The sequence below is a fragment of the Podarcis cretensis genome (genome assembly GCF_951804945.1).
Source record: "Podarcis cretensis genome assembly, chromosome: 10".
Taxonomy (NCBI): domain Eukaryota; kingdom Metazoa; phylum Chordata; class Lepidosauria; order Squamata; family Lacertidae; genus Podarcis; species Podarcis cretensis.
The window spans coordinates 62,728,606-62,872,784 of NC_137179.1; the positions used below are offsets into that span (position 1 = coordinate 62,728,606).

A 144,179-nucleotide genomic window follows, 5' to 3' on the forward strand; every position below is an offset into this window, starting at 1 on the left:
TTATATTATTATTATTATTATTATTATTATTATTATTATTATTATTAATTTATACCCCGCCCATCTGGCTGAGTCTCCCCAGCCACTCTGGGCGGCTCCCAATCAAGTGTTAAAAATAGTACAGCGTTAAATATTAAAAACTTCCCTAAACAGGGCTGCCTTCAGATGTCGTTTAAAGATAGGATAGCTGCTTATTTCCTTCACATCTGAAGGGAGGGTGTTCCACAGGGTGGGCGCCACTACCAAGAAGGCCCTCTGTCTGGTTCCCTGTAACCTCACTTCTCGCAATGAGGGAACCGCCAGAAGGCCCTCAATGCTGGATCTCAGAACGATGGGGGAGGAGACGCTCCTTCAGGTATACAGGACCGAGGCTGTTTAGGGCTTTAAAGGTCAGCACCAACACTTTGAAGAGCCAATGCAGATCTCTCAGAACCGGTGTTATGTGGTCCCGGCGGCTACTCCCAGTCACCAGTCTAGCTGCCGCATTCTGGATTAATTGCAGTTTCCAGGTCACCTTCAAAGGTAGCCCCACGTAGAGCACATTGCAGTAGTCCAAGCGGGAGATAACTAGAGCATGCACCACTCTGGCGAGACAGTCTGCGGGCAGGTAGAGTCTTAGCCTGCGTACCAGGTGGAGCTGGTAGACAGCCGTCCTGGACACAGAATTAACCTGCGCCTCCATGGACAGCTGTCAGTCCAAAATGACTCCCAGGCTGCGCACCTGGTCCTTCAGGGGCACAGTTGCCCCATTCAGGACCAGAGAATCCCCCACACCCACCTGCTCCCTCTCCCCCCAAAACAGTACTTCTGTCTTGTCAGGATTCAACCTCAATTATTAAATTTATGTACCGCCCTTCATCAAAAGATCTTGGAGCGGTTCACAGAATAAAATTCAAGATAAAACACCAGTAAATAATTAAACCAAAACAACAAAAACAATAATCCCCCTTCCCACAAATATATTTAAAAGACTGTAGGGTATGAATCAGGCAGAGGCCTGACTGAAGAGGAATGTTCTTGCATGGTTTATATCAGCAGTTCTCAACCTGTGGGTCCCCAGATGTTGTTGGACTACAACTCCCATCATCCCTGAGCTCTGGCCTTGATAGCTAGGGATGATGGGAGTTGTAGTCCAACAACATCTGGGGACCCACAGGTTCAGAAAGGCTGGTTTATATGATGAGAGGCGGTCCTTGAGGTTTTGCAGTCCTGAGCTGTTATTCTCCCATTGGACAACCCAAGCCTTCTAAATCATAAAAGGTAAAGGTACCCCTGACCGTTAGGTCTAGTCATCAACGACTCTGCGGTTGCAGCACTCATCTTGCTCTATAGGCCAAGGGAGCCGGCATTTGTCCACAGAGAGCTTCTGGGTCATGTGGCCAGCATGACTAAGCTGCTTCTGGCGAACCAGAGCAGTGCACGGAAATGCTGTTTACCTTCCCGTCGGAGCGGTTCCTATTCATCTGTAGCACCCTGCTTGTGGTTAACGCTTAGCTGGAATGAAATATTCAACGCAGCAATAGAGAAATTAAAATAATAATTTATTTGTCAGACAAATAAATGAGAGGCACAGTGGTATATGGTTACCAAGCTCTGGCCTGGCCTCCTGCCATTCTGGCCAGCACTTATATTTCCTTAATCCAGCCCCCTTGCTCCTCCTGTGGCTGCCTCTGTCCAATCAGCCTGGTTGAAATTCCTATTGGCTGTTTGCTAGAACCAATCACAAAAGATACACCCATTTCCTCTTGCCCTTTTATGGGAAACAAAAAGATATATATTCTTCTATCTATAAATGACAAATAAGTAGTAATATATCTTACATGTGTCTCAACAAGGAACCTTAATTACCAGCTCACCTCGCCCTATTGCCCTCCAAAACAAATGGTTTAATCTTAAATTTTTATCTTAAACAGATGTCAAGGATCTTGAGTTCACATCATCATTGAAAGATCTCCTTCTCTTGGAGGTCTTTTAAACAAAGGCCTGACAACCATATGTGTGCTCTAATGATGTTTCCTGCTTGGCAGGGGGGCTGGGCTGGTGGCTGATGGCCCCTGTGATCTCTTCCAACTATATGAAATAAGAATCTAGCATAAGGATTTAACATTTCTTAGCTTCTAATTCCTTTGCATAATTACATTTAAGCCAATATATTTAATACATAACATAGATAGCTTTTTAGAAGAATAAACCTTTTCAAAGTAAAAAAGGAAGGAACAGTTTCCAGCCTCAAAATAAGATAGAAAGAAACCTCTCTTCTCCAGCCAAGCCAGTTGCCTTTTTCACTGCTCTTGACCTTTCAACCTTAGGAAAATATGGCTCAAGTTTAATGGGAGGCACATGGTTTTATTTTACTATTTACCCACTCTTAATTATGTTTTTCTCTGCTTTTTATCTTCTGTAATATGTAGGGTCAGTGTAACCTTGGCTGTCAGCCTGTAATTCCCTTTTTACGACTTTGAGAATTGTTTTCTGCTATAAATCAGGGGGCCCCCTTGTCCAGGAGAATAAACATCTTGCCAAGGTTCTTAGGCAGCTGGTCTTCTGCCTGGCATGAACATTTGAAAATCTTTAAGCTCATTTTAAAATACAGGCCCTGATCAAGCCTTAATAAAAATGCAGGCTATGATTAGATGCCTCACATCTACTTGCACTTTGACATGCTTTCGAACTGCTAGGTGGGCAGGAGCTGGGACAGAGCAACGGGAACTCACCCCGTTGCGGGGATTAGAATCGCTGACCTTTTGATGGGCAAGCCATAGGCTCAGTGGTTTAGACCACAGCGCCACCCGCATCACACTTCTAAATCATACTCTTCAGTAAAGATGGATGAATACAGCTAAACCTCATATAAACAGTATATATATATATATATATATATATATATATATATATATATATATACTCACTCGAAGGGGCCTTCTCAGCATGCTGGAGGGACTCACAGCTTATTGTTCCCAAAACTCTCTAAAGATAAACTATGATAAAACAAAAATTGTGGTATTTACTAGAGCTCGCCACATTTAGATGGTCTCTAGATGAACACAAAATTGAACAATGTCTCCTCTTTAAATACCTCGGTATCACTTTCCAAGCTACATCTAGCTGGTCTGCCCACTTCAAGACTGTAGCCCTTCTAACACGTAGAACAACTGGTGCTCTGCTCAGCTTTTTTTATTCGAGGGGTGGGCAACTGGTGACCCTGGCACTAAAAACTTTTGTTGGAAAAGTGATTCCACAGATGTTATACAGAGTAGAACTCTGGGGATGGAATCAGAAGCTGTTAGAACGGCTTGAAACCTTCCAAAATTTTTATCTCAGAAGAATTCTAGGCCTCCCTCAGAGTACTCTGGCAGCTCTCCTAAGAGTGGAAGTAGGACTACCTTCTGTGTCTGCTAGGGCCCATTTAAGATTCTTGCGTTTTTTCATCAACCTTATAGATGCCCCGAACACCCTATTGGCTAAACAAGCCTTTGTATCATTACAACATAATACCACTTGGCATAAAAGTCTATTAGACATTTTATCCAGATACAACTTAAAGGTAAAGGTAAAGGTACCCCTGCCCGTACGGGCCAGTCTTGACAGACTCTGGGGTTGTGCGCCCATCTCACTTAAGAGGCCAGGGGCCAGCGCTGTCCGGAGACACTTCCGGGTCACGTGGCCAGCGTGACATCGCTGCTCTGGCGAGCCAGAGCCGCACACGGAAACGCCGTTTACCTTCCCGCTGGTAAGCGGTCCCTATTTATCTACTTGCACCCGGAGGTGTTTTCGAACTGCTAGGTTGGCAGGCGCTGGGACTGAGCAGCGGGAGCGCACCCCGCCGCAGGGATTCGAACCGCCGACCTTTCGATCGGCAAGTCCTAGGCGTTGAGGCTTTAACCCACAGCCCTGATAAAGTTCGGGAATGGATCTTTGAAAAAGACGCCTCTTTGGACTCCACCAAGATAAAAAACTCTGGGTTTTCCTACTGGTTCCCACGAGTAAAAGCAGTCAAAATCTGTGCCAACTACTTGGTGGATATCACTGATCCCACCCTTCGGAGAGCTTTCACCATGGCACGGTTTCAAACATTGCCAACCGCTTATCTGACCGGTAGATACACAAAAACCCTAGTTGAACATCGTTTATGTCCTAGCCTTATGAAAATTAAAGAGGATCTTACACATTATTTTCTCTATTGCCCCATTTACTCGGGCTTTAGAGACGCATTGCTGCAAATTATACCCATCTCTATAACCAGTCCTGAAGATAGAGTAATTTTTTTGTTAGTTGATGCAAACCCACGCATTACCCATGTGGTAGCGGTCTTTGTGATGAAGGCCATGAAAGCCAGGGAAAGATTTATGAACGACAATGTAAAGACCCCTTCACCGTCTGTTTAACTCGCTGTTCGTTTTCCCTCCTTTTCTACTTTGTGGGAAGAAGGTTTTGTTGGCATAGTATGTAATGAATTTTAATATTTTTAACTACTGATTTTAGTGTTGATTTTTGTGCACAGGCATGGTCCTCACAATAAACGGATTTGATTGAGATATATATATATATATATACACACACACACAGTGTGTGTGTGTGTGTGCACGCACGCGCAGTGGTACCTCAGGTTACATACGCGTCAGGTTACATACACTTCAGGTTACAGACTCCGCTAACCCAGAACTATTACCTCGGGTTAAGAACTTTGCTTCAGGATGAGAACAGAAATCGTGCTCCGGCGGCGCAGGGGCAGCAGGAGGCCCCATTAGCTAAAGTGATGCTTCAGGTTAAAAACAGTTTCAGGTTAAGAACGGACCTCCGGAATGAATTAAGTGTCACCTATCCAACATGCGACATAGAAACAAGATTCCAAGGAATCTCTTGGACTTCCCTCCTCCCCTTTGTGGATCCTACTGTAAATCATTTCCTCCTGTGTCTTTTATAATAATCCAGATCTTTTACCTCTCTGTTGTGTCCAAAATTCACCATTAAAGGACAAGTGTTATTCCAATCCTACTAAGGATTTTAACTGTTTACAATGGTCTCTAAGATAAATTATAAATTTTTCCCATTCCTTACTAAAATTTTGGTCTTCCTGTTTTCTGATTCTTCCAGTCATTTTTAGCCATTTTGGCATAATCCATCAACTTTTGGATGGAATCTGCCATTCTTCTCTGGCAGGGACTTTATCTCCTTTCCATCTCTGGGCCAGTAACATCCGCACAGCTATGGTCGCATACATAAATAGTCTTTTCTGCTCCCTTGGGATTTTGGCACTACATTCAGCACCCGATGGAGTACAGGATCAGGTTTAAGGTGCTGGTTTTAACCTTTAAAGGGACGCAGGTGGCGCTGTGGGTTAAAGCCTCAGCGCCTAGGGCTTGCTGATCGAAAGGTCGGCGGTTCGAATCCCTGCGGCGGGGTGCGCTCCCGCTGCTCGGTCCCAGCGCCTGCCAACCTAGCAGTTCGAAAGCACCTCCGGGTGCAAGTAGATAAATAGGGACCGCTTACCAGCGGGAAGGTAAACGGCGTTTCCGTGTGCAGCTCTGGCTCTGGCCAGAGCAGCGATGTCACGCTGGCCACGTGACCCAGAAATGTCTCCGGACAGCGCTGGCCCCTGGCCTCTTAAGTGAGATGGGCGCACAACCCCAGAGTCTGTCAAGACTGGCCCGTACGGGCAGGGGTACCTTTACCTTTACCTTTTTTAACCTTTAAAGCCCTACACAGCCTAGGACCCTCGTACCTACGGGACTCCCTCTCCTGGTATGTCCCACAGAGGAACGTACGGTCTTCAAACAAAAACATCTTGGAGGTCCCAGGCCACAGAGAAGTTAGGCTGGCCTCAACAAGAGCCAGGGCTTTTTCGGCTGTGGCTCCAATCTGGTGGAACGCTCTGTCACAAGAGACTAGGACGCTGCAGGACTTGACATCTTTCCACAGGGCCTGCAAGACAGAGCTGTTCCACCAAGCCTTTGGCCAGGGCACAGCCTGACTCCCTCCTTTGGCAATCTTCACAGAACTCTAGCCCAATGGTTGCCATCAATTTGATTTGAATTAATTTTATAATGAAATGATTTTAGAATGTTGTATTATTTTATTGTTGCTAGCCGCCCTGAGCCTGGCTTCAGCTGGGGAGGGCGGGATATAAATTATTATTATTATTATTATTATTATTATTATTATTATTATTAGCCTTGCCACATTTGGACAGAAGTAGTTCGCTAAGGATCGAGGCGGCAGGCCAATCAGGGCTATGCGGCCGCAGTGGCAGGAGCAATGGACTGTTTACATCCATATGGCCCCATCTTTCATGCCTTCTCACTTCTTTTCCTCCTGGTAAGTGGAAGCAACAGCCTTGCAGGATAGTGAACCTTCTGCCTTTAGAACTTTGTGAATCCTGTCCACAAATTGCTGCATTAATCTTTCCCAGTTTCCCCACTGAACCCAAAGGAACTCATTCCTTAGATCCTTGCTTGGATAGGTAGCTATAACCCACCCCCCAACACACACACACACACACACACACACACACACTTTAATCATTAGCCTAAATTACTATGCAGCTGGGAAATTAATACACTTTTAACTATTTTAAACTGGTGGGAGTTTTAGGAGGGTGCCATTTAAGGCTCAGTAATATATATGCTTTATTGGCTAGTAGCAGTTTGGTTAATTATTTTTTATTTGCCAGTTATTTCTGTTAGTTCATTATTTTTATTTGCCAGTTATTACTTTTAGTTGGTTATTTTTATTTGCCAATTATTTCTGTTCGCTAATTATTCTTGTGTAATTGCTGCCATCTTTATATCCCTTTGTAATGCCATGTCGTTTAGTTCCTATTGTTTCTCAGGTTTTGTTCATGTCTCCCTCGTTCTATCGTTCTATGTATCTTACATTTTACTTTCCCCTTACAGTAGTACCTCGGGTTAAGAACTTAATTCGTTCTGGAGGTCCGTTCTTAACCTGAAACTGTTCTTAACCTGAGACACCACTTTAGCTAATGGGGCACCGCCACATCTCAATTTCTGTTCTCATCCTGAAGCAAAGTTCTTAACCCGAGGTACTATTTCTGGGTTAGCGGAGTCTGTAACCTGAAGCATCTGTAACCTGAGGTACCACTGTATATACTGCTCCTTTGTATTTCCATCCTTTGTCTATGGTGACTGAAATCAATCTTTCCAATATATTGATCTGGAAACCCCACCTCAGAGGTGAGTTTCTAATACTAATTACTCTTAAGGAGTGAAAACTCTACTTTTTTCAAGCTGATGGTACTCTCAAATCTAGCGGCTGGTGAAGCGCTTCTATTTCTTGGTTGTTGTCACGTTCACCTGTTTTTATCCATCATTCCATCCCCTCATTAATCAGAAATTTGGTGTGTGTGTGTGGGGGGGTCCTCTCAAAATAAATATTTGAAGACATATTTAAAGGCAGAAGTTACAGGGAACCAGGCAGAGGGCTTTCTCGGTAGTGGCACCTGCCCTGTGGAATGCCCTCCCACCAGATGTCAAAGAGAACAACAGCTACCAGACTTTTAAAAGACATCTGAAGACAGCCCTGTTTAGGGAAGCTTTTGATGTTTGATGTAGTACGGTATTTTAATATTTTGTTGGAAGCCGCCCAAAGTGGCTGGGGAAGCCCAGCCAGATGGGTGGGGTATAAATAATAAATTATTCTTACAGTGGTACCTCGGGTTACATATGCTTCAGGTTACAGATGCTTCAGGTTACAGACTCCGCTAACCCAGAAATAGTACCTCAGGTTAAGAACTTTGCTTCAGGATGAGAACAGAAATCATGCAGCAGCGGTGTGGCAACAGCGGGAGGCCCCATTAGCTAAAGTGGTGCTTCAGGTTAAGAACAGTTTCAGGTTAAGAACAGACCTCCAGAATGAATTAAGTTCTTAACCAGAGGTACTACTGTATTCTTATTCTTATTCTTATTCTTATTATGGCTTCCTGGGGGCTCAGGGAGCACAGCAGTAAAGTCACAATGCTCACTTCCCAGTAGGTGGGTTGCTGTTGCTTAACGGGAAAGAGGGGCAGAGAGAAGAAGAAGAAGAGTTTGGATTTGATATCCCGCCTTTCACTCCCCTTCAGGAGTCTCAAAACGGCTAACATTCTCCTTTCCCTTCCTCCCCCACAACAAACACTCTGTGAGGTGAGTGGGGCTGAGAGACTTCAAAGAAGTGTGACTGGCCCAAGGTCACCCAGCAGCTGCATGTGGAGGAGCGGAGACTCGAACCCGGTTCCCCAGATTACGAGACTACCGCTCTTAACCACTACACCACACTGGCTCTGGTGGGGCCCTGGCAAATGCCCTGGCAAGAGTGCTGGAAAGCTCCACCAATGTGTTTGCACCACACCAGCCAGCCCACCCCAACCCCACCCTCTTATTGGAGACAAGCTAGTATAGCAAAAAGGTAACGTAAAGGTAAAGGACCCCTGGACAGTTGAGTCCAGTCAAAGGCGACTATGGGGTTGTGGCGCTCATCTTGCTTTCAGGTTGAGAAAACCAGCGTTTGTCCACAGACAGCTTTCCAGGTCATGTGGCCAGCATGAATAAACTGCTTCTGGCACAACGTGACACCGTGACGGAAGCCAGAGTGCACAGAAATGCTATTTGCCAGCCCGCCACAGTGGTACCTAATTATCTACTTGCACTGGTGTGCTTTCGAACTGCTGCCATTCCACCCATCGTGCAGCTTCGGTTTGCACCCGTCTGCATTTTCGCTATGCCTGAACTGCTCAGAGCAGCATCTCATTGAGAGAAGTGCTAAATCTGATGGTCGACTAAGGTCTAAACTGCCCCAAGATATGCGGTTCAGGTGCGACTCATATAGGAATGTACGCCATTCTGAACCCTCCATCATCCCTGGCTCAAAGAAAGCCTGATCAGGGTGGGAGATCTCTTTGATTCCCAACCTGAGCAGCATTTCTGCCAGTGGCTCTTGAGCTTTGTGCATTTGGAAGGGCATATTTTCTTCTGGGAAAATGGCTGGGGCATGTCAGCATCTGAACAAACTCAGATTTGACCTGAGAAGCAGTGTTCAATCTGATGCCATGAGTTGCATCGCTGCAAAAAGGGAAATGAAGTCCATCACCGCAGGACATTTTGAGTCCCTGACTCAACTTGTCATAGCCTGTGAAGGTCCTACTCTGCTCTTGCTGCCATGACATAGCTGTCAACCGTCCCTTATTTGGCGGGAAAGTCCCTTATCCCAGCACTGTGTCCCGCTGCTGTCCCTTATTGATGATGTCCCTTAAATTTCCCGGGTTTCAAAGGAAGCAGCTCATCTCCCACCCTCCCTGCCGGCCAGGGAGGAGGGAGGCTCCAACTGTGTTGCTTGGCTGCATTGCTCATCCAATAAGGAGTCTTAGAATGACTGGGGGGTGGAGCTTGCATGCCTTGTGCCGATCAAATCCGCCGCGTTGCCTGGGGACTCGCCTTTGCTCAGCGCTTCCCAGAGGAGAGGTGACGGTGCTTTTCCTTGCTGCATCCCCTTTGCCGGGTTGCTGCGCTGTGGGAACCACCACTTGAGGCTTCATTTGGCTGCTGGCTGGGCTTTCTGCCTTTGGCTTGGAGGGGCTCAGAAGTTGAACATACCTGTGCTTGGAAAATCCCTTATTTTGGCTGCTGATCCCTTATTTTTGAGGCTGCTGGTCGCTTATTTTCAAATCTGTAAGTTGACAGCTATGTGTCATGGTGGGCCACTGAATGTTGATTTAAGGGAAATGGCCACTCGCATGCGCTGTACATCTTTGTGTGTGTTCTGTAAGACACATGGGCAGGTGTGAATGCATTTGAAACGGCAGCATAAATTGCTTTTCAAAAAATTAATTATCCTAGTAATGAGTTTTCAGGCATAAATTCATGTCAATATTCGTAGCTGAATGTTGCGTGATTGTCTATGTAAAGTATGGGTAGGCAAACTAAGGCCCGGGGGCTGGATCCGGCCCAATCGCCTTCTAAATCCGGCCCGCAGATGGTCCGGGAATCAACGTGTTTTTACATGAATGTGTCCTTTTATTTAATTTTACATGAATGTGTCCTTTTATTTAAAATGCATCTCTGGGTTATTTGTGGGGCCTGCCTGGTGTTTTTACATAAGTAGAATTTGTGCTTTTATTTAATGCATCTCTGGGTTATTTGTGGGGCATAGGGATTCGTTCATCCCCCCCCCCCCTCTGGTAAGATAGCAGGACCTCCCTTAGCCAAGAGGTGGCCCGGCAGGCAGAAGCTAGGCATATGTGGCTTGTTCCTGTGATCAGGCTTGGTGTTACCCCCAAAGACGCAGGTAAGAAGGAGTTAGCAAAACCATCCCTTCCTTAATGTCCACACAGTTCTCCAGATTATGCTGCAGATACATAAACTTTTCCAGGCTATGGGTGTCAATGGGAACAAATACATTAAATTTCTCTTGGGACAGGATTTGGCAGTGATTGGAAATGCACTGAGCATCCTTCCAAGGCAGGGATGGTTATAAGGTGATGTGTCTTTGTTTTGTTTTTTGAAATGTATTTATTTGGTTTTACCTCGGGTTACATATGCTTCAGGTTACATACGCTTCAGGTTACAGACTCCGCTAACCCAGAAATAGTGCTTCAGGTTAAGAACTTTGCTTCAGGATGAGAACAGAAATCGTGCTCCGGCAGCGCGACAGCAGCAGGAGGCCCCATTAGCTAAAGTGGTGCTTCAGGTTAAGAACAGTTTCAGGTTAAGTACAGACCTCCGGAACGAATTAAGTACTTAACCCGAGGTACCACTGTACACCCATTCACTTCCATATTTACAGATTCCTCCAAATCTCTGGACTTCCCACCTCCCCTCCATGACTCCTTTTATTAAACCTTTTCTACTGCACCTTTTCCAATAATATATATTTTATATAACATCATTGTTATAGTACTTGCTACATTCACGGGTGGCGCTGTGGGTCCTCAGTGCCTAGGACTTGCCGATCGGCGGTTCGAATCCCTGCGGCAGGGTGAGCTCCCATCTTTCGGTCCCAGCTCCTGCCCACCTAGCAGTTTGAAAGCACCCCTAAGTGCAAGTAGATAAATAGGTACCGCTTTATAGCGGGAAGGTAAACGGTGTTTCCGTGTGCTGCGCTGGTGCTGGCTCGCCAGAGCAGCTTCGTCACGCTGGCCACGTGACCTGGAAGTGTCTCTGGACAGCGCTGGCCCCCGGCCTCTTAAGTGAGATGGGCGCACAACCCTAGAGTCGGACACGACTGGCCCATACGGGTAGGGGTACCTTCACCTTTTTACATTACAAGTGTTATTGCAATCCTGCTAATGTTTCCATCTGCTTACAGTGGTCTCCAAGATAAATTATAATTCCCCCCCCCCCATTCTTTATTAGTTTTGGTCTTCCTGATTCCTGAGCTTTCCGGTCAGTTTCGCCATTTCGGTGTAGTCCAACCGTTCAATTTGCCCTTCTTCTCCAGTAGGAACTTTATCTTCTTTCCATCTCTGGGCATCTCTGAGTTGTGTTTATCATGCACCTCTTAGCCTTCGCTTGACATTATTATGTAATATGGACGTAATATGTCAAAGGAGCATGATTTGCAGTAAGCAATCCCCTTGTCTCCCGGACGCTGTCCAAATTCACTGCAACAACTTTGGTCAAGTTCACCTGAGGTTGCACCCCAGCTTCCCCTATGTGACTCCCGCAATGCATCACTTCATTATTCTTTTAAAAAGAAATGGCTGTGAGTTATCAGAGTTCATTCCAGGTCAGTCACAAAACAAGGTGGTCAGAATGACATTGGCTGCAGGCTGGCTGAGAAGTAACCTAGAATGTCTCACACAGCAAGCCGATGTGAGGAGGAAATTCTGTTAGGAACCATCCCTGAGAAGTCAATATGTTAAATTTCAAACTAGGTCAGCCTGACATGGTTTGTGATTGCGCATGAGGAGGAATAGAGAAGTTATATTTGCTCTAAGCATATAAATTGATTGTTCCTTAGAAGGCCTATGGGATACTCTGTTGTTCCTGTGGAAGAGTTTTGCATTATGCTTACGGCAAGTTTTCTACAAAGCCACTTCCGAGCTCGAGAGGAGGGGGGGTTGCGGGCCACCCCCTCCCACACACACGGGGGCTGGTTTTAGCCCCCGCGAGAAGAGGGAATCCCCGGACGTGTCTGCGAGGCGTGGCCTAGCCCATTTAAGGCCAGTGTGCCCGGGGACCGCCCTCTTTGCCTCGTTCCAGCTGCCTGGTTTTCCCATCCCACCCACCCTTTAGGTTAGTTAGCTTTGACCTTGCTATGGACTCCGGTTGGTCGCCGCAAGGGGCCTGGTAGGAATTTTTCCAACTTGGCACACTTCCAGCCTTTTGGTTTTTTCGCCTACCTCGTAGCAAACGTCACAACTTCTCCAGTATTGGCGGTTAGGCATTGGCAGGGGTTAATTGTTATGCAAATGAAGGGGGGAAGGAAGCGCCATCACCTTCCCCCAATGAGAAGGATAGTCCGGTAGAGGACTCCAGGGGGCGTTGCCCTGTCCGAAACCTAGGGAGGTGAGGGCCTCTGGCATGCCCCCGAGCGGTGACACCTGTGGGATCCTAGTTGGCGTACTTCAACAGGACTCTCACGGCTGGTGGATAGCCCTTCCCAGTCCCCATGCTGGGTAGTCGATAGGAGCCAATGCCTAAGGCCAATGCCTTCCAATTCCTGTAATCAATAAAGTTGTGGCCTTTTTATGCCCATTAGCCTTAAATAATATGTCCAGTGTCTTCATTTCACTTGGGGGAGGGGACTCGCCACGCAACAGGTGTTTCCACATCCACACCTGTGCAAGAGGCACCGCCTGTAGGCCATCCTATAATTTCTCAACCTTCGATCCACTTTAACCAGGGCTGTGTGCTCTCCAAATTTAAACCCTATGTGCCCAGGCAGTCCATTCTGCTGCCCATCTGGTTTCTGATATTTCAACAGGCACTGTGAAAATACACATCTTTGTAGCCATGAGGACTAGATCCTTTTTTTTTCTTTCAAAACGGAAAGATGAAATTATCAAGAAGTTTAAATTCTGTGTTCGGTGCCTCACCTTTTTCTGAGCGTCTGCAATTCATAGCAAAGTTCTGTTCTGAAATCTTCACAGTTGACTATAGCCAAGGGTCAAGCTATACACATTTTCCAGAAACAGCACCTCTGTTACATACGCACAAATGTATGCATCAAATCCATAAGGTTTCTTATTACTCTCATTTCCATTGGCAACCCTCAACCAGCCACATTCTTGCATCCTAACAATGGTCCTTAGAAATCATTGCCAATCAGATGATCAAGAGGAATGCACAAAATTTGGTTATGAGGGTCTTTAAAAATAATCTGATGTGCCTAAATGCAACATGCATGTACAATACACCAAATAGGATACATGCATGTTTTTAGCGGGTGGCACTGTGGGTTAAACCACGGAGCCTAGGATTTGCCGATCAGAAGGTCGGTGGTTCGAATCCGCACGACGGGGTGAGCTCCTGTTGCTCGGTCCCTGCTCCTGCCAACCTAGCAGTTCGAAAGCACATCAAGTACAAGTAGATAAATAGGTACCGCTCCGGCGGGAAGGTAAACGGCGTTTCCGTGCACTGCTCTGGTTTGCCAGAAGTGTCTTAGTCATGCTGGCCACATGACCCAGAAGCTGTACCCCGGCTCCCTCAACCAATAAAGCGAGATGAGCACCGCAACCCCAGAGTCGGGAACCCCAGAGTCGGTCACGACTGGACCTAATGGTCAGGGGTCCTTTTACCTTTACCTTTAGATTGTAGCAGTCTATACAACAGGGTAGATGTTGTTAGACTACGACTCCCATCACCCTTCACTATTGTTAGACTACGACTCCCATCACCCTTCACTATTGGCCATGCTGGAGAGGAACTGCAGTCTAGTCTAACCACATCTAGAATGCAGTAGAGGGAAGAAGCCTCCGTTAAAGAAGAGGAAGAAGATTGGTAAACTAAACTATTGAACTATACAGGACAAACTAGTTAGCATAGAACCCAAGACAGAAATAGGACTTTGAATAATAAAAAAGGGGTAAAGGTTTAATGCTCATCTTTAAAGCTTTGTGTACAGTGGTACCTCTAGTTATGAACTCAATCCATTCCGAGGTGCCGTTCACACTCCAAAAAGTCCACAACTAGAGCGCCACTTCTGCGCCACGCACGGCGTGATAGAGTGCTTCTGCACATGTGCGCGTGGTGAAACCTGAAAGTACATTGAAGGTACATTCTTTCACCTTTGGTGGACGTGCCCAAGGATTAAGACTTTCTGGGAGATGATCTATAATGAAATGAAAAAGGTACTTAAATATACCTTTCAGAAGAAACCAGAGGCCTTTCTCCTGGGCATGGTCGGCCAATTGGTGCCAAAGAAGGACAGAACTTTCTTTATGTATGCAACAACAGCAGCAAGAATACTCATCGCGAAGTATTGGAAGACACAAGATTTACCCACCCGGGAAGAATGGCAGATGAAAGTGATGGACTATATGGAACTGGCAGAAATGACTGGCAGAATCCGAGACAAAGGTGAAGAGTCGATGGAAGAAAATTGGAAAAAAATTTAAAGTTTATCTACAGAAACATTGCAAAATTAAGGAATGTTAGAAGGATGTTGGAATGAAGTAATGTGGTTTTAGCAGAAATGATATAAAGGATTAGGTAAAAATGGATTTGTTAATTGGTGAAAGACAAGAATATAAAATTACAGTATATTAAGATAAATTAATAGGATAAAAATAAAGCTGGAAAGGATTTGCTGAAATATCTAATTGAACTAGAATACAAAAAAGGGAGGTGTGAGGAGGTCAAGGAAATAAGCAAAGGAAAGAAAGTTATGTAAAGGTTTGATTTGTGTTTGTTTTTTTAAATTGCTTGTATTTTTTCTGTCTTTTTTATTTTTTCTCTTTTTTGTTTTTTCTCTTTGTAATCTTTAAAAGTTGAATAAATATTATTTTTTAAAAAAAAAATTTAAAAAAAGAAACCTGGAAGTACGGTATACACTTCTGGGTTTCCAGCATTCGTATCCTGAAAAAAAACAGACGGAGACTGACGTAACAAGAGGTACAACTGTATAGAATTTTACATCAGTATAACTTTAAATAATTCACTTGTATTAAGATGAACAAGGTCAAAAAAATGGATTATTAAGATTATAAGGCTATAAGGACATGAGTGAACAAGCATTAAACAATGAGGGAGAGAGGAGAGAAGTCAAGCAAAAATTATGGTTTATTTTTTTTTATTATGATGGGGGTTTTTGTTTTGTTTTTTCTTTATATATTGTTGCTTTAGGTTGATTTTAAATTAATAAATTGTGAGATTATATATATATATATATATATATATATATATATATATAATACAGCATAGAGGAATGGCAAATTAAACTGTTGGACTACACCAAAATTGACTGGAAAGCTCAGGTACCAGGAAGACCAAAATTTTAACAAATAATGGAGGGAAATTATAATTTATCTTGGAGACCGCTCTAAGCAGATGGAAACATTAGCAGGATTCCAATAACACTTGTAACGTAGCAAGTACTATGGAGACAATGGAGTGATATAAAATATGGATTATTGAAAAAGATACAGTAAAAAAGGTTAATAATAGGGCCCACGGAGGGGAAGGTGGGAAGTTCTCAGGAATCTTTAAATGTGGATGTACAGTGGTACCTCGGGTTAAGAACTTAATTCGTTCCGGAGATCAATTCTTAACCTGAAACTGCTCTTAACCTGAGGTACCACTTTAACTAATGGGGCCTTCCGCTGCTGCGGCACAATTTCTGTTCTCATCCTGAAGCAAAGTTCTTAACCCGAGGTACTATTTCTGGGTTAGCAGAGTCTGTAACCTGAAGTGTCTGCAACCCGAGGTACCACTGTATATGGTTGTACTGCTATAATTTTATACTTTTAAAACCAAATGAAACTTATTTCAGAATGCAGTAGGTTGCCTGCCCCTGCTATAGAAGCAGTAATGGTGGGTTTGGTGTTTCTTTTTAAAACTTGAGAGGTGGGATACGAATTATTTTAGCGGGATTCATAAAAGGGGGTTGGGCGGGAGTCTAGGAAATGAATGGTACATTCCCCAACCGCCACTCTCCGAAATCAACAGAAGGGTGAAAAGCACTAAGTGATCGCAGGTGTATAGCTACATTCTTTCCGACGGGTTTCCCCGCCATGAAGTAATCTTTACAGAAATGCTTTGAAGTCTCAGAAATGTGAGATTGCAGCACACAGTATACAGACATATTCATATTAAGGTTATGGATTGAAAAGGCAGGCTTGATTTAAAGGATGCCAGATGAGCGCTTGAGGAAAATTAGTGGGATGACAACTGTGTGCTGCATGTAAGCCAACTCAAAGAGAAGGTCAGCCCTGCGTGCCTACAGTCTTTCTTTAAACCTCCACCGATACTCAGCTCTCGCACAGGCTTTTATGCAGTGAATTAAAACATCTGTCTGGTATTTCTAAGGATCTGGAAAGCAAATGGAAATAAGATACCACATCCCAGGCTTTTGATCTGACTTTTATTAATTGCAGATCAGAAAGCAAAGTAACAGTCCAGGTGGGATTGTCTCGGTATGACTTTTCCAGCCCAAATTCCGAGCTGCAATATACATTCCCCGCGAGGAGGGGGAGAAAAAATCCTATAGGAGCTGCACATCTGCATAGGAGCGAGTGTGCCGTCCCGTCCCCCCAGAGACTACATATTTGGATGTTTAAATCATATGGTTTGACCCCCCCATCCTCTCTCACCACCAAGTAAGTATGACAAGCGAATAGTAAAAGAACCCACACAAGTGATGCTGACACAAAACCCCACACATACACTAAGTAGAAGCATAGAAGAATTGCCACCCAACCCCACCCCACCCACCGTTCCCCCTCCCCCTCTTTCCCCCTCTTTTCTTCCTAACCTAACACTGTAGTGCAACACTAATGTCTCAAAATAAATGAAACTGATTTGTAGAAAACGCAACTTGAAAGAGACAATGCCCGTATTTTTGTAAACCAAGAAATCTTTAATAAAAAGGGAAAATATTTTTGAAAATCATATGGTTTGAAACATATGTGATGAGAAGCTGTGATTGACTGTATCCATGTGTGTGATAGTGAGATGACAAGATTGTTTATCTACTGGATAATCACATCATAATCCACGCATGGGTCCCATGCTAAACATGGAAGGGTTGTGTCTGTGTGGCATCGGTTTTCTATCCACCCCTTGGGACTCTTCCCAAGCCACAATCCTTGTTGTCCCTGCGTCACAACCTCCTTGAGTGTTTTTCCATGCCTGGAATGTGTCTTTGAACTATGAGGATAAAAAAAGGTAAAGGACCCCAAGACGGTTAAGTCCAGTCAAAGGCGACTATGGAGTTGCGGCACTCATCTTGCTTTCAGGCCGAGGGAGCCGGTGTTTGTCCACAGACAGCTTTCCAGGTCATGTGGCCAGCATGACTAAACTGCTTCTGGCACAATGACAGAAACCAGAGCACACAGAAACGCTGTTTACCTTCCCACCGCAGCGGTACCTATTTACAGTGGTGCCCCGCAAGACGAACGCCTCGCAAGACGGAAAACCCGCTAGATGAAAGGGTTTTCCGTTTTGGAGGCGCTTCGCAAAATGAATTTCCCTATGGGCTTCCTTCGCAAGACGAAAGCCCATAGGGAAATCTCTGGGACAGCGGGGAAGCACAGCGCGTCTTCCCCACTGTCCTCGGACCTCCTCTGAAGGCTGGCAGTGGGGCGGAGAGACCTCCTTCCGCCGCCAGCCTTCGGATGGCTGTCCTGAAGACTTGCGGTGGGAGGAGGGTTTTCCTTCCCACCGCCAACTTTCAGAATGCTGTTCTGAATGTTGGCGTGGGGAGGAAAAACCCTCCTCCCACCGCAAGCCCCGGGAACAGAGGAGAAGCACTGCGCGCCTTCCCCTCTGTTCCCGTACCTGTCCTGAAGGCTTGCGGTGGGGAGAAAAGCCCTTCTCCGCACCGCCAGCCTGGCAAGCGGTCTCCATAGGAACGCATTAATTGATTTTCAATGCATTCCTATGGGAAACCGTGCTTCGCAAGACGAAAAACTCGCAAGAAGAAAAAACTTGCGGAAAGAATTAATTTCATCTTGCGAGGCACCACTGTATCTACTTGCACTGGTGTGCTTTCGAACTGCTAGGTTGGCAGGAGCTGGGACAGAGCAACAGGAGCTCACCCTGTCACAGGGATTCAAACCATTGACCTTCTGATCGGCAAGCCCAAGAGGCTCAGTGGTTTAGACCACAGTGCCACCCACATCCCTGAGGATAAAATGGAGTGTGTACCCATAGAAACTAGCCTAGTGTAGAAATGTTAAACATATATTCATTGCTCTATCTGTTTTTATCCCCCACCCTCCATTAGGAAGTGTTTGAGTTAAAATCGCTTCCATATTTCTCTGTAGAGCTGCTAATAACTTTGCCGCTCATGTGCTCCCTGTGAACAAATGCATTATTCCCCAGAGCATCGAGAGAAACTGCACCATCTTATAAAATGCAGAAATTAAAGAGGAGAAACAGTAGATGGGAGAATGAAAAGGCCGTCCATTGTGCTGATGGGCAATTGGTTGATATTTAATAAAGGCCTTATTCATCTGGGCTAAGGGAAGTTTTCACGGAAGGTTCCTCTGAATTTCTGCCAAAGCTCAATGCAGCAGTATAAGGAGATCATTATCAGAGAACAGTCTACAAATTGGGTCACACTGCACCAACATTAAACCTGGGATCTCAGAGGTCATATCAGGTCAGGAAGGCACTGTCAGGAACCAACTTGAATATCTCAAAGACTGGGGAAAGGATTTCAGCCATGAAGAAACCATTGATTGCAAAACTCCGTACAACACGGCATTGTCAGGTTTCTTACAACATCCCCAGATTTACCAACAGTACCAATCATTATACAAGGAACTGGTTGCGTGTAACATCATGAACATCTGCAAACGCCAAAGATAATCCTAATTACCCATGTCAGCCTTTTTGTTGTAGCAGATCAGATGCCACCCTCCTTTCGACACATCTGATTGATCTTTGATGAGACAAGAAACCTACCCTATTTGTCTACAAATAGAAAGATGTTGATTTCAGCCCCTGCAAAGACCATAATTAGTGTCTTCAGCATTAGAAGTTCTTTCTCAATGATGAAAGCAATGATGAAAATTGGAAGCTTGAGTTGACACCTTGACTATGGAAGTGGTTATTGGAAAGACTGACGTGCTAATGATTCTTAAAAGGTAAAGGTAAAGGTACCCCTGCCCATACGGGCCAGTCTTGACAGACTCTGGGGTTGTGCGCCCATCTCACTTAAGAGGCCAGGGGCCAGCGCTGTCCGGAGACACTTCCGGGTCACGTGGCCAGCGTGACATCGCTGCTCTGGCCAGAGCCAGAGCCAGAGCCAGAGCCAGAGCCAGAGCCGCACACGGAAACACCGTTTACCTTCCCGCTGGTAAGCGGTCCCTATTTATCTACTTGCACCCGGAGGTGCTTTCGAACTGCTAGGTTGGCAGGCGCTGGGACCGAGCAGCGGGAGCGCACCCCGCCGCAGGGATTTGAACCGCCGACCTTTCGATCGGCAAGCCCTAGGCGCTGAGGCTTTAACCCACAGCGCCACCTGCGTCCTTAGTAAACCATTATTGGCTTATGCTCCTGATCACATATTTTAGAGTCAATGACTCATTCATAACAACACCCCATTGGAAGATAACTATGTTCCTTCATTGCTTCATTCATCTCAACAGTGCCCAACGTGTCTCGCAACACACTGATGTACAACAATTACAGCCCCTCCAAGTGTCCCTGTTTTCCAGCGACAGTCTCGGATTTAGAGAAGCCATTCCAGTTTCTGATTTGATCCCAGAATCTCCCTATTTTCATTGGAGAAATGTTGGAGGGGACAGCTCTATTTTCGTCGGAGAAATGTTGGAGGGTATGCACCTTTCCAGGGAAAAGGTGCATTAGGAACAGTGACAAACAATCATAGTGTCAATAAGTAAGTACGTCATTTAAAATTCCATCCAGACACCATTGTATAACACAATGCAAATCAACTAGCCTTAAAACTAAGCAAGAGAGAGAATAAAGCCTGAAGCCTTCTTTAGTTGACCTGTTTGTTGAGCGTTATTCTGCAGCCCTAGCTGGAAATGCCAGGAACTGAATCTGGGCAGAGCCTCTGCCTCTGAGCTATCAAGCTATGTTCGGAACCGAAGCAGGAAACCTGATTTTAAGAAATTGTAATAAATTTAATTAAATTTGGTTTGCTGTAAGAATTTGGAAAATTAATAAAAATGATCTGGAGAAAGAAGGCTAGCTAAGACATATCTATTTAGGACATGTTTTGCATTTCCCCTAATACATTTGGACACAAAAAGGATGTAAGCATTTTAACTAAGTGCACTCGGCTCTTCACTTAACATGTGACTGCTTCCTAGAAATAATTTCAGTTCCTAGTACGATGCTCAGTAGCAGTGTTAATCTCTTGATGCTATCATTTTCAAGAATCCACTGGTATTTCTAACTACAGTTCTGCTATACTTGTTCTGCTACATATGGACATCAGTTTCCCAAAAGGCAGACAAATTAAATGCCCATAGTGCAACATGGTGTCAAGTGGGACTTCAGGAATACATACTGTGTTCGTTCGTGGGGGGGGGGGGATGTGTATTGAAATAGCACTAACTTGCTTGTTGGGTAGATGTTCAGTAAGATGGTTAATCGTGTCCTCCCTAAAAGAGTTCACGTGTTGCAGTGAGACCTGGAGACTGATCCCTTGTGTTGTGGGTGGGTCTACTGGATAGCCACAACACCCAATTGGTAGGTCCCTCGTTGCTGGGTTTAATCTGGCCAATAGCGTGCAGTCTAAATGGATTGAGGGACCTATATATACCCATGCACATAACCCAGAGCTTCCTCTTTCGGCGCATGCATCGGAACACCTGCCCACCTCTTCCTACTTTTAGGGCATTTTGCGATTGACCTTCCTATGCCGTCGTGTGTCGTTGGGACAGGGGCACGGCAGGAAATTTCCCCACTTGGCTGATTGGCTGTTGCCATTTGGGTTTCGCCTGCTGCGTAGCAAATCGTCGCAACTTGTAATTTTGTGGATAGGCACTGGTTTATGTGATAGGGATGGGAGAATGCTCTCGCCACCCCTATGTGAAGGGTATTCTGTTAAAGGAATCCATGGACTCAACTGGTTTGGTCAACCCCTGAGAGGGGTTGTGCCCATGCCTGAGTCCAGGGGGGCATCTGGGGGGTGAACATAGTCTGTTCCCAGCTTTTCGCCTACCTCAGGTGTTCACGCTTGGCTGACCTACGCTGGTGCACTGGGTCAGTGCTGCCTGCAAGGGTGCAGGGAGCTAGTCGAACCAGAGCCTATGCAAATACTCACTTTCTGTAATCAGTAAAGTTGTGACCTAAATTCTGCCAAAAACCAAAACTAACATTTGAGTCAAATGTGTTTTTATTTAGGGGGAGGTTTCTGGGTCTGAACACGCAAATAATAATAATAATAATAATAATAATAATAATAATAATAATAATCGCATAATGCCCAGATGGCTTCCAAGCTGCATCCAACACAGAGAATGTTGTTAAAATACTGAATAATTGAAAACATACCATAATTGCACAATAAAACAATCCCATTAAAATATTAAAATATAAATGCTGAGCGTGATTAAAATGTGCAATAAAACACTTCAGCAATTAAAAGAGCAACTGAATTCCCCGCCGCCACACTTTTAAAGACATGGGAGTCCCCTTTAGGATACGCTAGAAGAGTTTTGGATTGTGTTTATTTATTAATGAACTGGTTATATGTAAAACTGAAGGTTAAATTTGGCGAAATGTGAAGGGTGGGTGATACTGGGAGATTGGCAGTGTTAGAGGGGAGGAATGTATATTATATATTTATACAAAAAAAAAATTCTAGGGGTTTCATTTTCACCCTCTGCACGCCACATCAGTGAGGCTGGGGCCAGATGTCAGACAGCTATGTTCAAGGACAGCAAACTTTTTCAGCAGGGGGCCGGTCCACTGTCCCTCAGACCTTGTGGGTGGCCGGACTATATTTTTTGGAGGAAAAATGAACAAATTCCTATGCCCCACAAATAACCCAGAGATGCATTTTAAATAAAAGCACACATTCTACTCATGTAAAAACACGCTGATTCCTGGAGTTAGAAGGCGATTGGGCCGGATCCAGCCCCCAGGCCTTAGTTTGCCTACCCATGTAAAATCAAGACCATGTTAAGGAGGAATGTGTGTATGTTGTCTGGGAGGAAGCAAGATCTTTTCTCAGGCAAAGCGTTACTCAAGAGATACCAGAAGGAAATGTTTGAAAATTGATGAACGACTATTATAGATTGAAAGCAGAGGATTTACCGTATTTTTCGCCCTATAGGACGCACCGTCCCATAAGGCGCACCTAGTTTTTTGGGGGGGGGAATTATTTTCCCCCCAGGCGCGGGGCTGGGGCGGGGGAAGCCCGAGCTTCCCCCGACCCCAACCCCCAAACAGGCAGCTCTCTGCAAGCCGTGGGAGCCCAGCGCTGGCTCCCACTGCTTGCTGAGAGGTGCGCGAAGCCTGGAGAGCAAGAGGGGTCGGTGCGCACCGACCCCTCTCGCTCTCCAGGCTTCAGCGAAATCCTGCATTCGCCCCATAGGACGCACACACATTCCCCCTTCATTTTTGGAGGGGAAAAGGTGCTTCCTATAGGGCGAAAAATACAGTACTTTACTCAACTATTTTGAGAACAGGCTATAACTGTATAAATGCCATAGCAGAAATTGGTAATTGAACAGGTGATGCGTAGGGAGAAGGGATGAATGTATTTTGAAATGATGGTTGGAAAAGTTATTTTATTGGGACCACAAAGGAGGGTGGAAAATAGAGGGGACATCTGGGGTGTTCGGGAAGTCAGCTTTTACATTTGTATTGGATTTGTATTAATTTGGTGACAATTTGTTAAAAATTATGGAAAATCAGTAAAAAGAATTGGCAAAAAAGGGGGGGGATACACTCCTGTAGAGACAGCAGATATGTAGAACTGCCTCGTAATATTCGGTCGAACTCTCCACTTCCTGATTGGGCCTCTGAATATCAGTTGTTGGGAATCTCAGGTGGGCAGGGCACTTTTGTAGTAATGTCCAGCTTTGGCCGCTACAAGAACAAGATGATGGACTCTATGGACCACTGGTCTGATGCAGCAGGCTAGTCTAATTCCTATGTTGTCTATCCCTACTTCGGTCCCATGGACGCTGTGGCACTGTGGTCGAAACCTCTGAGCATCTTGGGCTTGCCAATCGGAAGGTTGGCGGTTCAAATCCATGTGACGGGGTGAGCTTCTGTTGCTCTGTCCCAGCTCCTGCCAACCTAGCAGTCCGAAAGCACACCAGTGCAAGTAGATAAATAGGTCCTGCTGTGGCGGGAAGGTAAACGGCATTTCCATGTGCTCTGGTTTCCGTCACGGTGTCCTGTTCTGCCAGAAGCAGTTTAGTCATGCTGGCCACATGACCCAGAAAGTTGTCTGTGGACAAACGCTGGCTCCCTCGGTCTGAAAGCGAGATGAGCACTGAAGCCCCATAGTCACCTTTGACTGGATTTAATCGTCCAGTGGTTCCTTACTTTAACTTGGGTCCCAAGTTTTTATGCATTGGCACTTCTTACTGACTTGATTGTGGAATGTCAGAACCGCCTCTCAGTTCATTATGGGAAATAATTTCCTTTATCATAGGATAGGGGATGGCAAGCTTTGTTGTTGTTGTTGTTTAGTCATTTAGTCGTGTCCGACTCTTCATGATCCCATGGAGCAGAGCACGCCAGGCACTCCTGTCTTCCATTGCCTCCCACAGCTTGGTCAAACTCATGTTCATAGCTTCGAGAACACTGTCCAACCATCTCGTCCTCTGCCGTCCCCTTCTCCTTGTGCCCTCCATCTTTCCCAACATCAGGGTCTTTTCCAGAGAGTCTTCTCTTCTCATGAGGTGGCCAAAGTATTGGAGCCTCAGCTTCACGATCTGTCCTTCCAGTGAGTACTCAGGGCTGATTTCCTTAAGAATGGATAGGTTTGATGACAAGCTTAGGAAGGTATAAGCCAGCATGAGGCCTGAGAACCTCGTATCTCATCCGTGGATGAGATAGAGCTAAGAAACCCTGCTTTGGTGTAAGCCACCTTTGCGAAACAACGATGTTGTTGACAGCAAGTAAGAAATGGTGAACAAATGAATAGATGTTTTATGAGCAGCTCCAGGGAAGTAAGCTGGCTTGAAGGCTGCAGGACAAAGATGGTCCATCGACGGCAAGATGAAGAGAGAGAAAAAAGGGGATTGGTTTCTGTGGTTAGCAACAGGAATGGCACCAACAAAGGTTGTCAAAGTAAAATTGAATAGTGCATTTAAAAGGTCCTGAAATATGAGTTCTTCTCCTAAGGATCTCTCTGACACAGTCCTACCCAGCGGAGACCCCTCCTTGATCTCAATGGCCCTTGTCGTCACTGTGCATACAAATTAAACTGCCAGTCTAAGGCTTATCTGTTAAATGAGCAAGCATTGTAGTATTATTAATTTACAGCTCCTGTCTCGAATGTGTAATCTGCAGCGCTGTGTTCATGCTCTGTGCCACTTTTTTCCCCCCTTCAAAAATATTATCATTTTCAATCTTTATTCCATTTACCTTTCAGCAATACTTTGAGGGTATTCTTTGATGTTCAGTATGTACGGTGGGGAAGGAGCCGATGAACTAGAATCAGGGATGGGCTGAGATTAACTGATGGTTTTTTATTTATTTTTTACAAGTTTCAGTCCCTAGCAAGATACTCCACACCTCATACTTAACTCTTAAAGCTTTGATCTGCCCCCTTTACGTGACCAGGTGCGACAGCCCCAGCCCCCAGGGATCATAAGAAAGGAATAAAGACTCTGACAATGTTATGGAATTAAAAATTAGGCCACAACTTTATTAAACTTCTGAATGTAGGAAGACCTTGTCTTAGGCCTCCCAGCACCCTCCCCCCCCCCAGCCAGGGGAACTGGGGCACATCAGGGTAAATGGGATATGGGGGTGCTCTGTGAGACATAAGTGTAGCAGGCAGCCCAGCCCATATCCCCACATGCAGGGTAGTTCACTGACGACCTTTCAGTGTATGGCCAGTGACACCCATTATATAACCCCTTTTAAGAGGGGACCCTGGAATCGCTGCCACAGGGGGGTGAATCACCACTTCACGCCCACCCCCCATTATAGGAAAGAAAAGACTAAAGGATTCCACCCAAGGCATAACCGCCAAAGTTGTGACGAATTGCTATGGAGAAGACAAAACCTGCCAGTGCAGGAAAATTTCTTCCCGGTCCTTCAACAGCAACCAATCAAAGACCGCAGCAGCACCCGCTAAACAGGAAGAAAAAGTTAACCTGCAAATAAGAAAACATTAAACAAAGGGAGGGGAGGGAGGGTGACTCTCCAGAGCCAACTGCCTGGCTACTGTCGGCTCCACCCCCTAAATATAAATGGGACTGGCCCCACTTCCCAGCAAGAAACTTGACTGCTGAGGCTGGGCGTGAATTCTGATTCTGAGACTCTCCTGACACCCTGCTCTAGATCCTTATAGAACTGGTCCTTCGTTGTATGTCAGAGAACATAGTGGAAGCATAGATGCTTGAGATGTTAAGTGGACTGGTTGCAAGATGGAGGGAAAGCATTCTGAGCCCCCGGTTGGCAGTTCTATCACAGTGGTATCCCCCTGACTGTCGCTCCTGCTGGAAGACAAGGTAAAGGTAAAGGACCCCTGAATGGTTAAGTCCAGTCAAAGGTGACTATAGGGTTGCGGCGCTCATCTCGCTTTTAGGCCAAGGGAGCTGGCATTTGTCCACAGACAGCTTGCCAGGTCATGGGGCCAGCATGACTAAACCACTTCTGGCACAACGGGACACAGTGATGGAAACCAGAGTGCATGGAAACACTGCTTACCTTCCTGCCACAGCAGTACCTATTTATCTACTTGCACTTGCATGCTTTCAAACTGCTAAGTTGGCAGTAGTGGGACAGAGCAACAGGACCTCACCCTGTTGTGCAGATTTGAACCACCAACCTTCCAATCAGCAAGCCCAAGAGGCTCAGTGGTTTAGACCACAGCGCCACCTGCGTTGCGCACAGAACTGTGCTTGCCACACGGTCTGACCTGGAGCACTAAACTAGCTTTATTGTTACAGTGGTACCTCAGGTTACATTTGCTTCAGATTACATACGCTTCAGGTTACAGACTCCGCTAACCTCAGGTTAAAAACTTTGCTTAAGGATGAGAACAGAAATCTTGCAGCAGCAGCGCGGCAACAGCAGGAGGCCCCATTAGCTAAAGTGGTGCTTCAGGTTAAGAACGGACCTCCAGAATGAATTAAGTACTTAAGTACTTAACCCGAGGTAGGTAAAGGTAAAGGTAAAGGGACCCCTGACCATTAGGTCCAGTCGTCACCGACTCTGGGGTTGCGGTGCTCATCTCACTTTATTGGCCGAGGGAGCTGGCGTACAGCTTCCGGGTCATGTGGCCAGCATGACTAAGCCACTTCTTTTGAAACCAGAGCAGCGCACGGAAACGCCGTTTACCTTCCCACCAGAGTGGTGCCTATTTATCTACTTGCACTTTGAGGTGCTTTCGAACAGCTAGGTTGGCAGAAGCAGGGACTGAGCAACGGGAGCTCACCCCATCGTGGGGATTCGAACCGCCAACCTTCTGATCGGCAAGTCCTAGGCTCTGTGGTTTAATCCACAGCGCCACCTGCGTCCCTCTCCTTTCTATACTGGCCCATAAAACAGCAGTGGGCCGGTGGAAGTCAGAGATGATGTGGGGAGTAGACCACACATGTGGTTTAACACATGTGGTTTAACACATATTGTGGCAACTTTTGAAGACCATACCACATGGCAGCTTTTAAAGCAGCTCTGTTTATAAATGACACTCTGAGGTGGAAATTTTATTCATTCATGGAACTTTCTGCGTACTTTTTGTTTTGATTTCAGCGTTGCCCTTCCTCAACATCCTAACCGTGACGATCGCAGCTAGACTTGGAGAGGAGGGGCGGGTGGCTAGGATGTCATATGGAGAAGATGCATAGATAGATGCCCGAGATAACGCTTAATTGAGCAGCAAGTGAATTGAGAGTGACAGCGGCAGTTCACTGGAGATAGCAGTCTGGCGGTCGCGCGCTCAGGGGGATGGGGGTGGGGATGAGCCAGGATGTCAGTGAGACATGACAAAGAGCATAAATGAAATTAATCTTCTTCCTGCTGACAATAATTTTTAGACCGGTCCCAGCGATCCATTTCGGCACTGTACCAGCTGCAAATAATATCCTTGGTGTTATCTCAGAACTCAACAGGAGTGGCCAGAGGCTTCAGGACGTTCATTGCGACATATTGAACACCCACCCAAACATTGCATCTCTAGAGGGGCAGCCTTGGGCAAGGAGTCTCTGAGTCAAGCTCTTCTTCCGGCTTCTGGAGAACAGCTGGGGAATATAGGGACAGCCAGTTTGGTGCCGTGGTTTGTGAGCCAGACCCTGTAGAAAACCAGGATTCAGATCCCTACTCACTGGCCTCTCAGGGGAACCTACCTCATAGGGTCGTTGTAGGGGTTGGATGAGGAAGAAGAAAACTGGGCAAGGCTCTTTGAAGAAAAGGCAGCGTAAAAATGCAATAAAATAACTGATAATCTGCAGCTGTATCTGACCACTCTTAATTTCCCACAATACCACAGGGCAGCCTTCCGAACCAGGTGCCCTCCAGATATTGCCAGCTCTCAACATCCTATTGGCCATGCAGAGAATGGGAGGGCCACTCCCTCTGGAGGGCCACAGGTTGGGGAATGCTGCCCTAGCATGATATTGCTGGTGTGGTGTAATGGTTAGAGGGTTGGACTAGGACCTGGGAGACAGGGTTTGAATCCCCACTCAGCCATGAAGCTCGCTGGGTGACCTTAGGCCAGTCACCATCTCAGATTGCCTGGCCTGAGTTAATAATAATAATAATAATAATAATAATAATAATAATAATAAATTATTTATTTATTTATTTATTTATTTATTTATTTATTTATACCCCATCCATCTGGATCTGGCTGGGTTCCCCAGCCCTTCTGGGCACCTCCCAACAGAATATTAAAAGCACGATAAAACTTTGAACATTAAAAACTTCCCTAAACAGGGCTGCCTTCAAATGTCTTCTAAAAGTCAGGTAGTTGTTTATTTCCTTGACATCTGATGGGAAGGCATTTCACAGGGCAGGTGCCACTACTAAGAAGGCCCTGTGCCTGGTTCCCTGTGACCTCGCTTCTAGCAGTGAGAGAACCTCCAGAAGGCCCTCGGAGCTGGACTTCAGTATCCGGGTTGAATGATGGGCGTGGAGATGCTCCTTCAGGAAAAAAATGGAGACTCAGAGCAGGCATTTGCAGTGGGCTGTATTGCTAATTTTTTAGGCTGCATACATGCCATACATTTAAAGCACATCCCCCCTCCCCCCAAAAAAGAATCCTGGGAACTGTGGTTTGTTAAGTGTGCTGGGAATTGTAGCTCTGTGGAGGTAAACTGCAGTTCTCCAGATTCCTTGGGGGTAGATGTGCATCGTTCTGCCCGGACACTGAGATCCAGCACCAAGGGCCTTCTGGCGGTTTCCTCACTGCGAGAGGCCAAGTTACAGGGAACCAGGCAGAGGGCCTTCTTGGTAGTGGCGCCCGCCCTGTGGAACGCCCTCCCATCAGATGTCAAAGCGATAAACAACTACCTGACATTCAGAAGACATCTGAAGGCAGCCCTGTTCAGGGAAGCTTTTAATATGTGACATTTTAGTGTATTTTTCATCTTTGTTGGAAGCTGCCCAGAGTGGCTGGGGAAACCCAGCCAGATGGGCAGGGTACAAATAAATTATTATTATTATTATTATTATTATTATTATTATTATTATTATTATTATTAATACATATAGTGCATATAGAGGTTGCCGATACAGGTTTCACGATGGCATTATTTTTACTGTAGTTTGACTGCTTTTAGGTTTGTTTTTACTTTTTGGTGTAATTTATACTTCCCTTTGTAAGACACCGTGAGTTTAAGTTTATCATAGAAAAGGTGGAGTATGATATAAATGCTTCAACAGAGAGTTAGATAGATTCTTACAGAGGCCCCCTCTCAACCAACCAATGCCAGAATCAACAATACAGACAGAGAAGGTTGCATGAATCATTTGCTGGTGGTACTGTGTACCAGAACACACCAGCTCTGTGTGTTTGGTAGAATTATTATTATTAATATTATTATTATTTATATACCACCCTATGATCGAGGTCTCAGGATGGTTCACAGAATAAAACCAAGATGTAAAACCAGAAAACACCCAATAAAAATAAAAACAACAAGGCAATAGCCCCCCCCCCAAAAAAAACCACACAATTTAAAAGGGCATAGTATGATGAAGAAGAAGAGTTTAGACTTGATATCCCACCTTTCACTCCTCTTAAGGAGTCTCAAAGCAGCTAACAATCTCCTTTCCCTTCCTCCCCCACAACAAACACTCTGTGAGGTGAGTGGGGCTGAGAGACTTCAGAGAAGTGTGACTTCTAGCCCAAGGTCACCCAGCAGCTGCATGTGGAGGAGCAGGGAAGCGAACCCGGTTCACCAGATTATGAGACTACCACTCTTAACCACTACACCACGCTGGCTCTTACAGGATGTAAATCGGATCAACCAAAGGCCTGGTTAAAAAGGAATGTTTTTGCCTGGTGCCTATAGATGCATAATGAAGGCACCAGGTGAACTTCCCTGGGGAGACCATTCCACAGATGGGGAGCCACTGCAGAGAAGGCCCCGTTCTCGTATTGCCACCCTCCGGACCTCTCATGGAGGAGGCACATGAAGTAGGGCCTCAGGAGATGATCTCAGGGTCTGGGTAGATTCATATGAAAAGAGGCGGTCCTTGAAGTGTTGCGGTCTCCCTGCTATGTACAAGGCTTGAACCAGAGATGGATGCCGGGGCGATGCCCTGCCCCACTTTGTGAAGCTGGGATCTGATCAGATCCCAGCCTTGCAAAGGAGCTTGAGGAGGGTGGCATGAGAAGTCTGCTCACTTTACTCAGTGGCGGCATTGCGGCCGTGTGCCCTTCAGTCCCTGCCCCTCGAGGGCAAGGCTGGGATCGAAGGACGCAGGGAGTCCGCACACATTTTACTGCTGTTGTCCTTGATTCTGTGGGAAGGGACCTTCTTTCCATAATTGCCCAGTGCTCTCAGGTCCAAAAGCAGATTTGTGCATGTGTGTCAATGAAAGGCAGTTTCTGAGCTGTCAGTTTTTTCCAGAGTCAAGGAGGCGGCAGCAAATTCTGACAGATTTCTACCCTTGTTCCTTCCTATATAGATAATGAGGGCCGCAGACAGTCTAAACGGATTTCATATATATATATATGGGGGTGGGAATGGTCTAACTTTTGGGAGCAAACCTATTTTGTACAGTATTTTTCATCCACTTCTAACTGTTGCAAATAAGTACAGAAGGAACAAAATCAATAATTGTCATTAATTTCAGGGGCTAGTAATAACATCCAAGAAGTCGCATTTGTCTTGCTGGACAATGCAGGCATTCTTCTCTATCTGATCACATCCCACTGCCTGACACAACACACAGTCGGATCGGACAAAAACGTGCTGTCTCCTTTTCAGAATGCCATCCTTCAAAGTGAGGAGTGACTGGTGAATGGCAGAATCTTCTCGCTCACTTGTGGGTAGAGCGGGGGGGGGGGGGGGAGGGAGAGAGAGAAGAAGCGAAGCTTTAAGATATGTAGCTGGTTGTGAAACCCATTGCATTTCAGGATCCTAATGTTGAGGAGATGCATGGCATTTCAAATAGCGATCTGAATCATGTTGTGGGTGGGATTACTAATAACATTTCAAATTTCAGCAGCTATTGGTGAATTAAGCCTTTTCTTCCCTAATGTTTATGTCTTGGATTTTTTTAAAAAAATACGTTGAGCCTTGGTTTAAAAATATATATATATATATTTAGGGTTGCCATATTTCAAAAAGTGAAAACCCGGACACAAAAGTGGTTGAGATTTTTGGGCAAAGTTGTTGAGTGTTGGGTTGTTCTTTTTTAGCTACCATATTTTTTGCTCTATAAGACTCACTTTTTCCCTCCTAAAAAGTAAGGGGAAATGTGTGTGCATCTTATGGAGGAAATGCAGGCTGCGCAGCTATCCCAGAAGCCAGAACAGCAAGAGGGATTGCTGTTTTCACTGCGCAGCGATTCCTCTTGCTGTCCTGGCTTCTGAGATTCAGGATATTTTTTTTCTTGTTTTCCTCCTCCAAAAACTAGGTGCGTCTTGTGGTCTGGTGCGTCTTATAGAGCGAAAAATACGGTAGTTTAATTTTTTAATTTCAGTTTAGTTTTTTTAGATATTTTAAAGGAAATTCTACACCCCCCCCAAAAAAAATCAACATTTCCAATATGAGTTCTCCCAGGCATTTTAACTGACTTTCAAAAATACCGCCCAAATGGCATTTTCGACGAGTGAATCCTGGCTATGTCTGGGAAATTCCATACGTATGGCAGCCCTGGTTTATTTAGTTTTCAAAAGTTTGCATACTTTACCATCAACAACACCTGATTCCCAATGTAGATCTTTATTTTCCACTTGCTCCTGATGTAGATCATCATTCACTCCTTCTTCCCTGGTTTGAGAGGGCGCCATTTTCTTGTTCACCTCACATGCCAAAATGTCTTTGGACGGTCCTGGTCCAGTGCTGGAAGATTCTTCCCTCATATTGAGGCTGCCAGCTGCAGTTCACCGATTCACCTACATGGGTCAGCTGTGCATACTGCCCTGTAATGCTCAGATCCTGACACAACAGCCCTGTTAGGAAACTATTATTCTCCTCAGGTTGCCAATGGGAACAAGTGGTTTGGCCTGAGGCCAACTGCAGAGTTTGCACCTGAGATGAGATTTGAATTGGGGATTTTCCAGTTTGAGGCTTGTGCTCTTAGCCACCAAAAATAAAAGCTCCCTTCTGTCATCTAATTCCCCTTTGTGTTTTCATGATATGACTACTAAACTGGAGGGTGCAGGAGAAGAGCCACAAAGCCTATCAGAGGAGTTGGCTAGCGATCAACCCTTTGCATGCTTTCCTTACCTGATAATTAAAAAAGGTGTGTAGAGGCATGTCTACTACATACAATTAGAGGGTGGCTCCACTGGGGAGGGCATGAGTATTGCAAAATTTTAAAAAAGAGAAAGTTTCGATTGACTTTTCAGGAGGCGGGGGGAGCCTACCCTGGGAGTCAGGCAGACTCAGCTCTGTAGGAAAGTTGCGGGAATTTTAACAGGCAGTTTGGACAAAGTCTAGAAAATATGCTTTGGGAAAGAACAATTATGTCGACAGGGAAATACAGTGGTACCTCAGGATAAGAACTTAATTCGTTTCGGAGGTCCGTTCTTAACCTGAAACTGTTCTTAACCTGAGGTACCACTTTAGCTAATGGGGCCTCCTGCTGCAGCCGCGGCGCCGGAGGACAATTTCTGTTCTCATCCTGAAGCAAAGTTCTTAACCCGAGGTACTATTTCTGGGTTAGCGGAGTCTGTAACCTGAAGCGTCTGTAACCCGAGGTACCACTGTACTCTATGTGATGTAACAACAGAGTATCTTCTTACTTGCTGCCCATATAAGAGTCTCACAAAGTTCTTTGAGGTTGGAAAACAGGGAACAAAACTCTATGAGGGATAGAGTAAGGCACCAGGCCTAATCCTTGAAAACAATGGGACTTAATATGGAATAAACATGTATTTGGATTGCTTTGTTAAATGAGTGCAAAACAACTCATTGAAGTCAGGGGTGTAAATCAAATGGAGATTACTGCATTGGAATGCAGCCTGAGATGCTCAGAGCATCTCCATGTATGGAACCATGCCTCTGATAAAATAAGTCATCCAGTCATAGAGAGATCCCTTCCATTAAAGAAAGACTCTTTACATCAGAGAAATCTGAGCTTTGGGCCTTACCATTTATTGTTAGTATTCTGCTAAGTTTTACTCAGAATAGATAATGTTCAGAGTCTGGGGCATCTGTAAAAGCCACCAGGCCTCTGGATCAGAAAATTCTGCCTAAAATGTCACAATACCTCCAGGGCCAATATCTGTGCCAGTTGTAGCATATCCTCTAACATTTCTCGAGTGAGAAGAGGGACATCCTATTACTATCCCCTCCATCATTTCTACAATAAAAGAGGGATAGCCTATCCCCTCCCCTCTGGTGAAAATAGGGAAATCCAAAAGCGGGAATTCCGGGATCAAATTCAGAAACTGGGATGGCTTCTGTAATTCCGGGACTGTCCCTGGAAAATAGGGACACTCAGAGGGTCTGCAACATAGGAAAGCTGAGCTGTGTAACTCTTGGCCACAAGAAAGACACTGTCACAAACTAATAATAATAATAATAATAATAATAATAATAATAATAATAATAATATATTTATACCCCGCCCATCTGGCTGGGTTTCCCCAGCCACTCTGGGCGGCTTCCAACAGAATATTAAAATACAGTAGTCTATTAAACATTAAAAGCTTCCCTAAACAGGGCTGCCTTCAGATGTCTTTTAAAAGTCTGGTATTTGTTTTTCTCTTTGACATCTGATGGGAGGGCGTTCCACAGGGTGGGTGCCACTACCGAGAAGGCCCTCTGCCTGGTTCCCTGTAACTTGGCTTCTCGCAATGAGGGAACCGCCAGAAGGCCTTCGGCATTGGACCTCAGTGTCCGGGCAGAACGATGGGAGTGGAGATGCTTCTTCAGGTTTACTGGGCCGAGGCCGTTTAGGGCTTTAAAGGTCAAAAGCAACACTTTGAATTGTGCTCGGAAACGTACTGGGAGCCAATGTAGATTTTTCAAGACCGGTGTTATATGGTCTCAGCGGCCGCTCCCAGTCACCAGTCTAGCTGCCGCATTCTGGATTAGTTGTAGTTTCTGGGTCACCTTCAAAGGTAGCCCCACGTAGAGCGCATTGCAGTAGTCCAAGCGGGAGATAACCAGAGCATGCACCACACAACCATTTCCAAAGATGGAATCAATCTTGGTAGGAAATGATGACAGACATTGACAGCTGATCTTCCCAAACTCCACCTCCCATAGCATAGGCTTTTCTCCAACACTGATCTCTGACTGGTGGGCCTCAGTAACTTGCAGCCTTCTCAAGTGGGCCTTGGGGGTAGAAAGTATGAAAACTGCTGTTTTGGATTTCCCTCACATGAATTTGCAAAGTGTTTGTGTATGTTCCCATTCAACCTGTCTTAACTCCAAAATACATATTGTAATCGCCAGTCTGAGGTTGAAAGGATCCGAGGTTGTCCGTCGCCTCTAATGCTCAACTGATCTGTGAAGCTTTCGAATGAAGGGTGAGAAAGAATCTATCCTCTCTCCACACACACACCTTTAAAATTTACATCGTGGAACCTCAAACATTCAGTGTCAGTGCTAAATGGATTCTGGAACGTTGCGACTGGATGAGGAAGCTATTTTTGTCATCATTCATACCTGAGAGAACAGAAATAGACCTTGACGGGCAGTTATCAAATGTGAGGAGACAACGTTTTACCTGCCTGAAGAACCCCTTTCAGAAGGGAGCAAATCAGGTTAAGAACATCATTCCTACCCTGTTTTTCAATCACACCTGCTAAATACGAGATTCCATTTGTTCCACGTGGGTTTAGAAATGCCAGTTTCACAAGCTGCATAGTAAGCAGCTTTTTGTTATTATTATTATCCTTGAGTGACCTTGCAAACACGTACGAGAACAATACTGATTCGACTTACACGTGGCTGAGAAATGCCTCCATTTGCTCACAGTTAAGGTTGCCAACTGACAAACGGTATACAGTGGTACCTCAGGTTACATACGCTTCAGGTTACAGACTCCGCTAACCCAGAAATATTACCTCGGGTTAAGAACTTTGCTTCAGGATGAGAACAGAAATCGTGCTCCGGCAGCATGGCGGCAGCGGGAAGCCCCATTAGCTAAAGTGGTGCTTCAGGTTAAGAACAGTTTCAGGTTAAGAATGGACCTCCGGAACAATTTAAGTACTTAACCCAAGGTACCACTGTATTGGCACAATAAGAACCTTATGCTCTTGGCCAGGTGCAAATAAATTAGATCAGCTGAGCCCTTTTTACTGTTGGTGCACATGTATGAATTATTTGCCACAGTGCACATGTGAACACAAAGGCATGACAGCAGGACAAAGAACTGATTTTGGAGTATTGGGGGCAAGGGGAGAACATAATGAATTTGAGAGTAGGCACAAGATTAGACCTGGCTTCTTTGACCGCAGCCCCTCGCTTCTCGGCCTTTTGGCTAAGATCAAGTGCCCCATGGTAAAATTGGAGCATACTATCAGCTTTTAACTCTGGCCTGGATCATGCTATAAGTCAGGGTTTCCCAAACTTGAGTTTCCAGCTGTTTTGAACTACAACTCCCATCATCCCTAGCTAGCAGGACCAGAGGTTAGTGAGGATGATGGGAATTGTAGTTCAAAAGCAGCTGGAGACCCAAGTTTGGGAAACCCTGTCTAAGTTGTTGTTTAAAAATGCAAAGCACATTTCATTTTCTTCAGAAATGTTAACTACTCAGTTGACTGGGGTGATCTTTTTTAACCTAAAAAATTGAAATTTAATCCATAACACATATGTAAATGCCTTCTCTTTTGACAGCGCTGCTATGCATCTTTGTGGTTGTTTTTTTTCATATTGCTGGAATTGGTGGTCAGCAAAATCTCCTTATTTCCTTTACCTTTCTTACTGAACAACTTTATGCATCATGAAGACCCAGTTTGGATGGCTTTAGAGAATATTAGTCTATCAATGGTTCATAGTCATCAGGACTGTAAAAAAAAAAGAAAGGTAAAGGACCCCTGGACTGTTAAGTCCAGTCAAAGGTGGCTATGGGGTTGCGGCGCTCATCTTGCTTTCAGGCCGAGGGAGCCGGTGTTTGTCCACAGACAGCTTTCCGGGTCATGTGGCCAGCATGACTAAAACGCTTCTGGTGCAATGGGACACTGTGACGGAAGCCAGAGCGAACAGAAATGCTGATTACCTTCCTGTCACAGTGGTACCTATTTATCTACTTGCACTGGCGTGCTTTCAAACTGCTAGGTTGGCAGGAGCTGGGACAGTGCAATGGGAGCTCCCTCTGTCAGGTGGATTCGAACCGCCGCCCTTCCAATTGCCTAGTCACCCACATTCCTTCATCGTGACTGTATGAATAATAATAATAGTAATAATTTATTATTTATATCCCATCCATCTGGCTGGGTTTCCCCAGCCACTCTGGGTGGGGATAATAATAATAATGTGATAAAACATCAAACATAAAAAAATTCCCTAAACAGGGCTACCTTCAGATGTCTTCTGAAAGTCAGATAGTTGTTTATTTCCTTGACATTTGATGGGAGGGCATTCCACAAGGTGGGCACCACTACTAAGAAGGCCCTCTGCCTGGTTCCCTGTAACCTCACTTCTCACAGTGAGGGAACCGCCAGAAGGCCCTTGGAGCTGGACCTCAGTGTCAGGGCTGTATGATGGGGGTGAAAATGCTCCTTCAGGTATACTGGGCCAAAGTGTCTCCAGAGGCACCATGCTATTGGAGAGCAATACCTGGAGAAGACTGTAGGTCCTGCTTGTGAGCATTTCAGAGGCATCCGGTTAGAGAAACCAACATGGTACTGATTTTGTTGGACTTCAGCTCTCATCAGTCCCAGCCAGCATGGCCATGATACGGCATGATAGGAGTTGTAGTCTAGCAGCATCTGAAAGACACCAAGTTGGTCACCCCTGGGTTAGATGCTGTAGGAAGCTGTATGCTGGTCTAGTTGAACCATCGGTCAAGTATGGCTCTTCCAATGTCTCTTGCAAGCCTGTGACCCCACAGGGCTTTTGTTATATTCACAGCCCTATCACTCATGTTATCAAATAATAGGGCCTAGCTGAACTGTCCTAAACATTAATAGATTGGATTATCTATATAATCACTGCAATTACCTATGCTTCCACTCAGACCGTGTGCAATCTTTTGGCTCAGATATCACTCAGGGATAAAAATCTTATTTTCATAGAACGACTAGCGTTTTATCCCCAGAGATGCAATATATTCCTCCGAGAAGCTGCAAGAAAATGACCGAAAAGTGAATTTTTAAACGAGCTACGTTTTGTATCGCAAGATGAGCGCATTTGAAAAGCTTTCCCTTTCTCCTTCCTGCTAATGACCTGGCTTTACACGCTTGAGGCACATTAGGAACCGGAGGTCGGAGGAGATGAGTTTGATAGAAGTGTGCAGGATTGCAGAAATGGAGTTCGCCTGCTCAAAATTGAAGCTTCCCGAAGCAAGCAATTTGATGAGTGCTTTTGTATAAGCAACTAAGCTTAACTGAAAAACCTTTCCCTTTTTTTTTAATATGAAGAGCCAGCTCCATGAGGGGAAGAAATCAAGCCTTTCTGTAGCCGCCGACTTTGTTAAATGATTGGTTTGCATCAAGTTGCCCCGCATAGCTGCCAACGTTTCCCCTTTTTAAAGGGAAATTCCCTTATTCCAAATAGGATTCCTCGCAAGAAAAGGGAAAAGCTGACAGCTATGTTGTCCCTTGAAAGGGGCCCAGCCCTTGACTCAGTGTCTCAGACACACAGGTACACCAATTGTATTGAAAAGAAAATATTTGGTACTCTACAGTGGATGTCTGTTTTTTAAAAAGTTTGCCCAATATAGATTGTGGAGAGACAGGGAAAAGGGTGCAGCAGTGAAATCAAGAAACCAGAAGAGAAACCCTCTGGCAGCAGAGCAGCTGAGTTGGTGAATCTGTCCTTTTGCGCACTGCTAGCATTGACTACTTGGGTTGAGACATGTGTCTTGCCAGCTTGGTCCATGCTATCAGCATGAATGAGCATTACAGCTCCGTGAGCAGTCAGAGTTCCAGATTTCGCTGGTGTCTGCATCTGACCTTCGGCTGCCAAGTCAAGCTAATGGCAGCAGCTTCAAACAATAGGAAGGTTAGCCCTCGGCGATTCCTGCTTAGCCGAAAGATTGGGAGCTGTTGTCTTGCGCTTCGGGCATGCCTTCACGGAAGCTTCCTGCATTCTGGCTTCGGAAAGGCAGCTTGCAATCGATCAGGTCTCTAGGAATGGCAGACAGGGCCATGCAGAATGGAGGGTGCTAAGTTGCAGGCATGGAGTTAATCCCACACCATGCACTGGCCTGACAACTGTTTCTGCAAGCTTCAGAGGATGTGGGGAGAAGCACCCTGCTTGAAAAGATGGAATGAAACAAGGCATATCTCGTAAGCAAGAACTGTGGGGTCATGGCTTTGATGCAGGAATATTGGAGAGTGGGCATCTGCTGAATAAAATCCAGAAACGTAGGCACACTTTTTTCTTTTTCTTTTCTGCTGCAATACTTACCTGGGAGCAAGTCCCACTGAGTTCAACAGGATCAGCTTCTGAGTTGGTATGAATTGGATTGCCCAGTGAAGCCACATTCACAACATACATTTAAAGCACTATGATCCCTCTTTAAACAGTTTTGGCTTTCCCCTCGCACAAGATTTCTGCAAATGCAATTTGTTAAGGGTGCAGGAAGTTGTTAGGAGACCCCCCAGTGCTTTTTCTCTACACAAAAATGTTTAGGGGTACTCTCATTTTCCTACTCAAATTGAAATTGAAATATTGAAATTCAATTGAAATTGATATTGAAATACTGTCCCTGAAGGAGGCGAAACTAAGATTCACAAAAAGTTTAGGGGTATGTGTACCCCTGCGTCATCGTCCCCCTCAGAAAAAAGCACTTGAGACCCCTATTTGTCTCACAGAATTACAGTTCCCAGTTCCTTGATTGTTAAACCACAGCTCTCTGAGGGGAATATGAGCCTCTGAGCAAGTCTCAGCACCCTTAAGAAATGACATCTCCCAGAATTCTTTGGGTGAAGAAGCCAGGACGGTTTGAAGTGGCATCAGGGTGCACTGAATGTATGGTGTGAATGTAGCCCAAGAACCCAACATCTTAAAGACAGATGGATAAAGAGTTGTCTTCAGTTGGCAGGCTGTGTGCATGTGCTCATGCATGCACATAGCTACACATAGGAATGAACCACGCCACCCATCAATGCAAGCTTTATGTGCTTGAAATGCAAGATATAGGTGTGTCTTGAATTCACATTACTTTGCCAAGTCAAATTCAAACATGGTACATTGCAAATGGGCAGAAGACCTCATCAGAATTGCTATGACCCGCTTCCAAGTGATAATGAATTAGCTAAACAAGATGAACGATGAGCATCACATGAGGGATGACTGAACCAATCACAGCTTCCATTTAGCCCAAGTCTAATGGTGTCAAATTCAAAATATGAATTCTAGCTCAGCAGCTTTTTGTTGAATACAGTGGTACCTCAGGTTAAGTACTTAGTGCTTAGCAACAGCCTTAAATCCACCTGGAGAGTGAACAAAATTGCCATCAATTTTGATTTTAATTAATTTTATAATGTTTTTATAATGTTGCACTGTTTTAGTGTTGTTAGCCGCCCTGAGCTGGCTTCGGCTGGGGAGGGCGGGATATAAATAAAATTTATTATTATTATTATTATTATTATTATTATTATTATTATTATTACCATTTGAAAAAGCATATGTCCTGTGGCCCACTTTGGATGCTTTAAAGATAAGGTAAAGGGACCCCTGACCATTAGGTCCAGTCGTGACCGACTCTGGGGTTGCACGCTCATCTCACTATATAGGCCGAGGGAGCTGGCGTTTGTCCACAGACAGCTTCCAGGTCATGTGGCCAGAATGACTAAGCCGCTTCTGGGGAACCAGAGCAGCACACAGAAATGCCGTTTACCTTCCCGCCGGAGCGGTCCCTATTTATCTACTTGCACTTTGACGTGCTTTTGGACTGCTAGGTTGGCAGGAGCAGGGACCGAGCAATGGGAGCTCACCCCGTCATGGGGATTCGAACCACTGACCTAGGCTCTGTGGTTTAACACATAGCGCCACCCGTGTCCCTTATGTATGCACATACATACCAGTTAAAAAGAAACATTCTCTGTGTGAGGCACATCCAACAGGGATTGCTGCATGAGTTTAAGGATTCCACCTGTGTCTTGGCACATGTAGAATACACAAGACAAGACCTTCTAGCTATTCATCCAAACTACAGGCGGCGACCATTTTAGGCATGTCCAAATTATGTGTAATTGCCAATGTGTGGGTCCTTTTGGACCCGGAAGAGGGAATAATGGGGGCAGAACAGTAATGGAGGGGTGTAACAATGCATAACGGGGCAGGGCTCACTTATTGCAGGAACAGAACCCCCACACAAAATGGCCATCACCGGTAACATGCATTGTGCAATTCCAGCTACATTCCATCAACATTGGGGACAGAACATCACTCACTGGCTGAGCGTATTCTTTGCCATGCTCTCAACGCCTGCCATATTCAGCTGAAAAGAATCAAGGACTGACTGTTGGGAAAGGCCTGAACCTCAGACCATGTCGGAGCCCTGATAGTCAAAATAAACTGAGCTAGAATGAACAAATGGTACGACTGGGGGAAAGGCAACTTTGTATGTTCTAAACAGCGCATACATCTGAATTAACCAAGGTCTTAAGCGAGGCTAATTGAGTTTAGAGGACCTCCTTGAAGTGGAATGAAAGTGTGATCTTTCGCAAGAGCAGGCATTTCCCTCCCACCTTGAACCTGAGTAGGTTTAGAAGAATTTAAGTATGGGATTTATATAAAATATACTTCTGTAAAACCAATCAACTTTTGCTTCAAATTGCAATTACATAACAGCATGAAAATAATAATTCTCGAAATGAAACCTTTTGAAGACATACAGGAGAAACATGATTAGTCTATAAGTAGAATTTAATCCATCCTTTGACACCAGCTATATATTTCAAGCTTCATAATTACATGAACAGGTGAGTAATGGGTTCTGGCGTCTTCTCACTTTGAGAAAAATATGTCAAAGATTGAAATGCTCTTATATGAATCACTTAATTTATTCTCACCGTGATATGTTTTTATCCATATATGTGTGTGTGTGGAAAAACTTAACCATTAAATCTTTACTGTGGCTATAAAATTCCTTGTATTAAAAAAGAGAGGAGGGGAGCTTCTGCATGTTCTATCGGTGTTTACGAGTTTGTTAGCTTTTTATTATGAGTGGAAGCTTCTTACGACATCATCCATGCATTCTGATGACATTCTGTGTGTCTGTGCATCTTCTGAAGAACAGTCAGAAGAACATGAGGAAGCCAAGTGGATTGGGCCAATGGTTCATTTAGTTCCACAGTCCATTTCTCACAGTGGCCAACTAGCTTCCTTCTGGAAGGCCTACAAGTAGAACATCAAGGAGAAGAGGTCCATAGTTTGCATTGGATGCAGAAGATCCTAGAGTCAGTTCCCCATGTAGGGCTCGGAAAGACCCCCTTCTGAAACCCTGGAGAGCTACTGTTAATCAGTGTGGACTGGGGAAGAAATACTCTGGCCTATGGGCCTAATTAGACTTGCCAAATGGCCTTTCCAATTGGCTCATGAGTCCACTTCAGCTGAGCCATGACCATCTACCCTACACCAAACATCCATCATATATGTTGATGTTGACAAGCTGGAATGTGTACAGAAGAGGGCAACCAAGATGATCAAGGGTGTGGGAACCAAGCCTTATGAGGAGAGGTTGGAGGAGCTGGGTATGTTTAGCCTGGAAAATAAGAGATATGATCGCCATCTTCAAATATCTCAAGGGCTGTCACACGGAAGAGGGAGCAAGCTTGTTTTCTCCTGCTCTGGAGGGTAGGACTCAAACCAATGGCTTCAGGTTACAAGAAGGAGATTCCAACTAAACACCAGGAAGAACTTTCTGACAGGAAGAGTTGTTCAGCAGTGGAATGGTCTCCCTTGGGAGGTTGTGGACTCTCCTTCCTTGGAGGTTTTTAAGCAGAGATTGGATGACCATCCTTTTTTATAGCCTTCATAATTAGAGGTCATCACCACTCTTTGTGCAAATACCTTACATATTGTGTGGTATAATATTTTCTTTAGCCTGCGTGAATCTATGTCCTAGGACCCTCATACCTACAGGACTGCCTCTCCTGGTATGTCCCACGGAGGACCTTATGGTCCTCAAATAAAAACATATTGGAGATCCTGGGCCACAGGGAGGTTAGGCTGGCCTCAACCAGAGCCAGGGCTTTTTCAGCCGTACGTACCTGTAGATCTTCACCCTGTATGGAGCTAGAGCCTTGCTCAGCCTCACAGGCAAAAAAACAGGCAGGAGCAGAGGCATTGACTTGTGCCTAAGATCTGAGGGGGCCCAGCGCACACATGTGACATCATGTCCACAACATGCATGCAATGTTGCATCATCAGGAGGAGGCCAAGCATGGACCCTAGCACAGAGCAACTTTAATGACTGGCAGCTCCTCCTCACTCACGTTCAGGAAGAACTGACAGCTGAAACCTTGCTGCACTCAGCTCCATGATGGCTCCCTCTGCTCCCTCCTCCTCCTCCTCCTCCTCCTTCTTCGGCGATCACACGTAGCTGAGTAAGATTGTCTTCCATGAACACAGTCTTAACAATGAGTCCATAAATGATTGTGGAGGCCAATTCTGGATCCACACGTCCTTCCACAGTGGGGACATAGGTTTCTGGGCAGGAGCTGATCACGGTGAGGGTTTGCAAAGCGTGCCTTCCAGATTACCGGTAAATATGTTTCCAGTGAATCCTGAATACAGTGGTACCTTGGGTTAAGTACTTAATTTGCTCTGGAGGTCCGTTCTTAACCTGAAACTGTTATTAACCTGAAGCACCACTTTAGCTAGTGGGGCCTCCTGCTGCTGCCACGCCGCCGAGCACGATTTCTGTTCTCATCCTGAAGCAAAGTTCTTAACCTTAAGCACTATTTCTGGGTTAGTGGAGTCTGTAACCTGAAGCGTATGTAACCTGAAGTGTATATAACCTGAGGTACCACTGTATTTTTCATTAGTATAAACATTTCTAGTATGTTGTTATAGCACATTTCTCCCTTTCGTCTTGAGTTCGAATTTCTTCAAAGTCCATGACACCTGTGGTGAAGGCTGTTCTCCAATTGGAGCACTCCCAGATGTCAGTGTTTATACTACATTATTTTTTTATTATAATTTTTTTGCCTTGAGAGGGTCTTTGAATCTCTTTTGTTGACCACCACCATTATGCTTTCCATTTTTAAGTTCAGAATGGAGTAGTTGCTTTGGAAGATGATAATCAGGCATCTGCATAACATGACCAGTCCAATGAAGTTGATGTTGAAGAATCATTGCTTCGACACTGGTAATCTTTGCTTCTTCCACTACACTGGCATTAGTTTGCCTATCTTCCCAAGTGATGTGTAAAAAAATTTGGAGACACCATTGACGGAATCTTTTAAGGAGTTGGAGGTTGGTAGTGCAATAGCTTTGTAAACAAGCATTTTGGTTTCTGCACTTTAATCGGACCCGTTCCCACAGATATAGGGAGGGCTGGAGACACTTCGGCCCTATAGAGTTGGTGCCAGAGGTATTAGTTATATAAAGTTATTTAAGAGCAGCTGGTATTTTATTGGTTCCTCAGGTCACCTGATCCTGCTGCAAAGCAGAAAGACATCAGTGTGTACATTCCTTCTGCCCTGATAGTACAACAGAGTCCCTGGTTCAAGGTTCCGGCACGTTACAAAGAAAGCTTTCAAGTTTGCAAACTGTGCAGTTTCTCAGGGCTTATGGCTCATTTGCCACATGACATCCCACACAGAGTATTTACTATGTCATAAACAATCCCAACATAGAACGATGGAAGTGCCACCAGCTTTTGGCAGAGTAGCTCTGCTCTCCTCTAAATACAGCATTTTCTCCTGGCACAAGTGAGCTTTTTCTGCCAGCTCCTCTCTCCTAGATGCTGACTCTTGGCTTTCATACTCTTGGCTTTCAACCTTGCTCTTCTAATTACACCCTCAGAGCTGCCAGGTTTCATCTGTAAGCTGAAGAGAAGAGTGAAATTCTAAATCTTCACATTGGGGTGTTGCTAAGGGTGTTGATGAAAGCATGGTAGTGATCACCAAAGCTTAATTCAAGTCATCCCTAAGGGGCGGATAGTTTTCGTCTTTCCTTCCACCGAAGGTTCAGGAATTCCTCAGATATGTGTAATAATCATACTTTTGTTTTTGATCCATTTGCAGGTATTCTAAACCTGATCTCTCTCTCTCTCTCCCCCCCCCCCCCCGCTCAGATTTGTGTTTGGAACAGTCTCTTTTTTTGGCCCTACAGAGCTGTTTTAGGAGGCTGGAGATTTGGGTTTGAGATTGAGATTCCTGGCAACCTGTTTATTGAGAATTCTGATACGTTTGTGTGTGTGGGGGGGGTGTAATTTAATTATTATTTTATTTGTTTGTTTGTTTGTTTGTTTGTTTCTACCCCACCCATCAAGGGACGCGGGTGGCACTGTGGGTTAAACCACAGAGCCTAGGACTTGCCGATCAGGTCGGCAGTTCAAATCCCCGCAACGGGGTGAGCTCCCATTGCTCGGTCCCTGCTCCTGCCAACCTAGCAGTTCGAAAGCTCACCAGTGCAAGTAGATAAATAGGTACCACTCCAGCGGGAAAGTAAATGGCGTTTCCGTGCGCTGCTCTGGTTCACCAGAAGTGGCTTAGTCATGCTGGTCACATGACTTAGAAGCTGTACGCCGGCTCCCTCGGCCAATAAAGCGAGATGACCCCAGAGTCAGCCATGACTGGACCTAATGGTCAGGGGTCCCTTTACCCTTTACCTTTACCCCGCCCATCTGTACCAGGGATTGAGTCTGATGCTTTCTGCATGCCAAGCAGATACTCTACCATTGAATTACAACTCTTCCTGAGATCCTCTGGTGGATATCAACCAGTACCTTTCCAGCTTGTGTTCCCCTTGATATTATTTTCAAGTGGTGACCTTCTTAGCTTGGTGGAAGCTGACCTCACCCTAATCACGAAACGGGTGATATATTTTTAGTTTCTCCCAAAAGCCGGAGAGGACATAATGTCAACCCCCAAATGTCTACCTCAAAAAGCTGTAATTTGGTACACTTGTAGCCAAGGCTACACAGACAACTGAAGGAATCTCAAAGTGGGTCAGTTCTTCAACAATTTTTTTTAAACTTTGGCCATCCGGTCTACTCACAATAATGGCAAGCATTCCATCCACCAGCCATCAGCATTCCATTGCATTCCAAGGGGGTTGGAATGTTGATCTGTGGGAGTTTGGCTGTTTCTTCATACTTAGACTTGGGGAGGGTATGCATTCAGGGCAGCAGCCAGAAATGTGCACCTCTGCTTGCGGAACACACACAACATTTTCAAATATATTACATATTGCACGAAGCTTTGCTACGGATGGCAATTGGGTCATAAAGCAATTGCCCTCTAATACTTGATTCCCCCATAGCATCAGTTATTGATTCAAGGGCCTAATGGGACCACAAAAATTAAATCCTGTTATTTTCTAGGTGTACAGAATTGGCAATTTTTCTTCTCAAAGAATGCAGCAAGATAGGCAAATTCAACACGGCCTTATTTGTTTGTTTTGTTGCTATTTTGTTAATGTTGTTAATATTGTTTTATAGATGTGAATGCTGTCATACTTTGTGAATCCTATAATATGATTTTTGGTCTAAGTGTGATGTTTAGCTTATTTTTTCGTTCTTTTGTTAATCTTGTTACATAGATGGTAATTGTTTTATTTGTGATTTGTGATTGTTTTACTTATGATTTGTTATGTATGCTTTACGATTTGTGCTGTATTTGTGATGTTCCATTATGTTATTTTTATCTTTTGTTTGTAAGCCACTTTGGGATTATTTGAATAAAAAACAGCATAGAAATAGAATCAATCAATCAATCAATCAATCAATCAAATAGGTAGCTCAGTAAAGTAATTTGCTTTTCTAGTAGCCCACAGCTACTAATGCCAACCTTGGAAGTATAGGAGAGTTTGCAAGATCCTGGCAAGACACAAGATGTCTCTTCTCCCAGTTGCAAAGAACGACGGGGTGATTATTGCCCTCCCTTCGGAGAACGACCACCACAGCATGCAAGTAGGTGATCAAGGTGAAATAACTGACCCCAGGACTACTATATCTCCCCAAATAATTGCAGAGACAAACTCACACCATTTTCCCTTAGCATTGGCAGCTTCCCTTTCAGTGATCAACTTACAGGTGTGAGGTTTCTCATTTTCGCTCTCTCTTTTCTCTTTTATCGAAGAAGAACAGGATATTTTCATGCCACCATCATCGCAGAGGTGTCTGTGGAGATGATACAGTGGTACCTCAGGTTAAGAACTTAATTCGTTCCGGAGGTCCGTTCTTAACCTGAAACTGTTCTTAACCTGAGGCACCACTTTAGCTAACGGGGCCTCCCCACTGAGGCCACACGATTTCTGTTCTCATCCTGAAGCAAAGTTCTTAACCCGAGGTACTATTTCTGGGTTAGCGGAGTCTGTAACCTGAAGCGTCTGTAACCTGAAGCGTCTGTAACCCCAGGTACCATTGTATGTTAATTGAAAATGTCTAGTAGATCGGATTGGCTGTTGGGCTCCTATTGAGGGTATTTGGTGAATGAACATGACAGTGATGAGGGATTGAGGAGTCGATTGGACAAATACAGCTTTGGGCAAAGCTGTATTGTAACTTTTGAATAAATGTGTAGTAGTAGTAGTAGTAGTAGTAGTAGTAATAATAATAAGAAGAAGAAGTGAGGTAGAGGAGGCTACCTTAGCTTTATGATAGCCTCACTGTTTTTAGAGGGGAACCAGGGTTTGGCCAAAACTGGGGGAAGCCAGGGATTGAGCTTGTGAACTTGTGAAGTTTATTAAAGGAGTTCTGACCTTTCATGACCTTTCACCCCATAATTCAAGTGCCTTTCCCTTTACCATTCCAGTCATGGCTGTACGCATGAAATGAAGTTAAACAAGTTCCTCTCCTCCTATGCAACAGTAGTCTGGAAGTGTCATGTTCCGAGCCTCTGAGTAAACTGCAAACCAAAATGCACAGGTGAGTCCATGCAGTAGAATGATCACTTTAAAATTCCTTTGCATCCCCTCTTTCTTACAATGCCATTCTTCCCAAATAAGTCCAATCATTTCTGACTATTGGCTCTGGTGGAGTGGGAGTCGAAAATATCTGGAGGGCACAGACCAAACTGATGGAGCCAGATGGACCAAAGTTGTTTCTTAACAAAAGATAACTTTCTACATTCCTAAGCTGCTATCTAGCCATGGATAGGAACAATTACGGGATTGAAAATGGAAAGCGTAATGCTGGTGGTCAACAAAAGAGGTTTATAGACTTTCTCAAAGCAAATCTTTAAAAAATGTAGTATAAACACCGGCAACTGGGAAACACTGGCCTGCAAGCGCTCCAATTGGAGAACAGCCTTCATCAAAGGTGTCATGGACTTTGAAGACACTTGAACTCAAGACAAAAGGGAGAAACGTGCTATAACAACATACTAGAAACGTTTATTCTAATGAAAAATATTCAGGATTCACTGGAAACATATTTAATCTGACTCAAAAAAAAAGAGAACAAAATTTTAACTTCCACTGTACATCTTTGATTGCAGGGGACCTTGGTCTTAGAAGCAAAAAATCAAATATCATCCTTCTATCTATTCCTATTTAAGGGGGAAAGAAGAGATTGTCATAACTTGGTACATTTATCTTCTCACGTCTGTGTGTGCTTGTAAGTTTCAGAAGTCATTTATCATCATCCCCGTTTATGAAAATCCGTTGTAGCTTTGCCATAAATGATAAGGCAAGGGTGGGTTGAATTACTTATTTCTACTGGAGAAGCCATCAATTGGTTTGGAACACAATATTTTGAGTTGCAGGGAAATGCTTGCCCATGTTTGGGGGTGGGGAGGAGGCATATGTGGAAAATGCCCTTTGCGCCACCCACTAAGATCTGTTTCATCAGTGGCCCGCAACATCTGGGCAAAGAGCTTTGTGACACAACCAACAAGGATTCCCCCCCCCCCATCATCTAGGGAACAGATTGCCTCTTGCAAGAGAGCCAGCTCCATTTGCAGTTTTCTGGAAACCAGCAATACTGCAAAGCAAAAACGGGACATCTGTTACCCTCCAGATGTAGTTAGACAATGGCTCCCATCAGCTCCATCATTGGCCATGATGGGCAGAGCTGATGAGTGTTGGAGTCCTGAACAAATGAAGGTCCACAAGTTCTCCAACCCAGTTAAAACCATTAAAACCACTTCAAGCAATATTGGAAGCTAGGTTGGACAAACCTGCATTTCTTGTTTCTCAATTTCCCCATTAGTTTGCCCCATTTCCTCATAAAAAAGGCATCCACATGAAAACCGATAGACATGTGATTCATCAAATACACACATTTCTTTACACAACTTTCCTAATGCATGCAATTTTGCAAGCAATTGTTCCCAGTATAATACATTATTTTTAAAGGGTATAAGCCTTTTTTGTGCACCCTTTCCCCTAATGTACACTCTTTTTGTGCTCATTTTTTGTCAGAGAACCACATCACAAAATTTGGGAATGTGCAAATTTGAAGGGTAGCTTCAGTTCCCATACCTCTTCCTAGAAAAATAGCACTGCCCATACCTCGCACCACATACGGCAGGTGTGGGGCAGGACGGCATGGTTTGAAGGAAAACAAATGGGGAGGCCTGCAGCTCGGAGGTTTGCACCCCTGAATTAAATCAATGCAGATTTGTTCACCTTTCAGCAGCTGACTGCCTTGCCCCCTTCTAAATCCTGTTTCCATGCTTTAATGGATGTCACGCTACGTGAAAATTCAACAATGACAGTTTTCACCCATCACCATTCTCCCTATATACAGTGGTACCTCTGGTTGCGAACGGGATCCGTTCTGGAGCCCCGTTCACAACATGAGCAGAACGCAACCTGCGTCTGCGAGTCTGCACATGTGCAGGTCGCGATTTGCCACTTCTGCGCATGTGTGTGATGTCATTTTGAGCGTTTGCGCATGCGCGAGCGGCAAAACTCGGAAGTAACCCTTTCCAGTACTTCCGGGTTGCCATGGGACACAACCTGAAAAGATTTAACCTGAAGCAAACGTAACAAGAGGTATGACTGTACTAGAATGTTGAACTGGTTGAGCTTATATTTTTTGACATCTTTTCAAAGCACGGACGCCTACCCGGAGGGCAATGGGAGGATAGCAGCCATCTCTCTGAGACAATGATCACTGGACACAAGCCTGCTTGTGCAGAGGTTATATTTTTCCAATGCACAAGACTTGATTTTTGAGAAGGGAGGATAGATCAGAACATGACACCGTCGGCCTGCATCTCACAGAGTTGCCTTGGCTTGTGAGAAGCTGCATGCTGCTCCTTTCAACACGCACAGCAAGTGTTGTTCTCTCTGCCCGCCCGCCCTGCAGTTTGCCTCTAGCATAGTTCTTCTTGGGCTGCCATTTATAAGGCTTAATCTCTGCTTCCTCTCATGCATCCTGTGGCTTTAGGGAAGGGAAAGCAGTGCTCAGCTCCAAATCTCCCCCCATGGTTCATTGCAAGCCCAGATCTCATCCACAAGTGCTCTGAGGTACATCATCCATAGGCTAGATAATATTTCTCTGATACACCCTCTTTCCCCAGATGACGGGCCACCAACATAGACCCTCCAAGTGGGTCTTTCCACTTTTCCAGGGAGTCTGTTAGATAGGCAGGCTAATGATCCTGCAGCAAAGCTCATGGTTCTGAAGATGCTCAGACCTGTCATTTCCTACGAGGATCAAGGGACATTTCATTTTCTGTAAAGCACTCTCAGACCCTCCAAGTGTCCCTGTTTTCCAATCCCAGAATTATAGAAGCCGTCCCAGTTTCTGATTTGATCCTGTAATGTCCTGCTTTCCTGTAGGCCATCCCAATTTCCATTGGAGAAATATTGGAGGGTTTGGAGTTATCCATGTCAGTACAGCTTTCAACTGATGTCAGCGACTGGACTCAATAACTGGTTCTGCCCCAACTGGGCTAGGTGACTGGAGCACTTTCAGAGACCTTCCAATCCTGGAAAGCAGGTCTCAGTGCCCTGGACTCACAACTGTGCATTGTGAGCACCAGACTCAGCAGAGTATAAATAACGTGGAAGCTAGCTGTGAAGCATAACTCCTTTCATTTCTAATAGCTACAACAAACTAAAGAACTACTGGATTGCATGAGCATTACATCTCCCACTCAGCCATCTAGTCACTACATAGATAAGACTCTCCTCCACACACAGAGTCAGGCAGTCAGTCAGGAGTGGAAGAGGAGAAGAGTAGTTTCCGCCCCCTCCTTTCTCAAAACATCAGATCTGGAGATTCTTGCAATGGGAGGGGTGAAAATATCAGCAATCTGAGCCCCACACCCCCCCCCCGGGCCGAGCCAAGAAGATGCAACTTTTAGAAGACACCTGAAAGCCGCCCTGTAAATTTTTAAAATGTTTTTATCATGATTTTATATGTATTAGAAGCCGCCCGGAGTGGCTGGGGCAACCCAGTCATATGGATTGGGGATTAATAATTAGAATAGGACATCCCTAATTTCAATGGAAAATTGTTGGAGGGTATGCCATTGCAGGGCCACAGGTGCCAGGGGGTCAGCCAGTGAACAGTCTTAGGAAATATCCATTTCCTGTTACCTATGCCCTCCCCGGTATCCATTTTGAAGTATGCAAGGTCTCCACAGCAGCCATTTTGAAAAATTACACATATGCCCACTGGCCCAAATTCTAGACCATCCCTTTTAACAATACAGTGGTACCTCAAGTTACAAACATCTCAGGTTACAAACGCTTCAGGTTACAAACTCCGCTAACCTGGAGGAGTTACCTCGAGTTAAGAACTTCGCCCCAGGATGAGTACGGAAATCGTGTGCCGGCGGCGCAGCGGCAGCAAGAGGCCCCATTAGCAAAAACGTGCCTCTAGTTAAGAACAGTTTCAGGTTAAGAACGGACCTCCGGAACGAGTTAAGTTCATAACTAGAGGTACCACTGCACTGAAATGAAAGCGTGCCTGATGGCTGAATATCTTGTTATCTTTTCAAACACCAACTCCGCTTGCAAATTGTATTGGCACTTAAAGGATGTTTTGAAAGAACTATACAGCAGGCCACATACTTTTGCCTTATTATTTTCTACCTAAGAACCACAGAAATCAGCTCACCTCCGTTTCAAGGATGGCTGGCAGCACGATCGTTTAACTTAATTGATCTCTATTACTTTGAACTACCTCTTCACCATCTGTTCTCCTCTATAATTATGAATGTAAAAAAGCAACATCTTTCACAATTCCATTACTCAAATGCCTAATATAAAGCGACTTGAAATGCTATGTGCATTCCTTGCACCAGGCAGTATCAGTCTGTGATGTTTGCCTCGTGTTTCAGGCGCCATTTGAATGGAGGGAAACGTATGTGTTACGTTCAATTCTTCTTCTTGCTATAATGCACTTTGCCGGCACAGTTGAGGGCTTAAAGATAGCAAGATTTTTGGTCCATTATGTTTTCAGGCAAAATAAACACACCAGCAGACAAAATGGGAATGCCTTGACCCCAATCATTTTGCATTATTAGTCCTTAGAAGGGGGGGAGGGTGGCTTATCCAAACATGTTAACATTTCCTGAGCCGTATGTTTCCTGTTATTTAATGGGCAGTAGCAAGGTTTTTCTTTGTTCTCCTGGGATTTATCTGAATGGAGAAATTGAACTAATCACTTCTGCAGTGTTCATCATACAATATTCTCAAATCATGCAAACACCACTTTCTTTGGGCAGAGATGGAGATGGTGGAAGATCCATTAACACATTCTTTTTCTCCTTGTGTTTAAGCAAAGTTTCCTTTGACACAATTTTTTTTAAAAAAAAACAATTCAAGGCTCAGCATATTGCTTAAAATGCCAGTTGAAGTATTGTCTTAAGAAAGTCGGCAAGGATACTTACCCAAAGTTGTGTGATGGCTGAAAAGTAAGGTAAAGGTAAAGGGACCCCTGACCATTAGGTCCAGTCGTGGACGACTCTGGGGTTGCGGTGCTCATCTTGCTTTATTGGCCGAGGGAGCCAGCGTACAGCTTCTGGGTCATGTGGCCAGCATGACTAAGCTGCTTCTGATGAGCCAGAGCAGCGCACGGAAATGCCATTTACCTTCCCGACGGAGCGGTACCTATTTATCGACTTGCACTTTGACATGATTTCATACTGTTAGGTTGGCAGGAGCAGGGACCGAGAAACGGGAGCTCACCCCATCGCGGGTGGTTTAACCCGCGTCCCTCCTGGCTGAAAAGTAGCTTATGTTTATTAAAAAACTAACAAACAAACAGCAATGACACCGTCCCATCCAGTCTGTGAAGAATACCAAACTAAGTATGCCCTCCCTAAACATTTGAAGTAGAAAATTATTCCTGCGCTTGTGAGTGGACCTCACCAGTCTTGGTGAATGTAGGTGTGAGCTACATAAAACACAGAGGATATTGCTATTAGCTCCCTGTATGATTCATGACCAAACCACTGCTCATCCATTGTGTCGGTAATGGACTACAGAAGATCGGCAGGTCTGCTGCAATGTTTCGCCGCAGGAAAACTGAAAGAGAAAGTAACTGTAGCTCCTCACAAGCACTTTAAATAAGTTTCTCCCTGCTGGTCGGACACCGGAGCTCAAATTATTGGGGGGGGGAAGGGAGAGAGAGAAAATAGGGGGCTGGGCTCTCAATGCATACACACACACACACACACACACACACACACACACACACACACACGTTATGCGAAGACTTTCCAGCAGAGAGGGAATTGCAACACAGCAGACCATTTGCCTTTCAATCTTCTGCTAGTGACACCCAAGAGTGAATAAAAAAAAGAATTCTTCTGAAGGCGGCTTTGAATTCTCAAGCCTGATCTGACAATTTATAAATCTCCCTCCTATCTCTTGTTCTGTTTTGTGAACCTTTGCTAAACTGCCTGGCGATCTCTGCACCTTACTGTAAGGAGCTGCTTCTCAACAAGATATTTCATGAGCTATACCCAGGGCTGGATTTAGGTTTGATGAGGCCCTAAGCTACTGAAGGTAATGGGGCCCTTTATATGTCTAGCTGTCCTTTGTCAACAACAAATTGTCACTGTTTTTTGTGTTGAATATATGCTATATGGTAATTTATGGACCTAATAGATATCTAAAGCCATTTGCACATAACAAAATATGTATTTTATCGAAGTAATTTGTTCTTTTTATCTTATATTTTGGAAATGTGCATCCAGGTTTTTTTTCCTTTAAATTTTTTTGGGACTCCCAAGAGATTGGTGCCCTAAGCTATAGCTTGTTTAGCTTATATGTAAAACTGGCTATACCCCAAAAAAGGTAAAGGTAAAGGACCCCTGGATGGTTAAGTCCAGTCAAAGGCGACTATGGGGTTGCAGTGCTCATCTCGCTTTCAGGCCAAGGGAGCCTGCGTTTGTCTGCAGACAGCTTTCCGGGTCATGTGGCCAGCAGGACTAAACCGCTTCTGGTGCAACAGGACACCGTGACGGAAAATGCCATTTACCTTCCCGCTGCAGCAGTACCTATCTATCTACTTGCACTGGTGTGCTTTCAAACTGCTAGGTTGGCAGGAGCTGGGACAGAGCAACAGGAGCTCACCCCATTGCGGGGATTCGAACCGCTGACCTCCTGATAGGCAAGCCCAAGAGGCTCAGTGGTTTAGACCACAGTGCCACCCGTGTCCTTTGTGTAAATCCGGGACTGTCCCTGGAAAATAGGGACAATTGGAGGGTCTGGTTACGGTGTTGTGAGACTTTCTGGTCTCTGAGCTCCTCATCGGGCAGACGAAGGAGACATTGGCGATTGCAAGAAGAATCATGCTCTGGCAAGAGGAAGCAGAAATGCCACACGGTCCTTCTAAATAAAAAAAGTCCAGATAAGCTTTGGCAGACTGCAGTATCCAAGAGCATCATTTAGATGCTGTTCTGAGAACAGTACAATCTCTGGTGGCAGAGCTACATTTAGCTTAGAACAAAATGCTGCCATGTGGCTTGGTGACATGGTTCTCACTTTCGTTTTCAACAACATTTTGATTAGAGACGGTCTGTAATTTGTCTCAATTTTTAAAAAATAATCAAATGGGGGGGATTTTGGAACACTTTGCTTTCACTGATGCTTCACAGGTTTCTTGTAATTAAAGAAGAAGAATTTTTTAAAAAAATAGTGATAAGTTATACTGTACTGTACAGAAATTTTAGAAAGTTTATAACCTTACCTGCAAACCCAGGAAATGAGTTCTGATCTTTGGGTTTGTGATCTGTAGCATGTGATCTGTTTTCATTATCATATGAAAATATTTGTAGGTTACAATTCTAAGCATGCTTACTTGGGAAAAGGTTCTGTTGAAATTTATTATTATTACAACTGAAAGACAGCCAACCAAGTAATATCATCAACCCTATCCAGGCACGTGATTTGGTTACATCTGTTTTTTAGGTTGGTTTGAAAGGTTTGAATTGTGTTTAGACGTTTGAACAGTTTTTAAATGTTCATAAATATATTTTTGAAAAGAACACAAGCCATGGTTGCCAGTTTGGAACTGAACGTGCTTAGGATTGTGGGAGTAAAATGGACAGAGCTTATCAGTTGCAATACCAGGGGCTGTTTTGAAGCTTATCAAAGTCCATACATTTGACAGCATTCCCCCCGCCCCCGAACAACAGGTGAAGGACAAATTCCTTGAAATGTCCTTGTAATTACAGGCTCAAATCAGGTCCTTAATCTTGATAAGCGCTGCTATATTCAAATATATATGAAAGTTATATAACAGTGAACTATATAAACAGGAAGAAGGCTAATGTTCTGTACGAACTTTTCATAATCAATTGATTAGTCAGTGAAACAGTAGATATTTAATGAATTAGAAACTTGCTTTATGGTTTGCAAATGAACAGACGTAATTATTCACAATTAGCTTGCATTGCCTGATCTACTGCATTTATACTCATCCATGGACGTCCCTATTTTCATCAGAGAAATGTTGGAGGGTATGGAGTTATATGACCCTCAAACCAAGGAGATACGTAACTATACAACCTTTAGAAGACATCTGACGGTAGCCCTCTATAGAGATTTTTTAATGTTTAATTTTATATATGTTGAAAGCCACTCCCAGAGTGTTTGGGGCAACCCAATCAGATGGGTGGGGTATAAATGATAAAATTCTTACTATTTCTGTGATGAATAATAATAATAAAATTACAGTGATACCTCGGGTTAAATACTTAATTCGTTCCGGAGGTCTGTTCTTAACCTGAAACTGTTCTTAACCTGAAGCACCACTTTAGCTAATGGGGCCTCCTGCTGCTGCCGCGCCACCAAAGCACAATTTCTGTTCTCATCCTGAAGCAAAGTTCTTAACCTGAAGCACTATTTCTGGGTTAGCGGAGTCGGTAACCTGAAGCGTATGTAACCTGAAGCGTATGTAACCCGAGGTACCACTGTATTATTTCTCCAGTGAAAATAGGGATGTTCAAAGGAAAAGCAGGGCATTCTGGGATCAAATAAAAAACTGGGGGGGGGGTACTGTAAATTTGGGACTGTCCTTCTAAAATAGGGACACTTGGAGGGTCTGCAAGGAGCCTTTTGGGCTTGCCAATCAGAAGGTTGGCGGTTCAAATCCCCACAACAGAATGAGCTCCCTTTGCTCTGACCCAGCTCCTGCCAACCTAGCAGTTTGAAAGCACACCAGTGCAAGTAGATAAATAGGTACCGCTGTGGCAGGAATGTAAATGGTGTTTCCGTGTGTTCTGGTTTCCGTCACAGTGTTCCATTGTGCCAGAAGTGGTTTAGTCCTGCTGGCCCCATGACCCGGAAAGCTGTCTGTGGAAAAACGCCAGCTCCCTCGGCCTGAAAGCGAGATGAGCGCCACAACCCCAACCTTTGACTGGAATTAACCATCCAGGGGTCCTTTACCTACCTTTTTAACCTACGTATGGACATCTGAGCAAACCTGCTGACACCTGAGAACAATTGACTCTCCTAGAAGGTAAGGCAGACAGAACGGCTGCAGCAGTTGCACTATGTAAGCCCAAACTGTTCAAAGCAAAATTTGCCGGCTACTTCTGCAATGTTTGCACTCCAGCGTACTTTATCTTTCATGCAGCATTGTATATCATTGACATTTGTAGAGTTTCCACTTTTGTTGATTGTTATGTACTAAGCTTGGATCCTAGAACAATAGGCAAGTAGGTTCCTAGAATGCAACAACTGATTGGCTTGCAGGAAAAGACCTCTCAGGCTCCAGGAGGGAAGCAGAATCAGCCAATGAGACGGGACTCATTGTGTAAATAATGTATATAAAAGCCTGAGGTTTGGGGGGCAATTGAATCACTGTTTTACAAGCTGCAATAAAGAGCATGAAATCACTACAGGACTCTGAGAATATTTCATTGATCCTTATTTTTGCTCAGCTTAATTTGTATGGTGGATCTCATCTGGTCATATACGACCGTCACCGTTTCTGGTTTACGTAGTGCAGGTTGTGCAATATCTGTAAATGGTTCGCCATTAAGTTTTAATGGCAGAATAATTGTGTGTGTGTGTGTGTGTGTGAGAGAGAGAGAGAGAGAGAGAGAGAGAGAGAGAGATGGACTGCCAGAAAAAAATTATGAAGATTTATTTTCCGCTACAAAATATTCCAAAATTACAAAACTTAAAAATGAGAATCAACAAAATAGACACCATGACTTCCAACAACTATGCTGTCAGCCAAACATATAAGAAATAAGCAGGGGAGAAGCCATATAGGAGCTATCTTACATATTCTGAGACCTGGTTAATCATTATGCAAAGTTAGGAGGAAACAGTTGTCAGAGATATGAATACAGGTTTTGCGGGGGCAGTGTTTCATATTCACTAGGTTGGCATAAGAGATAAGTTGGCCCTAGGTAGCAAAGTAAATAAACGCCATTCTGATTGTGTTACTTTGGGTATGTGAGAATGACCAGAGGATAAATAAAAACTCAGTTGTAGAGAGACATGCTTGAAGTTTGGATATGGAGCCTCACATCTCTGCTTTGCTCTGCATCCCAGAAGTACGATACAGTGGTACTTTGGTTCTCAAACCTAATCTGTTCTGGGAGTCCATTCGACTCCCAAAGCCATTCGAAAACCAAGATGTGGCTTCCAATTGGCTGCAGGAGCTTCCTGCCCTCAAGCAGAATGACCGCTCCCCGCTTAAAACAGGGGGCGCCCTTTGCGTGGACGCGTGAAGCCCCTAGATCTGGAGCGGCTCCAACAGCATAGGCTTGGCTTTGCCTTCCCTCAGGTGGGATACCTGAAGGTCTCCGCCTACCTCAGTCAGTTGTCCAATCCCACCTGGGGGAAGCGTTGCCAAGGAGACCAGGCCAGGTAGGGGAGGGATTACCTGCCCACACAATAGAGGGAGGATCTTACCTGGGAATCCTCACTTGGCTCCAGAGCTTCTCCCACCCTACCCACCCTCAGTTAATGTCTTATTTTGCAGGTTAACTTTTCTTCACAGGTTTTGCAGGTTAGCTTTTCTTCACAGGTATGCGGGCGCTGCTACGTTAAGGTCGCTGTTAAAGGGCCGGAAAGGAATTTCCCTGCATTGGCAGGTTTCGCCTTTCCCGTAGCAAAACGTTACAACTTTGGCGGTATCAGGCCTTGGGTGGAATCCTTTAGTCCATCTTCCTCTTTGCGGCAGCGATACCAGGGTTCCCTGTTAAAGGGGTTTTCTGAAGGGAGGCTTTGACCGTACGCCGAAAGGTCGTCATTGCTCTCCCCTGCGGTGGCGGCGTAACGGGGGCGGCTATCTCTGCTTGAACGTATGTTCTCCAGAGCCGGCCCATCCCCCACACACACACTGGATAACCCTGATGCTCCCTAGGTCCCCGGCTGGGGACTGGGGAGGGAGAACGCCCAATGCCTGAGCCAAGGTCTACCCACATTTGAAATTTAATAAAGTTGTGGCCAATTTAATCCCATAGCACGTTGTCTTGAGTCGTTATTCCACATGATGGGGGGACCGCGCGGGATCTGGGGACTCCGCCTGTCCACGCAAACTGCGTCGAACATTCAGCTTCCGAAAAACGTTCGCAAACCAGAACACTTACTTCCAGGTTTGCGGCAGTCGGGAGCCGATTTGTTCGACAACTAAGCCGTTCGAGAACCAAGGTACCATTATAGTTTATACCCATCATATTGATGTTGTTGTTGTTTAGTCATTTAGTCGTGTCCGACTCTTCATGACCCCATGGACCAGAGCAGGCCAGGCACTCCTGTCTTCCACTGCCTCCCGCAGTTTGGTCAAACTCATGTTAGTAGCTTCGAGAACACTGTACAACCATCTCATCCTCTGTCGTCCCCTTCTCCTTGTGCCCTCCATCTTTCCCAACATCAGGGTCTTTTCCAGGGAGTCTTCTCTTCTCAAAAAATTGGAGTCTCAGCTTCAGGATCTGTCCTTCCAGTGAGCACTCAGGGCTGTTTTCCTTCAGAATGGATAGGTTTGATCTTCTTGCAGTCCATGGGACTCTCAAGAGTCTCCTCCAGGACCATAATTCAAAAGCATCAATTCTTCGACGATTAGCCTTCTTGATGGTCCAGCTCTCACTTCCATACATCACTACTGGGAAAACCATGGCTTTATTATATTGATACTGTACCTATAATCTCCTGTAGTCCAAGAAAACCCTTCCACCACATTAACTTCCTACTCAGCCACTAGTTCATGGCTTGGTAGAGATTTTAAAAGATTTTTTTTAAAATCCTCAGGCTCTTCTTAGCTAGGCAAAACAGACTCAAGTCTTTGATCCTTAGCTCTCTGCCTTGCCACTGACTCACCAGATAGCTAGTGGCAAGTCACTCAGGTCTTTCTTCTTTCATTTCCTCGCCTGGAAAATGAGGATAATGATATCAACAATTCACTACATGGGGATAATAAATTAATGTCTGAGTAGTGCCTTATAAATGTTTGATATGACATGTAAGTATTATTTTCCATGTCAATTGGTTTTTCAGAGGACAAGCATCCCTAGCTGTCTGAACACAAGGAAATGTGCCAGAGCTTTTCTTTAATACATGCAGATCCTATACAACGAAAAAAGAACGCCGGTACATTTTATCAAAACAGAATTCTGTAATGATTTTGGAATGAAACAACTGAGGTTTGACAATGTTTGCACTATATGATAAAGCATTTCACAATAAAGTACCGTTGCGATATCTGGCAGTCTTTTAGTTCTCCGTGCTACCCCAGAGGTTTGGGTTAAATTAAAGAACCCAACTGAATCACAGCCAAACCTGAGTGTGAGTTTATGCTCACTTGTCTGTGGAAAGTGTCTATTTTCACCAGCACTCAATTTTTGGCTTTGTTGACACAATTGGCTAAGCTTGAGTGGAGGAAAGAACTGGCAATAGGGGGCTTAATGGGCTAATGTACAGTCTGTTGAGATGCACGTGGCGCTGTGGTCTAAACCACTGAGCCTCTCGGGCTTGCCGATCAGAAGGTCGGCGGTTTGAATCCCCACAATGAGGTGAGCTCCCATTGCTCGGTCCCAGCTCCTGGCTACCTAGCAGTTCGAAAGCACACCGTTGCAAGTAGATAAATAGGTACCACTGCGGCAGGAAGGTAAACGGTGTTTCCGTGCACTCTGGTTTCCATCAAAGTGTTCCGTTGTGCCAGAAGCGGTTTAGTCATGCTGGCCACATGACCCAGAAAATTCTGTGGACAAATGCCGGCTCCCTCAGCCTGAAAGCGAGATGAACATTGCATCCCACAGTCGTCTTTGACTGGACTTAACTATCCAGGGGTCCTTTACCCTTACCTTTTACATTCTGATGAACAACATAGTGATGGGTTTAGTGGGTACAGGATTTACTACCCTATTAAGAGTGCAAGTGATAGGGTTATCTTAAGGATGTTGTCCAAAACAGCTTTCCGTTGGTGAAGGATCCCTGCCTTGGTATAATGTATACCTCCACTCAACTTAAGAATTAAAATCATTATGGGGGAAATGTTGACGCTGTCCCCAGTAGGCAATGAGAACACAGTCTTCAGGTCTGGAGATCCACAATAGGATGGGTTCAGTCTGTACAGTGAATACCTCCCTACCCCGCTGTACTTCAGGGTTGGGTCAAGATTATTCTAACATCAAGTAGCAGTAGTAGTACAGTGGTGCCTCGCAAGACGAAATTAATCCGTTCCGTGAGGCTCTTCGTATAGCGGTTTTTTCGTCTTGCGAAGCAAGCCCATTGACAGCTTAGCGGATTAGCGCTATTAGCCGTTTAGCGCTAATAGCTAAACAGCGATCAGCTGTTAAGTGGCTTATCAGCGGATCATCTGATAAGCGGCTTAGCGGCTTAGGAAAAGGGGGGGAAAGGGGGGGAACCCGCAGGAACTTGCAATACATTTTCGTCTTGCAAAGCAAGCCCATAGGAAATTCGTTTTGCAAAGTGCCTCCAAAACGGAAAACCCTTTCGTCTAGCGGGTTTTCCGTCTTGTGAGGCATTCGTCTTGCGGGGCACCACTGTAGTAGTTGTAGTACTAGTAGTAGTAACAACAACAACAACAACAACAATTTTATTATTTATACCCTGCCCATCTGGCTGGGTTTCCCCAACAGAATCTTAAAAACATGACAAATCATCAAACATTGAAAACTTCCCTAAACAGGACTGCCTTCAGATTTCTTCTAAAAGTCAGATAGTTGCTTATTTACTTGACATCTGAAGGGAGGGTGTTCCAGAGGGTGGGTGCCACTACTAATAAGGCCCTCTGCTTGGTTCCCTGTAAGCTCACTTCTTGCAGTGAGGGAACCGCCAGAAGGCCCTCAGAGCTGGACCTCAGTGTCCGGGCTGAACAATGGGGGTGGAGATGCTCCTTCAGGTATACTGGCCCAAGGTCCTTTATTCCATATCCTGTCTTATCTGTAATTCCTTGGGCATGTACACACAAAGATTAGTCACAGGGAAACTGCTGCTATCACATGATGCTAGCTGTTTCACCAAACCATACTAGCACAAATTACCAGCACCTCAACTGACTTGTAGGCTGGCTTTTAATTGACATCCTATGCGAATCTCCGACATAGCTGGGTTCTGGAGAGTAGGCCGCTTGTGGCAGACTTTTAGCTGCGACAGTGATTATGCAATTCGTAGTTTGCACATCCTACAGGGTGGTTCACAAAGTCCAGTGTGAGTTCTGACCTCCCTGACGTCGGACGGAACTTGGTTGACAAGCAATGGATATTTGAAAGATAGCAAAGCGTGTTCTCCCTAATAGCAGGCCTAGCAGGTCTAGCAGGCCACCCCACTGTTGCTGGGCAGATCTGTTTGGATGGCCACATGCAGTCATTGGGCAGTTGAGTTTCTGGGGAGATTTTCATGTTGCCAATTTGGGGGTGGGACACAAAGGTTTTAAATACAGGTCACGCAGCTTTGGACTTTCTCTTTTGCTGCGTGCACCGGATCACCAGCCCACCCTCCCTGAAATGAGGGTTATTTTGCTTGACCTTGCTATGCCTGTCATGGGATAGCCTGCTTTTGGGGCAGAGGCCTGGTAGGAATTTTGTCCATTTGGCTGATTGGCTGGTGCCATTTGGTTTTTGCCTACTGTGTAGCAAATCGTCACAACTTGTAAGGTTTGCGGTTAGGCATTGGTTAAAAAATTGGTTGGTGGAGGGGTAAGTGCCTACCCCTCCAATGCCGGTGCTGCAAGGGAATTCCGTTAAAGGAATCCGGGGGCTTGCCATGCCTTCGTCCAAATCCCTGGCATGGGGTTTGGGCCGCGTAAGCCCCTGGGAGCATGCGGGGAGAGGTGAGGGTCTGTTGCCCAGCTTCATTGATCCCCAATATTGTTTTCCCTGACTGGCTTCTGCTGGAATCCGGAAGTCAGTTCTGTCCCTGGGGCATGGACAGATAGTCGTAACCAATGCCTAAGCAACCACTCACGTTTGTGTATTTAAATAAAGTTGTGGCCAAAATTCTGCCAAAAACCTTAAAGAAAAATTTCTGTGTGAAGTGTGAGTTAATTTGGGGTGGCTTGGGGACCTTGACACGCAAAAGCATCTCACATTCCTGGCAGGAGTGTGCATTTGGCTCCAACAAGTGCAAAACCTTGTTGCAAATGATATAGTAAACCCAGTTCATCGCAGGCTTGCAAACTTCGTGCCTCTCCTCCATTCATAAATCTCTTCTGATGTCACCGAAGGACAGAGCAGAGGAGGCAGGCATTTTGACAATCACAACACATTCTTTCCTCCTCTCAACCCTGCAGCTTTGACCACGCTCCGGCACTCCACCCAGCTGTAAAAATGCTCACAGGTCTTCCCACTGCTAACACCTACCCTAGATATATATTTATAATATAGGCTTCTGTAATTACGTAATTGCTTTACTAGAAGTCGGGTCTTTAAAGCCAGAATCAAAGGTGTTTGATGTGTTATAATTATGAACATCGCTTTGTTGTCTTTTTTTTCTCCTTTTCTGATTTGATCGATCTAATCACCCCTGTTCTCCATCGCCCTCACAAAGAGGTTGGGTACAGTTGAGTCGTGATTCACAGAAGTTCAGCCCTTTTCTGTCGATGGACAGAACCACGGGTTCACGCCGGCAAAACTCAGATCGCAATCTGGCTCCAGGAGTTGAGTAACTCGCATAGTTTCAGTATGAAATAGTTTGCAAACCAGTGAAACTACAAGTCAAAACTTGCTGCACTGGCTTGCCTTCAGAAGCGCTGCTTGTGGGAAACTGCTCAGGAAAGAGCAGTTCGCCCTCTCGCCTGCAATAAACATCTCTGCTGGTGGCCCTGCTACAACAATGCCTATTTTTTTGCAATGACATCACAGTAATGAAAGGCTTTTGCTGCATCCAAAGATGCTGTTAAAAACTTATCGATTCTTGCAGGTTAAAACATTGGCAGGATTTTAAACACACTTGTAATGTAACAGAATGTATGGATAACTTAGAAAGATAAAAAAAAATGAAGAAGTATTGATATGCAGTTGAAAATAGGATCAATAGGGGCCATGGAAGGGATGGGCAGAACTCAGGAGATTCAGAGTAATCTCGATATTTGGCTGTGAAATTAGTTTTGTTGTATGTTTATATTCTTGAAAATCAAATAAGAGTTTATTTCTTAAAAACCACTTATTGATTCTTCTTTAAATACAGTGGTACTTCAGGTTAAGTACTTAATTTGTTCCGGAGGTCCGTACTTAACCTGAAACTGTTCTTAACCTAAAGCACCACTTTAGCTAATGGGACCTCCTGCTGCTGCCGCGCCGCAGGAGGACAATTTCTATTCTCATCCTGAAGCAATGTCCTTAACCTGAAGCACTATTTCTGGGTTAGCGGAGTCTGTAACCCGAAGCGTATGTAACCTGAAGCGTGCGTAACCTGAGGTACCACTGTAAGTTTTTAATAAGTGCAGTAATGAACTATGCAGAGCGAGCAAAATGAACAGCAAAACTAAGAGAATCAAATGATGAGTGTCTTTTTTGGACTATTTCAAGAAATATTATAATATGATGAACTCGTGAACCAGACAGAGGGCCTTCTCGGTAGTGGCGCCCGCCCTGTGGAACGCCCTCCCTTCAGATGGCAAAGAGATAAACAACTACCTAACATTCAGAAGACATCTTAAGGCATCCCTATTCAGGGAAGTTTTTAATGTGTGACATTTTAGTGTATTTTTGGTCTCTCTGGAAGCCGCCCAGAGTGGCTGGGGAAACTCAGCCAGATGGGCGGGGTACAAATAATAAATTATTATTATTATTATTATTATTATTATTATTATGAGCAACAGAAGTAATTGATTATAATATTGTGGGTATAATTTGATAGACAGGGTGCCGCAGAAGGGAATTAAAAACAACTCCATGGGGAAAAGGGTGAGAAGTCGACAAAAATAAAAGACAAAATTGTGTTTTGACTTTATATGTTAGAAATGTTGAAACTTAATAAAATCTATTGGGGGTGAGTTTATTTAAAACCCCCAGCACCCTACTAGGCTCTGTGTTCAAAGGTAAACATTTCTGCTACCCGTATCAATGTCTTGCAAGAGCCATTATCTCCATTGAGAAATCCTCTCGCGAAGAAACAGGCAGACAGCGCAGAAATGCAACAATGCATATTTTACATACCTAATTTATGATCGTAATTGCACCAAAGGCTTCTGAGACGATTCTTTTCTACATCTTGGCAACGCACAGTATAATTTGGAGTTGCTTTAATATTCCAGTTGCTTTAAATATCCACTTTAGGCGATATCTACATTCATTTGTACGTTTGAGTCAGCATAATGGCCCAAGAAGCATTCCAAACTGCTGTCTCCGATGGCTGGGAGCGGGGAAGAAAATCCCTCGCAACCTTTAATAATAGATTAATGGCTTTGCCACATCCACCAGTCCTCGTGTGTGGAAACTGAGCGTTTCTGAAGTCAGCTTCCATGAGTGCAATGTGGAATGGCAACTGATGTGTGGATGTGGGCAAACCCTTTCCTTAGCCAACCTGCCCCAAATGCTCGGGTAAAATGAAAACTGAAAATCAATGCATTCCCAGCCTCCATTTCGCCCTGCTAATGGCCCCCACGACAAGTCAGAGTCTGTGTACACCTCTTCTTCTTCTTCTTCTTCTTCTTCTTCTTGACAAGTCAGAGTCTGTGTACACCTCTTCTTCTTCTTCTTCTTCTTCTTCTTCTTCTTCTTCTTCTTCTTCTTCTTCTTCCAAGCTCCATGCTTGGTCTCATCTGCTCCCTCCTCCTCCTCCTCCTCCTCCTTCTGTCACTCAAAGCTAAGTAAGAATGTCTTCCATGAATACAATCTTAACAGTGAGTCCCTAAGTGACTGTGGAGGTCAATTCTGGATCCACACATCCTTCCACAGTGGGGACATAGGTTTCCGGGCGGGAGTTGATCACGGTGCGGATTTGCCAAGCGTGCCTTCCTCTTAGCACATTTCTCCCTTTTGTCCTGAGTTCAAGTGTCTTCAAAGCCCATGACACCTTTGGTAAAGGCAGTTCTCCAACTGGAGCGCTCACAGGCCTGTGTTTCATTTTTAAAGATTTGCCTTGAGAGAGTGTTTAAACCTCTTTTGTTGACCACCACCATTATGCTTTCCATTTTCAAGTTCAGAATAGAATAGTTGCTTTGGAAGATGATAATCAGGCAGTCCAACAAAGTTGATGTTGAAGAATCATTGCTTTGACACTGGTGATCTTTGCTTCTTCCAGTACACTGGCATCAGTTCGCCTGTCTTTCCAAGTGATGTGTAAAAAATTTTTGGAGACGCTGTAGATGAAATCTTTCGAGGAGTTGGAGATGGCGTTTATAAGTTGTCCACGTTTCACAAGCATACAGTAAGGTCAGTAGTACACCTTTAAAGCACACCCAAAGTGCATTCCCCACCCCAAAGAATTTGTTAAGGGTTGCTGGGAACAGTAACTCTGTGAGAAGCAAATGGCAATACCCAGAATCCTTTGTGGCACAAGCACTAACTCTATGGGGCTGAGGACACTTCAGAGCCCCTGAGGTATGGGTGGATGAGGCTGAGCTGCCCCTCTCAGTTTTGAGGGGCTGGGCTGCAGTGGCAAAGGGCTCCGCCGAACCTGCCTATCCTCACAGCCTCTCCCCAATTCACGTGACATCATCACACGCATGTGTCGCACATGTGACATCATAATCATGCAACAAGTCCCCTCATTGTTGGGTAGAACTGGGCACCTCTGCATCAAAGGGAAGAATGTGCTTCTGGCATGGACTCCAGCGAGGAATAATTCCACTTTTATGGGGCAGCAAAGCAAAATGCTTCTTCGTAACATGCGCTGCCCTAAACGTGCTGCATGGCTACACCCTGATCTAAAATCCTAGCAGCCACAAGTTTAAATATGAAGTGTTCCTGCTGAATGAATTTCCCTATTTATCAAGGTGGTAGCAAGACATGTGTGTCTTTGGAGCATAAATTCAGAAACTGTACACATCGGAGCTTCTCTACCGTGAAGAGATCGCTGGATTTGAGACATGATATTGTGAAGGAGGCGCTCTTGTTGATCTATGAGATTGCAATGGGATATACGACAGGAAGTAATATTTCCAGTATACTGGATCAATGGCATTGATTGGCAAACTGCAGTGTGGCAAAGGCATGAAACAGGCATGAGATGATTTCTGATTTGTGAAACCTGTTAACTTTTCTGTCCTGTCATTTTTCCATAATTGATTTTTACTCTGTTCTGCGGGGGCATAATAACAATGTTTTATCAGTAACATTCAAGAAGAAATGATATTCTTATGTCTGAATGTTAAACCCTCATACTTGCCATTTGCTTTCTTGATAGTCGCCGGCTTCTATTTCACAGCATCGCAAACGCTGTTACTCAGATGTGGCAGGGATCTAAGAAAGAAAATAAATAAACAAATTAACAAAGCAAAATGCTTGTTTATAAGATACAGCTGTTCAGATCACAGTTCATTAAATGAGATTTATTTGGGGCAAATCCATTACGCTCCGGGTTAACACCGTGCAAATTACAGTCCCTATCTTGAGCTAAATATTGCGTTCTAAATAGATGAAAGTTTAATAACAGATAACAAAATGAATTAACTCATTTTGAAGAAGTTATGTACCTGACGCCTAACTACTTTTATAGTGAACATGACTTAGCAGGTTTCTTTTGCAGGATTAATACCATGCTGCTGCCAATGAATGACTTTCTTATCCATCGAAAATGTAATGTAGAAATCACAACCTACATGCCTTGCTACTTCCTGTGTTGTGTCAGAGGACTCAAGATTTGAACTACCGTATTTTTCGCTCTATAACACGCACCCGACCATAACACACACATAGTTTTTAGAGGAGGAAAACAAGAAAAAAAATATTCTAAACAAAACAGTGGATGTATGATTTTTGTGGTTCATGCTGTGGCCACAGACATGTGATCTGACGGTGAGTTTGGGGTAGCCCAATGCAAAAATCCTGAGGATCCATGTGGATCCATGCTTTGTAACCACGTTTTTGCACCACTGCGGCCCCAGGCAACAGTGGGTATGTGATTTTTTTGGTGCAAGCTGTAGCCATGGACATGCTATGTGATCTGATGGTGAATTTGGGGTGACCTAGTGCAAAAATCCTGAGGACCCATGTGGATCCGTGCTTTGCAACCACGTTTTAAGTGGGGAGGGAAGGAAAAGTACTCAACGGACAAGGAACACGTGTGGGGTGGGTGGAGAAGGATGCTGTTAATAATGCAGAAGAGGGGTATAAGAGGAGAAGGCTCCTCTCCTCTCCCGCTTTGCTCTTTTAAAGCAAGCAGGCTCTGCTTTTCTTTTTTTTTCTTTTTTTTTATAATAATTTTTATTCGTTTTTCAAACAGATAACAAAAGTACCACAAAACAACATAATTTCCAACTGATCGTTTCTTACCCTTCTTTCTTTTGACTTCCCCATACCTCCCCATCCCTGCATTCTTGTTTAGTGATTCTTTAGCAACCCTTAGGTCCATTATCTTAATTCCCTTTCATAAAAGTTCCTTTAGTTTTTTTTTTGATTACTGCTGCAATTTCTTTACCTCTTACCCCCTGACATCTTAACATTCGTCAATTTTACAATTGTTCTTGAGATATAATTTAAATTTCTTCCAGTCCTCTTCCACTGTCTCTTTCCCCTGGTCACGGATTCTGCCCGTCATCTCGGCCAGTCCCATAAAGTCAATCACCTTTGTTTGCCATTCTTCCAGAGTAGGTAGTTCTTGCGTCTTCCAATACTTTGCCAGTAGAATTCTTGCTGCTGTGGTGGCATACATAAAGAAAATCCTATCCTTCTTTAACACCAATTGGCCAACCATGCCCAAGAGAAAAGCCTCTGGTTTCTTAGGAAAAGTCCACCTAAGGACCTTCTTAATTTCATTATAGATCATTTCCCAGAAAGCTTTAATCTTTGGGCAGGTCCACCAAAGGTGGTAAAAAGTGCCTTCGGTCTCATTACATTTCCAACACTTATTGTTAGGCAAATGATAAATTTTTGCAAGCTTGACTGGGGTCATGTACCACCGATAGATCATTTTCATAATGTTTTCTTTTAAAGCATTACATGCAGTAAATTTGATACCGGTGGTCCATAACTGTTCCCATTCAGCAAACATAATATCATGACCGATATCTTGTGCCCATTTAATCATAGCTGATTTCACCGTTTCATCCTGTGTATTCCATTTCAACAGCAAGTTATACATTTTTGATAAATTCTTAGTATTGGGTTCCAACAGTTCTGTTTCTAATTTTGACTTCTCTTTCTGAAATCCTATTTTTCTGTCCTGTTTAAATGTCTCGTTTATCTGATGGTAATGCAACCAATCTCGAACCTTAGGCTTTAGTTTCTCATAACTCTGAAGTTTCACCCTTTCACCATCATATTCTAAAATTTCATGATATTTTGGCCATTTAGAGTCCATATTAAGCTTTTTTACTTCCCTAGCTTCCATTGGTGACACCCACCTAGGGGTTTTACTTTCCAGCAGATCTTTATATCTAATCCAAACGTTATACAATGCTTTCCTCACAATATGGTTTTTAAAACTTTTGTACACCTTTACCTTGTCATACCATAAATATGCATGCCAACCAAAACTATTGTCGTACCCTTCCAGGTCCAAAATGTCAGTGTTCTCAAGAAGTAGCCAGTGTTTCAACCAGCAGAAAGCTGCCGATTCATAGTAAAGTCTTAAGTCCGGCAGGGCAAACCCCCCTCTATCCTTTGCATCAGTTAAAATCTTAAATTTAATTCTGGGCTTTTTGCCCTGCCAGACAAATTTTGATATGTCTTTCTGCCACTTCTTGAAACAATCCATCCTGTCCAAAATCTGTAACGTCTGAAATAAAAACAGCATTCTAGGCAATACATTCATCTTAATAGTAGCAATTCGGCCTAACAAGGAAAGTTTCAACCTTGACCATATTTCCAGATCTTTCTTAACCTCTGCCCAAGTTTTTTCATAATTATCCTTAAATAAATTCACATTCTTGGATGTTAAGTTTAACCCCAGGTATTTTACCCTTTTTGTTATTTCCAGGCCTGTTTCATTCTGAAAACTCTCTCTTTCTTCCATTGTTAAGTTTTTTCCCAACACTTTCGTTTTTTGTTTGTTCAATTTAAAACCTGCTACTCGACCAAATATTTCAATTAATTCTAATACTCTTTTAGTACTAGTGTCTGGCTGTTGCAAAGTCAATACTAGGTCATCTGCAAATGCTCTTAACTTGTAATGTCTAACTCCGACCTGAACTCCTTTAACCAACTGGTCCTTTCTAATCATGTTTAACAAAACCTCCAGGACTGATATAAAAAGCAAAGGGGATATTGGGCATCCCTGCCGTGTACCTTTTTCTATGGGTATTTCTTCTGTAACCACATTGTTTACAATTAGCTTGGCCTTTTGTTGAGAATATATTGCACCTATACCGTTTTCAAAACCTTGACCTACCCCCATCCCTTGGAGATTTTTTTTCATAAAAGTCCAGCAGATATTGTCAAAGGCTTTCTCCGCGTCTACAAAAATCAGGACTGCTTTCCTGTTAATGTCAACATCTAGCAATTCTAAAATGTCTATAATGTTCCTCACATTGTCTGACATATATCTCCCTGGGAGAAAGCCTGTTTGGTCCTTATGAATCTCCTCTATCAACACTCTTTTCAATCTTTTTGCCAAAATGTCTGCAAAAATTTTGTAATCCACATTAAGCAAAGATATAGGGCGGTAGTTTCTAACCTGGTTCTTCTCAGCTTCTGTCTTCGGTATAAGTGAGATAAAAGCCTCTTTCCACGATTCAGGTGCCTTTTTCCCCTTCAGGATTTCATTGCAAACTTCCTTCAATGGTTGTATTAAACATTCTTTCAGCATCTTGTAGTATTTAGCCGTCAGGCCATCTGGTCCTGGTGATTTTCCCAATTTCATATTTTGAATGGCACCCTCTATTTCTTGTTCTGTTATTTCCTCATTTAGAGTCCTTTTACTTTGTTCTGGAATTTTTGGTAAACCGTATTTTCTGATGAATTCTTCTATTTCTTGTTCATTAATTGGCCCTTGTGCATACAATTTCTTAAAAAAGCTTTGAAAGCAATTGTTTATCTCATTAGGTTTGTGGATAATTTTCCCATCCATTTCTAAACTGGTTACCGTGTTCATTTTCTGCCTTTTCTTCAATTGCCATGACAGAAGTTTCCCACACTTGTCCGCTGATTCGAAGGTTCTTTGTCTCATTTGCTTTATCTTCCATTCTATTTGTTGGTTCATGAGCTCCATGTACTGCATCTGGCTCTGCTTTTCTCCCTCCTCCCCAGCTTGCTGAAAAACTTTGCTGCTATTTAACCAGCTGAGTGGGGAGGAGAGAGGGACAGAGAGCCTGCTTGCTTTAAAGGAGCCAACCGGACAGGAGCCGCTTACACTCATGTAAGCAACTCCTCTCCTCTCCCGCTTTGCTCCTTTAAAGCAAGCAGGCTCTCTGTCCCTCTCTCCTCCCCACTCAGTGGCTCTTCTCCCGCTTTGCTGTTTCAAAGCGAGCCATGGAGGAGGGAAGGAAGGGGAAACATGGATCCTCTGCTCACTACTGCAGCAGATCCCCCCGCCATCCGTAGGCATTCGCTCCATAACACGCACAGACATTTCCCCTTACTTTCTAGGAGGAAAAAAGTGAGTGTTATGGTGCAAAAATTACGGTATTTATGTACGCGACCACAGCTGTCTGGATTCTGCTAGCCCAGAGATGGAAAGAAGGCACAATTTTGACCAAGGAAGAGTGGCAGATAAAATTGATGAACTATGCTGAAAAGGCAAAACTTGCAGGAAGAATTTGAAACCAGGAAGAGGCAGGTTTTAATTAAGAATGGGGAAAGTTGATAGCTTATTTGAAAAATTATTGTAAACAATTACATTCATTGGTGGGTTTGGCAGAAAACTTGTAGTAAAATTTTGAACTATGGATTGGCAAAGGGTTTAGAACAATATAGTTACAGAAGAAATGCAGAGGGAAAATCTTTAATCCTGAATTTATTTTATTCAGTGGCAAATTTGCAAAAAGAAAACACAAACACCAATGTTTTTTGTTTTTGTTTTTTTTAGAAACGGGAAAGATTAGACATGGATATGCAAAAGCATTAAAAAAATAATAATCAGAGGCTACCAAAGACATTTTTTGAGATGGTGGACAATTTTCACCTGGTAAACATTTGGAGATTGAGGAATCCAATGGAGAAAAATTTCACATTTTTTTAAGATGCAAATTAATCCTGTAGCCGCCTGGATTATATATGGCTAACTAAAGACTTGACCCCAAGAGTGACTAAATCTGTGATTTGACCAAGGACTTGTTCCGATCATAATGCTGTGTTGACAGAGTTAAAAATGTCTCTACAGGGTTCTTTTAGATGGTGGATGAATGATGCTTTACTGAGAAATGATTTGATCATAAATAAAGTTGAACCTGAATCCTGGAATTGAAGCAAGGGTCGGTTGGGATGCAAGTAAAGCGGTAATGCGAGGTTTCCTGATTCAACAGAATTCAATTAGGAGGAAAGCACAGAATGAGCAAAAGGGGGAAAAATTGTCTCAATTGAAGGAGAAAGAGAAAAAATTGAGATGTAACCTAAAAAAAATCGACAGATTCAAAAGGAGATTAAGGCATAACAATTACAGTATTCACAAATAGTAAATCAAGAAACTGAATGGAAAATTAAATTGGTGAAACAAAAGACTTTTGAAACGGCAAATAAATGCAGAAAATTATTGGCTTGGCAATTGAAAAGCAGACAGAAGGAGAGTACAATAATTAATATTATGGAGGATATCAAGACTCCTTGTGCTCTGCTCCACTCCCCCTTTCTTCCCACTCAGGGCAGCCCTGCCCTCTGCCTGCCCCCCCGGACTTGGCAAGTCACAGTGGGTCTCGGCATCTTCATCTTCTGCAGGCTGCCCAAGGGAGGAGAGGCCACAGAGAGGTACCGGGATGCTCCCTCGCATCCACCATCACTTGGGACAAGCGCTGGCTCATCCTTCTCCCTGAGCTCAGCCTCGGCTGTGCTGGCGAGGGAAATTGGGGTGTTCCAGGATCAAATCAGAAGCCAGAATGGGTTTCGTAATTCCGGGACTGTCTCTGTAAAATCAGGACACTTGGAGATTATGAAAATATCTGGGTAGATTTATTTCACGATAAACAGAGATTCAGATTAATTTTTTTTGTGGATGGTCATCAGAGCATTGCTAGAGTTTAACAGTATGAAAGCAACATCAAAGGAGGTAAACTTAGATTGGAAGAAAATGCAACATCAACAAACTTTAAAGTGCTGAATTTCCCTGGCACATCGCAACATGTTCTCTTTTTTAGAAAGTCCCTCTTTTAACGAATATTAAAAATGAAATGGAAGGAGATAAAAGGGATCTATGCAAATCTGAACAAAATCATCCAAACCTAAATAAACAGAAGCACAAAACACACTTAAAATTCTGAATCTCCCTGACGAGACACAGCATTCTCTCTTAAGAATTTTGTCCTCTCATAAGTTACTGCGGATAGAAAATGTGCAGTCTTCACCATTGTTTATTCATCCTGTCTGCCCAATGGATAAATTGCAAACCTCTCTCTGTCTCCACCTAAAATTTGCCCCAAAGTTTTTGTCTCTCAGTGTACAATACGAAGGGCATTACAGTGGTACCTCGGGTTACATACACTTCAGGTTACATAGACTTCAGGTTACAGACTCCGCTAACCCAGAAATAGTACTTCGGGTTAAGTACTTTGCTTCAGGATGAGAACAGAAATCGTGCTCTAGTGGTGCAGCAGCAGCAGGAGGCCCCGTTATCTAAAGTGGTGCTTCAGGTTAAAAACAGTTTCAGGTTAAGAACGGACCTCCGGAACGAATTAAGTACTTAACCCGAGGTACCACTGTATATGATAAACCGCCTCTTCAATCTGGTTAAACCACAGCGGTGGGTACTTTCAGAATATGGCATAATTCTGAGCCTCTGTTCCAGAGTGGCAGAGGGAAGTGAATGCAAATCCTGAAAATAATAAGGTAGCATAGGCACCACCATATGGGTGTGAATACTTGAGAAATAAAGTAGCTCTCTACATTTGTGACTTCTGTGAGATGAGCCAGCCTAGCTCAGTTGGTTAGAGCATGGTACGGATAACATCACGGTTGTAGGTTTGATCCGTTTTGCAGGGCCATCTTTACCCAGGGGTGCAAGGGATGCTGGGCACCAGGGCGCCGAATTCCGGGGGGGCGCCAAATGTATACCTACTGTATACCAGTCCCTCTCGATCAGCGGGAGTGAAAAGCAATGGAGCAAAAGTCCCTTACCCCCCCTCCTCCGTTGCTCTGTTGTTCTGTAGCGTCAAATATTCCCGACAAGTCAGGAAACAAAAGCAGTTATTTCCGCTGCATCATTGTTACAGGTGAGTGAATTTATTCCCCCAATAAAGGTCAACAACTTGGGCTTCCCCCCTTCCAAAGAAAGCTCAACAACTTTGAGTTCACCCCCTCCCCCCCAAAAAATGGGGGGCAGCTAAACTAAATTTTGGTGCTGGAGGAGACTCTTGAGAGTCCCATGGACTGCAAGAAGATCAAACCTCTCCATTCTGAAGGAGCCCTGAGTGCTCACTGGATGGACAGATCCTGAAGCTGAGGCTCCAATACTTTGGCCACCTCATGAGAAGAGAAGACTCCCTGGAAAAGACCCTGATGTTGGGAAAGATGGAGGGCACAAGGAGAAGGGGACGACAGAGGACGAGATGGTTGGATAGTGTTCTCAAAGCTACCAGCATGAGTTTGACCAAACTGCGGGAGGCAGTGGAAGACAGGAGTGCCTGGCCTGCTCTTGCTAGCTAGGGGTGATGGGAGTTGTAGTCCAACAACATCTGGGGACCCACAGGTTGAAAAAGGCTTGACTAGAGGCTCCTTAGGGTCCCTTCCAACGTCTTTGATTCTATGATTCTAGGATAACCTTTCTGTGTTTCTAGCCAATAGGTGAACTCATAGTTGGGATTGAGGAGTGAGTTCATCATTGCAGAGGTGTCTGTGGAGGGGATATACTGATTGAAAATGTATTGTATTGTAACTTTTGAATAAATGTTTAAAAAGTGGTGAGTTTTTGTGACACCAGGGCTCCCAAAAGCTGCTGTATCCCCCTGCTTTTTGGTGCATTCCCCCCCCTTCTTCTGGTTCTTGGAATCTCTGTAGTTTGACCTTCCTTTGTTCCTAGCGACCAGATACATCTTTCCTGTGGCAGGTTTGTCTGAGATGAGCTACTCTCTAAATGTTTATTTCTGCAAAGATTACTACTAGAGTGGTACCTCGGTTTTCAAACATCTCCATTAACGAACATTTCAGAACTCGAACGTTGTAAACCCGGAAGTAAATGCTTCCATTTTCAAGCACGCCTCAGAAGTCAAATGGCTTCTGCTGAGTGTATATGTTATTTTTCTCAATTTTCTCTATTAAATTCGCAGGCCGCCCTTTGCGCCTCAGATTTCGAACGTTTCGGAACCCGAACGGTCTTCTAGAATGGGTTACGTTCAAGAACCGAGGTACCGCTGTACCCAAAAAGGACCCAGCTACATTCGTAAAAAGAAAGCGCTTTGCGTCATAACACCACGAAACCAGATGGCGCTGTGGAGTCCTGTCTTTTCGCCAATGGGATTTCCCTGTATGAAGTTTACAACGCATTTAACGGAATCGCTTTTTTGATGTGTCTAGCTCAGGGGTCAGCAAACTTTTCAGCAGGGGGCTGGTCCACTGTCCCTCAGATTTTGTGGGGGGCAGGACTATATTTTAGAAAGAAAGAAGAAAGAACAAATTCCTATGCCCCACAAATAACTCAGAGATGCATTTTAAATAAAAGGACACATTCTACTCATGTAAAAACACGCTGATTCCCAGACCGTCTGCGGGCTGGACTGAGAAGGTGATTGGGCCGGCCCCGGCCCCTGGGCCTTAGTTTGCCTACCCATGGTCTAGATCCGGCCTAAGCATTTGTTCAAGAATTTCTCTCACCCACCCCAAAGGGAAATGCAAAATATGAAGAGTTTGCAAAAGGGTTTAACCATGTCTCCTGCTATACAGGAGCTAACAACAAGCACTAGAAACTTACAATCTGAACAAATTGCTCAGAAGTTTCTTTCGTTTTAATGGTGCTTCTTCCCAAATATGAGGGCGGAGAATTGCAGCCTAGACTGGGCTTTAGGGTTGGCATTGGGCGACCGCACACTTCTTGTGCCTTTATCAGCTGCATGGCAGACAGACGCTCAATGGGTTAAGCCTTTTCTAATATGGAAATACAATTATGGAAAAAGCTTCACCTATGCTATGGGACTACAGTGGCAAGAATGTTACTTTCCCAAAAATGGAAAGAAGCAGAAGTCCCAGCAAAGGAAGAATGGATACAAAAAATTATGGAATATGCAGAAATGAAGAAACTTCCCGGAAGAATAAGAAATCAAGACAATAATTTTTTTTATATAAAAGAATGGAAATGATTTATTGAATATTTACAGATATATTGTAAACATGTGAGAACAGGTGCTACTGGAAGGAATTTTTTTATTTTGATGTGAGAACATTGGCAGGATTGTTGTAATAACCTGCAGTTTTATAAGAGTATATATATAAAGTAGATGAATAAATGAGCAAATTAAGTTAACTTGGATATGCAGAAGATATTAAAAATAAATTCAAGGAACCGCAGAAAGAGGGGGAAGGAAGTCAGGTTTGGAAATGTTAAAATGATTGTAAAATTAGTGAAATGTATAAATCTGAAAAACATAAATTTAAAAAATAAATAAATCCTGTGTTTCCCTACTGCTTCCTGACTATGCTGTCAACCCAGATACACTTAAGGAAATATATCCTCCAACATTTATCCGATGAAAATAGGGACATCCTATTCAACCACAACAACAACAATAATAATCGTAATAATAATGATTTTATTATTTATATCCCACCCATCTGATTGGGTTGCCCCAGCCACTCTGGGTGGCTTCCAGCTTATATAAAAACATTAAACATTTTAAAACTTCCCTATACAGGGCTGCCTTCAGATGTCTTCTAAGTTTGTATACTTACTTATCTCCTTGGCTCAGGGGGGTCGGACAACTCCATATCCTCCAACATTTCTCCGTTGGAAATAGGGACGTCCTAAGGAAAAGGGGGGCATTCTGGGATTAAATCAGAAACTGGGATGGGTTCTGTAAATCTGGGACTTTTCCCTTAAAAGTAGGGTCACCTGGAAGGTCTGAAGGAATCATTGCAACATTGGATCAGAATGTTGGACTTTTAGAGCTGAAACAAAAAATCCACACTACTGCTTAAGTGTAAATTGGGAAGTACCTTATTTTTCCGTGTTTAAGATGCCCCCATGTATAAGACGCCCCATACTTTAGGGGACCCCCAATTTAGAAAATGGGCATATGCACTATCCGTGTATAAGACGCCCCCAGATTTTTAACCTTATTTTAAAGTAAAGTAAAAAAAACAAACCCATGTCTTATACACAGAAAAGTATGGTACAGTGGAACTTCGGGCTGTGAACTTGATCCGTGCGGGAGGCACGTTCGCAACCCACAGCATTCACAACCCACAGTGCCGCATCTGTGCATGTGTGGGTCACGATTCAGTGCTTCTGCACATGCACAAAGTACGATTTAGTGTTTCTGAGCATGCGCAAGCGCCGAAACCCAGAAGTAACCCGTTCCGGTAACCTGTTCCGAAAACGCGTAACCTGAAGTGTCTGTAACGTGAGGTACCACTGTAATTCCCTTTGATTTCAATGCTGGTGCACTTAGGAATGGGATATTATTTTGATGTGAGCAGAGATTTCTCTCTACCTTAAAAATGAAACATAGAAAACCCAAACAGCTTGAAAATATAATTATGGGGGGGGAGAGAGGAGGAGCAAACCCTTCTGAGTTTTGCAAAGCCTGCGAAAGCGAAAATAAACGTTTTATAAGTTTCACAAAAGAAACCTCAAAGTACACAAGGCTTGCCCAGCCCTAATTATTTATTGTGAGTCATCAAGAAGAGGGCTCCTCCCTGACCTTGCTGATAAACCCATTGCCAAAAATCCAGTGTACCTGCTTTCCTTTTCATGTTTGTTGTTCGGGAGTTGTGCCACCTCCAGGGATCATAGGGCGTCGGGCTTCACCAGAAAGAGCAGTCAGTTGAAAAGTCCTTGGAGGATCTTGTAATCCTCTGCATAAAAAGGTGAATGAAGCAGCCGAGCTGCACAAACAGTCCCTGATTCCCACTAAAGCCATTGGTGTCTATTTAGAAGAAATAAAAAAATAAACAAATTCTATTTTTTTGCTCAGTGTCACTACACTCTTTAAAAATTACAGGATCTCTGATTATTTTTCTCTCTCTGGCAATTATTCCACTTTGGATTAAAAGCTCTCTTCAGCCAATCACAAAAATGTTGTCTGTGCATTTTTCAAAATGTTTTATTATGCACATACAGTAAGAGAGATTTACAGCATATACATGCTTTTGATCAGGGGTAGACAACATAAGGCCCGGGGGCTGGATGTGGCCCAATCGCCTCCTCAATCCGGCCCACGGATGGTCCAGGAATCAGTGTGTTTTTACATGAGAAGAATGTGTGCTTTAATTTAAAATGCATCTCTGGGTTATTTGTGGGGCATAGGAATTCGTTCATTTCCCCCCAAAAAAATATACAGTGGTGCCCCGCAAGACGAATGCCTCGCAAGACGGAAAACCCGCTAGACGAAAGGGTTTTCCGTTTTGGAGGTGCTTCGCAAAACGAATTTCCTATGGGCTTGCTTCGCAAGACGAAAATGTCTTGCGAGTTCCTGCGGGGTTTTTTTCCTCCCCCCCCCCTTTTTCTAAGCCGCTAAGCCGCTTATCTGCTTATCCGCTAAGCCGATAAGCCGATAAAAGCTGCTAAAAGCCGCTAATAGCGCTAATCCGCTAAGCCGTCAATGGGCTTGCTTCGCAAGACGAAAAACCTGCTAGACGAAGAGACTCGTGGAACGGATTAATTTCGTCTTGCGAGGCACCACTGTAGTCCGGCCCCTCACAAGGTCTGAGGGATGATGGACCAGCCCATGGCTGAAAAAGGTTGCTGACCTCTGCTTTAGATCATAGACTCACAGAACTGCAGACTTGGAAGGGACCCCAAGAGCCATTTATTCCAACCCCCTGCAATGCAGAAATCTCTGCTAAAGCATCCATCACAGATGGCCATCCAACCTCTGCCTTCTCAGTAGTCACACCTGCCCTGTAGAACCCCCACCTGTCAGATGTCAAGGAATTACAGTGGTACCTCTGGCTGCAAACGGGATCCATTCAGGAGGCCCATTCGCAACATGAAAAGAGCACAACCTGCAGGGGCACATTTGCGCACGCACAGGTTGCGATCCGGCGCTTCTGCGCATGACGTCATTTTGCGTTTGTGCGCATGCACGAGCGGCAAAACCTGGAAGTAACCCTTTCCAGTACTTCCGTGTCGCCGCGGGACGTAACCTGAAAGAACGTTAACAACCTGAAGCGGACGTAACATGAGGTATGACTGTAAATAACTATCTGGCGTTTAGAAGATATCTGAAGGCAGCCCTGTATCAGGAAGTTTTTAGTGTTTGATGTCGTACTGTGTTTTGATTTGTTGGAAGCCGCCCAGAGCAGCTGGGGGAAGCCAGTCACATGGGCAGCATATAAATAATAAGTTGTTGTTTTGTTACTAGGGCTTTTTTTCCAGCGGGAACTTGCTGGAACCTATTTCCATAATATCTCAGGTGGGTGCCATTGCCGTTCTCCGAGAACGAAGGAGGTGCTCAAGGTGAGACCAGCCACCTCTTTTTCAAGAAAAAGAGTACTACTACTACTATTATTATTATTATTATTATTATTATTATTATTATTATTAACCTCCAAGGAAGGAGAGTCCACAATCTCCTGAGGGAGACCATTCCATCATCAGTGAAAGTCTATTTACCATGTTATGTGAGATTATCAAATAAAGTCTGGTCTTTTGCTCTAGCCCTCTCCGGTCCACGGTAGCAGTGGAGAAAGCCTTCCCAAATATTGCTTCTTTGATGCAGGCCATGAAGGAGAATGATTATATCTGGCTTGAAGCAGTTTCCTCCTGCTATACCTGGTATGACATCTGAGTCCTTTTCTGGACGCTGAAGATTTGGCTGCAATGATATAAGCCACAGAGATATCGCTCCCATTTACACTATTTCAAATGGTGTCTGTTTCTAAACCCAGCTTCACAGTTCCGATTTTGACCTTTAAAACTCTGTCTATCCCCAGTCTGGAACATCTGAAAGTCTGTACCCTCCAGGCTGCCTTTCTTTTAGCAATACCTTCTCTATGGGCCTCCCTTCTATTCTACTTTAAGGGATCTTTTTTTCTTCTTCTTCCAGGAGCTTATCAAACTTTTCAGAGAAAAGCACCTTGCTGTATTGAACTAGTCTCAATTAAATTCTACATAACAAAACAAAAAGCACGAATGAGCTGCCAGAGTTGAGCATCTTGAGAGACCATCACCAAGCAGTGCAATCACGCATTTTTACACAGAGGTAAATCCTATTTAGGAAGACACCGGCATTTCTGGGTGAGTTTTTCTTATTTTAGCATACAGTGGTACCTTGGTTTACAAACTTAATCTGTTCCGGAAGTCCGTTCTTAAACCAAAGCATTCTTAAACCAAGGTGTGCTTTCCCAAAGCAGCGGGGAACTTAATTTCAACAGGAAGCAGAACATGTTCTGCTTCCAAGGCAAAGTTCACAAACCAAAACACCCACTTCCAGGTTTGCAGCGTTCCTAATCCAAGTTGTTCATAAACTAAGCTGTTCTTAAACCAAGGTACCACTGTACTCGTATTTCACAGATTCAGGCGTGTATTGTTGAATCTTCTTTTTTGGTATTATTTCAGTGCTGCGGGCTGCTGAAGTCTTAAAGGGACTGAGTATTTGCTGGAATAAAGAAATGTCAAAAATCTGGTCTCCAAAGAGGGAAGGGGTGGCGGTAAAGATCCCAAGGGAAAATTCAGCCCTGTGAGTAACATTTTGGCAACCTCAGGCATAGGTACTCCTTAATGCTTCTCCACAAAGTGCTGTTTATAAAAGCATTAGGGAGACAAAAACCTGATACCGAACTTACATGTCCGCCCTTGTAAGAAACGATTTGGGAGAATCTTATGCCCTTGCTGAGTAAGGTAAGGAAAAGGGTGGGGCCACACATTTTTATTTGAACAATAGTTAAGCGAAAAGCCACAGCAAAGGGATGCCTAGCAGAAAACGCCCTCCTGTCACTCTTATCTGATCCAAGGGACGACATTCAAGTTTCGCCTATATGCACACATTTTTTGGACTCTCTGCCACACACAGAGATTTTAATTCATTAAGTGGAGAGCATGAATGAGCTATCGCGGTGGAGCATTTTGAAACCACCAGGCATGTCAACAAAATCTACCCACGCCCTAAAAAGGGATTTCTGGAATGCAGCCGATATCCCTGTTTTTCCAGATGCACGTGAGGTCTTCCAAACCTGGTGGGAATAATGGCTGTTATTTATCTATTTCGTTTATGAATCGTGTCCCATAAAAAGCCCCAGAGCAATGTCACAATGAAAAGAGCAGCCATTAGAATGTATTTCAGGTCCAATCAGATACAGACTGGGATAAGAATCTTGCTGAAAGAGCAAGGTCTTCAACGCCAAAAAGATAATGTAGATGGCACCTGTCTGATTTGTAACGGGGGGAGATCCAGGAGGGATCAGGTGCTACCACACCAAAGACCCTGTTCCTACATTGCATGGACAGATCTTCTAATGAGATGGTATCTGTAAGAGGCCCTCAGTCCCCCAAAGAGTAGTTAGGTTATCCTAAGGTCCCAAAAGAGCCATAGGTATCTTACCAGAGGAAGGTAATAAAAGGCACCTCTAACCACCTGGGTCTCTAATGTCCGATGGAGCCAGGAGCACCCCCAGATGGCTACTTGAGGATGTGATGGAGTCAGAAAACTGACCTCACTGCCATGGCATAGACATGATTATGGGCTCTCACTCATGTTTGGTTGGCTTTGTTGTGCATCTTTCACCAATTGCACTCTAGATAAAGGTAAAGGTACCCCTGACGGTTAGGTCCAGTCAAGAACAACTCTGGGGTTGCGGCGCTCATCTTGCTCTATAAGCCAAGGGAGCCGGCGTTTGTCCGCAGACAGCTTCCGGGTCATGTGGCCAGCATGGTGTTCCAATGCACCAGAAGCGGTTTAGTCATGCTGGTCACATGACCCAGAAAGCTGTCTGTGGACAAACACTGGCTCCCTCAGTCTCTAGTGAGATGAGCGCCACACCACATAGTTGCCTTTGACTGGACTTAACAGTCCAAGGGTCCTTTACCTTCTTCTGAGAAGCATATTGCTTGGGGGTGAAAGGTCTGGGGAGAGTCCTGGTGGCGCAACAGAAAATTCACCTTGGGCTCCCAAGCCTGAGGAGCCTCAACTCTGATCTAAACAGTAAAACAATACACCCCACTGTAAAAACTATATACTCAGTGACAGAACACTAACACATCCTGATAAAATCTGCAGCTAATTATCCCAGAAGGTATCTGACAAACATGAGAACCAGTGGTTTTCTCAAAAATGCATGACCCAGTTGCTGCCATACAAGAAAACATCCTGTCTCGCATCCAGGGAAGGCCATTCCAGTCTTCCGCCAGGTCCATGCTCTCACTCTGAAGGCATCTGGCGATTTCCTCCTATCATACAATTTGACTGCACTTGTTTTTCAGCCGGTGTTAAGAAACATGTGCACCCTAACATCCGTCCTCCTGCTAGTAAAAAATCAAAATTAAATTGGGTAGTGCCCTTAACCACAGGATTCCTGAAGGGCAACTCCCTTGGGTGTCATCTCTTTGGCAACAAGCCTGCTCATGGCTAGCTTACTGTCCAAGAGCTGCTAGGTTTTGATGCCCCGATTCAGATGCTAGATAGAATCGTAGAGATGGAAAGCAGCCTGAGGGTCATTTGGTCCAACGCCCTGCAGTGCGGGAATCCTGTTGCTGCGTGGGCTCAATCCACCAACCTTTTGGTTAACACCCAGTGTCACAGGATATGTCTCTTCCATGAGTGGCGTCTCTCGGGTCTCTCTGTCAGGGAAGATCTCTGGAACAGCCCATTGAGGCCACAGACAGTGAGATGCTGGCTCCCTTGGCCAATCTTCTCCTGCCCCAAAGTGCTGCAGCCGCAGCTAAATCCTCACTGCGTATTTGGTTGGACAGCCATTCCTTCTGCCCAGGGAAATGTGAACGGGGACAAAGACTCTCTAGTTGATGAGCCAGTGTGGTGTAGTGGTTAAGAGCGGTAGATTCGTAATCTGGTGAACCGGGTTCACGTCTCTGCTCCTCCACATGCAGCTGCTGGGTGACCTTGGGCTGCTCACACTTCTCTGAAGTCTCTCAGCCCCACTCACCTCACAGAGTGTTTGTTGTGGGGGAGGAAGGGAAAGGAGAATGTTAGCCGCTTTGAGACTCCTTCGGGTAGTGATAAAGCGGGATATCAAATCCAAACTCTCTTCTTCTTCTTCTTCTTCTTCTTCTTCTTCTTCTTCTTCTTCTTCTTCTTCTTCTCAGCCGCCTGGCCAATGTCCAATCTTTAAGAGAAACCACGGCAGCCAAACTGGTGTAAAACCAACTGGATTTTGCAGCGCAGAAACCACACCATTTGCCTAAGAGCTGTCATTCCACTCACCCCAAGTGATCTGTTTATCCTTCAGAGTTAGGCATTGTTCCCCTGACATTTCATCTACCGCTTAACCCTGGCCCCAAACTCCGCTTGATGCTACCATTCTATTTATATTCCATGCCGTTATGTACAGTGGTGCCTCGCAAGACAAAAAGAATCCGTTCCGCGATTCTCTTTCTCTAGCGGTTTTTTCGTCTTGCGAAGCAAGCCCATTGACGGCTTAGCGGATTAGCGCTATTAGCGGCTTAGCGGCTTTTAGCGGCTTTTAGGGGCTTATCGGCTTAGTGGCTTAGCGGATAAGCGGCTTAGCGGCTTAGAAAAAAGGGGGGAGGGAAAAAACCCCGCGGGAACTCGCAAGACATTTTCGTCTTGTGAAGCAAGCCCATAGGAAATTCGTTTTGTGAAGCACCTCCAAAACGGAAAACCCTTTCGTCTAGCGGGTTTTCCGTCTTGCAAGGCATTCGTCTTGCGGGGCACCACTGTATTTCTAATGCCTTCCTTTGTTTGTTTGCCTTGTATCCTTAAGTCATCTGCAAGTATGTCTTCCATTCCTCTCCCAGGTACCTTCTGCAACACTCCTTCCTCCCTCTGCCACAAAAATCTTGTTTTCTCGTGTCTGTCGTCTTCTGATTGATTGCTTACAAATGCCTATATTTCATGGCTATTGTGTGTTTGTGTGTGTGTGTGTGTGTGTGTGTAATGGTACCTCTGGTTAAGTACTTAATTTGTTCTGGAGGTCCATTCTTAAGCTGAAACTGTTCTTAACCTGAAGCACCATTTTAGCTAATGGGGCCTCCCACTGCTGCCGCGCCGCCAGAGCATGATTTCTGTTCTCATCCTGAAGCAAAGTTCTAAACCCGAGGTACTATTTCTGGGTTAGCGGCGTCTGTAACCTGAAGCGTATGTAAACTGAGGCATATGTAACCCGAGGTACCACTGTATATACTTTGGGAAATCAACATTTTTAAAAGAAAACAAATAAATCTCATTTTTAGAATGGTTAACTTGTTCTAAACTGTTTTATAATGTTGTGTTTTGTGTTTATAATGTTGTAACCTGGGACCTTAGGGCAAAGAGCAGGTAACAAACAAACAAACAAATAAACAAACCATCTTCGGGGGGGGGGCGTTATTTTGTCCCATTTCCTGATGCTTAACTACATCATTTGAAAAGAGTTGCATTCTTTTCTTTGTTTTACTCCTCCCCAAGCTGCAGTCCTATTCAGAAGGAAACCCCATTGAATTCAATGGGGCTTACTCCCAGGTAAGAGGATTGCAGATGGAGTCAGGCATCCAGTTGCAAGTTCTGTGCCTCTGAATCACTGTGATAGCTGTTTACACCCAGGGAAGTGGGTATCGAACTGCAGCCTTAATCTCAACTAAGTGCGTATGGGGTTGCAGCCCTAGCATGTGGTCTGAGGAACTGACTAGTTTGGGGCAAGTTTTACATAAAGCTTATTTAGAAAAATAAAGGCCGTGGCACATGCTACAGCTTCCCGAATGCTTATCCAGCCATGTGCCCAGCTTCTTCTCTAGATATCAATGCCACGAGGAATGCAGTATAAAGAAGGCAGTTTCAACCATGGTTGTGAAACAAGCACAGATATTATAAAATGAAGCTGCAAGCCATGTCACGAGCAGTAAATAAAACCACCATGGAAAGTTATGTAAGTAGATGTCATGCGCTGCTTGTGGGCAAAGGCAGCATACCTTAGTTATCTATGGATAAAACATTAAGCAACAACCGGCCATGCCATCTAAAGGAAAGGTGGCATAAGGTTGGAACACACTCAGGTGACCTGCAATCAGATCATCAAGCAGAACATGACTGTTTCACACTTTCCTTTAAAAGCAATCTACAATAAGGTTTGTAAAACAAGATCAGGCCTCCGGGGTTGCACATAGAACAGAAGGTCTCAAACTTTTAAAAATCCTTTCCTGAAGATTTTGTCTCTACTCACCTTCCATCAATATCAACCTTCCATTTACAGAAGAATAGTCCTAATAAACATCACTTTATCTCTTTGTGAAGAGAGCAGTGTTGTGCAGGGCTGCCCGGGATTCATCCGTCGGAAATAGCGTCAGGGCAGAATTTCCGAAAACCAGTAAAAGAGTCCAGGGGAAACCGGGTGTATGGGAGCCCACTGGGGCTTGGGGGTGGGGGGCGAATTTCCATTAAAAATACCTCCAAAATGTCAAAATTTATTTTGGAGATTTTGAGAAAAAAGGCCCACAACTTTTGCATCCGAATTCTCACTTTTTAAAATAAGGCAACCCTAGTGTTGTGCTGTGCACTGAGCGTTCTGTCGATGCAGAAAATGGGTGTTATATACTTTCACTATTCAATGTGAAAGTAAGGTAAAGGACCCCTGGACGGTTAAGTCCAGTCAAAGGCAATTATGGGGTTGCTGCGCTCATTTCGCTTTCAGGCCAAGAGAGCCACACTATCCATTGCAAGTATTGCTCATGGTAGAGTCACAGATCTAAATAGACACAGATCCGTTGAACTTAACAGGTCTGTTTCAAGTAGGATGAACATTGGTTTTTCCAACTGCACAATGATGCAATTTGGTATGGCATTTTTTTCAGCCAGAACTCGCCGGAACTGTTCCCGCACCTCTCAGGTGGGCGTCATTGTAAGAGTACAAGGGAGGTGTTCATGGTGAGTTCCGGCACCTTTCTCTAGAAAAATAGCACTGAGTACAGTCTTTGTCTATGTGTTTTTTCAGCGTGTGCTAATTCGATCGGAGGGCTGGGCATCCACTAAAGAAAACAGATTCCTACTATAGGGCTCCCAAACCCTTAGTTATATTCTTTAGGAAATTTGATGGTGCCTGTTATCAAAGACCACATTATCAAGGTGTACTGTGTGCCCAATTCTGATACGGTTCGTTATCAAGAGCGAAATTAGTGTTAAGTCATGAGGGTTGACTATGACATTTGCCTCTGCACCACTGGCAAAGTCCGTTCCCAGTTTCGCCGGTTAATCATTTGTGCTCGGCTACTAGCAAGGAACAAGTACATTGTCTTTCGGTTGCAGCAACCCCAGGTCACAGTCCGAGATGATTTCGTCGCTCTTTTCTCCACTTGGCTCAGATTTCTACGTTAAAACCTGTGTGTGCGTGAATGTGCCCTAGCTCCACTCGTTCTTTCTCAAGACGGCACAGAGTCTTGTCTTTCTCTCCTCGGGATCCTGGGCAAATCGGATGCCACCTTAAACGTATCGTTTGAAACATTGCCTGCACTTTTAAGGGATGTGGGTGGCGCTGTGGGTTAAACCACAGAGCCTAGGACTTGCCGATCAGAAGGTCGGTGTTTCGAATCCCTGCGACGGGGTGAGCTCCCACTGTTCGGTCCCTGCACCTGCCAACCTAGCAGTTCGAAAGCACGTCAAAGTGCAAGTTGATAAATAGGTACCGCTCCGGCAGGAAGGTAAACGGCGTTTCCGTGCACTGCTCTGGTTCACCAGAAGTTGCTTAGTCATGCTGGCCACATGACCCGGAAGCTGTTTGCCGGCTCCCTCAGCCAATAAAGCGAGATGAGCACCGCAACCCCAGAGTCGGTCAAGACTGGACCTAATGGTCAGGGGTCCCTTTACCTTTACCTGCACTTTTAGAAAGGAAATGCCAACAGCAATGTTTTGAGAGGCAGGGATGACCTGGAGGAGGAGACAGATTCATGGGAGGAAAATTCTACCAGCTGCAACAAACCCTGATGGCTATGCACAATATCTGCTGTCCAGAGGCAGTTTGCTTCTAGAAACCAGTTGCTGCAAACCGCAGGTGGGGAGAGTGCTTTCGTGATCACATCCTGCACCTGGTTGGCCATTGTGAGAAAACGATGCTGGCCTAGACGGGCCACTCATCTGATCCAACAAGCTACAAAGGTGATGATATTCTTCAGAGAACACAGAGGAGACATTTAATCCCGTATTTCCCTCTGCATGCTGCAGTATAATTCCCCTCTTATGTGACTATTAATTATTAATATTAAAAATACAGTCAAGTTTTCTAATGATGAGATTAGCTTCATACCCATTTGGCTCTCAACCAATCCATATTTCTATTTCTTTAACTTTGCCATTATTATTATTATTATTATTATTATTATTATTATTATACCACCCTATACCCGCAGGTCTCAGGAAGTTCGCAGGATAAAATCACAACATGCAAACACGAAATACGCAATCAAAACAAAAGCAACCCAATAAGCACACACACACCCCAACACATTATAAAAAGGGGATTGGATGCCCTACAGAATGTCCCTGTTGTTGTGATATCCAGCACTGCAAATAACACCTTTTAAAAACACACTAGCCCATAAAAGCACTTTTACTAACCCACTGCCCACGAACAACAATAGAAAGGCACATCTAGAAACCTGGAAGGTATGGGGGAGGGAATTTTTTTTGTTTCTTTCACTCAGTTTACAATAACTTTTCTGTTTGCTTGCCTGGAGCTAACTGAGCACATGGCTTCATGCAAGCTTGCTTATGACAGATGGCACAATCAGCGCATGGGTTTTGCATCAGCTGAAGTCATGCCTTTTCACCCCGGGCCTTTGGGGTGGCTGATCTGCCATGGCTGCAGCCGAGGACGCCCCATCTGCTATATGATTCGGCTGGTTTAAATTTGATACAATACTATCAGCATTATATAAAATGCTGCTAGCTAATGCTATCAGCAAGTTTGGGAAATCATTGGGAAAAATAACCTTAACCCATATGGAGCCATATGGCATACAAAAATATACTAATGCCACCAGTTGTCTCTTGTTTAGGGACATAGAGAATGAAAAGGGACACAGGTGGCGCTGTGGTCTAAAACACTGAGCCTCTTGGGCTTGCCAATCAGAAGGTCAGCAGCTCAAATCCCCACAATGGGATGAGCTCCCATTGTTCTGTCCCAGCTCCTGCCAACCTAGCAGTTCGAAAGCACACCAGTGCAAGTAGATAAATAGGTACCGCTGCAGCGGGAAGGTAAGCGGCGTTTCTGTGCGCTCTGGTTTCTGTCACAGTGTTCCGTTGAGCCAGAAGCGGTTTAGTCATGCTGGCCACATGACCCGGAAAGCTGCCTGCAGACAAACGCCAGCTCCTTTGGCCTGAAAGCGAGATGAGCGCGGCAACCCCATAGTCGCGTTTGACTGGACTTAACCATCCAGGGGTCCTTTACCTTTTTACTTCAGAATGAGGAGCATGAAAAGTTCCCAAGCCGCATATACGTTAGCTAGGCTTCCTACTCTATTTTCCTGTTAGATACCTGTGCTTGGTAGGTACCTGTATGGAGTCTTACGTGAGGGGTAGATCCTCTGGTGGGAGACACATCATGCTCCTTCTAGGGTCAGAAGCTGTCAGCATGCAACCGTGGCGGGATCTGGGGAAGAGCTTTGACTGGCCAACTAAACCAGGTGAGGGTAGCTGATGGGTCTCAAACCCTGGAGCCAGTGTGGTATAGTGGTTAAGAGCAGTAGACTTGTAATCTGATGAACCGGGTTCGCGTCTCCGCTCCTCCGCATGCAGCTGCTGGGTGACCTTAGGCCAGTCACACTTCTCTGAAGTCTCTCAGCCCCACTCAGCTCACAGAGTGTTTATTGTGGGGGAGGAAGGGAAAGGAGAATGGTAACTGCTTTGAGACTCCTTCAGGTAGTGGTAAAGCGGGATATCAAATCCAAACTCTTCTTCTTCTTCTTAGGGACTTCCCATGCTTGTGAAGATAGGCTCCAGCAGATTCAGCAGATGAAACCAATAGTGCAGAGGTTTTCAAGCTTTGGGGGTCCATGGCTCCCTTGACCAACTGCATGCTTTCTGCGGCACCGTTGTGGGGCTCAGGAGCCCAGTCATGTCACCCCTTGCCTGCAGGGCCAGCAGCTCCTCACTCCTCCCTTGTGGAGGGTTCCCTCAGCCTCCTCTCTTCACCCCTGTCCTCTGGGCAGCAGCAACTGCTGCCCCTGGTCTCTGAGTTGCCTCCTCCCCACCCCAAAGAGAGATGCCTCTTCACACTGCCCCACAGGGGCCTGGCCAGCCCCAGAGGCACCATTCGCCTGGGGAGCTTGTCGCCAAAGCAGTGACTACATTATTACATGAACACTGTGCCACAGCATTTGATATTTTCATTTATATACATTCATTCGAAATAAGATGGGTTTATGAAGCATTCTAAGGGATGCGGGTGGCATTGTGGGTTAAACCACAGAGCCTAAGACTGGCCAATCAGAAGGTCGGCGGTTCGAATCCCCGCGACGGGGTGAGCTCCCGTTGCTCGGTCCCTGATCCTGCCAACCTAGCAGTTCGAAAACACATCAAAGTACAAGTAGATAAATAGGTACTGCTCCGGCAGGAAGGTAAACAGTGTTTCCGTGCGCTGCTCTGGTTCGCCAGAAGTGGCTTGGTCCTGCTGGCCACATGACCCGGAAGCTGTACGCTGGCTCCCTCGGCCAATAAAGCGAGATGAGCACCGCAACCCCAGAGTCGGCCACGACTGGACCTAATGGTCAGAGATCCCTTTACCTTTACCTTTACGAAGCATTCTATATCCACCCACCATGCTGATGAAGAATTCTACGAAACAGTAGTCAATATCCGGAATCACTGTTCAGTGTTGGACATCATATTTGTTGAATGCACAAAACTTCACAGCTTGTCTTTCACTGTGCAAAGTTTGGTACCTTGCTTTATTTAAAGGTTTTCAGAGACTTTGAGACTAAAGATTTCATTCTGAACTTTTTATGGTTTGAAGGAATTCTATAAAGATTGTCTATTATGTATGTATATGGTCATTGTGTTGCCTAGACATTCTTGACAAACCTTTGGGAGGCAGAGATGTGAGAGGGCACCAGAGGAGGGAGAAAGGCCTGAGTCAGACCTCTGGAACGAATTACAGTGGTACCTCGGGTTAAGTACTTAATTCGTTCCGGAGGTCCGTTCATAACCTGAAACTGTTCTTAACCTGAAGCACCACTTCAGCTAATGGGGCCTCCCATTGCTGCCATGCGATTTCTGTTCTCATCCTGAAGCAAAGTTCTTAACCTAAAGCACTATTTCTGGGTTAGTGGAGTCTGTAACCTGAAGCGTCTGTAACCTGAAGCGTCTGTAACCCGAGGTACCACTGTACTTAATATAACAAAATGACCATCCCTTAAGACTCCCTCCTCTTCTTTGCAAGGGAACTACTGGGTTCTGCCAGTCCAGCTCTCCAAATGTCTTGCAGAAGCAGGCTGCAAAAGCATTCTGCATAAAAACTGGAGGGTTTCCCCCCGACTTCTGTCCCCAGTGCTTTAGAAATTAAACCGGAATGTGTAAACTGCTTTTCCAAACGCGTGAGCCTTGGCAGCTCAAGATACATAATACGCAGCCATGTGGCTTTCCTTTGGCCCGTCGGGAGGCGGACGAGCCTTTCCTCGTGGCCTTGGCGCCCCCTGCGGAAGAGGAAGGAAAGTGCACGGGCTCTGCCCCAGACGTCAATGAGACGCCTATTAAGGACAAGCAAGAATTCAAACGTGAGACGCTGCGGCGCGTGCATGTTGCTGGCTATCTCTGAGACTCTTTGTGGGTGGGTGGCTCCGGGTACAGTTTCAGCGGCGGGCGCTGCCAGGCAAAATAACCGTGCTTTTTAAACAGTTGGTATATTTCGGTCCCAAATCTGCTGGGGGAGGGAACGTGCCAGGCGCTCCCCCCCCCCCCCGTCTAAAAATGCAAGCGCAGATATAATCTGCAGAATTTAATACGGTGCTGGCAATGAGAGCAGTGCAGCTATCAATGCACAAGAGCCTCTCTTTTTTTAAGCTCTCAAACAAGGTTGCATCTTTTTTTTCTTTTCCTGGGGAGCTGGTGTGTGCGACATCAGACAGGCAGCTCCATCTTGGCACATATTGCAAACCTTCGCACATTGGGGGGGGGGGGGTTTCCTCTGAATAGAATGGGGCAAACTGAGAGATACACCGCCCTGGAGAAAAAGCACGGCCGCCCCACGATGCAGACTTCTCTCTCCCCCCCCCCCCCCCACGTCTCGAGCCTTAAATCACAACATTGCTTACGGATTGCAAAAACAGCGCGCGCCATGTGCGCGGGCAATAACATTCCTGGCGCTTTGGGCATCGCACCACGATGCGCCTGGCTGCAAGTTTCCTAGGCGGGGAGATGCGCGCTCCGAGTGCAATGCATCTCTCTCTAAGGTGCGACTGTAGCCTGGCAGGAGTCAAGTGCTGCGGCAGCAAGGCTCGCGATCCGTGGAAGGGAGCTGCTAAATGGCGCGGGTTGCTTTTTTGGGGGGGGGGAGGGAGGGGTGGAAGTTGGGGTTGCAAATTGCAATGCACAAAGCAGCACTAATAATAATAATAATAATAATAATGCAAAGGACCCAGCCCACTGCGCGTTATCCCAGCCTGGTGATGATGGCGGCTGGCTGTCGCCCCCCCCCCAATGCCCGCCTGCCCCCACCCACCCCGCCCCGCTGCAGACGCAGCGTCTCTAACCCGCGGAGAATGACCTTCCCCATCGCCGCCCGAGAAAAGGCGCGCCGAGGAATTCCCGCCCTTGCGCTCTTAAGCCGCCCTCTTCCCGCTCATGCATATGCAAATCCGGCTCCCCTCCACTGGCTGCGGCGAGAAAAGCCGCCCTTCTCATTGGGCGCCGCGCTCCAGCGCATGCAGATGAGATGAGAACCTTCCCTTTTTCTCGCCCCGCCTCCGGTGATGAGAATTTTTCAGACGGTGTAACTTTCCGCGTCTCTCTTACTATCAGCAAATAGTTCCGGGGAGCACCGGGGGCGGCGGCCGCCCCGAAAGCCGCAGCGGACCCAGCTCGCCGAGAAAAAAAGAGAGAGAGAGAAGCCAGCCGCAACCCCCCACCCCACCTCTTGGATCTACTCCTAGCGGTGGAGATCTGGGGTTAGAGGGTGGGGGCGGGGGAGGACACCTCGCGTCCCTACCACCAGCCAGATCCCCCGCGGAGGGATATTACCGTAATGTGCGGGTGCGCAGCGAAATATCGAGAGTTAAGAAGAGGCGGCGCCGCGCAGCGAAAGGTTCAGAACAGGCGAGCGCTGCCGGGAAGAGGCTGAATAGCTGCTGCTGCTTCTGCTGCTTCGGGGCTGCGCGCCTCCCTTGCGGCGCTGGATTGACTTCGGAGCCGCGCGGGCTCCAGCCGAGTGGATTTTCGTCTCGCGTGGGATCCTTTTTTTCCCCCACCCCCCAAAAAACCAACAACAATTCGTGGCTCCTGGACCAAGCAACAGAGATCATTGTTTTTCCTTCTATATTTATAATAAATATATACATATATAGGGTTTTTTTTTTCTCTCTTCCTCTGTTTTCGTCTGGGATTCTCTGCTCGTCTCCGGGAACCAATATATTTTTGGAGAGGGTGTTTTCTTCCATCAGAGAGGGGGGGAAAAAGATCCCCCGCCACCCTCGACAGCTGCTTACAAGTCGCGATCTCCGTCTTGGGGGAGAGAGAGCCTGCGCTCATCAGCTGTTTTTTGGGGGAAGGGGGTGTTGTTCATCGTCCTCCCCCCTTTTTCCCCTCCCCTTCTCCGTTTTCTGCCCATTGACTTTTGACAACCTCGAGGGGAGCGGGGGGCGTCGGATCTCCGCATCGCGGTGGTGGTTCCCCCCTTTTTTTCCTGCCCCCACCCCACCCTTCCAGCCGTCCCCCCCTTTTTTTTGGAAGATGTTACTCTCCAAGTTCGGATCCCTCGCTCACCTCTGCAACCCAACCAGCATGGACCACTTGCCCGTCAAGATCCTCCAACCAGGTAAACAACCCGTGACATTTGCTTCTCTATTTTCCCCGGGGAGGGGGGGTCGGTTTTATTTTTATTTTTTCCCTGCGCGGGAAGAGAGAGAGAGAGATGTATGTGCTCTGTAAGCCTTCTGCGTCGCTGGGGCTGCGGCAGCTTTTCTAACCAGGATCTCGGCAGTGGGGCTAGATTTTCTGCTATTTTGCGGGTATAGAAACCCACCCGATTCCGGATAACCCAGTTCTCGCGGTTGGGTTTTATGTGGTTTCTATTTCACCCCACCCCACGTCGGGGGATTGGGTTGGGGGCATCCTTTACCTATCAACATGGCTGGGAGTTGGTGGCGTTTGGGGAGAATTCCTCCCGAGGATGGCAGAGGCAAAGGACACGTGAAAACCCCTTCCCCACGTCAAACGGGCTTGTTTGCAACTGGCTTTCCTCCCTGCTGGAGTTTGTGGTTTGGGTGATTTCCACTTGCGACCTTTCCGTGGGTGGCTCTTGTTTTGAGGACGGTTTCGGTGTGTGTGTGTGTGTGTGTGTGTGTGTGTTTTCTCCCTGGAGTGAGATGGCTCCCCTTCTCCCTAAGGTGCCCTCGGCGATACACCCAGACGTCGCCCCCTTTCTAACCCCCCTTCTTGTTTCCTTCCCGCCTCTTAGTGAAAGTGGAGAAGGAGCCTTTCGATAAGATCTATCAAGTGGGCTCCGTCTTGGGCAGCGGGGGATTTGGCACCGTCTATGCCGGGAACCGCATCTCCGATGGCTTGCCGGTAAGACGAGACTCCCGACCACGAGGCTTTTGTTGCTGCTTCCACCCCCGCAGCCCCCCCTCCCACCGTGCGTGGCTGGAAATCCCAGCCACGGCCCCCACAGAGCGAGGCGGTGTCCCCGTGCCACCTGACTGCCCCCCTAACCCCCTCTTTTTCTCCTCGCCCCCAGGTTGCCGTCAAACACGTCGTGAGGGAGAGGGTGACAGAATGGGGCACGATTGTAAGTATCCCGAATCGCAAAAAAAACCTTGTGCTATCCCTTGCTCTGCCTCTGCCCCCCCAACTGCATTTATCATGGAGGGCTAGCTATTGTTTTGTGGGGGTCCCCTTTCCCCGCCCTCCAGGCTGCTGCCGCCGCCACCATCTCTCCGGCCTCTGTTATTGTTTACGTTTTTTTTCCGGGGAGGGGGGAGATTTGGCGGGGTTTCTCCTCCTCCTCCTCCCGCCCTCCCCTTTTGACTGCGGCAGGAGAGAGAGCAGTCTTTGGGCTTCCCCTTCGCTCCAGCCTCCCTGCTCTGCTGGAGTTTCCATTTGCAGGAAGCCCCGCGATTGGTTTTTTCAGATGGCCAAGAAAGGGGGGGTTTCCCTTCCTTCCCCGCCTCCCCTTCTTGATATTCCGAAAGCTTCATCATGTCTTCCTTTTTTCCCCCCTCTCTCTCTCTCTCTTCCCTCCTCCTGCCGCTGCTTTCAGGGTGGAGTTATGGTACCCTTAGAGATCGTTCTGCTCAAGAAAGTGGGGTCCGGGTTCCGTGGGGTCATCAAGCTACTGGACTGGTACGAGCGGCCCGACGGCTACTTGATCATCATGGAGCGGCCCGAATTGGTGAAGGACCTCTTTGACTTCATCACCGAGAAGGGAGCTCTGGACGAGGAGGCGGCCAGGGGCTTTTTCCGACAGGTCCTGGAGGCCGTTCGCCATTGCTACAGCTGCGGCGTGGTCCACAGAGACATCAAGGATGAGAACCTCTTGGTGGATCTGAGGACAGGGGAGCTAAAGCTGATCGATTTCGGCTCCGGAGCCCTCCTCAAGGACACCGTCTACACGGATTTCGATGGTAGGCTCCCCCTCCCACCCAGAACCTCTCAATCTCTCTCATTCCTCTCTCTCCCCCTCCTCTCTCTTAGTCACATTTTTGCCACCTACCACCAACGAGATATTTCTGCTGTAGCAGCCAGTAACAGATCTGGCAATTAAATCCTTCGCACCAGAGGCGGCTTGTGGGGGGGGCGGCGAGTTGCGTAGGAAGAGAAGCGATTCCAGGCTGTGACGCAGCACTTTATATATAATTATATTTTTCCCTCTCCTGCCTTCGGAAGGATAAAAAAGGCATTTTCCTAGAGGGCGGCGTGTTTACGGTTGACTCAGGCGTTGCCTCTGCCAACCTTTCCATCTGTGACCCTCTTGGGTTTATATCCCCCCCCCTTCCAAACCCACCCACCCTTCCCCATTCCTCTTTCCCAGACGATGCTTTAGAAAAACCCTGCATTGCAGATTGAGGAGGAGAGAGGGAGTTCTCCCTCCCTTCTTTCAAGTTAAAAGGAGACTTGGCTTCTCAAACTTACTGTTTCTGTTTTTCCCTTATGGGTGGGGAAAGGGGTTTTGTTTTTCCCCCTCCTCCCTGGGGCGAAAGGGAGAGAGATATCAATGGGGGCTCCTTCCCTGCCCGCCTCTTTCTCTAGTCAGCTGCAGCATTTAGCATCTGTTTGTTGTGAAACTGGAGCCTCCTGGCCATGTGACCTTCATCATCACGAACTGAGGTGTTTTTTTTTTTATTTGGTATCCAAGTAACAGCTCAGTGCAGAGGGAGGGCAGTTGCTAGCAACCTCTTAAGCAGAGAGGCAGATTTCTCTGCTGCTTTAAAAAAAAAAGAGAGAATTATCCTCATTGATTTATTTTCACAAGGAAAGTGGCCGGTTTGAACGGGCTTTCGGAACCCATCAAAGCTGATTAGCTATATATAGCAAGCGAGACCCGAGTTTCACCTTTTTTTCTCTCTGTTTCCCTTCCCTCCCCTTTCTCTCCTCTCCCTTTGTCCTTTGTGTCTATTTTTGGTGCGGTGCTGCAGACGCCACGTGCTCTGGGAAAGCGAGCTTTATGTTAGTAAACAGTCAGCTGATGGAGATCTGCGCTATCCGCTGTGAGGGAATAGAACCACCTCGGGGGCCAGATTAAAATGTGACCTAATACTAGGCATGATATAAGCTCTAGAATTTTCCAGCCTACGTGTGGCGTGCGTGGTGTGGATTTTTAAAAACAAAAACAGGGCTCGTTTTTTAAAAAATATACGCACATGCACCCAGGTTGTTTCACGATCTCGACGGAAAGTTCAGCCAACGTAAAACAAATCTCGCCGTCTTTTCTCGCAGGGACACGAGTATACAGCCCTCCGGAATGGATCCGGTACCACCGGTACCATGGGAGATCCGCCACTGTGTGGTCTTTGGGCGTCCTCCTATACGATATGGTCTGTGGCGACATCCCCTTCGAGCAAGACGAAGAAATCTTGAGGGGGAGGCTATACTTCAGGAGAAGAATTTCGCCTGGTAAGTGAAGTGTCGGAGGAACGCCCCCCCCCCGCCCGGCAGTCGAAATCACAAAATTATCTCCCAATACGTTTTTAATTTTACCGGCAAACCGTTTTAACTAGCCAATTTTATCACTAGCCAAAACAGACGTTGACCATTGATCACGTTGTCAACCGAGATTAAATCGATATTGTTTTGATCTGTTATCATGGGGCCCCTAAAAGGCATGGAGGGGGGGCCCTCTCCCATAGGCCATAGCGAATTCTTGGCCTTTTTGTAATCTGAAAACAACCACATGGGACCTTAACCCCTTTCTCCTCCTCATTCGCCTTCCTTTTTTGCATTTCAGAATGTCAACAGCTGATCAAATGGTGCCTTTCGCTGAGGCCTTCGGACCGGCCGACCCTCGACCAGATCTTTGACCACCCCTGGATGCACAAGTCGGACGTCGCCAAGTCAGAGGATTGCGACATCCGGCTACGGACCATTGACACGGATGTTTCCAGCACAAGTTCGAGCAACGAGAGCCTGTGAAATTGCCGAGGACCTTGCGGCGGGAGGGGCGGAGCCACGAGAGGGGCGGGGCGGGAGGGGAGGAGACCAGAGTGCTGCTACTGCTGCTGCCATATGTAGGAGGGGCTGGGGGGGGGAATTGCATTCATTATCCTGTAGTCTGAATCTTTGTCGGAGGGACTTGATTTTTTTATTTCCCCCCCTTTTTGCCGGTTTCTGCTTTGGAACGAGAAATTTCCTTTGGAAACGCTGTTGTTTGGGAATTTGTGGGGCCAGTACTTAGTCAAAGGCTGCCCCCTTTTAATTTTTTTTCCTTAAGGCAAAAGCAGTGACCTCTTTAAAATAACACGGTGAAAACCTTTTTGCTCTCATAGAGCCTGGACTAGATTTTATTTGCTTTTTTGAGTGCCTTTTTGAAAGCTGCTTCAGTGGGACTTTCTTTTTTGAGCTGTGTATGTCCAAAGAGGACCCCGCGCATGATAGGATCCTGTTCCCTCGAGCCCCGCTGCAAAAGGTGCTTGCGGAGAGCAACTTCTATGATGCCCTGGGAAAACATGTTCAGTGATTGAATGAAGTAGTCCCGTCCTCTGGCGATGGAATACTTGAACACAGACATTTCACTCCTTCCTGGTCCCCTGTCCCCGTCCCCCCCGCGCCCCACGCTTTTCCCCATTCCCCTGACTCCCCCCTCCCTCCAAGACGACCTCTGCTGCTCCCCACTCTGTTTCCAATAGGCTGCACATGTTCTCAGCTGTTTTATCAGGAACACTCACTCAAAACTTCATTTCATCATCTCTTCCACTGGGCACACAAACACACACAAAAAGGCCCCTTCTCAACCCCCTCCAACCTGCAAGTCTTAAAAAAAAATAATGTATGTATGGGCATGTTAAATGCACAATCAATGCAATATTCAAGGACTTTGTGTGTGTGTGTTTTTTTTCCCATACCTGTATAATGTGTTTCTGTAAATTTTTGTTCCTCCTCCCTCCTCCCCATGTATTATACGGTTTTATTTATTGTCTGGAGTTTAGAAGACCTCTCACAGTCTCAATCTGTGACTATATTTATTTTAGCTAATTTATTTGTGTAGAATTATTCCAGCACTGTGCTTTTTATCTCTCTTGCTCCTGTGACAGGAGTGGTTGGTCCACAACTAGTTTTTTGCATTCCTCTCTTGTCTCTTTCTCCATTTTTTGTTTGTTTTTTTTGTTTCAAGAAGAAGAAGAAGAAGAATTAAAAAGTCTGACCATACCTGTTTTTTTGTTTTTTTTTCATTTCGGGTTGGAAGATGGAAAATTGTACAAAGTCTAATTTAAGGGAACTAGAGTGACTTTAAAAGTTAGTCAGTATGCCTTTTTGTCTGGTATTATTTACATACCAGAACTGTAAAGTAATGCTGTTTGGAAGGGTTTTAAATTATTGACATTATACAGTCTTTGTGCATTGGCTCTGGAAGGAAGCGTGGCAGAGTCGTAAACCTTAATTTATTTTAATAGCTGTGTGTTCTGTGATCTGGTTGCATTTATGCAACTTGGATATGAATTTTCTCTCTCTCTCTCTTCTGTTTAACAGTGTGAAATGTATGGAGATCATATTTTTTTATACAGGTATTTCAATTAAACTTTTTTGTAGATAACCCGTGTGGCTTCTTCCTTTTGAACTCAGCTGTTCAGATACCGGTGGTTCTCGGTACAATACTTGTAAAGAGACTGCAAGGGAACCTTTGCCCCTCCATATCCTAGAATAATAGAATAGCAGAATTAGAAGGGAGCACGAGGATTACCTAGGAATCTTGCCCAATGTCCCTGAGATGGAGTCTCATGCTCTACCAACTGAGCTATCTACGGTCCCTGCTGAACTACAACTCCCATCAGCCTTAGCAAACAGGGCCAAGAGCCTGGGGTGTTGGGAGCTGTAGTTTAACAACATCTGGAGGGCCAGAAAAGTTTGCCACATCTCTTAGAGGGTGATGGGAACTGGGCTACAGGCCACCTCACAAATGGCCGCAAGCAAATAGCTTGGCCTGATGTTACTGTTTCACAATGGCTGCCGCCAGCACTGCAGGCCAGATTACTCTATCCTCGCATGATTTCAAGCAACGGCATGAGATCCTCGTGTGCCTTTGCCTTCACAAGTGATGTCACCTGAAATCAATACACACTCACTGGGCTGCGCATAAATACTTCTCCAACGCAACAGGTTGCCATACTTCTCCCTAGTGGGAAGCCCCTTGGGGCAGCTTGGTAGCCCATGGTCCTAACCATGGCCAATTGGTTAAATCCCATAAGTTGTTCCCACGCTTGATCCTACAGAGAATCTAGCTTTACACAGAGTCAAGACAGCTGGTGGTATTTGCCCCACCTCGCTCCCACAAAGGAAAAGCAGGGGTCTTAAAAACTTCCCACACAAACAGCGAGAGAATGGGTCTGTTAGTACTTTTTGCAAACGCAGATGCTTTTTTAGGGGGGATGCCCTCAAAAATGCACAGAGGAAGAGTTCCTGGACACTGGCTTGTGAGGATCACACAGGGTCCCCGGACGTTGGACGGTCTATTGATCCCTGTGCCACCACTGTGATTGCTTCCCCGCTGCCACCAACCCGTTTCTCTCGGGTACACACAGAGTCCAGACAGTTGTTAACATTAAACCAACCAAACAAGTTTATTTTAGAAGCATTAATAAGTTTATGGTTTCAGATAATTTTTCTTGTCAGTTTCTTCTTGTTTAGTCGTTTAGTCGTGTCCGACTCTTCGTGACCCCATGGACCGGAGCACGCCAGGCACTTCTGTCTTCCACTGCCTCCCGCAGTTTGGTCAAACTCATGCTGGTAGCTTCGAGAACACTATCCAACCATCTTGTCCTCTGTCATCCCCTTCTCCTTGTGTTCTCCATCTTTCCCAACATCAGGGTCTTTTCCAGGGAGTCTCGTCTTCTCATGAGGTGGCCAAAGTATTGGAGTCTCAGCTTCAGTATCTGTCCTTCCAGTGAGCACTCAGGGCTGATTTCCTTAAGAATGGATAGGTTTGTTCTTCTTGCAGTCCATGGGACTCTCAAGAGTCTCCTCCAGCACCATAATTCAAAAGCATCAATTCTTCGGCGATCAGCCTTCTTTATGGTCCAGCTCTCACTTCCATACATCACTACTGGGAAAACCATAGCTTTTACTATACGGACCTTTACCGGCCTATACCTTCCTAATAACTTCTAACTGATTATTCCAACTGTCTATCTGACTCCTCTTAACAGATTCTCTCACTCTCTCACATCAAACTATCCCAACCCACAGACTTACCCCCCCCCTCTCTCTTCTCTAACACCTGACTGACTTCTTCACAACTCTAACTCCAACTCTTCCCCTTGGGCTCCCACTTGCCAATCACTTCACACTCATTTAACCCTTTCCTTGTTACCCAGCATGATGTCACCTAGGAGGGGAAACGCCACATGGCCCCTCAAGGGTTGGTAGGTTTCATCCAAAGTCGAACCTCTGGGGTACCAGCTCTGAAGAGACCTGTCTTGGCACTGTGTCTGGAGGTTTCAAGTCGCCCAGTAATTTCGGTCGATGCGTTGAAATTGGCGGACATGACACACATGGGGTTGTCAATTTCAGAGGGGCTACTCCAGTTTGTAGGCTGCAAACGCTTATAAACGCTTTCCCTTTTTCAAACAACCACCTTGCACGACAGGGAGAAGTCTCCTTAAAACCCTTCCTTGCCACGCAAGCTTTCCATATGCAAAGTTTATTTATCTATCTGGGCGGAGAGACAGGACAGGTAGCATGTGCCTTTCCAGTACATTTGCAGTGCCCCTGAAGAGATGCTCATATTGGTGGTGGCACTGTGGGTTAAACTACAGAGCCTAGGACTTGCTGATCAGAAGGTCAGCGGTTCGAATCCCTGCGATGGGGTGAGCTCCCTTTGCTCGGTCCCTGCTCCTGCCAACCTAGCAGTTTGAAAGCACGTCAAAGTGCAAGTAGATAAATAGGTACCACTCCAGCGGGAAGGTAAACGGCGTTTCTGTGCGCTGCTCTGGTTCACCAGAAGCGGCTTAGTCATGCTGGCCACATGACCCGGAAGTTGTACGCCGCCTCCCTTGGCCAATAAAGCGTGACGAGCGCCGCAACCTGAGTCGGTCACGACTGGACCTAATGGTCAGGGGTCCCCTTTATCTTTACTTTTAAGCACTTAAAAGTCTTGGAAACTCTTCAATGCCCTCATAGAATAGCCCTCAGTTGGAATTATTAGTGCTAATCCAGCAGAACTGTTGATACCTTTATGAGGCTTTGAAACACTGGAGTTCTTTCTTTTATTTCTTACAAAACTAAATGGCCCGACAAGTTTTGTATTGCTGATTTACAGGGAAAGGAGGGCTTTATTTTGACAGAGCAAATCCTGTCTCGATGGCCTTAGCAGCCCTGCCCCAATTCAAATCCTGAAATAATCCCTTCTCCTGTTTGCTCTTGGAAGGGAAAGTTGTCATCTTCCAGCTCAATTTATGGACACACTGTATGCCAACCATCGAAACACACTGGATGCCAACCATTTCAAGCTTTCAAAAATTGCTGAATATCAGGAACTAACTTAAATGGGCATCTACTCTCTCTTTTTTAGTTTTCTGTATGCAGTTTCCCCCTGTCAGCTAAAGGTATGAGAATGAAGATGTCAAAAACACACGAAAGCTCATACCAATAACAAACTTAGTTGGTCTCTAAGGTGCTACTGGAAGGATTTTTTTTATTTTGCTTCGACTACGGCAGACCAACACGGCTACCTACCTATAACAAAAACCACTCCTGTAATGTAGCTGGTAAGGAAAGGTGTGGTAGATGAGGGAGATAAGCAGAAATCCCCTCCAAGCAGTTTCACTGTGGAGGTTGATCTTCCCTCCTAGTTGTGCTCAGTGGAAAGCCAACGTCATTATATATGTGCATCAAGCTTTTCTAGGTCAGTGTTAAATTACATGGCGGCTAAGTTGGCACACACAAATCTACCTCGAAGCGTGTACTGTAACAGCCGCATCTCTCCCACTTTCAAACCTTGAGCATCCCTTCTCAACCCAGACTTCTCCAATTTCCAAATGTTAAGTTGGAAAGGATGGGGACATCTTGTGAATGCATCACCAGCTGCCCATGGAAAAGAGGGACGCAGGTTGCGCTGGGGTCTAAACCACTGAGGCTCTTGGGCTTGCCGATCAGAAGGACGGCGGTTCGAATCCCCACGACGGGGTGAGCTCCCATTGCTCACTCCCACTTCCTGCCAACCTAGCAGTTCGAAAGCACACCAGTGCAAGTAGATAAATAGGTACCGCTCTAGCGGGAAGGTAAACGGTGTTTCCATGTGCTCTGACTTCTGTCACGGTGTCCTGTTGTCCCAGAAGTGGTTTAGTCAGGCTCCCTCTGCCTGAAAGCGAGATGAGCTCTGCATCCCATAGTCACCTTTGACTGGACTTAACCGTCCAGGGGCCCTTTAACTTTTTATTTATTTTTTGCCCACGGAAACTGAGATGCAGGTGATCAAGCAGTGAAGATTGCTTCCCCGGTGTTTAAAGCTTGCTGCAACACGGGACAGCATCCTGCACTTCATCAGAGGGGGGGAACCTGGATAAGGGGGCACAATGCAGGCTGTGTGGCATACACAGTTGTGTCCACCTTCAAAAGGGAACCACCCTGGATCTCAGGAGGAAAGACAAGTGGGGTGCCTTCCACACCCCGGCATTTTGTGTTGGTACTGACCTTTAAAGGCCTCAACGGCCTCAGCTCAGTATATCTGAAGGAGCGTTTCCACTCCCATTGTTCAGCCTGGACACTGAGGTCCAGCTCTGAGGGCCTTCTGGCAGTTCCTTCACTGCAAGAAGTGAGGTTAGAGGGAACCAGGCTGAGGGCCTTCTTGGTAGTGGCACCTTCCCTGTGGAATGCCCTCCCATCAGATATCAAAGAAATAAACAACTATCTGACTTTTAGAAGGCATCTGAAGGCAGCCCTGTTTAGGGAAGTTTTTAATGTTTGGTGTTTTATCGTGTTTTTAATATTCTGTTGGGAGCTGCCCAGAGTGGCTGGGGAAACCTAGCCAGATGGGTGGGGTATAAATAACAAATTATTATTATTATTATTAGGACTATTGTGCCAGTTAAAGAAGCTATGTGCCTGATGGGATTTAGCAGGTGAAACCTCTTACTGGCAAATCCTATTCCAGTCTCTCTTTCCCCCAACATTTGTTCGGTTTTTGCTGAGCAACCTGCTCCAGCACCTTCCACAGCATCCTGGCACTTAGCAATTTAGCAGCTTAGGCTTATATCATTTCAGCATCACCTGCTAAACTGCTTCAAAAGGCACCAGAGCCGGTTCAGGGAAAGAAACAGCAACCCGAACAGAAAAGCTCTGCCATCCAACCAATTTTGCAAGGACCTCACAGCCCCCTGTGCTGTTCCTATTGAAATGTGGGTTTTACATTGGAATCACTCCCACCTATGTCGATTTTGCTTTGGCTTTTCACACTTGTCTAATCTGTCCAAGGACTGTTGGCTTCGACAGTTGCCACCAGACGGTTTAACAGCTTCGATATAGTCAATTTCAGTCTTTAGGATCAGAGAATTGCAGAATTGGAACAGACCCTGAGGATCAACTCCCCGCAACGCAGCTGTCTCATACAGGGTTCGAACCTGCAACCTTGGCGTTGTCCGCACCACGCTCTAACCGACTGAGCTATTCACTGGGACAAACTTTTGCTTCCACTACGAAAAGCTGTCAAACACAGGGTTTTGTCGTCCCCGTCTCCCCTTGCAACAAATACATCTCCAAAGCCATGTCTCTTCATTCTTCTTCTTCCTAGTGCGTTTAAATAATAATAATGTTTACTTCGACAAAATAATGCCGTAACGAAGCAACTAAACTGCCTTCCACATGGTAGTTTAGCGCCCTCTGTTGGTCCAACCGAAGCACATTGTCTTTGGATGCCACGGTTGTTTAGCAGACACCTGTAGACAGGTGTCTTTAAGAATGGAAAAAGCAGCGCAGGCCGGCTTCTGAAATGTTCCACCAGGTAGGAAAGGATTCCATTATGAATAAATGATAGACAACAATGCTGCAATTTTCTTTTTAAACATCTCCTAGGGCACAGCGGAAACTGAGTAGACGACATCTATTTACCTGCGACGCTTCTGTCCAGAGTTCAAAAACAAAGAGCCTGTCTGCCTTTCCACAATCAGTACATCATGTTTGCAAAAAGGGATTTGACGAATGAGTTAGCTTCGTAGCAGACGTTCCGGCTACGGTAATGTGTGCGGTCACCCACAGACATTCGTCACCCTGGAATATTTGACCTAGAAACCTTGTGGTGAGCACATGTTTCAGTGCGTCTGAATTCAACAGGAGTTCAGAGTTGCCTCCCTGCTTACGTCTTCGGCTTAAGTTGAATGAGATATGCTTCACTTGAGCTGCACGGTGCTCAGTATTATTCTGATCAGCTGGGTAACAATACCATCACAACCAGTAAGGGAAATATTTCCGGGTTCCTGGAAGCAGCTCGGGATTCCCCCCGCCCTTTTTTTTAGAAAACAAAAGCAAATGTGTTTTATTTGAGTTATATTTATTACCCAGCCTTAGGAGCAGGGAGAGGAGAAACAAAAGAAGGTAATGTTCCTGTATTTTAATAGTGTAGAAGAGGGAATTTTGGATGCAACTGAGAAAAATTCTACCATACAGTGGTACCTTGGTTCTCAAACTTAATCCGTTCAGGAAGTCTGTTCCAAATCAAAAGCGTTCCAAAACCAAGGCGTGTTTTCCCATAGAATGTAATGCAAAACGGATTAATCCATTCCAGACTTTTAAAAACAACCCCTAAAACAGAGACCATTGATCCATAAAATGAAAGCAGTAATCAATGTACTATACTATAAAATAAATAAGATGTAGATGATAAAAATTAAAATTAGTATTATTTCCTTACCTGCACTGATGGTAGTCATTGTTTGGATGGGGGGCTTTTATCCATTTCTGCAGTCACACAATCAATCAAACAATCAGTAGCTGAACTGGGTTCCACACAGTCACAAAAACAAATTAACTGAAAAAGCTTCAAAAACAAAAAAGCAAAATAAATAGCAAAAACAAAAGCACCAAACTTAATCTGTTCTGGAAGTCCGTTTGACTTCAGAAATAAAAAACCAAGGGGCAGTTTCTGTTTGGTGCAGGCGCCCCGGAAACAATAGCCGACAGCTGCATCGGACGTTCGGCTTCTGAAAAACGTTCAAAAACCGGAACACTTACTTCCGGGTTTGGGGCATTTGAGAACCAAGGCATTTGAGTACCAAGGCGTTTGAGAACCAAGGTACCACTGTACTCCTTTGTATTTGGATTAGGGATGGCCACTTTTTAGTGATACTGAAAATGATAAGTTTGCTGGCATATAGCAAAGCTTCAGTTACACAGTCCTAGGCTTGTCAACTTAGAAGTATGTCCCACTGAGTTCAGTAGAGATTGCTTTCAGGTGGGATGGCCAAATCAGTCAATTTTTCATTTTTCCAGTGAGTTCTCCATATTTCCACGTCAGTTTTCCATTTTTTTTTTTTTTGGGGGGGGGAATCCTCAAGGAAATGTGTCAAACATTTTAGTGTGCATTTCTCCCAATCTACACATTTCCGATGCAATTATCAAAATGCACATTATCGTAAAGCAACTCCCCTGAAGTTGCATTTTTGTGCTTTCCTTTCACTAATATGTGAATATTAATATGCACGCTTTATCCTCGTATCTGTGTTTTTGCACCTATTGCTTGGCCGGAGACCAGTACGGCCAAATTCAGAGAAATACAAATTTCAGTTGTATCGGGAAGTGCAAATGGCAAGCTCGCATTTCAGTGCAAGCCGAAACAAATTTCTTCCCCATCTCTGCTTTCTTTTTTTTAATGTCATTATAGATTTAACTTCACACATACACATACATACTATATATATATATATATATATATTCTTAAATTAGTTTAACTTAGAATGTTAATTTGACCTTCTAATTCAACTTAGATATCAGCTTGTTTGGTGTTACCTCTTAACCTATTTGTTAGTTGAGCCATTTCCACATAGTCTAATAATTTATTTTGCCATTCTGTTAGCATTGGTATCTTTCCCCCTTTCCAATTAGATGCTATTGATAAACGGGCAGCAGCTGTTGCATATAAAAATATTTCTCTTATATTTTTCGGAATGTCTCTACCTAAGATTCCTAACAGAAAAGGTTTTGGTTTCTTTAAAAATGTTAATTTGAACTCTTTTTTTCATCTTATCGTAAACAATATTCCAAATATTCCAAAAATCTCTGCTTTCAGGGGACGGCATGGAGCAGCTGACACCATCCAGGTACCCCCCAGTGGTTTTGGATAACAACTTTTATCAGCCCCAGCCAGTTGTTTTGGAACTACAGTTCCTAAGGTTCTTGGTCCTCTCTAGCTGTCTCGGACTACAACTCCCATCAACCCCAGTCAGCAGAGCTGGGTTGGCTGATGAAAGTTGTAGTCCAAACCAGTGAACTCGAACCTCAGATAGCTCAGTGTGAGACCCTTAATCTTGTGGGTTCAAGCGCCACATTGGGCAAAAGATTCCTGCAAAGCAGGGGATAGGAACAGATGATCCTTGTGGTCTATTCCAACCCTATATAATTCTATGATTTTATTATTCAAGTTTGTGAAAGTTATCATACAGGATGATTGCATTAATATCTGCACAGGTTGCAGAGAAGTTTGAGAAGGCCACAGAGAGCAGCTTTGTGGACTGCGCCCAGCAATAGTGCCATAAAATGACGGCTTAGTTTCAAAATTTCCCACCGTCTCCAAAGCTTCGAGGCTACATAATCCCAGATCAATGCTGGCAATTGATAGCGGATTCCTAAATTCCTGTCAAACTAGACACATCATCCATAAATCCTTATTCAGCACTTGTCTGCATTAAAATTACCCCGATCAAATAAAATTAATTGATTTTCCAATGGATCTAGTTAAATCAGGGCAAACTGATGGCACCTCTTAATTTAACCAAGTCTCAGATCAATGAGCTCCCCCCCCCTTTTTTTTTTTTTTTTTTTTTTGCTCCTGTGCCTTTTTTGCATGCCAATTATAGAACAAGTTAAAGGCACACTTGAGGGGCTGTCTCTATCAGGAGAAGGGAGAAAGTTTGCATGTTACGAATGCCAAGTCCAAATGAAAGGCAAGCTTGCTAATAGGGAGCTTTTTTATTTGAAACTCTTCCGTGATAAAGATCAAGGTGCTGGCAGCAGTTTGTGAGACAGAGGACATTCCCAGCCCTTCTTTCAGATGCCAGGAAATGAACCTGGGACATTCTGCATTTTTTTCAAAGTTGTTGGAATAATTATTATTATTATTATTATTATTATTATTATTATTATTATTATTATTTATTGTTTATACCCTACCCATCTGACTGGGCTTCCCCAGCCACTCTGGGCAGCTTACAGCACATAAAAAATTCTAAAAACATTAGATGTTAAAAAATTCCCAATACAGGACTGCCTTCAGATGTCTTCTAAAAGTCTGGTAGTTGTTGATTTCCTTGACATCTGATGGGAGGGCATTCCACAGGGTAGGCACCACTACTACCAAGAAGCCTCTCTGCCTGGTTCCCTGTAACTTCACTTCCTGAAGTGAGGGAACCACCAGAAGGCCATCGGCACTGGACCTCAGTGTCCGGGCTGAATGATGTGGGTGGAGACACTCCTTCAAGTATACTGGGCCGAGGCTGTTTAGGGCTTTAAAGGTCAGCACCAACACTTTAAATTGTGCTCGGAAACGTACTGGGAGCCAATGTAGGTCTTTCAGGACTGGTGTTATATGATCTCGGCAGCCACTCCCAGTCACCAGTCTAGCTGCCACATTCTGGATTACTTGTAGTTTCCAGGTCACCTTCAAAGGTGGCCCCACATAGAGCGCATTGCAGTAATCCAAGCAAGAGATAACCAGAGCATGCACCACTCTGGCATGACAGTCTGCGGGCAGGTAGGTTCTCAGCCTGCATACCAGATGGAGCTGGTGGACAGCTGCCCTGGCATCCATCTGTCTTGGGAGTTAACTGAATGCACCTCCGGAGGTGAAGCCAAACCACTGGAGAGTCACAGCGCCTGCTGTGGCTGTAGAAACCAGTAACTCCCTTGGGCACAAGCTTAGGAAGACCAAAGGAAAGAAGAGCAATACATTTGGCACTAACTTGACTGTAGGAGTTATAGGAAGTTAGCTTGCCCACCTGATGCTCCCACCACCAAGCTTCCTGTCCTTCTCCATCTCAGCAACCAGCATTAGGAAGCCAGGTGAGCAATGGCTGCTACGAACTATGTAGCACTGTAGAAAGTAAATGGGAGCAGGCCATGGGAGTTCTGTCCTCTGCCAACCAGGATGCAAGTAGACCTGAAGCACAATCACTGCTATTAGCCTCTCTTTGAAAGCCTTGTATTTTCTGAACACAGACAATAAGCATCCCCCAAGGAGCTTCCAATGTCCTCCTTCCAAGTCTAGCAATACCAGTCCAACAGAAGCTTAGAAAGCGCCCCTACTTTCATAAAATTGCACTCCTCAGTTGTTGTTGTTTTTTAAAAAAATAACACTTCCAGTCATATCCACAAATTTCACAACTTTGTCCCTGAATGTTCTTCATTTTCTCACACTCAAATCTTTGGAGAGGGTGGGGGACGGGGGGAGAAATCAGAGTGATAAAACTAATAACCAGGTCTAGTTGTGCATCTTGGAGATATGTAAAGGTTAAAGTAAAGGGACCCCTGACCATTAGGTCCAGTCGCGGATGACTCTGGGGTTGCAGCACTCATCTCGCTTTACTGGCTGAGGGAGCTGGCGTACAGCTTCCGGGTCATGTGGCCAGCATGACTAAGCCGCTTCTGGCGAACCAGGGCAGCACATGGAAAGGCCGTTTACCTTCCCGCTGAACCTATTTATCTACTTGTACTTTGTGCTTTCGAATTGCTAGGTTGGCAGGAGCTGGGCCCGAGCAACTGGAGCTCACCCCGTTGCGGGGATTCGAACCGCCAACCTTCTGATCAGCAAGCCCTAGGCTCTGTGGTTTAACCTACAGCGCCACCCATGTCCCATTGGAGATAAGTAGTGTCTCCAATTAAGAATGTGACCCCTTCCACTTCCCTTAGCAGATGTATCTATTACCGTATTTTTCGCTCTATAACACGCACCTGACCATAACACGCACATCGTTTTTAGAGGAGGAAAACAAGGGAAAAAACATTCTGAATGAAACAGTGGATGTATCATTTTTGTGCTTCATGCTGTGGCCACAGACATGTGATCTGATGGTGAATTTGGGGTGACCCAATGCAAAAATCCTGAGAATCCCTGTGGATCCATGCTTTGTAACCACGTTTTTGCACCATTGCAGCCCCAGGCAACAGTGGGTGCGTGATTTTGGGGGGGCAGGCTGTAGCCATGGACATGCTATGTGCTCTGATGGTGAATTTGGGCTGACCCAATGCAAAGATCCTGAGGATCCATGTGGATCCATGTTTTGTAACCACGTTTTTGCACCATTGCAGCCCCAGGCAACAGTGGGTGTGTGATTTTTGGGGGGCAGGCTGTAGCCATGGACATGCTATGTGCTCTGATGGTGAATTTGGGCTGACCCAATGCAAAGATCCTGAGGATCCATGTGGATCCATGTTTTGTAACCACATTTTTGCACCATTGCAGCCCCAGGCAACAGTGGGTGCGTGGTTTTGGGGGGGCAGGCTGTAACCATGGACATGCTATGTGATCTGATGGTGAATTTGGGATGACTGAATGCAAAGATCCTGAGGATCCATGTAGATCCATGCTTTTTAACCACATTTTTGCACCATTGCAGCCCCAGGCAACAGTGGGTGCGTGGTTTTTGGGGGGCAGGCTGTAACCATGGACATGCTATGTGATCTGATGGTGAATTTGGGATGACTGAATGCAAAGATCCTGAGGATCCATGTAGATCCATGCTTTTTAACCACGTTTTTGCACCATTGCAGCCCCAGGCAACAGTGGGTGCGTGATTTTGGGGGGGGGGGCAGGCTGTAGCCATGGACATGCTATGTGATCTGATGGTGAATTTGGGCTGACCCAATGCAAAGATCCTGAGGATCCATGTGGATCCATGCTTTTTAACCACATTTTTGCACCATTGCAGCCCCAGGCAACAGTGGGTGCGTGATTTTGGGGGGGGGGGCAGGCTGTAGCCATGGACATGCTATGTGATCTGATGGTGAATTTGGGCTGACCCAATGCAAAGATCCTGAGGATCCATGTGGATCCATGATTTTTAACCACATTTTAAGTGGGAAGGGAAGGAAAAACACAGAAGGGACAAGGAGCAGGAGAGGGGTGTGCAGAGAAGCAGCTGGCTAAGAATGCAGGAGAGGGGTAGGGAGGAAAGGAAGGCAAAAGTTTTCCCTCACCTACCCACCCAAGTCAGCCAGCGCTCTCGCTCGCTCTCTCTCTCTCTCTCTCTCTCTCTCTCTCTCTCCCTCCTGCATGTTTTCAGCTTTCCCCTCTGCTTGCCTGGAGGGGAGGGGCTTTCCCTGCTCTTTGTTCCGTTTGAGCAAACACAGCAAGGAAACAGAGATGGGTGGGCAGTAAGACCCTGAGGCAGAATGCCGGAAAGCAGCCGCTTCCTCTTTTCATGTTTCCCTTCTAGGAGACACGCGGTTTGAATTTTGCCTGCTTTTTTTGGCCTCCCCTTGCACTATTTGGCTCCAGGGACCACACATTCGCTCAATAACACGCACAGACATTTCTCCTTCCTTTTTAGGAGAAAAAATCTGCGTGTTATAGAAGGAAAAATATGGTAAGTTGGAGATGTGTAGCTTCCTTGCTGAACAAGGTAATATGCACTCTTTTTTGTGACAAAGTAATACTAATAAATAAATAAGAATAAAAATGTGCACCCCACCTCCGAGACCATTCCATTGTAACTATCCAACCTCCCAAAATTTCAAAACCTCTTGCAATGGTTTGACCCCTTTCCGTTTTAACAGTACAAATTCTACAAACACCCTCTTTATCTCCTCAAAACCATTTTTTCTGCATATTCGCCATCTTACCTTAATGTCACATGTTAATTTATCATTAATAGCTATATCCCACACCTCTTTATACCATTCTTCCATTTTATATTCTGCTGGACCCTTCTGCTTCCTGGCTATAATAATTCGTGCAGCTGTGAATAAATTTGTGATCAAGTCATTCATGGCCTGCAAACCTTCCAGCCCACCATAAATTGATAATAATGCTACCTCTGGACTTTTGGTCAGCTTTTACCCAGTGATTTCTGTTATCTCCTTAAACACCCATTGGCAGAAAAATTGTACATATTTACACCTCCACCACATGTGAAGGTAATTCCCTGTTTCCTGGCATCCTGCACTTTTTCTTAAGGAAAGAAGAATCGCAAGAGTTTGGTTGTTTAGAATTTGGTTGTTTGTCTCTCCTTCACCCCATCTCCAGCTTAAATTAGGTCCAGGAAGTTAGCCTAGAACTCCAATTTGAACAGATTGAAAATACTTCTTGATTGATTCATAAACATTCCATTTAAGAGACAAGGGAGAGTTTCGTCCTTATGCTACCACGTCCTTGCTCCCAAATTAGGGTAAATGATAGCCTGGCAAGGCAATGTACTTTCCAAAGACATAAGCAGATCATCAAACAGCTGAATCTCGTAATTAGAAACCTGAAACCAGGGGGGGGGGAATTATTTTCAAATGATTACATGTTGCTCATGCAAAAACTGCAGACACGTACAATCCTAGCAGAGATTTCATTAGAAAATTAAATTAGTTCCTCGCATATGTCACACATGCAGGAGAGTTACATTCTTTCATGTATAATTACACCGACTCTATCAGGTATTGTGCTCGGGGTGCTGAAGACTTCGACACCAATTGGCTGAGCGGGTGTGATGGCATAGAATCCTATTCGCACACATTCCAGCGATTCAGGGAACAGACTTTCCTGATGCATGATGATCAGTTTCTTTGAAGGAAAGAAATGTTGTCAGTTTGGCTGGGATTAAAACTTTATGGAGGAGGCTGAGAACCAGGAGGTCGAGGCAGGTAGCTCCAAGGGAAGGCGACTGAACGAAAAGTTCAATGAACCGACAGTCAGGATCCGAGCAATAGAGAAGAGGAGAAAATGCTGAAGTTCAGGTGTGGCTATGTGCTGGGAAGAACAAGGACGGGAGCTACAGGCAGGATGGCTATAGGCAATGGGGCGACGTCTCATTACCACGAGAAAGATAAGCACTGAAATCGTAGGACTGGGAGCCAAAATTGCACATGCAACAAGAGGTGTCGTCTCAGGACCAGCCAAATGCCCAGAGCTAGCTCCAGGCATTGAGGCATTGGGGCAAGGTGGTGTCTCCCTAATTCCACTACTCCATGCAGGCTCCGGGGCCTCTTCAAACCAGTAGCTCAGCTTGTTGTGAAGTCAACATGTGTCCATTTCAGGGGGTGACAATGCCTGTCAGCTTCCTCTTCTACCATCCCTGTATAACTCAGTAGAGAGAAGGATGGAGACAAAACTAGACTTAGTCATTGGTTCTAGTGCCACCTATTGAATGCCAAGGCCCCCGTGATGAACAATAAACACACAGACACGAGTATTTTGGTTTATGGGTTCAAATAGGCCACAGCTTTATTGGTTACAGATGTGAGTGGTTTGACTTAGGCATTGGGGTGAAGCCAGGCTAGATTTTGGCTCCTGCCTGTCTGCAGGGAGTCCATCTAAGGGTAAACTAGGGGGAGCCCTATGGCTTACATCAAATGGGCCCCCCCAGGGGGTCCCTGTAGGGGTTGTGACATGGCCCTAGCCCACATCCAGGCATCGGACAGAATCCACACCCCCAGATCCCTTTAACACAGCAGTTCTCAACCTGTGGGTCCCCAGATGTTGTTGGACTACAACTCCCATCATCCCTGAGCTCTGGCCTTGCTAGCTAGGAGTGATGGGAGTTGTAGTTCAACAACATCTGGGGACCCACAGGTTGAGAAAGACTGCTTTAACAGGACACCCTTACTCAGGAGGGGCAGGCAAAGGCTACAACCTCCCCTCCACCCAAACAAAGGCTTACCCAATGCCTAACCTCACACAAAGTTGTGACGATTGCTACCAGGTAAGTGAAAATCAAATGGCCGGTGCCAGTTTGCCAAGTGGGAAAATTCTTACCCAGCCCCAACCATATGGTGGCTGGCAAGGGTTCATAGCAAGGTCGTATCAGAGCAATGCGGGTGGTGCTGTGGGTTAAACCACAGAGCCTAGGACTTGTCGATCAGAAGGACGGCGGTTCGAATCCCCGCGATGGGGTGAGCTCCCGTTGCTCGGTCCCTGCTCCTGCTAACCTAGCAGTTTGAAAGCACCTCAAAGTGCAAGTAGATAAATAGGTACCGCTCCGGCAGGAAGGTAAACGGTGTTTCTGTGCGCTGTTCTGGTTCGCCAGAAGTGGCTTAGTCATGCTGGCCACATGACCCAGAAGCTGTACACCGGCTCCCTCGGCTAATAAAGTGAGATGAGCACCGCAACCCCAGAGTTGGTCACGACTAAGCTGCTTCTGGCGAACCAGAGCAGCACACGGAAATGCCGTTTATCTTCCCACCGGAGCGGTACCTATTTCTCTACTTGCACTTTCACGTGCTTTCAAACTGCTAGGTTGGCAGGAGCAGGGACCAAGCAACGGGAGCTCACCCCGTTGCAGGGATTCGAACCGCCAACCTTCTGATTGGCAAGTCCTAGGCTCAGTTTAACCCACAGCACCATCCGTGTCCCATGGATCCTGCCTTACCCTCAGTCAAACCATTGGTCCATCTTGCTCAATTCTGTCTACGTTCAGCAGCAAAAGCCCCCCCCCCCCGAGATTCAGTCTGCAGTCATTCCCAGTCCTACCTAGAGATGCCAAACATTGAACCTGCGATTGTCTGCATGCAACGCATTCAACGACCAACGAGCTACAGCTCTTTCCTCCACCACAGCGCCCAGACCTACAACTCCAGAAGGTACCCCCTGCTATTTAAAATCAAGAAGAAAGCCTTGTTTGTGTCCCAGTAGCTCTGTAGGAATTTTCTCACATGGGAGCTCTCTGCGGAGTGTCATATTACTGCCCTGTTCAGATGACTGGCAGGTTGACAGCACACCACTTCTTGGCATAGTTGCCAACGTGACATGTGACCAAATACACACACACCAATTTTATTTTACGAAAAGAAAAGGCATGCTCAGTTCCTCCCAATTCCTCTGGAATTTGGTAAGCAGAGAAAATATACTCCCCTGAAATTTAAATCAATATTTCTTAATTATTGAAGAGGGGTGTTTTCCCCCGGGAGTAATTGAGTTAGGAAAATTACCCGGACTGTTTCCCCCCCCCCCCTTGAGTTCTCTCTTTTCTCCCTCCCAATACAGAATCGCCCTGGCCCATTGTGTGATCTTTGCAAATTTGATGATGCATAGTGTCTAGACACAGCCCAACGCCACATTGCTGCCGCTATCTTTATATCCTCCCGAATCATTTATATTCCAAAGACACTGTTAGGCAGACCTCACTGAAGGCAGAGCATCTTCAAACAAGAAATTAAGTCTATTGTGTCAAGAAACCCCCCCACAAATCCTTGCTTTTCTCTTTAGCAATTGCAAAAGCTGATATAGGCTGCTCGGGGGGGGGGGTATTCACCCCCCCTTTTCTTTTTTGGCATCCTCCCTAAAGCTGACACCTCCAATGGATCACCAGAGAGAAATAAATATTTTGGAGCACCATCGTCAGGCAGTATTGATTTCAAAGGACTGTTTCTCATAGGCTCACACCCCGCAACAGGTGGAATGCGAGCAAATAAATGACCTTCTTGGGAGATCATAATTGTTATGATTGGATTGCAGAGTGGGAAAGCCAGGTGTTTTCCACTCAAAATATCCCCTACTGCAGGGGGGGACACCCCAATAAACAATTTCCTATTTCTGCTTTGTTTTCTGGCAAAATAAGGGAAGGAAGGACACAACAATAGGCTATAGTCTGATATTAACAAGAAGCGAGAAAAGCAAATTTCTCCCTTTCTGGTTTGCCTTCTCCTACACCCCTCTTGAAGAATTTCTAACATTAATTTTGAAATTGGAGAACGAGCAGGTTTGCTGTTGCTTTTCCCAACTTTTTTTTTCTTCTTCTGCTTCCTCTGGGCCACATGCCTTTGTGAAGTGCTTAGAAATCATCTTGGTAAGTTTGTCTGCTTGTATGCTAGCATCCCCCCCACACACAAACACCGAAAAAAGGGAGAGGTTTCTGCAGCAAATTGCCCTAAGCTGCTTTAAAGAGGAGAAGTTGCATGACCTAACAATTTGGCTTTAGGAAAAAACAAATTACCTGTTTAGACACCTGGTTTCCTCCTCAGTGCTGTGATAGTTCTGAATTAGCTTTGCTGGGTCAAGAAAACATTAAGGAATAGAGATTTTTTTATTAAAACAAAATAAAACAACAACAACAACAACAACAACACAGCATCTTTAATTTCTGGTTAAAGTGGCGGACACTCTGGTGAGCAATCAATTTATTGCCTATCTCCCAAAGTGAATAAAATATTTTTTTGGTACCATAATACTTTTTCTAAGAGTGCTGTGGCTTTACCTCTTCTGCCAAATCAAAAGCATGCATGTTTATCATTACCTGATTAGGAAAGCCTTTTTTAAAAAAACATATCACTGCTGCATCAGCTCTAGTCTAGCTCAACAACTTTTGGGTTTTCCTTTAAAAAAAAAAAGTGTCCTGGTTTTCACTTTTTCAAATATGGCAACCCTAGTAGTTTGGAACTCAAAGAGACTGCTCCAATTGAAATTTTTGACCCCCAATAGTGTAACAAATCAGCTCCACCTCTTTGTGGGGGTGCATTGCGGGCCAGCCGCCAAGCCTCCCCCCTCAGCGTGGGGGGTGGGACTGTGTCCCGCCTTACACTGGGGAGGCCCGGCCATGCCAATTAGCCAAGCAGCCAATCAGGCGGCTGGAGGCGGCATGGCCAAGGCAATTTAAACAATGGTGCAATGCTGAATCACCCCTTTTCAGCCTCCTGTCCTCCCAGCCTTTTTCCAGGTTGTGTCATTGGCCTTGTTATGGACTGCGGTTGGTCACCGTTGAGGGGCCTGGTAGGACTTTTCCCATTTGGCAAAGTGGCACTGGCCACTTGGTTTACGCCTGCTTCGTAGCAATTGCCACAACTTTTTAAGGTTTGGCGGTTAGGCACTGGAATAGCGATGTGGGGTGCAGGGGAGGTGCGGCCATCACCTGTCCCCCCACGCTTAAGGTTATTCCATTAAAGGAATCTGGGGGTGTGGATCTTGTTTGAAGCCCAGAAGGGGGGGGGGTAGAGACATGCCACGACCCCAGCGGGAACCCAGGGAGTGCTCGAGTCGATCCACATTGGTGGGGATCCCCCTACTGGTGGTTTAGCCTTACCAGATTCCCTGCAAGGCAGGCACGAGTCAGCTATAGTCTGTTGATGCCAATGCCTAAGCCAATACAGTGGTACCACGGATTACAGACACTTCAGGTTACAGACTCTGCTAACCCAGAAATAGTACCTCGGGTTAAGAACTTTGCTTCAGGATGAGAACAGAAATCACGCGGTGACAGTGGGAGGCCCCACTAGCTAAAGTGGTGCTTTAGGTTAAGAACAGTTTCAGGTTAAGAACGGACCTCCAGAACAAATTAGGTTCTTAACCCGAGGTACCACTGTACTGCTCACATTCTATAAACAATAAAATTGCGGCCTAAATTTTGCCCATTAACATTAACCTAAAATTCTCTGTCCTTGTGTCTTTAGTCTCATGGTGGTGGCTTGGGGCTTCGACATGCAACAGAAGCAATGAAATGACTTTCCTTTTATTCCAAATTTACGCCATTGAAATGGCAAACACTTTGGCGAACCTGGAGTGGATTTTAGCATAGAAGGACTCTGAACTTGGTTTCATCCCTGGTTAAAATAAATTTGGTGAGGCTAGAATTTCTAATCCCAGGTAAAAACGATGGCACGTTTGAAGTGAACAAATTTATAATGGCAGAGGTTTTCACAGAGTGAAGCCCACTTGCTTGTGAGCTCTTAGTCTGCGGGTATGTAAAGGAGAAAATCATGAGGTGGGAGTTGAAGGGCAATAATATTCCAAATAATACTACTGGTAATGTGAGCTTCAATGTATGTTTAATAGGCAGCTGCTTTGCAGAAGCCACTTGGGTAATAATTGGTGAGGTCAAGGTGGAAAGTGTGGTTATCTGTTGATAAGATTGGGATAAGCAAGTCTTTCGCATCTGTGAATTGTGACATGGAATTTATTGCATGAAATTTGTCCCTTAAGCTCAAAATCAGGGAGGGGGCAGCAGTGAAGACTTTTGCCCCAACAGCAAAATTTATATGGGGCTCTTGACTGATTTTGAACAGTATGGCAGTAACCACAAAGCATTATAAGAGTCCATTCTCTGAAATGAATGCAAGCCCGACAAAAAGAGAGGTAAGAAATATGAAATTAATAGGACAGAAGTCTGGAAATTAGTCATGTGCATAGGAAGGGATGGATATAATTATCAGTTTTAATGTCTCGCTGAAAGAAAACACCTGCCTTTTTTGTTTTATTTGTACGACACACCTGCCAGTTGAAATAAAATAGATGACAACTGAACTCTGCACGGCTGGAGATTTCTGAGCGGCAACTTATTTCACGTACTGAAATGAAAATGTATTGGGAGTGTATTTTAGGAATTATCAGACAAGTAGTTTGTAACAAGACCACGTCAAGTCCGCCGGTAATTCTGTTGGGTAATATATAAAGCATCTTATAAAGGATGTATTAATTGGCATCTTGTTATTGACAGCTAGATTATTATTGGCAAAATATTGGGAGAACAGCTTGCTTCCTAGTTCGGACGAGTGGATGATAAAAATGTGGCAGATGGTCTCAGCGAATAAGTTAGCTTGTTTCTAGACAACTGTGGGATAAGGAAAATGTGCCCATTTTTTATTTTTTATTTTTTTGTAGCTTTGTCTTCTTATATCAATTGCTGGAAGGTTCCGAAAGAAATATCCAATCTGGACATTGGGATATCATCAGGCAAAGGTTGGAAAAGGCCGCAGACCAGGGGTGAAACACCTGCTCAGTGGCGTAGCGGGGAGGTACAGGGTGAAAAATTGTTAGGGGTGCAAAATTTCAACACCTGGTGCTGCCTCAGTACAGCTGCACAATTGGAGCACTGGGTGTCAGAGGCTGGACTGAGCAGGAATGGTGGGGACCCCCCCCCCTCTCCCGAACCTTCCCGAGAACAGGAGGACAGTGTAGATTTACAACATAATATACAATCTGAAGTGGGACGTGGGTGGCGCTGTGGGTTAAACCACAGAGCCTAGGGCTTGCCGCTCAGAAGGTTCGAATCTCCACGACGGGGTGAGCTCCCGTTGCTCGGTCCCTGCTACTGCCAACCTAGCAGTTCGAAAGCATGTCAAAGTGCAAGTAGATAAATAAGTACTGCTCCGGTGGGAAAGTAAACGGCGTTTCTGTGCACTGCTCTGGTTCACCAGAAGCGGCTTAGTCATGCTGGCCACATGACCTGGAAGCTGTACACCAGCTCCCTCGGCCAATAAAGCAAGATGAGCGCCACAACCCCAGAGTCGGTCACGACTGGACCTAATGGTCAGGGGTCCCTTTACCTTTATACAATCTGAGGATTGGGAAAAACTGTGGAAAACAGATTTAAAATTTAAAGATTGTGCTCTTTTGAAAGAAAATTATATGAAAATGATGTATAGATGGTACATAACACCAGTACAGATAGCAAAAATGTATAAAACCGAGTCAAACATATGTTGGAAATGTGTGGTGGGAATGTAGAGAAATTAATGTTTATCATATGTGGTGGGAATGTAGAGAAATTTAAAAAATAGGGAAATGATATATAATGAATTGAAGAAAATGTTTAAAATGACATTTGTTTTAAAAAACCAGAAGCATTTCTGTTAGGGATTGTAGGACAAGACCTGCCAAAGAAAATAAAGAATTTATTTATGTATGCAACAATAGCGGCAAGAGTCTTGATAGCACAATGATGGAAGAATGAGGAAACCCTGACAAAAGAACAGTGGCAAGAGAAATTGATGAACTATGCAGAACTGGCTAAACTAACATATAAACTGCGAGATAAGGACAACTGTGACTTCAAAGAAGAATGGGAACTTTTTACAACTTACTTAAAAAAAGAACAAAATGAATTGGACTCCTTGGCAGGTTTTGAATAAACATACACAAATTTATTGATTGTTAACATAGCAGACAGATAATATAAGGATTTATGCAATTTCACAGTACGCAGAGAATAATATGTGTTGAAAAATCAGAGAGAGGAGCTTAGGGAAGTCTTGAGGGGGAGGGAAGGAGGGTTTGATGGAGAGGTGAAGGAGAAGGGGGGAATAATGAATATGATATGTTCTGATATGTTGAAATTGTTAATATATTTTTTTTTTAAGGGAAATATTAGAAGAGGAACAGTGGGAAGAAGAAGTACCAGGGGAGAGACAGCTGACAGATTCAGTGTCCTTGGAAAGCATTCCTGACCTCCCCTCTCCCAGGACCAGGCGAGCATTGAGAATGGTGGAACAGAAAGCTCAGAAGCAGGAAGCTCAGATTGGCCAATGCAGGGGTGACGTAGAATAGGAGAGAACAGAGTGTGTTGGACTTTACTCGAAACAACACCATTATCCTGGATAGACTGCATTCCTTCGTCTCCAATCCCTCCCACAGGGGCAGCCAAGAAGCAGATAAACCAAAAAAAGTAGTTCTTACCAAGTAATTTATTCACTACTCAGAGAGAGATGATTCTGAATTGCAGACGTGCATTTATGTGTGTCGCAGGTTTGGAATCCGGAAAAAAAACCAACCTAAATTTCAAGAACGTCAAGGCAGGGGCGGAGGAAGGGGGTGCAGTGGGGGCGAGCGGCCCCAGGTGTCACCACTGAGGGGGGTGACAAAATGCCGGGCGGTACTCACCGCGGAACCTGCAGCGTGCCATGTGTCTCTCCTGGGAGTGACACGGTGGCTTGCGCGCCCACAGGCTCCTCGCTGCTCCAAACAGTCTGCTAGCCGCCTCCCCCCCCCCCAGCTGTAGGGTGCCTGAGTGGGAGGAGGCAGGCAGACTCCTCGGAGGCCCCACGAAGCATCCTGCCCCAGCTGGCCCCGCCCCACAGGCAGCTGGCCCCACCCCCACAGGCAGGGCACGCGCATCGCCCCAGGTGCCCAATCAGCTTGCTCCGCCGCTGCATCCAGGGCACTTCGGATTCTGAGACACCCAGGAATTGCAAGCTTTGGCAATATCACTTCATACGACTGCATCTGCTTAATGCTCTTACCATCAGGAGTAACACTGGTAGGAGAACCAAACCATGCTAACCTCCCTGCCAAATTTCCCTTCCCAGTCTCCTTCATGACAAGTGGTACAGTCATACCTCAAGTTACAGACCTTTCAGGTTGTGTTTTTTCAGGTTACGGATCGCTGAAACCTGGACTTACCGGAACGGGTTACTTCCGGGTTTCGGCAGTCGAGCATGTGCAGAAGCGCTAAATTGCACTTTGCGCATGCGCAGAAGCACTGAATCTCAATCTGTGTGTGCACAGACGTACAGACGCAGGTTGCCAACACTGCAGGTTGCGAACGTGCATTCAGCACGGATCACGTTCGCAACCCAAGTGTCCACTGTAGTAACATACCAGTCAGGAAGCTACAGTGGTACCTCAGGTTAAGTACTTAATTCGGTCCAGAGGTCCGTACTTAACCTGAAACTGTTCTTAACCTGAAGCACCACTTTAGCTAATGGGGCCTCCTGCTGCCGCCGCACCATAGGAGCACCATTTCTGTTCTCATCTTGAAGCAAAGTTCTTAACCAGAGGTACTATTTCTGGGTTAGCGGAGTCTGTAACCTGAAGCGTATGTAACCTGAAGCGTATGTAACCCGAGGTACCACTGTATTGTGGTTCTCTCCCAGCCCACCCCAGGGCGAGTCACTTCTGCTCCCAACATGTTATTCTGACCTAAATCACGTTTTTTAAGAGCAAAAATATATTGAACATGTTCAAGTTTTGTCTTGTTTATTTATTTCACATATCCAAGTCCCGAAAATGTGAGCGGTTCCATTATCTCTCCACATTAGCCACTGTTTGCTTCCCCTCGCGCCCACTAATGTTCTGCTTTTCCTATACTGACTTGTGGGGAAACAAGGACAGCATCATAGGCCTGCAGTATATAGAGCAATAACAAACCTAATTGCTTCTAGTCTACCTGTGCAGGATCAATAGATCTAAATGCAGTCCATCGTAAATAAGAGACTCTACACTTCTGGATAGTACTGTCCTTTTTCCTAGAGAGGCTGCAGCTCATGTTTGTAAGCTAGTAGATGCAATAATATTCACATTTCTGGCTATTTTATTGCTTAATAAGTATGTGACGTGGCGTGTAGCACTCTTTGCAACTGCCGCTAAGAAAATTAGAGTAAATTATGTAGCCAAGATAGCCACCAACTGTAAAGGAGATGAATTTATTTGACCCTATATACACTAAGCTATAGGGACGCAGGTGGCGCTGTGGTTTAAAGGACAGAGCCTAGGACTTGCTGATCAGAAGGTCGGCGGTTCAAATCCCTGCGACGGGGGGGCGGGGAGCTCTCGTTGCTCGGTCCCTGCTCCTACCAATCTAGCAGATCAAAAGCACGTCAAAGTGCAAGTAGATAAATAGGTACTGCTCCAGCGGGAATGTAAACGGCATTTCTCTGCGCTGCTCTGGTTCGCCAGAAGTGGCTCAGTCATGCTGGCCACATGACCCGGAAGCTGTACGCCAGCTCCCTCGGCCAATAAAGCGAGATGAGCGCCGCAACCCCAGAGTCGGTCATGACTGGACCTAATGGTCAGGGGTCCCTTTACCTTTACCTTTTTACACTAAGCTGTATTCTATCTTTATCACCAAACTCTGAATATAATTGCACATTGTATTAATTAACATTATTTTTTAATATATTAGTGGCCATGTGGTGATTTTAGCCTATAAATTTTATTGTTTAATGTCTTAACCTGTATATTAAGGTACTTTTATAGCTCTGTTTAGAGTAGGTAATGTGTTGATAATATAAATGTTTTAAGTTTTTTGTCTATTGCTTAATAGTGAAAGCCATACAGGAGTTAACTCGCAGGGCAGCTGTCTACCAGCTCCATCTGGTCCACAGGCTGAGGCCCTACCTGCCCGCAGACTGTCTCGCCAGAGTGGCGCATGCTCTAGTTATCTCTCGCTTGGACTACTGCAATGCGCTCTACATGGGGCTACCTTTGAAGGTGACCTGGAAACTACAAGTAATCCAGAATGCGGCAGCCAGACTGTTAACTGGGAGTGGGCACCGAGACCATATAACACCCATCCTGAAAGACCTACATTGGCTCCCAGTATGTTTCTGGGCACAATTCAAAGTGTTGGCACTGACCTTTAAAGCCCTAAACAGCCTCGGTCCTGTATACCTGAAGGAGCGTCTCCACCTCCATCATCGAGCCCGAACCCTGAGGTCCAGCGCTGAGTGCCTTCTGGCGGTTCCCTCACAGCAAGAAGTGAGGTTACAGGGAACCAGGCAGAGGGTCTTCTCGGTAGTGGCGCCCGCCCTGTGGAACGCCCTCCCATCAGATGTCCAGGAAATAAACAACTATCTGACTTTTAGAAGACACCTGAAGGCAGCCCTGTTTGGGGAAGTTTTTAATTTTTGGTGTTTTATTGTGTTTTTTTGTGTTCTGTTGGGAGCAGCCCAGAGTGGCTGGGAAAAGCATATTTATTTATTTTTTGAGTCAGTGGGCCAGTTTTGCACATCGCCACTTGGGTTGGAGGGGCAATAGCAGGGATCACTCAGTGTGTAACATAAAAGTTAATTCCGTTGCCAGGAAATTTATTTACATTTTCAGATTTACGAGCAATCATCAAACAAAAAAATAAAATAAAACAATTTCCGTAAGTTCCCTTGGATTTCCCCCCTCTCCTTATGTTAACTTTTTATCCTGCATCTTCTATGTTCTATTAATTCTTCAATAAAACCACAGTCATTCCAATCCTACTAATAATGTTAATTTTTTACAATGATTTTTTAAATAAATTATATATTTTGCCCCATTCCTTATTAAAATTTTGGTCTTCCTGATTCCTAATTCTTCCAGTTAGTTTTGCCATTTCTGCATAGTCCATCAGTTTAATCTGCCATTCTCCTCTGATAGGGAGACTGTGCCTTCTTTCCATCTCTGGGCTAATAGTGTCCGGGCAGCTGTAGTCACATACATGAAAAGTCTCTTCTGGTCAATTGGCATTTTGGCACCTACAAGTCCTTTAAAAAAGCTTCTGTTTTGTGTGTGGGGGGGTGTTTTTTAGAAAAAGCTGTTTTAAACATTTTTTTCAATTCATTCCATCGCCAGTAAGCCCGCTAACAAAGGCTGAATCTACACAGATATTTTAAAAAACCTCTGTGAAAATGCTTTGTTTAAAAAACGTTTTAAAATATATGTGGAATTTGCCACTAGCTCATCAGTGCCATCCAGTGTCACCTTTGTGTAATGCACTTAAAACACATGGTAGTACAGGTGTTGCTTCCAGGCAGAGAAACATGATCTTTGCTGAAGCAGCATATGTTCTGAGGGGTTTTCTCCTCTCTGTATTCTTGGATGTATGTCTCCCTGCTATGTACAAGTTCTGAACTAAGAAAGGCAAAACCTCTCTGTTCCTTTCTCCTCAAATTCTGCATTGTTCAGGTTAGCTCAGTAAAATGTTATCACTTAGGTCCAGTGTAGCTCTGAGGGGAATTCAGGTTTCCTAACAACTCCCAGGATTCCTTGGGATGAAGCCATGTCTGTTTAAACCGGTATGAAACTGTTTCCAACATATAATGCAGATGAAGCCTCAGATTTAAGTCCCATGGAGTTCAAGGGAATTTACTCCCAATTACATGGACATGGGATTTTTAAGTCTTAAAAGTTAAATAATGTGATTAAAATCTGCTCATCAGTAATGTTGCCTCTGAAGTACCCGAAGTTAAAGTCTTAGGGTTTTCTTTGTGGGGAGGGGACAATGAGGAACAAAGAAAAAGGACAGTTCTTATGCTAAAAATTCTGTTGTTGTTATTGTTGATGTTGCTGTTATTTCTAAATTTACTTCATCTAGAAAGAATTAGTTGATCCACTCTCTTTTAAGGTTTTTGTATCACACGGAGCTCTTAGCTAGCCGTTTGCTAGCAGTTTTCATGAGAGACTGAAGCACATACTGGAAAAATGTATGTTTGTGTAATAAAAACAGATTATATATATATATATATATATATATATATATATATATATATATATATATATATATTTGCCATTAGGAAAGTAGCATAGAAATGAATGGGAAAGTGGAAACTGAAGAAATGATCAATGAGAAGGGTTTGTACAATGATGTTTCCCTGTTTGCGAAATGTCCTCCTCCACGAGATGCATCTCTCTCCTTCATTGTTGATTTCCAGGAGGAACTTAAAAACATCCCTGTTTACCCAGGCATTTAGTGGCTTAGAGATAATGTTCCTGCTTTCAGATGTTTTCAAAATGTTTTTAGAATGCTGGGGAGGGGGGGGGATATTATTGATGTGTTTGCCACCCTTGAGCTACTTTGGCAGGAAGAGTGGCATATAAATGGAAAATGATGGTAATAATAATGTAAACACCCTGCAAACAAATCAGGATGAACACTAATTGTCGTCTAACCCATCTGCAAGCAAATCAGAATAAACGCTGAATAAAGACCAAATAGAACCTAACCATGTTAGTTTTACGCAAGCAAATGTATCCTCAGTTAAGAGGTCATCTCTGCAGGATCACAAAGTTAAAGTTTTGAAATTGCTTTCATTCCTACTCTTTGCTTTTATTTCTGCAAAATTAACTGTTTTGTTGCAAGGTTAACTTATAATTGTGATTTATGCAGTGCTTATTTTTCTAAAAAGGAAATGTTTAGGGGTACTCTCATTTTGACTCAAGAAAATCACCATTTTATAGTTCAAATCGGGAAGAATAAATACAGTGGTACCTCAGGTTAAGTACTTAATTTGTTCCGGAGGTCCGTTCTTACCCTGAAACTGTTTTTAACCTGAAGCACCACTTTAGCTAATGGGGCCTCCTGCTGCCGCCGCGCCGCCGGAGCACAATTTCTGTTCTCATCCTAAAACAAAGTTCTTAACCTGAAGCACTATTTCTGGGTTAGCGGAGTCTGTAACCTGAAGCGTATGTAACCTGAGGTACCACTGTACAGTAAATGGAGAAAAATACAAAGATTCACAAGATGTTTAGGGGTGTGCGTATCCCTGCACCCCCCCCCGAAAATAATCACTGGATTTAAGTATTTGGGGGGGGGAGGGGGTTGTAAGCTGCTTTATCCTATAAAGGGGAGGGCGTTTTAAATAAGTATATAAGTAAGTCAGTGCTATTTATGTCCAAGTGAATATGCCAAGTGCTTTACACACGTCTCAAAATTCTTGTTTGCTTGCTCCAATTAACACAGAATTAACCTTACAACGGAGCTTTAGAGCAGCCTTCTGTTTTAGTAGCTTCCTTCAACAGCGATCCGAAAGTGCATCTCTACCAATAAAACTGATTCAGGGCTGATGGGTACATTTGCATCCCGGCCAGAACATCAATCAATAGCTTTCATTTTGTTTAAAAGCCAAGGGCCAAATGAGAGTTTGAAAAGTCCTTGTAAAATCTTTGGGTAATTTTGAGATTGAGTCTAATGAAAAATTAATGAATCCATTTCCAGCCCATCTATTTACATGTGACTTCCAACTTCAGTCCTGCCGAGTGGCAGTCAGAGCGAAACAGTCTCTGTCTGCAGGTAGTGCTGAGTGGCTAAGAATAGCTGGCGCTGCCATGACAATCTCAGCGGATTTCGTTCCACCATGCTCTGTTGCGCGGGACCAGATGCAAGGCTGTGGCCTCCTCGTTCATCAGTGGTTGTGTCAAGCAGGAGGAAGGAACTTCAAATAATAATAATTGTTGTTGTTGTCTTTTAGTCGTTTAGTCGTGTCCGACTCTTCGTGACCCCATGGACCAGAGCACGCCAGGCACTCCTGTCTTCCATTGCCTCCCGCAGTTTAGTCCAACTCATGCTGGTAGCTTCGAGAACACTGTCCAACCATCTCATCCTCTGTCGTCCCCTTCTCCTTGTGCCCTCCATCTTTCCAAACATCAGGGTCTTTTCCAGGGAGTCTTCTCTTCTCATGAGGTGGCCAAAGTATTGGAGTCTCAGCTTCAGGATCTGTCCTTCCAGTGAGCACTCAGGGCTGATTTCCTTAAGAATGGATAGGTTTGTTCTTCTTGCAGTCCATGGGACTCTCAAGAGTCTCCTCCAGCACCATAATTCAAAAGCATCAATTCTTTGGCGATCAGCCTTCTTTATCGTCCAGCTCTCACATCCGTACAACACTACTGGGAAAACCATCGCTTTAACTATATGGACCTTTGTTGGCAAGGTGATGTCTCTGCTTTAATAATAATAATAATAATAATAATAATAATAATAATAGCAAGGTGGGACAAGGAAATTATGTCATGAAATTCTACTCAATATTGATCCAGAGCAGATTCCAATGTATAGTTAGCAGAGTAAAATCTTAAACACGTTGTAGAGTTCCCCAAAAATAGACCAGAGGCAATTGGTATTTCATGCAGCAGAGCTTTACTGCTACTGAAGGCAAATGAGCATAATGGTCACAAATCCAATACATTCAGGATCGGCACTGTCAGGGCAGAGCTACCTGCTCTGACACCCGGAGCGCTGCGGGGGCGGGGCTAGGTGCCTGTGTGGGGAGCATCCTTGGTTGCTTGCCTGCCGTGCAGCGAGCGTGGGGGGGGGCGACGCTGCTAGCTGCCTGTGCAGGAAGCGTCCCTGGCTGCCTACCTCCTAGCTCCGCACCTTCATGGTGTGGTAAATGTTCCCATGTAGCTAACTTTCTCCCACACCACAAGCTGAAAGCCCCAAAGAATAATAATAATAAGAGTTTGGATTTGATATCCCGCTTTATCACTAACGGAAAGTCTCAAAGCGGCTAACATTCTCCTCTCCCTTCCTCCCCCACAACAAACACTCTGTCAGGTGAGTGGGGCTGAGAGATTTCAAAGAAGTGTGAGCAGCCCAAGGTCACCCAGCAGCTGCATGTGGAGGAGCGGGGAAGCGAACCCGGTTCCCCAGATTACGAGTCTACCGCTCTTAATCACTACACCACACTGGCCAAACATTGCAGCCTACTCCAGCCTCTTGATGATGATGATGATGATGATGATGAATTTAATTTATTCACAGCCCTATACTTGGAAGTCTCAAGGTAGTTCGCAAACAAGATCACAACATATAAAATCAAACCCAAAACATAACCCAATAAAACCCCCCCAAAAGGAACCATATTCCAAAAGGGTGTTGGATGTCAATAAGATCAACCAAAGGCATGGTTATAAAGGAATGTTTTTGCCTGGCATCTAAAGGTGTATAATAAAAGTGCCAGGCGAACTTCCCTGAGGAGAGCATTCCACAGACAGGGAGCCACTGCAGAGAAAGCCCCGTTCTCGTGTTGCCACCCTCCGTACCTCTCAGGGAGGAGACACACAAAAGAGGACCTCAGAAGATGATCTCAGGGTCCGGGTAGGTTCATATGGGAAGAGGCGGTCCTTGAGTTATTGAGGTCCTGAGCCGCTTAAGGCTTTATAGGTCAAAACCAGCACTTTGAATTGGGCCCGGAAACTAATTGGTAGCCAGTGCAATCGGACCAGGATCAGTGTAATATGCTCAAACCGTCTTGCAACCTGGCCACTGAATTCTGCACCAGCTGAAGTTTCTGAAACATCTTCAGAGGCAGCCCTACGTATAACACATTGCACTAATCTAACCTTGAGGTTACCAGAGCATAGACAACAGTAGTTAGGCTATCCCTGTCCAGATAGGGGTGTAGCTGGGCCACCAGTGGAAGCTGATGGAAGGCACTCTGGGCCACTGAGGCCACCTGAGCCTTGAGGATCCAGGAGTACTCCCAAGCTATGAACCTGCTCCTTCATTCTGGGAGTCCTTTTCAGCTTCTTTCGCAGCTCTGAAACTACACTTCTGAGGTGCATTTAATAGAACTGCAAGTGTGGTCACCCCATTGACTTGTATGATGATGATATATTGTTGCTGTGGATACTTTTGCCTGGTGCCCTCAAAAGCTCGCTGTTTCAAACATCTGTAACATGTGCTTTCTTCCTGACTCTACTCCTGCTTCTCATCTTTGTGACCAAGTTCCCATAACTACTTTCCATTTTGCGTTTTCACCTAAACAATCAGTGGGGGGAGCTCAGCCTTCACATACGTAACTAGCCAACAATAGTAACCTTTCGCTCATATAGGTTTCTGCATTGAATCAACTGTCTATCATTGGAGATCGAGATTTGTTGCTCTTCAAGGTGATATCGACCTCAAGCATTACCTCAGTCAATATTTATATCTTTGGTCAATCAATCCAGATGATCACCTGAAAGAATCAGATATCCTATTACTATTTATTTGGGGGTGGGGGAATCTATATAATAACTACGCAAGTATTGTCAGGCTAAACTAATGCTCTTTTATCACAGAAGAGGCCAATAAATGCTACCACATCTCATAAATATTGTCTGCATCATTATTTTCCATTCAACGGGATGAGGATCAGCCCAAGCGTTGTCAAACAAAGACCATATATTATTCTCAAATGTCTGACATTCAAAAGACTTGGGCTCACCGGAACATTTCATTGTGATCAAAGCAGGAAAAATCACATCTGTCGCTATTAGCCTGGGTAGCTGGACAAAGAGGGAGGGTGACTCAAATGTGCTGGATCCTGCAGCAGGTGACTCATTGCTAACGTCACACCAGCTCAAAGCCTTTCCGAGAGTTAGTCAACACCATTTTCAGAATACAAGTCCAACACAGCTCTTGAATTGTTTAGTGAAGCTTTTAATGTTTGATGGATTACTGTATTTTGATATTTGGTTGGAAGCCGCCCAGAGTGGCTGGGGAAGTCCAGCTAGATGGGCAGGGTATAAATAATAAATTATAATATTATTATTATTGAATAATTCTGTGTGAACAGGCACACTTTCTTCATGACAGGTGGGCCCTTAGATTAGGGGTAGGCAACATACGGCCCGGGGGCCAGATGTGGCCCAATCGCCTTCTCAATCCGGCCCGCGGACAGTCCAGGAATCAGCATGTTTTTTACATGAGTAGAATGTGTGCTTTTATTTAAAATGCATCTCTAGGTTATTTGTGGAATTCGTTCATTTCCCCCCAAAAAATATAGTTTGGCCCCCCACAAGGTCTGAGGGATGGTGGACCAGCCCACGGCTGAAAAATGTTGCTGACTCCTGCCTTAGATGATTGCTCTATTTATTTTTATTTTATTTATTGAATTTATATACTGCCCTATACCCAAGGGTCTCAGGCCGGTTCACAGAATAAAATCAATATATAAAATGACAAAATACCTAATAAGAATAAAATAATAATAATAATAATAATAATTTTAAAAATAAAAATAAAAGGGCGTAAGATGTAATTCAGATCAACCAAAGGCCTGATTGAAAAGGAAGGTTTTTGCCTGGCACCTAAAGGTGTATAATGAAGGTGCCAGGCGAACTTCCCTGGGGAGAGCATTCCACAGATGGGGAGCCACTGCAGAGAAGGCCCATTCTCATGTTGCCACCCTCCGGGCCTCTCAAGGAGGGGGCACACAAAGGAGGGCCTCAGAAGGTCATCTCAGGGTCTACGTAGGTACATATGTGTGATGGTTCTAGGGGTTGCTCGTGCATAAACTGGCGCCACACCTGGCTGGGTTGCCTGAGTGAACCTTTTCTGTCCGGACAGCCACTTGCCCGTGGCTGTCTCAATCGCTGGCAGAATCCGTCAGTGGGCGTTTCTTGAACTTCTTCCAGCAAAGAAGCTCTTTGACGCCTAGTCTCCGCCTACTCTCCCTGCGCGGAAGCCTTCTGCGCAAGGAGGGTGTGGGCAGTGGAGGAACCGTGCTCTCCCCGCTGGTCCCTGGCGAGGAGTCATGGGACCGCCTCGCTGATTCCCCCATCTGCCCCCCTTCTCCACTGGTGCTACGCTGATTTCCTTCCCCAGAAGATGGGCTGCTTCTCCTCATCCCGGGACGCTCTCCGGAATCCCTCTGGAGCCCTCTCTCTCCCTCTGGCTCCGATGGCAGTTCCCTGACAATATGGAAAGAGGCAGTCCTTGAGGCAGTGTGGTCCTGAGCAATTTAAGGCTTTATAGGTTAAAACCAGCACTTTGAAATGGGCCTGGAAACTAATTGGTAGCCAGTGCAGTCAGACCAGGATCAGTGTAATATGCTCAAACCGTCTTGCAACCTGGCCACTGAATTGTGCACCAGCTGAAGTTTCTGAAACATTTTCAGAGGCAGCCCTACATATAACGCATTGCAGTAATCTATTGCAGTGAAAGACTTAAGAAACCACCGCCCGATAATTATGCAGTGGCACGGCTCTGTAGAGCTGTTAGCCACCTGCCATCCCATTTGATTCACATGGGTGAAGGTTTCGATTTTCCTCAAAACATCCCACCCCACCAAAAGTGAAAAAACACAAAAACATCCTCAAAATCCCCCCTCCCAAAATATTGTCATAGACTGGGGCGGGACCCCCCACAACCCTAGAAATTAATAAATGGTAGGATTTTGGTTAATTGGGCCATGGATGGAAGTACATGCTGAAGAACTGTGCCAAACAAGGAATCCCTGGGCAGGCTTGTGCAATGCAGCCTGGCTGGCCTAGCAAAGAGCAAATCTGTTAACCTGACAAAAGGGATTGATGGGGCTACCAGGAAGGAATCCTTTGGCTTGGGGAGACAGCTGTTGCCAAGGAGATAGTGTGTATGTTTGACCGGAAAAGAGGTGTTGCTGGTTTGTTTTTTAAGCAAGGTATTCTGGGAAGAAGAAGGGAGAGAAAAGACTGGGGTCCATATTGGGCAGGCTGGCTGAAGGCAGGCTGGGAGAGATGCCTTGGACTCCATGGCTGCGATGCTGTGGGAGACAAGGTCCTCTTGAAACGACCATGCTGTAAACCCTGGACTCCATGCAGACTGAAGGTATAAATAGGTGAGTAAACTATATTTCTTAAAACTACGACAGTCTCTGCCATGTCTCAATTCTCCAAAGGTGAGTGCCTGGGACCCTGTGGAACCTTGCTACCACTTGGCAGAGAGTATGGGTGGTACCCAACTTTTGTAACAACTAGGATGCAAGATTTTGTGGTTTTATTTAGTTGTGCTCTCTGAACATCCAGTGTTTACTCAGCATGTTTACTCAGAGGTCCAATGAGTTGAAAATACTCACAAGTAAGTATATGCGGGATTGCAGCCCCAATTTGCAAAATTGGCCATAGCCAGTTGGGTTGAACTAGTTCAATACGGTGAAATCTAGTACGTTTGCATGGAAATCCATCATTGCATGGAGTTATGCCATTCTGGGTTTCTCTGTGTGCTGTCCCATTGCTTAGTGTGCTAAAATTAGCAAGTTTTATGAGCTACACTGCCACAAAAATAGATTCAGCTCCAAGTGCCTAAAATATGTCTATTGGGTTCCCATGTCCTGCAAGGCAAACAAAACAGGGAATGTTTCCAGAAAAGTGGCTGAAAGTTTTGTTTAAGGGTGTAAGCAGAGAAATGCAATAAATTTGGGAACATTTCCCCCCCTATTGGTGTCTGGGTTTAGGACAGTAGGAAAATTAAGCTGGGAATTATTTAATAGCAATGAGACGTAAAGTGAAATATTGAGCAAACAAAAAAGTATGTCATTTTTATGATGATTTTCCATCTATAGCTATCAGCCATTCTGTGATATACTTCATACCTTGCTGGCTTATTAGTTTGTTTTTTATGAACTTACAGCCTCTAAGAAAATAGCATTTTCCGTCTTTTTTATTATTTTATGGCAATTCATTGTAAAACACCTGCCAAAAGAAGTCTTGAGAGGCTTGGCAGCACAGGTATTTTAAATCATTTGCTGGGTTGTATGTTATCAATTTGTAGAACATTACATTGAATAATACACCTATTTCAGGTATTGGCATTTTTGATACGCTGAGATTTGAAATATATCACTGTCTCCTAACAAAGGCTAAACAAGTATGTGTGTCTCCTAGCAAATTACACACTGGTTTGACAAGAGGCTTCAATACCTTCTGAATTAATAGTTCAAATCTTTATTATATTGCTTCTGCTTCAATTAGAATCACAGAGAGAAAATACTCTTTGACGTACTGGCACAGAAATGCATTTTGGCTTGACTCAAGGCCTAAGTTGATTAAAGAAAAAGCTACACAACCAGCTTGGCATGCATTGATGGTTACTCACCAGCTGAATTCAGCTGTTATGATCTTGATCTAACAAACTGCAGTTTACAGGACCAAGAATAAAAAATGATTCCATGTGCTGTCTCTTCCCATCCCTCCTCTCTTCACTTGCATGAAATAATAAGTCACAATTTTTCCATTGCATCCAAACCAGGAAGCTATGGTTTAATTTCTGACTACAATCCAAACCATGGTTTGATCTCCTCATACGTAACTGGAAATTAAACCACTGTTCCTTGGTTTGGACATTACAGGAAATGGAGGATTAACAAATCTCAGCAGTGTTGCCTTTGTTGTTGTTGTTGTTTAGTCGTTAGTCGTGTCCAACTCTTTGTGACCCCATGGACCAGAGCACGCCAGGCACTCCTGTCTTTCACTGCCTCCCACAGTTTAGTCAAACTCATGTTTGTAGCTTCAAGAACACTGTCCAGCCATCTCGTCCTCTGTCGTCCCCTTCTCCTTGTGCCCTCCATCTTTCCCAACATCAGGGTCTTTTCCAGGGAGTCTTCTCTTCTCATGAGGTGGCCAAAGTATTGCAGCCTCAGCTTCAGGATCTGTCCTTCCAGGGAGCACTCAGGGCTGATTTCCTTAAGAATGGAGAGGTTTGATCTTCTTGCAGTCCATGGGACTCTCAAGAGTCTCCTCCAGCACCATAATTCAAAAGCATCAATTCTTCAGCGATCAGTCTTCTTTATTGTCCAGCTCTCACTTCCATACATCACTACTGGGAAAACCACAGCTTTAACTATACGGGCCTTTGTCGGCAAGGTGATGTCTCTGCTTTTTAAGATGCTGTCTAGGTTTGTCATTGCTTTTCTCCCAAGAAGCAGGCGTCTTTTAATTTCGTGACTACTGTCACCATCTGCAGTGATCATGGAGCCCAAGAAAGTAAAATCTCTCACTGCCTCCATTTCTTCCCCTTCTATTTGCCAGGAGGTGATGGGACCAGTGGCCATGATCTTCGTTTTTTTGATGTTGAGCTTCAGACCATATTTTGTGCTCTCCTCTTTCACCCTCATTAAAAGGTTCTTTAATTCCTCCTCACTTTCTGCCATCAAGGTTGTGTCATCTGCATATCTGAGGTTGTTGATATTTCTTCCGGCAATCTTAATTCTGCATAATTCTGCATACCAGTAATTTAATCATGCAGTGTTGCATAAGTATACCTAAGAGAGAATTCGTGTTGTCATATGTCCTCTTTTTCCAGGACTCGTGACTCTTTTTCATGGGTAGCGTTGTCATAGCGATCCATAGTTAAAAGTAAAAGTTGGCTAATGCTTCCTCTTTTTTGCTCATGAGAATATGGCTACACTATTAGGACACAATGTCCGTTCTTGGTGTGAGGAAGCATAGTTTATCAGGCCAAGATCATTTCTGTGAATCTGGACATCCTGCATTGAAGCTGTTGTTTGTGTGCCATAACAAGTGCTGAAATCCACATCCATGAGCTTCTACTCTGAGTATGGGTAGCTTTCGATAACACCTGATAAAACCATTTCTTTTTTTGTGTGTGTATAATTTTTATTACGTTTTCTATTTTACAATTCAAAATATTCATTAAGCAACCTTAAAATGTCAATGACTTCCCTTCTTCTCTTTCCATGGTTCAGTTTACATATCGTAAATCCCAGCATATTTTACATAAAGTAAACCATTCAGTATTCCATTATTACATCTGTCAAAACTTGTTGAATTTATCTTAATGCTGTCAACCTTTGCAAGTGTACACAGTTCCCCCCCCCAATATATTCAATAAATTTTCTTTAAACGCATGTTCTTCTTGTTCTCTTATTCTATACGTTAGGTCCGCAAGCTGTGCATATTCCATCAGTTTAAGTTGCTATTCTTTTTTAGTTGGGACCTTGTTCGTTTTCCATTTTTAAGCTAACAAAACATGGGCCGCAGTAGTGGCATACATAAATAGCCTTTTCTGACACCTAGGAATTTCCATCTGAATTATCCCCAACAAAAAGGATTCTGGTTTTGTTTTTTAAAAAAGTAATTTTAAACATTTTTTTCAATTCATTATAAATCATTTCCCAATACTCTTTTACCCTTTTACAGGTCCTAAAACCATTTCTATGACTGCGCAGTTATGGTTCAATCAAACGTCTGCATCAAATTTCAAGAAAAGACTTCCTAAACAAAAATGTCTTCAGTGGTCACCTAAATATCATGACGCTCGGTGCAGAAGTGACCGGTGCACATTGGGATCAGAAGGGTCAAAGATAAGAGAGCCCAGTGACAGGCAGAGACAACTCATTCTAATTTTGTCCCCATTCTCTCTCCCTACGAGGGCAACTGAGATTAAGGAGGAGAAAGCTGGTGGTCAGGGCCACTCCCTAGTTGTAAGAAACTCCCCAGTTGTAAGAAAAATGCAGTCAGGTGAGGGACTGACTGAGGGCAGATTGAGGTGAGTAGAGCAGGGTCCCATTTGTCCTAATGGACCAGTCTCCAATGGCTAAGTTCTTGCCTAATTTTAATTGATTCAGTTGGTGAGTCAATTTCAGTTGATTCCAGAGGGCTGGAGCTGCAAGACTAAAAGCGCATTCCCTTGTACAACCAAGACAGTGCCCCATCCAAGGAGTTCCATTGCCAAGCATTGATATATATGGGTCTAAACAGTCCCCTTAGGTCATGAGGAGATTTCACCCCTCCCATATCCAAGAATCTGCTGATGTGCTCTGCTGATTCTCCAGAGAGGAGGGGCAGTTACTGCTCTCTACTTATTCTGCTCCAGCCTCACGTCAGTGTGTCAGAGAGAGAGACTGAGTGTTAGAGAGAGATCGTGTGTATAGATAAGGTTGCTGCTAAGAGCAGCAGCAGACACTCAGTGCAGTTCAGCTTCTCCATTTAGCTCTGTATATAGTTTGTATGATAGTTGTAGTTAGAATAAAGAAGATATTCTACAGAGCTGCTCTCCGAGTCGTTTATGATCTGCTATACTCTGCTGTGCAACGGCTGTCTTCTTGTTGGAGTGAATCCAGTGCTCACAACTCTAAGCTGTGAGTCCACAGCACTTTGACCTGTTCCTGTGCAGAAGGTGGTCTCTGGAAGTGCTACCCAGCTCACCTAGCCCAGTCGGGGCTGAAGTGGATGAGTCCAGTTCGTGGCACTGCCTCAAGGCCAATCCTGACAAGGTCACCCTAGATTGTTCCTTGTGGCTTATAATTCCCTTGAACATGAAGCAAAATGACTGAGATGCTAGTGTGGCCTTTGTCTGTTTGATGCTCCAACTTAAAAATCAGTTGCATGCAGACACTGCAGGCCTAGACCATTGCAAGTGGTGAACTGCTAAGTGAAGCCTAGCAGACTGCGCCAAGGCGTATGGTTCACTTGGCCATTTCAGCAACTTTGGGCTGCCTCCGACTGCCGTTTGCATTTTTTATATACCAAGTGACCTGCCAAGTGCCATGACGAGGGGAACGGGGAGCAGAGAAATCATTCAAAGTGATGGATGAGCTGCAGACTTGATTATTTATTCAAATTATCCCCACAACGACCGAGCCCTGCTGATTGCAGACAGCATTTTGTCAGAATCATTAGAAAAGGGCAACGATGGCAAGAATTTAATGACCAAATTAGAGTTATTGAACAGTCTGTTGTATGACAATATAAAGGGAGGGGGACATCTCACATGGATCAAAGTACCTGTGCCAATAAACATCAATACAGAGAGCTGTTTTTGCAAAACTTTAGGCTCCTTTTGGTCTTGAGATGAAGGTCATATATTAGACTGTCAATCTATTCAAAAGGGTTTTCATATGCATAGGTCTACAAATCTCTGTAGGTACCATAAGCTCTCCTAGAAGACTTCACCCTTGTACAAACATTAATTTTGTGGCTAATGCTTAGGGATGATGGGAGTTACAGTTTAGCAACATCTGGGGTATCGAATATTCCTCACACTGGGTCTAAAATGAGCTAACTTCAGAGAGGCACCTGCCGTGTCTCTATGGTTTACTGCGATGGCCCTTTGCTCGGTCGTTGCAGAGGTGCTCTGTTTCTGACTTGGGTTACAGGCATATTTAATACCTCCCAAGACATCTTGAAAGAAGATTGTAAAGAATAAAATAAATAAATAATCACACTCTGGCGAAATAAACACGTTCAAGTTGTAAGAGTGAAACTTATGGGGTGTAATCCATCAGTGCAGTCAAATGCAACATTCCTCATTTTCCTAGAGTGGGCACAAGCAAGGCGACATCCAGTCAGTGTAACTTCCTGATCCACAGGTCTGGAGATTCCTCCCCCTGCATGTGACCTGGGAAATGGGCATGGCTCTGGCTGACTCTATAAAAGAGCCATTTTCTCACTTGCAGTTTTGTCTTGTTCTCTCTTTTGCTGCCATGCTGCTCTTCTGCAGCCATTTTGTTATCTTAATGTAATTTTCCTGTCTGCTGGCTCTCGGCCAGCAGCACATAAGTTCAGTCTCCATATGAGTAGTTGTTTATGTAACTACCAAGTAAAGCCTGCCTTTCAGGGATCATATCGTGAACTGAAATGTGAGTAAACATTTGTTACTTTACTCAGAAAGACTCTCATGTCTTTATTCCTTTGTTGTTGTTGTTTAGTCGTTTAGTCGTGTCCGACTCTTCGTGACCCCATGGACCAGAGCACGCCAGGCACTTCTGTCTTCCACTGCCTCCCGCAGTTTGGTCAAACTCATGCTGGTAGCTTCGAGAACACTATCCAAACATCTTGTCCTCTGTCGTCCCCTTCTCCTTGTGCCCTCCATCTTTCCAAACATCAGGGTCTTTTCCAGGGAGTCTTCTCTTCTCATGAGGTGGCCAAAGTATTGGAGCCTCAGCTTCACGATCTGTCCTTCCAGTGAGCACTCAGGGCTGATTTACTTAAGAATGGAGAGGTTTGATCTTCTTGCAGTCCATGGGACTCTCAAGAGTCTCTTCCAGCACCAGAATTCAAAAGCATCAATTCTTCGGTGATCAGCCTTCTTTATGGTCCAGCTCTCACTTCCATACATCACTACTGGGAAAACCATAGCTTTTAGTATATGGACCTTTGTTGGCAAGGTGATGTCTCTACTTTTTAAGATGCTGTCGAGGTTTGTCTAGGTTTGTCTTTATTTCTTTAAGAGGGATTAAAGGGGACACCAGGAAATAATCTTAACTAAGAGATTCACATGAATCTGCAAACTATATATCCAGCTATACTGAGGGGAATTTGCTCTGCTACATCACTTACTATATTGAGTGAAGGAAGGATAATACTTATTCAATATATCCTTTCCTACTATCCTTAACATTCTCACAAAGCAGACCTCCTTACTTTGGAGAAAAGCAAGCAATGGACGGCAGAAGTTTGAGAAATGGCGCATTCAAGCTATCCATGATTTTAATGCAACCCGGAGCGCTCTTTCAGGAACAATTTCTGACAAATAATTCTCGGCATCCAATTCCAGAAGTCAGTAAAACAGTCAAAGCCAACCAAGGAAAGGAAATATAGTTGCAATAAAAGTGACAGGTGCTATTTTAAAACGATGATTACGTATCTGCCCGGTGGGAGTAGTTTTCCAGTGGAAACAACAAATATAAAATCATGAAACATGTAGTACCTAAAAAAAAAAACCCCGCAAAGAAACTCGCCATTCCTTCGACAATACGATCGCTGACCCAACAGGTCCAACTAGATACTTATTGAGGAATAAAGTGCCGGAACGTGGCAGCTAGCTCAAAGATGGGGGATCGGAATCCCATTGGAGTCAAAAGCCAGGAGGTCAGAAACATGCCAGAAACAAGTGAAGTCCAGCAGGGTCAACAGACAAGGAAAAGTGGCAGCATAGCAGTAGCCACAAGGGACAAGGGACAAGGAAGAAAGACTTGGTCAGAGTTAGAACACAGAAGTTCAATCCCTGGCATCTCCAGAAAGGGCTGGAATCTGTCAATTTTGTTAATAATAATAATAATAATAATAATAATAATAATTTTATTATTTATACCCTGCCCATCTGGCTGGGTTTCCCCAGCCACTTTGGGCAGCTTACAACACATAAAAAAATGTAAAACATTAGACATTTAAAATTTCCCAATACATGGCTGCCTTCAGATGTCTTCTAAAAGTCAGATAGTTGTTTATTTCCTTGACATCTGATGGGAGGGCATTCCACAGGGCGGGCGCTACTACTGAGAAGGCCCTCTGCCTGGTTTCTCTCAGTTTATCATTTCCCCCTTTTTATTTTTCTTTAACAGTTGGCCACCTCTCCCTTGTACTGTTTTATGAAATTGCCATTCTAACTAGGTTCTTTCCCGTAGTGTCGCATTTGCAACACAGAAACGCTGTTAAATAAATATGATGGATGTGCAAGAAATAAAATTGTCTCATTATTCTGTTTGTTGTCATTATTTCAAAACTCATTTGTTAAGTTATTCATTCATTATAATCGCAATTGGCACCTTATTTTTTATTGCCGTTCATATTTCGTTCATTTTCACACCGCCATTCTGTACCTATGTGAGCAAACGTCGAATGCAGCCTACTGCACAAAGGTAAGAGTCACACCTGTGGCTCCTCCCACTATGACACCTGATCCCTCTCACTCCTTGCCATTGGCCACACCCATCACTGCCATGCCTCATCTCCCCCTCAAAAAAGTTAGCACATGAGGGATTTTGATCCTTGTGTGGAAAAGGTTCTGCACCCTTCAGCTGCCCATTTCAGACATTCTTTTTCTGAGTGAAGTAAAATAGGGTTATAAAACACACAGGGAGTTTCCATGAGTACAGGAAGCAGCACAGTACCAAGTGCTGGTGCCCTAAATGACTTTGGCTCTGTATAACTGAAGGAGCATCTCCACCACCACCGTTCTGCCCAGACACTGAGGTCCAGCTCTGAAGGCCTTCTGGGCCTTCTCTCACTGTGAGAAGTGAGGCTACAGGTTACCAGGCAGAGGGCCTTCTCAGTAGTGGCACCCGCCCTGTGGAATGCCTTCCCATCAGATGTCAAGGAAATAAACAACTATCTGACTTTTAGAAGACATCTGCAGGCAACCCTTTATAGGGAAGTTTTTAATGTTTGATGTATGAATGTGTTTTTAATATTCTGGTGGGAGCCGCCCAGGTTGCCCCAGCCAGATAGATGGGCAGCATATTATTATTATTATTATTATTATTATTATTAGGAATTTCCCCCCTCTCTTCCCCAACCCTCCAGAGCAGAGGCACACGGGGGGAGGAAATAAAGTTTCATTGCTCAAGTGCAATTGTATATAACCCTAAGACTTTGAGATCTGTAATGATCTTTGTCTTTACTTGATATGCTTTAACTCAAATAATGTGTGATGCAATGTTATTTCGCTATATCTTCTCTCAATGGTTTAAGATTTGTGGGGAGACGCAGAGTGTGATGGCATCGTATCACACCTAGTTTATATTAGACATCACAAAGAGGACAGAGATTAAAGAGGCACAGACAGGAATATCTCCAAGTTGTTCTTTTTTATATAAACATCTAATCTGGCCCTCAAGGAAACCTCACAATAGAAAAGTAAATTGCTTCTGCTTCTCTGTTCCAAAACAGTTGACTATACAAATTGTAGCTCACAGCAGTTCAGTGCCGCACTTGCCCAGGACATGTTATAACCTGTCTCCATCCAAAATTTCAAAGATTTATCCGAACAAAGAATTTATTGTCCGGAATGTTAATTTCCGTCCACGTTAGCCAAACACCAATCAAAGCTTCCTTTGTCTAGTAGGTCATACCTCTTCATCTCCTACCCAAGCCAACAATGCCATAGAAACAGAGGACTGAAATCCCCCCCCCCCATAATACAACTTACTGTGGTTTGAACACAGTAAATAATAAAACAGATTTTCTTCTTATTTAACCATGAAATGGGTAGTGCTCTGTTGATCTGCACTGGCTGAAGAGGCACTGAGCCCTGGACACCACATGCCCAAGAGTCCCCCTGAGTCGGGACCCACAGAGACTGCAACCCTGACAATGTGCTGGCATTGTCACCTACAAGAGTCTCACACTCCATTGAGCTCAGGTGCCTACACAGGCCGGGTGCCAAGCTAGGCTTGCTGCCTCTTTAAGACTCTGCAGTCCACAACAAGAGGGTGGAGCCTGAGAGAAGTAGTCAGGATCAGGGAGCATAAAAGGGCTCATCTGGGAATCAGGGCTTGTCGGAAGAAGCTGCCTACTCCCAGGGCCCTGTCCAGGGTCCTGAAACACCTACCACAGTCGTTGTTAGGATCCCTAATGAATCCTGCCCATTTCCTGTTGGTATTCTCCCACCGTTGGGATGCGGGTGGCGCTGTGGTCTAAACCACTGAGCCTCTTGGGCTTGCCGATCAGAAGGTGGGCGGTTCGGATCCCCATGATGGAGTGAGCTCCCATTGCTCTGTCCCAGCTCTTGCCAACATAGCAGTTCGAAAGCTCACCAGTGCAAGTAGATAAATAGGTACCACTGCAGCTGGAAGGTAAACGGCGTTTCTGAGAGCTCTGGTTTCCATCATGGTGTTCTGTTACACCAGAAGCGGTTTAGTCATGCTGGCCACATGACCCAGAAAGCTGTCTGTGGACAAACGCCGGCTCCCTCGGCCTGAAAGCAAGATGAGCGCCGCAATCCCATAGTCATCTTTGACTGGACTTAACCGTCCAGGGGTCTTCTCCCACCATTTCAGACTTCTCGCTGGATTTGCCCTCTCCAGATCTGCCTGTCGACTCTTTTTCTTAACCAAAACAAAGATGTGACTTATTCCATCTCTCTTTTTTTAATTTCGTTTTTATTATGTCTCCAACGATATTTCAAAGTATTTGTCATGATATACATCTTTTTAACAAGCAAAGTTTCTTCTGGACTTTCCACCCCTCCTTTCCCAATGTTTGGGGGTTTTTTTTACTCCTTTTCATTAGCTGTTTTATGACACATATGTTTTATCATCTAAACCCCACTACTGTTAAATCTTTCAGTAATCCACTGCTTATATTTCAAATCCTGCCTGTGTCTTCATGTATTGGTGATAATTTGATAGGTAATCCATCAGTGGTCTCCATTCCTCCTTAAACACATTGTCATCATGTCTTCTTAATTTGGCAGTTAATTTTGCCATTTCAGCATATTCTATCAGTTTCATAAGCCATTCCTCCTTATAGTTGGTAATCCTTTCTCTTTCCTCTTCTGTGCATATAAAGTTCTAGCTGCTGTTGCATACGTAAATAAACTAGTCAGCTTTGTTGAGACCTATGTCACTTATTCAATCTTAACCATGCCCCTGCCATGAAGCTAAGGAATACAGAACCACTCTTTATGACTAGGCATTGTCTATTCTGTCACTTTTGACTAGCACCTGTTCACTTGTGAATTGCAATTGCATTGACTCAATATGCCCAGCACTTACAAACCCCTCTACCTCCAAGTTCCCAATGCTATATACGGTAGTGTTATGTACTGAGTTGAATAGGATTCAGAATGCAGCAATCTGATTGGTCCTAGAACAATAGGGTCCAGAATGCAGGAGTCTGATTGGTCCACAGGAGCCACCCAATCCAACTCCAGGTGGAAGTGAATCCACAACCTGATTGGCCTACAGGCGAATCCCAGAATTAGCCAATCACGTGGGGCCCATTGTGTAAATAATGTATATAAAGCAGACATTCTGGGGGAACTTCCATTCCTCCTCACTACTATGAGCTGAATAAAGAGCATGAAATGCACTCTCGACTCTGAGCATATTTCATATAGTGAGGGGGGAAAGTATTTGATCCCCTGCTAAATTTGCCCATTTGCCCTCTAATGAAGAAATGACCAGTCCATAATTTTAATGGTAGATTTATTGTAGCTGTGAGAGACAAAATAACAACAGGAAAACCCCCAGAAACCCAGAAGACAAAAGTCAGAGATTGATGTGCATTATATATGTGCATATACAGCACAGGCCAAACCCCACAGAAAGTGTTTTCATATTACAGTGGTGCCTCGCAAGACGAAATTAATTCGTTCCGTGAGTTTTTTCGTCTTGCGATTTTTTCGTCTTGCGAAGCACGGACTTTGGAAAAGCTTCAAAAATCACCAAGGTCTTCAAAAACCTCAAAAAAGGCTACCACACCGCGTGCTATGAGTTGCTCCTCGAAGTGAATGCACGGTTTTAAGAAAAAGGAAACAAACTTGCAAGACAAAGGAAACAAACTTGCAAGACGTTTTCGTCTTGCGAAGCAAGCCCATAGGGAAATCCGTCTTGCGAAGCAACTCAAAAAACGAAAAACTCTTTCGTTTTGCGAGTTTTTTGTTTTACGAGGCATTCATCTTGTGAGGTACCACTGTACTTTTATAGGAGTGATAGCATGAAAATGGTATTGCGCTGCAAGAAAACGTTTGCTAGCATGAAAATGGTATCCCTAAAGTCCTGCAAAGGGGGTGGGTGGAAGTTACTAAAAAATTAACAAAAAATAACAAAAAATAAAATTTTTATTATAAAAAATAGAAGAAAAGAAGATGGTATCCCTAGGTGCCAAAATACCCACAGACTCTGCCTCTCTGTTCACCCCTGTCCCTGTTCAAGCTTTGGTTACTGCCCAATCTGCCCCTGTTTCAGCCCCATGTTTTAATTATGATACCATTTATGATACCATCGGATTGGAAAGGTGAAGATATCAGACAGGTAATTCAGAGCAAGGGCCCTTCTTTCTGCCCTTGCTCTGAATGGGTGATCAGATTTGGCCATGCAGCAGCCTCACAAAATTTATTTAGGGTGTTGTTGTTGTTGTGTTTGACACAGGAAGTGATTTATAGGTGGCCTGAAGTATGAATGGGCTGATACTTTTTCCATGAAATTTTGAAATTAGTTGTGTTGCTCTACAGTCTACAATAACTCCCGCTACTGGAACAGTTGAATAACAATGAGCTGTGCATCAGCCTGATCAAGAATTTTGTTTGATAGTCTTTAAAGTTGGAATATTCAGAGAGAGAGTACTGCATAATGGTTTGTTCTTTCAGTCACTCAGACTTCAAGCCTGCGCCATTCGCTGGGATATATGAACACATAATAATCTTCAAATAATGCTTTTGAACCTGGATATGAAAACAAACAAACCTGAATATAGATGATTTAAAACAACAAAATAGCCCTTTCAACACTAGCCATATACTTATTTGAATGTAACTATTCATGATTCAGTCGTTGTGATTCATTCCTCCTATTAGGTGCTGGGGTAGTTTTTATGAGAGACTGCATTTCTCCCTCACACTCACTCACACACACAATTTGCTTAAAGAAGCTTCTCTATACTCTTCAGTTGTTTACACCGAGCTTTTGCCAAATTGTTTCCGGTTTTGTGTTTGGATCTCAAAGCAGCCCAACCATTTCCAGGAGAAAAGATGTTGGTGCTGCCTGCTAATTAGGAGTCTGACAAATGAATGTCTCTGAAACAAAGGCAAAGCCTTTCCGGAAGGAGAGAAACTTGTGATTTGTTAAAGAAAAGCCAGGAAGTTTTAAAAGTGAAACAGAGGTTGAATTAAACCCATCTAGCCTCTAAAAGCCATGGAACAAGTTGGGGTTTTTTTGTTTGTTCTTTTAGAATAAGGCAAGAGCATTTCATTAACTCTTTCCTTCTCACTTAGCCCTTTTTTATGAGCTATTGCAGTGACAATAATTAGAAAAGGCCCATCATACTCTGAGACCAGAATAACAGTTATGATAAGTCAGACACCCTGGGGTCAAATGATCCAAAAGCTTCCCAAAGCTGAGGATGTACTTAAAATTCCCTGCAGTTTAGAATATGGCAGCTGCTTCCTTTGCACATTGTAAAGGATTAGCGGTCATGTTCTCAGAACGGAAGAAATTTTAAAATGCCAGTAGCACCCACAGCTTAAGAAGCAAGTTGGCCATGTTCTTTTGCAATGGCAGTGGGAAAAGAGGATGGCCACCTTTGCAGGGTGACTTATTCTCCGACTTTCGATATGCATGGGAAGGAGGTTTGTTTTGCACTTGGGAGTTTGGAAAGTTAATTCTTGCTTCAACCAACAACACTTGGCGCAACAGGGTCCTCGCTAGGTGGGTGAAATTTCTTCCAGTCTTTCCTTGGGATCCATATTTCCCACCAACAACAACCCTCCCCTGTCTTAGTCAATGGAGAGATCTGTCCTTCCAGTGAGCACTCAGGGCTGATTTCCTTCAGAATGGAGAGGTTTGATCTTCTTGCAGTCCATCAGACTCTCAAGAGTCTCCTCCAGCACCATAATTCAGAAGCATCAATTCTTCAGCTATCAGTCTTCTTTATAGTCCAGCTTTCACTTCCATACATCACTACTGGGAAAACAATAGCTTTTACTCTATGGACCTTTGTTGGCAAAATATAGTTTAGAGGGAGGGAATAGATGACAC

The 144,179-nt window shown here is 44.8% G+C and overlaps 1 protein-coding gene and 2 long non-coding RNA genes across 3 annotated transcripts; 2 read left to right on the forward strand and 1 right to left on the reverse strand.

The window, feature by feature from the left end:
* The first annotated feature begins 34,449 nt into the window (after positions 1–34,449).
* LOC307226057 lies at positions 34,450–38,428 on the forward strand. Its single transcript, XR_013843300.1, has 2 exons — positions 34,450–34,656; positions 37,765–38,428. It is a non-coding gene; the product is annotated as an uncharacterized lncRNA (long non-coding RNA).
* Positions 38,429–65,733: 27,305 nt separating this feature from the next.
* On the reverse strand, positions 65,734–91,381 carry LOC307226028. Its single transcript, XR_013843268.1, has 3 exons — positions 91,310–91,381; positions 77,202–77,390; positions 65,734–66,471 (listed from the first exon to the last, which is right to left on the reverse strand). It is a non-coding gene; the product is annotated as an uncharacterized lncRNA (long non-coding RNA).
* Positions 91,382–92,314: 933 nt separating this feature from the next.
* Positions 92,315–98,019, forward strand: PIM3 (Pim-3 proto-oncogene, serine/threonine kinase). The gene is made up of 6 exons (XM_079994335.1): positions 92,315–92,589; positions 93,232–93,341; positions 93,511–93,561; positions 94,033–94,396; positions 95,709–95,885; positions 96,217–98,019. Exons 1-6 carry the CDS (start codon positions 92,505–92,507, stop codon positions 96,399–96,401), a joined length of 972 nt encoding a protein of 323 aa, XP_079850461.1. The 5' UTR covers positions 92,315–92,504; the 3' UTR covers positions 96,402–98,019.
* The last annotated feature ends 46,160 nt before the right edge of the window (positions 98,020–144,179 follow it).

Coding starts and splice junctions, on each gene's coding strand:
- PIM3 (XM_079994335.1), top strand. CDS start 92,505: ATGTTACTCTCCAAGTTCGGATCCCTCGCTCACCTCTGCAACCCAACC. Junction 92,590..93,231: donor CGTCAAGATCCTCCAACCAG/GTAAACAACCCG, acceptor CCCGCCTCTTAG/TGAAAGTGGAGAAGGAGCCT. Junction 93,562..94,032: donor TGACAGAATGGGGCACGATT/GTAAGTATCCCG, acceptor CGCTGCTTTCAG/GGTGGAGTTATGGTACCCTT.